We start from the raw sequence: 140,930 nt of genomic DNA, 5'->3' as shown, positions 1-140,930 counted from the left end.
AATCTGTGACCTCTACCTGGGCAGAGTTTGGCCTTTGGCCTTTAGTTTCTGCTCAGAAGACATATGAGGAGCAGGATTTCCAGTTTCTAGAACACTGGGCCTTCCTCGTTAGTATGATCCTCCTGTTCTTCCCCATTGTCTTGGCAACTCCCGAGGCCCTCCTGGAAACCCCTACTTCCCACAGCATCCTGGCCTTGCAGCCAGAACTGGGCCTGGCTAAGCCAGGACTATATTTATCCCAGCCGTTTCTTCGATGCCTATATTAAGTTACTGTCCTTCTAAAGCTGGGCCCAGCCAGGCCCCACCTGCCCCCCACCACAAGAGTTTGAGTGGCCTAACGGGCAGGACAAGCAGAATAGGATGCCTTAGGGGTGTCAAGCACTCACCTTCCATAGCGTCTGAGATACCACTGTCTGCACTGCAGCTCTGCCGTGGGGGGCCCTTCTCCCCAAGCGAGGTGTCTAGGCTGCCATTGCAGTCTTTGCTGTGGGCTGGGTCCCCATCGGCCTCCCCGCCTTCCAGAGCCTGGGCAGCCTTGGCCTGTGGATCAGCAAGGGTGGTGGGCACAGAGTCCATCTCAGAGCCTGGTGGATGGACTAACAGACTCTCAGAGAGCTTCTTTCCAAGTCCTTTAGGATCGGACCCCTCTTCTTGTCCTGCGCTGAGCCTGGTGCGGGTTGGGGGATGACCTTGGTGGTAATGGGATTGACAGGGTAGGAACTGAAATGACTGAAGACCTTCATCCCTGAAGACCCCCCACTCTTGGAAGTCTTGACAAACCCTACACTTCAGGCAGTGGTGAGGCAATGGGCTGCACCCCAGGGCCTCCCCAGGACCCACCTCTCCCCCAGCATGGACCCATATCCTGCCCAGAAAGAATCACAAGACCACAGATATTTGAGCTGGAAGGTTACTTCAGGTTTAACTCCTCAGATCCCTTGCTGTTCATAGGGAAACTGAGGCAGAGAGCTGCAGAATACTCTTTCTACTGCCTGGATACCTCTCATCCCACCGAAGCCCCCAGCCTGGGGCCTTATACTCACCCTGCCTTGCAGCCCCCTACCCCATGCCTCTCCCCCACTCTCAGCCTCCCCAGGAGAACCCTTGGCCTCCTCTCCCTGAGTCCAGACCTTCTCCAGCTCCTCCTGCTGCTTTTTGAATTTCTCCAACATCTGCTGAAACTCTTCTTCTTTCTCCTGATCCTCGGCCAGGGTGGCCTCATTCTGCTCTGCATACGCCATGGCCACCACCGCCAGGATCAGGTTAATGAGGTAGAAGGAGCCCAAGAAAATGATGACCACAAAGAAGATCATGTAGGTCTTGCCAGCTGCTCGAAGGGTCTGGGAAGAGGGGGAGAAGGAGAGGGAGTGTAACATGGCCCCCTGCCTACTTTCACCCACCACCCCTTTCCACACACCCATTGTCCAGAAACAAGGAGGGTCGCTCACAGAGCATGGTGATTTGAGGACCTTGAGGCAGGGGATAGCCATCTTTGGCAGGCTAAGCCACATTCTGGGTAACTTCAAAATACACACTTGAGACCCAGACTTTCCTGGTCTCCTGACTCAGAGAGCCCTGAGGACCAGAGACAGATATCTTGAGGTCAGAGAGCCAGGATAAAAGAAAATTTTTAAAAATGGTGAACATGGGCTTTGGGGTCAACTTGAATCCTACCGTTGCTGCTGTGCCTGGCATCTAATACAAGCTCAACAAATAATAGTTGCCATTATTATTATCATCATCGATATCATCCGTGTTAGACACATTACCAAGAACCAGAAGGCACTGCTGCTCCAGAGGCCACCTGCCTACCTATACAAACAGTAGAAGCTAAATACTTGTGTTGGGGCCATGTTGAATTTCTAAGCTACCCTACTGGTTGCTGTGAGGCCTGGGGGTCTGTTCCAGGCCCAGATCTCAGCGCTTAAGGCAAAGGTGGAGAAGGAAGTAAAGGCTGTGCCTCAGATGTGGCAGGTCCCCAGTGTCAGAGGCCTCCAAGAAGCTGTCTGCTGGGGCCCTGAGAGGGCTCTCAGAGAGGAGGGGGCCTTGTTTCAGGTCCTGCCCTGAGGAGGCTGGGGTGGGGGACGGGGAGGTGGCAGTTGGGCTGCGAGGCAGGGCTTCGAGGCAGGGCACTGGCAGTCCTACCAGCTGGAAGAGATTCTCCCAATAGTCCTGGGTCATGAGGCGGAAGAGAGCCAGGAAGGCCCAGCTGAACGTGTCGTAGCTGGTGTAGCCGTAGTTGGGGTTCCGCCCAGCCTTGATACACTCATAACCCTCGGGGCAGTGCCTGTGGATAAAACGGGGTGTTGGCTTTAGGGAGGGAAGAGAACTCGAGCCGAGGGACAGTCGGGGAATCCCAAGAGGAAAAATCCTCTAGTTCTGTCTGCGCCCCCCAAACGCGGAAGGGTTCCTTCCACGTCCACGGGTTTTTCTTACGTTCCCATCCACCCCACGTCCTTGTCCCTGATCAGTTCCCGACTTCCGACATCCCTCGGACACCTTTTCCCGCCTCCCTGTAAACTCACCCGGCATCGCTGCTGTTCCCACAGAGCAGGGCGTCATTGGCACCCTCCAGGAAATAGTAGTTCCCTTTGGGAGTCAGAGGCCACAAAGGAAACATGTCACCCACGTGGACACACTGTGGACACACGCACCCGTTGCACGCCTGTGGGCACATTTGTATCCACCACATACACCAAGAGGAGGCTCTCTGGCTGCCCCTGCCCCTCCCGTAAGGTCTCTGGGTAGATAGACAACAGGGAGCTGAGTCGCCCGCCGTGTCAGCTCCGCACCTCGGCTGTGAGGTGAGTAGTCGCGATGCAGTAGGGGCACAGAGAGCTGGCGGGATGGGGCGCATGCGCGCAGGCGTGCGCATGCGCGCAGCTCCCACACACCTGCGCGGGTAGCTGGACTGAGGGATGAGCAGGTGTGGCTACAGCCGAAATCCAGGGGCGGGGTTGAAGAAGGAGTACTCCCCCCTGCCTCCCCAGGGTGAGTTCTTACTTTTGTCACTGATGTAGGCATCCCAGTCAAAGGTCGAGTTGCTGGCCCAGCTTTCATGGGTGTTCCACGTGTCGTTGCCATACCACGTGTCATTGCCGTACCAAGCGTCATTGCCGTACCACGTGTCATTGCCGTACCACGTGGTGTTCGTGTCATTGAAGGGCGGGGGCCAGCGCACGCACTTCTGCCGTAGGTTTCCCATGAAGAGCTGCAGCCCCACCAGAGCAAAGACGCTCAGGCAGAAGACGGTGAGGATCATCACATCGGACAGCTTTTTCACCGACTGGATCAGGGCCCCCACAATCGTCTTCAGCCCTGACCAGAGGGAGGGTGAGAGTAGGGGATGGGCAGGTGGAAAGCTCCTTCTCATCACCCCTTCAGGCCTTTGCCTACCACATCTCTTTCAAGGCTTGACTTACTAGGAGCACCACTACCCTGAAGCCTTCCCAAATGAGCCCACTCTTCTCCCATCACATCCAAGATATGGAGCATTTGAATGACACAGAGTCTCGGCCATGAGGAGAATGCACTATGAGGACTTTCCAGGTTGTTGCCTGACTCATAGAACAACACACAGGCACATGGCGGTGTTGAATAAATGTCACCAAGTCAACACTCCCAAACTGTTTTACACAACACTGATCTCCCCAGCTGTGCCCTTAAAAAAGAAGGGGTTCAATAAATGTTTGGGCAAGTCTCAGTTCTAGATTTTGGTCTTGGAGCATGACTGTAGATTATTCTAACAAAGGCTCTGACAAGTCCTGTAGAAACAAACGCACTTTAATACCATGTTTCCTTAACTTACTTGACAACAGAACCCTTTTTCTTACAATGCCTATTCATACCCAAGGAACAGCAGCTCTAGACTGAGTTGGAGATGTTATTGCAACCTGACCCTTTGGACAGACAAGGCATAGAAACTCTTACAAACTTCCAGAGAGGGAGTCCCATCATTTATGGAAAAGCCATAACTTCTTCTTTGGGCCTATTCAGAGTGTTTCTCACTTCCATATCATTTCATTTCCTTTTCTTATCCTGATGCAGAAAACAGGCGCTCAGCACCGCCTTATCAAAACTCTCTGAGCTGGGAAGATGCTGGAAGCCTGGCATTGAGGAAATGTACTCTGGCCTTCACTCAGTGACCAGTGAGCAGTGTGGCCTTCAGGAAGTATTTCCCCTCCCAAGGCCTGTCAGGGTCTCACTTTCCTCAGACACATTTGCGGGTGTTGGATGAGGTGAAAATGATGGTGCTTTCCAGCATTTAGACCTAATCCTCCTCCTCCCAGGGTCCGTCTCTTTTCAGACTGTCTTTTATGAAGCTTGTCCGGTTTCTCCACATGCTTTTTTGAGGGTCTGGGTGATCTGGATTCTATTTACTTCATACTTCTTGATGCATTACTTTGGAATTGCCCTGGCCTCATTGCTCAGTGGTTATGTGGCGTGTTCCTTATCAAGCTCTCAGGGCTGGGACTTTCCATCGCTCATTCCCTTTGTCTCTCTCAGGTTGAGTTCTCTGCTCTGCCCAGCTGCCCATTTCATTTAACACACATCCTTGCGCACTTAATCCTCATAACACCCCAATGAGTGGGACTATTATCACGCACATTTTATAGAGGAGGAAACTGAGTCATAGGTAGGTTGAACCAGTTGTCTGAGGTCAAAGTTAGAAAGTGGTGGAGATGAGACTTGAGCTCAGGAAATCTGGCTCAGAGTCTGTGCTCTAACCACCTTGCTCTGCTGCTTCTTGTACGCCCATCCTTCAGCCTCTGGCTCCTTCTCCTCCCTGGCCATGGGGCCCCCTGACTATGTCCAGGTTTTGGTGTCAGAGCATTGTCCAGGGTCAGCCTCCTGGACCTGAGTGTTAGGTTCCAGGCCTGGGCATAGGGGGGAAGCCTGCGGGCCCAGGCAGGTGGTCCCTGCACCTCCCCAGTACCTGGGATGACTGTGATGGTTTTCAGGGCCCGCAGCACCCGGAAGGTTCTCAGGGCTGAGATGTTGCCCAAGTCCACAAACTCCGTCAGGTACCTGGGCCAGGGGGTGGGGGTGAAGACTGTGTCAGAGTCAGGAGCAGATAATGAGGGCAGAAGTCACAGCTCCTCTAGGCCCAGAATGAGGATTCCTGAGGAATTCTTGTGGTTGGGGTTACCACAGGGGGTAGAGGGAAGGCCGTGTCAGACACCCCAAGGTTCCTCTTGGGCCCTGAGAGCTGGAAAGACAGTGCAGGAACTTTGATGGGAGTGGGGTTTGGGTAGCTCAGCTCTCCCAGTGTGTGAGGCCCATGGGATCGGGGTCCAGCACTGCCACGTGTCGTGGCACACGGCGCATGGTGGCACATGGAGGAGGCATCAGGAGAGCCTCCAAGCCAGACCCCAGTCATGGCATCCCCTAGGATGAGGCAGCTTACTGCACACCTGCCCGTCAGCCCTGCAGCCCCCCCTACCCCAGAGGGTCAGCCCACTCAGCTTCCCCCTTTGAGGCCTGGCCCCCTTCTCTCCCACTCCTCTGCCTTGGGAAGCCCCCCAGGCCCTGCTTACGCCATGGTGATGACGCTGAAGTCCAGCCAGTTCCAGGGGTCCCGGAGGAATGTGAAGTCGTCAATGCAGAAGCCCCGGGCCAGCATCTTGATGAGGGACTCAAAGGTATAGATCCCCGTGAACGTGTACCTGGTGGGGAGAGGGTGGCTAGGGCCAGGCGTGGCCATGATGGACCTCCCAGGAGGGAGGTCACAAAAATGAAATATGCTGCCCGGGGGGTTGATTGGTGAAAGTGACAGTGTGCACCCCCTCCCGGGGGGGCAGTGTTGATGCGGGGGACAGTAAGAGTGTGTGTGTCTTCCTGGAAGACAAGAGCAGTGCCACACGGGGCACCCTCAGAGTTCAGACCCCTGGGGTGGGCTATGTCCCAGACAGGGTGGGGTGTGGGGAGGGGGCCTCTGAGGAGGAGGAAGGAAGAGACTTACTCCACGTGCTTGGACCAGGAAGGTGGGTTGCTCATGGTCATGAACACGCAGTTGGTCAGGATGGTGATCATGATGAACATGCTGAACAGCGTCAGGGGAGGGTCAAGGAAAGTGAGGGAGCAGGTGGGAGCAGAGGTGGGTGGAGGGCCTCCTCGCCTATAGCACCTGGCTTTGCCCGCCCCCAGCCCGTTCTTGCCCCGGCACACGCCCCGCTTGGGCAGGATATGAGTGAATGAGCACTTTGATGGCGCCACGTCTGACGACACTGAAGGGGCTCAGCATGTAGAGGGCGGGCGTCGCGGAGAAGCGGAAGATGGCCTTGCCCTTGTTAAGGACGATGAAGGTCTGCGGCAGAGAGGGAGCTGTGAGACCCAGGGACAGGCAGACAGATGGACAATGGACAGGCGGGGAGAGGAAACCCTACCGGTCCAGACCTTCTTGTCACTGTAGTAGGGGTCCAGGTCCTCCAGGGGGATGCCGATGACCTCGGGTGGGGGGTCCCCGTAGATGAGGGGCAGGTTCTTGCCAGCCTCCAGGTCGCTGCGTGGCTTTCTTTCAGGCTCCTCGATCTCCATCTGCTTGTTCCGCTGCTGCCGGGCCTCTTCCTCCAGCGCCCGCCGCTCTATGGCCGCCAGGGACTCCCGGGTGAAAGGGCGCAGGCACTCAGGGCCCAGAGGCACCAGGGTGGGCAGAGATGAGCTTGCCATCCTCGCATCCTGGGCTCGGCGGCCAGGAGGGTGGCAGGTGGCCTGCGAGGCTGCAGTGTGCCGCTCCCTGGGGGCTGGGCGCCTACCAGGCCCTGGGCCTGCTGTCTGCTACTCACCTCCTGTCTGCCCTGGGGCCAGGCCGGGGGGGCCGACGTGCAAGCCCTGTCGGGACAGGAAACTGTGCCTGTAAGGCCTGGGCAGGTGCTGGACACAAGAGCATCCCCCCTTGGGCCTGCACCACTCTCCCCAGCAGGGGGTGGGCTGCCCTCGGGACGGACAGCAAACCACCAGGTCCTCTTTGGTGGGGCCAGTGCCCCAGTGCCTTCAATCACCTCCTGCGCCCAAGCTCCGGAACTGGATGGCGTCGGCCTATGGGGACAGAGAGAACCACAGCTGGCTATGCTCAGGTGGTTCTGTCCTGCGGCGAGGCGGACAGAAGTCAGATATGAATGTGCTCGAGGCCCTGAGGGTCAAGAGGAAGGGCCTGGTGGGAGCAACCCTAAAGCAGGAGTGGCAGACGGATTTCATCTTAAGGGCTGACCTAGATCAGCTGCTATGGGCTGCGTGGAGATGCAGGTGGATACCCTCCAGGCTGCAGCCAGCCTGGGTGGAAAAAGACTGTTGTGATTGATTAGTGATGTCTGCCAGGGCACGAGAAAAGAGAATGCAGTGGGTCTGCCTGTACTTACCATCCTTGGTCTGGAGGGAAGGGGAAAGAAAGATGTGGGGTGGGGGCTACCATATCCTGAGCTTTGGGAAAGCATGATTTGGATTAGGAGAGGGAAGAAGGAAGGCACCCAAGCTCTGCAAGGGTCCCACCAGTTCCCGCCCACGGAACCTGTGGGATAAATCCCATGGGCAAGCAGAGGGGTTGGAGCAGGAGGATACAGGGTGTGTGTGTGTGTGTGTGTGTGTGTGTGGCCACAGCAGGAGAGCCTGTAGATGTTAATGTGGAAGAGGAGGACACAAAGGCAAGGTCATGGGGATAATGACAAGGACAGTTTCAATGGTGGAGACAGAGCTAGAGGTCCCAGGGACTGTTTTTGGCTGGTGGTCCCTGTGTGGACTGGGTGCATCCCCCCTGGAGCTTTAGAGGCCTGTGAGAACAGTATGGACTGTCCCTTGGCCTCTCCTGATGGCCCCGGCTCCTGCCCAGCCCTCCTGAGCCCATTCCCTGTGGAAGGGAGGGGGTGGGTCACTTCTCTGAAAGGTCCTGGGGAATGACCCACGTCAGCAGGCAGGCACAGGGGGACCGCGGCAGCCCATTCACACGAGCCACTGCAAGGCCTGCCCAGACAGACACCCCAGAGCCACCTCGCCACCAAAGGGGCTCAGACAGACCCCGCCAGAGGCCCCTAGAGCTCCACTGGATGGTGGCCCTTTCTCAGCGGGCTCCGACGCCTGCACAGTGTCCCTGCCCCAGCCAGCACAGCACTTCCTTGGGCTTGACCAACAGGTGGGGAGGGTGGCCCAGGGAGAGGCCAGAGCCATTGGGCAGAGCCGGCCACGCCCCTTGGCCTGGCGGCCCAGCTGCTCCCTGCCATCACCCAGGGAGTCGTGTTTCCACGGGGATGACTCTGCTCATCCCTGCTGACCCCATCCTTCAGCTGCTCCTCGGCCCCATTGTGGGCGTGGGAGCGTGTGTGTGCAAGCACGCACGCATACACACACACACACACGCCCCGCGGTCCTACCCTGCCGCCAGCCGCACACCTTCCCACCTTCATCCCACCCCCGGGTCCACAGACACGCCCAGACCGAAGACGCTGACCTGCCTGATGGCCGTGCGGACAGCCCGTGGCTGCTGGGCGCCCTCCCAGTTCACAAGCCTCGCTTGGCAACCATCCTCTGGCTTGCCACTGCCCACTCTGCCCTTCACGGGGGCCCAAGTGGGACGACAGACAACCAGAGACAGTTTGGCTCCACCCCATCCCTCGTGGAAGCCACACTTGCTGGAGTCCCCAGAGGCCCCCCTGTGCGCAAACCCTGCGGCTTCTTCTCAGCTGGCCCTCCCGCGCCCCTCAGGCACCTCATGCTGCCGCTGTCTTTCTCCTTCTTCCCCTTTTTCTTCTTCCCCTTCTCCTCCTCCTTCTTCTCTCTCTCTCTCTTTTTTTAAGAGACAGTACCACCTCCTCGATGGCCCCAGACCAGTGGAGTCACGGCTCCCTTCCTGCAGCCAGAGTCTTCAAAGCTCTAAGGTCAGCGGTAATTCACGCCCTGCTTGCTGGATTGTCCCTTGGTATCTGTCTCCCCCACTAGACTCCTCACAGCCTGGGGTTTGGGGTCACCACTGAATCTGGTGCCTGGCCCATTGGCACAGGTCTGTTTAGAGACGGCTGCCCGGCTCTTGCCTCTCTTTCCTCCCCTGGGCTCTCCCCCTGCCAGGCTCTGGACCCACACAGGCAGGCCTAGCCCCTCTTCCTGCTGACCCCAGCTGACCCCAGGCAGAGTTCGCATCTCCCCCTTCAAAATCTGTACTTCATCCTAAATCTCTGTCCTGCCCTCTTCACCAGGCCTGAAGCCCCTTGACATCTGGATGTCTTGTTCCAGGAGGGGGAAAGTGCCGTCCCTGGCCGGGCCAGCTGAGGCATGGATTTGGCTGGTGGGTACACCCGGTCCAGTCCCAGGTCCCGCACCCACAGGGCTCTCCGTCCTTCAGGCTCTTGCCCCTTCATCACCCTTCACCTGCTCTGTCCAGATACCCCCCACCTGCCTCCCTACTTCCCACTGGGCTCCACTGTAATCCACCACCCACATTTCTGAAGTCACAAATCTGATCAAACCTGGCTGCTCCTTCAGTGGCTTCTTACTGCTTAGTAGTGTGTCCACACCTTCCACCTGGCCTCCCAGTCTCCCCATGACCCCATCCCCCCCGTACCACCCTCCCCTGCCCTGCACGTGCCCACACTCTGGCTGTGCCACTGCTCTCTCTCAAATGGGCCAAGCTGTTTTATAACCACCCCCGAGCCTTTGCTTATGGTCTGCTTGCCTTCCTGGAACACCCCTCCTTTTTGTCACCCCAGAGAACTTTAATTTGTCTTTCTAGTCTCAACCTACACAAGAACCACTGCCTCCAGAAACCCTCCCTGGATGCCCTGAGTGGATTTCTCCTTTGTACCACCCGTGTGCCTAATGCTGAGCAAAAGTATTTGTTTGTGCTTTTTTGAGATTTTTTTTTTAAGATTTTATTTATTTATTTGACAGAGAGAGATCACAAGCAGGCAGAGAGAGAGGAGGAAGCAGGCTCCCTGCTGAGCAGAGAGCCTGACGCAGGGCTCGATCCCAGGACTCCGAGATCATGACCGGAGCCGAAGGCAGCGGCTTAACCCACTGAGCCACCTAGACGCCCCGAGATTTTGTTTTTAAGTCATCTCTACACCCAACATGGGGCTCACACTTGGAACCCTGAGATCAAAAGTTACATGCTCTACCGACTGAGCCTGCCAGGTGCCCCATAAGAGGTTATTAAATGAGTGGATGAATGAATGGGAGGAGCCCTCCACCTTTGCCCCTCTTTCCTGTAAGCACACCCTGAATCTAAATCATGACCAGAGACCATATCTCCTTTAATAGTCCCTCCCCCACTCCTACCTCTCAGCTCACAGTCAAGTGCCCTTTATTGTGATCCTCGGGATGCTTCCAGCCTTCACCCCCTTGTCCATTTCGAACTCTCTAGCAGAACCCTCTGACTTACCCAGTTTACCTATAAGCGCCATCATCACAATCCTTCCTCGAAAATACTCTTGACTCCGGCCTTCTCTCTCCTTCCATCTTCCTCGAAAATACTCTTGACTCCGGCCTTCTCTCTCCTTCCATCTCACTCATCTGGGGAAGCCCCAGCCTGTCTCCCAGCTGTGCTGTTTCTGGCTCAGCCCTTGGGTGGCTAAACGTTGCTGGAACAAAGGCTGGGCTGGACAGGGTTTGCAGCCGACATCGTGGTTACAAATGTCATGTGTGCCCTCACCTTTGTCCTGGAAGTACAGGTTTCTCTGGTGCCCTCACTTTTCCAATTTGTGAGAAAACTACTCCATGCTTTCTCTTCTTTCCTCAACACCCCCACCCCACGCTCCTTCCTGGGATGTGCCCAGGCAGTGACTTTTCCTGGCCTCCAATGAAAACATAGCATCGCACACCATCTAACTGACAAAAACCTCTTTGCTGCCCCTGCCCCTGCCATCCTGCTAAAACGGAAGATGAGGAGTCACCAAAGCCAGGCCTTGCATGTGGGCTCAGCCCAGACCCCTCTTACCTTCCTAAGGACCCCGTGCTCTAGTTATCTTCTCTCTACCACTGTCAACTTCTTCCTGTCTATGACTAGGCTCTCCCATCACAGAAATAATGGTGGTGGTGACAGAAACCACCCTTCCAGCCTCATATTGCCCTATTTTTCGATTTCCCTTCATGGAGAAACTTCTTAGAAAGTGTCCACACCAGCTGTCTTTACTTCCTTACCTTTTGTTCACTCCCCAGCCCATTCCAGCCTGGCTTCCACCCCCACCCCCAACTGAAATGGCTTTTGTCAAGTCACTAGCACCTTCTCTGCTGCCAAGTCTGCTGAACACGTTTCTGTCTTCACCTCCCTCAACCTCTCGTAAGTATTCAACCCACTTGGCTGCAGCCCCCTTCTGGAAAGGCTCTATTCGCTCAACCTCCCTGAGAGTACATCCATGGTTTCCCTCCTACCTCTCTGGCTGCTTCTTTTCAATTTCTTCGCTTGTTCCTCTTTCTTCCCCAATCTCTAAAGTTTCTCAGAGCTCAGTCTGGGTCTAGATGGCGTCATTCCTAGGACCGTAAGTAGTGTGACAAGAATAGCATCACATTTCCCTTGAACTCCAGACTGATGTATGCAGTTGCCAACTGAACCACTCCATGTGGAGAGCTAAGAGGTATCCCAACCTATGTGTGGTTATCTGGGATGAAGTATTTATGCTCTCCAACTGTTCAACCCATAGTCTTCCTCAACCCAGAAAATGTCCATCCATCCATCTGGTTGCTCCAGGCAAACATCAGGATGCCTCCCTGGTGTTTTGCTTCTTTTCCCCCCTCGCCTTCTACACCAAGCCCATCCAAAGTTTCATTAATACTATCTCCAAAATATATGCGACCTCCACCTTTTCCCCCTGGACCGTATCACAATAATCTCTTGCAATAGCCTGCTTCCTGCTAACTTTTTGCCCTGCCCCCTGCAAATCCGTTCCATAGAGCAGCCAGTGATCTTTTAAAAACAAGAAACTAATCATGTTGTTTCTCCTGCTTAAATTTCTCCAGCAATTTCCTGTTGTGCTTTGAACAAAACCGAAAAGTCTTACAGTGATCTACAAGGCCCCGGGCGATCCAGTCCCTGCCTCCTTCTCCACCATTGTCTCCTGATTTCTCCCTCTTCCTTCTGCCCCAGTCCCACTGGCCCCTTTCCAGCTCACCCCCAGCCTAGGCTCAAATGTCTCTTCTCCAAGTGGCGTTTTCCTTCTCTACTCTCTATCACACTCTCCTGTGTTTTCCATCACATATTTTATAATTGATAATTACTTAAACAAGTAATTTGCCTAATTTATTTTGTCTGTCTTCTCCACTAGGCTGAAATGCCAAGAGGACACGAGCTGTCTATCTGCCTCACTATATCCAGTCCTGGGACTAGGCACACAGTAGGCACTCAAGACATGTTTGTTAAAAGAATGAGTGGCTGAAGACTTAAATACAGACCTTCCCAGAGATAAAATGGATTCTGATACATTTAATCCATCAGTCCATCCATCCACCCACCCATCCATCCATTCTGTTCATAAGCCCGAAGCTGAGCCAGCCTTGAATAGGACACAAAGATGCACCTGTTGGGCATCCTGCTTTCCAAGAGCTGGCGGTTGGGGGAAGGTGGACACGAGCACATGTGACTATGACATGAGGAGAAAGCGATGATTGCCCTACAGAGGGTAGGTCATTGTGGGAGTTCGTGTGGATGAATGGTTACTCCCAGGTCAGGGAAAGAAAGATGGGGTTTTTCAGTTGGGCTTCAAAGGATGCTTAAGTTATAAACACCGAGAAATAGTGGGGAAGAACCTTCCAGGGAGAGGGAGGAGCCAGAGCAAAGACAGAGGCCAGACATAGAGAGCTGCAGGTATGTCAGTCTTTGTGGGGCAGAGAATCTATTCAGGGATTTGGGGTAGGTGGGTTGGGTCGCTGGCCATAACCTCGATTTTCAGGCATGGGAGTCTGGACTTCACCCTGCAGCCTTAGAGAGCCCCTCACAGGGGCAGTGGGTTGCGATAAGACCACAGTTAGTTGGCAAGTATGTGCCTTCTGTCCACCCTTTCAATGTGTCCAGAATAGACAGGACAAGCTATATTGTTTGCAGTGGACACCAGTGGAGGAATGAAGGGTTATCTGGGATGTGTGCATGGTGGCTTCCTGGCAGGGACAAGCGCCACAGAGCCCCATATCATGGGTTAGGTGTCATGATGGCACATCTCCATGTGGCTCTTCCAGCTACAACCTGGAGTAAAGGAGGCCGACGTGACAGCTTGAACCTTCTTCCTCCCACCTGCCAGAAATCAGACTCTGGCCTCCACCCCCAGTCTGTCCTTCAGATGTGGCAGCTGAAGGCCTGCAGGGGACTCCGGACAACCTATTCCCACTGAATTTAAGAACTTTGGCGTTGCAAGGACTCAAGAGATCAAGGAGTCCAACTCCCTCGTTTCACAGATGGGGAGATTGAGGCCCAGAGAGGAGCAGCAACTCCCCCCAGATCATACATTTATTCATTCAACAAACATTTCTTGAGCATCTGCTCTGTCCTGGGTTCTGTTCTAGGAGCCACAGTATAACGGTGGCAAACTCCCTGTCCTCACTGAGCTTGCATTCCAGAGGGAGAAGGCAGATAATAAATAGGGAAGCAAATAAGATAATTTTAGAGAGTGATAAATGAGAGGCCACACCAAGAATAAAACCCAGCTCCCTGAGCGCCAGGGCCAGAGCCCATTTAGTAAGTGAGAAGCCCCAACGGAACTTGCATTGAAACGGAAGTTTGGGCGGAAGTGTTGAGTAAAGTCAGGCCATCTTGGGGGCCTGGAGGTGGTGAGCAGACAGGGATGAGGGTGGGGGAAGAAGGGTCAGGAGTCGGGGAGCCAGGCTGGGGCCAGCTGTCCAGAGGCAAGGAGCCAAGTGTAAGGACACAGGAGGGCGAGGCGGCTCCACTCTGGAGCAGGTCCAGCCCAGCATTGTCTTTCTCTGTGGGGCTGCCAGGTTGGAACACCCAATTCCAGACATAATCTAACCACAGACAGAGGCCTCTTCCCTCCGGCCTAGACACCCTTTGTATTCATTCATCCCAAGATAGGATTCATTTTTTCAGCAGCCTACACAAAAGGTGAAATTTGCAATCACTCCTGGATCTTTTTCTCATTGAACTATAGTCAAATTAGACCTTCCCTATCCTATAAATTGTGCAATTGATTTTTCCCTCTTAAATCCAGGTGGATCCCAAACAAAATATTAACAAATCAAATCTCACAGTATATAAAAATCAGTATAACTACAACCAAGTGGGGTTTATCCCAAGTATGCAAGGCAGGATCAACATTAGAAAATCTACTAATTTTCATCCATAGGTTAAAGAAGAAAAATCACATAGAATCATATCAAGGGATGCAGGAAAAGAACTTGACAAAACCCCATACCCATTCATAATAAAACAACAACAACAACAACAATAACAACAACTCAGTAAACTAGGAATAGTAGAGAGCTTCCTCAGCCTGATAAAGTACATTTACAAAAAACCTACAGCTAACATAGTACTTAATGATGAGAACCTAGAAGCTTTCCATTAAGGTCAGGAACAAGGCAAGGATGTTGCCTTCTACCACTGCTTTCCAAAATCATACTGGAAGTCTTAGCTAATGCAATACGACAAGAAAAGGAAATAAAAGGTATACTGATTGGAGAGGAAGAAAAAAAAGAATCTTCGTTCACAGATGACATGATTATCTAGGTACAAAATCCAAAAGAACTGACCCAAAAAATCCCCAAATCTGAAATTAATAATGGTTTCAAGCTGCAAGATTAGTATAAATTTAGGTGTTGAACTTTACATTCTACAAGTTCCCCTTGTCCGTTGCACCTCTTCACTTCTAGTTTGTTTTTTTTTTTTAAGATTTTATTTATTTATTTGACAGAGAGAGAGACAGCGAGAGAGGAAATACAAGCAGGGGAAGTGAGAGAGGGAGAAGCAGGGTTTTCGTGCTGAGCAGGGAGCCTGACGTAGGGCTTGATCCCAAGACCCTAGAATCATGTCCTGACCCAAAGGCAGGCATTTAACGACTGAGCCACCCAGATGTCTCTTCTAGTCTTTGTGAAAGCCTATTGGATCTTGATTTTTCCTCTCAGTTCAACACCCTCACAGCTGGGTGTCTGTGATCCTGACTGTCCCAAATTATTGAAAACATGATTCAGGATAGACATCACTACCACCACCCTCCACCACCACATGCTTATAGAACCTTCTCTCCTAGGAAACTTTGCCTTCAAAGACAGTCCTTCAAACATCCAGAAACCCACCTCACTGTACTTGCATTGGCACGAGATCCTCTAAGAAACCATGCCATACGAGCCTGAAATATAAAAGCCACCATGAGAACTCTCCTGAAAGATTGAGAATGGATGTGACCTGTCCCTCGAAGCCTTCCCTGTTCATTCTAGGGCTAGGGGCCCATCTCTGTGGATGCAGAGATGGCAGGTAACTTGCTGGCCTTGCTCAGGACTCAGTCATCATGCCTCTTGCCAACCAAGCATGTCGTTCCCTGGACAACAGAGTACAGTCCAGGGGCAGGCTGTTTTGTTTCTCTGTGGACTGGAAGCAAGATTATTTCAGAGCGCCATGTGGCCAGTGGAGACCCCTCCTTAAGCTTCATCTGCAGTGAGGGCTCAGACTCAGAAGTTTCTGGGAAACTGGAAGAGATCAAACTTTTTCTAACCTGGCCAAAGACAGCACCGGGCATCCGGATGGCCTACTTCCCAAATTCCTGCATTCCCACTGTGGCCCAGCTCCAGGAATGCAAAACGGATCCCTATGCCCCCTCGTTATAAATCTCAAGTCACAGTTTTTCTCAGCTGGGGCAGCCTGGGGGTGGGGATGGGAAAGGGGTAGCTGTGTTGTTTCTCTGCCAGCACTTAGGGCTGAAGGGTTGGCAGGCCAGGGCCCTGGAGGAAGTCACCCCAGGTGCCCTCCACTCCTGATCTAACACTCTGCAGAGGAAATTTGCTCCAAGAGGTCTTGGAGGGAGGCCTGGAGCCGGGAGTGGAAACCTCCGGACACTCAGGAGCCCCAAGAGTTCCGGAAACAATCAGGGGCACATGAGGGGTGCTGCAGGGTGAAGGGTGGGCTAATGATGATTGTACTTTCCATGTGGGGCTCACTGGACCAAAAAATGCCTCCCCATTTTTTAGGGATGTGAATCAACCAGTCTAATACTGTGTCCACTGCAAGGGGTAAGTGTGATGGTGGTGACCACATTTATTTTGTACTTACTGAATGCCAAGTTTGTTTTCTTGTTCAGGATATGTCAGCAGCCCCTTCCCCCCCAATCAGATCCATTCTCTGCCAACCCCCAACAGCTCTCAAAAGTTTTCACCAATTTGCCTCCTCCTCTCAAACCTCTTTGCCTTCACCCAGAGTGTTTCTGGTTGGCTTGGGGCCCGATGAAATAAAAAACCCACAAATGGGAAATAAATCCTCAAATGGGCTGTGTTTGGGTTTTGTGAACTGTGTCTCCTTCTTTCTAACCCCTCCCAGCTCATCTGTCAGCAGCTCTGGGAGCCTGGAAGCTTTTCTCCCTAGAAGCAGGTCTTTCCCCTCCCAAGACTGAGCTTCAGATCAAAGGAATTCGTCTAAAGACGTCCCACCTCAGTCAGCATGGGGAAGAGTCCGTTGGGAGTGAAGGACGTTGGTTCCTTCAACCCCCAGACCTCAGCCCCTTCACCCAGCCTGCTGACATGCATAGGCCCTCGAAGTGGAGGCTGAAGGATTATTTCTTGAAGAAAAGCAGTCATGGATCTATTCATTTGGTGCTTACTGAGTGCCTGGCACTGTTCCAGGCTCGGCCTCCCAGCGGACAAGTGGCAGGCGCAGAATTTGAACGCAGCTTTCTGATGCCAGTCCACATGCCTGCTCCTACAAACGCTGCCTCCTCCCAGCCCTCTGGGGGACTGGGCTGGCCTGAGCCTCACCTGTCTGTCCTCTTCAAAGGGCAGACCAGGGTCCTTGGGCCAAGCCCCTAAAAGGGACCAGTTGGGACAGGCATCTGGCGGGCCCTGGCAGGACTAGACTCAGGCCTCCTGGGGCCGTGTGTGTTGAGAACTGTGGGAGCGGGGACCATAAGTCAACAGCTTGGTAAAGAGACTTCCTTGAGGTATGGGTTTCTTTTAGACCAGTCGACCCTCATGTACCCACTAAGTCCCTTTGCAGCCCATTGTACACACATACACACACACACACACGCACACACACATCGCTTCTATGAGTCATTTCTCAGCTGCTCCAAAGGGTGGGGAGGCTGATTCGTTCCACCCAGGCCTGGGGCTTCCTGCCCTCTGCTAGCTTGGCTCACTCTCAGGAGCCCCCAAGCATGACCACCAGGGTTCTGTGGATGTCACCCCTCAAACCTGTGCACGCACACCCTCTCCTGGACACATCTGTGCCACATCTCCCCCGCCTTTGGGCAGATCCACCCCCCGCACACCGGGCTGCTGCCCTGCCCTGCCTGCTTTGACCTGCAGTCCACCCCATGAGATGCCTGCTTCTGTTCTCTTCTCTCGCTGCCCCACACCCTTACCCTTCCCAGACCGTGGCACAGAGTCTCTTTTCCTACCACAGGCCCACCAAGAAGGCGACAGGAAGACTATTCAAAACTGATCAGAGCCCACCTGGCTCCCGTTTCCCTCCATCAACCCCCAACCATCCAGGTAAGGTGGGCTTTGAGCCCTGCCCGCTGGGCCCCCCCCCACACCTGCCAGGTCCCGGGAGCTGGGGATCACGGTCACCAGCGCCAGGAAGAGTGATCCTCTTGCTGCCTGTGGAGCCCTAGTCCCACCACCGGAAACCCACAAGGAAGGCTGGCGGAGTCATTCTGCCCCTTCAGCCAGCGGGGCCCTGCCACTTTTTTGGAGAACTCCACTCTACACCGGAAACCGCTCTAGGGATGTTTTCCCACCAACAATTCCGGTACAAGGTCCTTCTCCCCAGTTAAGGCCAATCAAGATTTTACAAGCCTCCAAAGAGACCGGAGTCACAAGCTGATCTTGCTGAAATGGGAGCCAGAGGGACTCTGCTTGGCTTTTGGAGTCACTGTCCTCACAGCAACATGAGTCAACCGCGGACCCTCCTGAAAGGGGGTCTGCCATCCGCTTTATAAAAGAATCTTCCTCACCTGAGGGAGACCAGATAGGAAAAAACGCATCCCCCATCCCAGCTATGCAGGGTGCCCAGCACTGGGGAAGGTTGTCCTGCCTCCTGCCCGGCAGACCCACCTTCGTGACTCTTCTCCCTCCTTCTGTTGCCCACCCTTCCCCCCACCCCAAGATGAGACATGGACATCAGAGTCACAGCCTGGTAAGAGCCACGATCATTAACTACTAGTTAACATGTAGAACTGACTATACGCCAAGCACCTCCCATTCACGAGCTCTTACTCCTCACCATGATCCTATCGTCACGCCCTTTGACAGAGAAGGAAACTGAGGCAAATACACTTGGTGGAGGTGATTTATATAGTAGACTGGGGCTGAAACCTGGCCCGTGGGGCTCTCAGGAGAACCCCGGCACTTGAACACTAAGCTACATCGTCACCCAGGTCTTACGTGGACCATGTCCTTCTAGCACCTAACTTGTGGGGAGGGGGGAGGCGGGCAGGGGCACCTGGCTTCACAAACCAGTTAAAAAACAGAGTGGGGTCTGGTGACCATTGTGGTTCTGTCCTTTGCATTGATGCTAGGGCTCCTGGCGGAGGGCAGTAAGGCCTGAGGGGAAGGGGCAGCCTGCCTGTCGAGGGGCACAGCTCCCTGCCACCCCTCTGTCTGCTCCTTGAGCCCCTCCTGCTCCTCCTGCTGCCCCATCCCCCAATGATGGCTGTTGACTGAAAACCTCCGGGAATAAAAATAGCTGTTGCTGACGAGGCAGAAGGGGGGCCAGAGCACATGAAAGGCCTGGGGCAGGGGTGGTGGAGGTAGAGGGAACCTGGGATTCCCCCAGCCCCATAAGCACACACCTCCTAACGGAGCCCCTGTATACCATGGCCTGTCTCTGCTGATATAGAGTGGGGACCCCTGCCGAAGGCCCAGCACTTGCCCCAGCCCTCAGGCTACCCATGGGAACCCCCTGCACCGCCCCCAAGTCTCAGGGGCCAGCTCTGCCCCCTATCCAGCCCTGCATCAGCGTCAGCACCCCCACTAGCTGTGTGCCTTGGGCAAGGAACAGGACGGAGCCTGAACCCTTCCTCAAGAAGATTCAACACCTTGGGTGTTGATGACCACCCCCCTCGTCCCCTCCCTTCTCCCTACCTGCTCTCTGGGGACTCAGGCCTCAGATTTTTCATTTCCCATCAATGCATCTCTCTCCTGGAGAGAGCCCTTCTGCTCGTCTCGGTAAAGTCCAATCCCTTGTCTCCTCTCCTGCTGTGCCTGGCCCTGGGAGACTTCTCTGAACTCTATCCCCAGCTGGACTCCTCCCTGCCACTCTCTCCCTGCCTCCCTGCCACTCTCTACACTTTTCTCTGTTCTGGGGGCTTGGAATAGCCTCCGGCCTCCGAAGGCAGGGCCCTTGTCAGGACCGACTCCATAGTCTGGCCAAGAGATGTGTGTTTTCAGTATTGAACTCGGGCTTCCCCGGGACCTGGGCCCAAGCGTGGGACCCAGAAGCCCAGGCGAGGGAAACTGGTAGGCAGGCCTTGATGCACAGGGCAGTCTAGAGCTAGGAAGGTGGTTCCAAGTCCTGAGTCCTCACCTCGGGCAGGTTCCCAACCAGAAATGACAAGCAAAGCCAGGCTGGGACAGGGGCACCTAGGAAAGACCCTTAATTATCTTCCCAAAACCCCAGTAAAAATCCCAGCTGATCCCCTGAGAGATGACTGGCATGGACAGGGGAGTGGGCCCTTGGGTTATGTCTGGGACCTCATATCGCCCACATAGGTGATGTGGCTCCAATACGTATGTGGTCACCTCAACGTCCATAACGTGGCCTCCAAGAGTGAGACCACCAGCCACGGCCAGGGGGCTGGGGATGACCCAAGAGGAATCTGGAGGGTCCTGGGAAAACCGTTCCTCCCTGTGTGTCCCCCCTACTGCCGCCCCTGAGGTCTCCTTAGCTCTCCAACTCAGGGCCCTGGGAGGCAATCATGGTCTTGGTCATAGAAGAATGACAATAGAACCCACCATTGGCTCTTCCTATCTCTCTGTCAGACCCTTCCCCTCTCCAGATGAGCCAGACTGGCCTCAAACTGGTCTCCGGCTATTTTCCTCAAGCTGGCTGTTCTACAGAGGCAAAACTCAAGGGCCTTCCAGTCTCCCTTGGGCTCTGCCCTTCCCGGGCTCTGGAGTGACTTATTTCCAGGCAGGCCCCCACTGCTGCTGGTATGGGTGGACGGTGCCATGTTTAGGATCCACCCGGACGGCCCTCTCCCCACCTGGGGCAGTGTAAACCCTTGTGGTGCCCCGGCCTGGTGCCCCGGGCAGGGGGAGGGGCCGCAAGATGTGGTTAGCCTTTGCCGGGTGGACTGGGAAGGCGCTCAGGCCCTCTGTGCCACATCAGTGCCTTCTTGGAAAGACTCGAAAGCCCCCATCCCACCCTCAGGGCCCTCTAGATGGGGACTTCCCAATTTTTTGAACAAATGCTTCTCTCTGATAAGCAACACCACATTCCTCTCAAACCCTTTCTCCTACCTCCGCTCAGACCTTTTGGCTTCTCGAGCTAGTGGCTGCCCGCCCCCTCTTCCCTGGAGGCCGGGGTGCCAGCTCTGCCAGCAGGGAGGGGGAAGGGGCTGCGTTCTGCCCTGGCGCCAGGGCCCCTCCTGAACGTCCCAGCGGCCCTTCAGTGCTGTGGCCCCATCTCCTTCCCCCTGGGCCAGGCTTTCTGCCTTCCCCACTTGTCCAGGAAAGGAGCCCAGCCTTGCCACAAGCTGCCCGGGGAGAGGCAGGGGCGGTGGGCAGAGCCTGGGCGGTGCAGCCTGAGATGTGTCCTCTGCTGGCATCTGGAAGATTCCTGTTTCAGCAGAGCAAAGGAGCCGCCACCACCCCCCACCCGGCCTCCCGCCGCTCTCCTCCCCCTACAGCCCTGCCTTCCCAGCCGGTGAACAGGCTGAGCCGCCACAGGGAACAGGCGTTTTGGCTTCTCCGCTCTCCTCTCCTGAAGACACTCAGCCCAGTCCCGTCCCTGGGGTCACCCTGCGCTCCTCTGGAGCTGAGACTTTACCACTGGGCCATTGGTGACCTCAGGACTCTTGCTGAGGGCAAAGACAGCCAGCCAGGGGCACCGAGGGCAGCCGAGGGGGGCCCCAAGAGGCGAGTTTGGGGGACGGGGAGGGTCAAGGCCCAAGGAGCTCGGCTGCGGCCGGGGCAGAGCAGGGCCCGGTGTGGGCAGGAGGACAGCGGTGCCCGGAGCAAAGTGGTGGCTTCCTTGAAGCCAGGCTGGGCATGGGGCCAGGGTGCCCTGCTCCTCGGGGTGGCCGGCCCTCGGGGTGCTGGGCGGGGCGGGGTGCGGTACTCACTGCTGGACAGGAGCGAAGTGCTTGCGGCTGAGCCTGGAGCGCCGTGCCCACCTCGGGCTGGGGCTGGGACTCTGGGGGACTTGGCCGGGGGGCCGGCCGGCGGGGACAGCTGCTGCTGCTGATGTCACAGGGTCATGAGTGAAACCTGAGGACTGGGCCAATCTTCAGGTGGGAGCCTGGGCTGCGCTTCACTGGGTGTGCTCGGGCTCAGCCCAGGACCGCTGGGGCCCAGGGCCATTGGCACACTCTCGCCTGCTCACACTCACACACGCGCGCACTCGCACATGCACGTTCACACACAGTGGGGCACGCGGAGGAGCCCATTCACACGGGTCCTTTCCCACCCTTGAGGAGCTTACCCAGGCTCATTCTACACAACAGGCTCCCTTCATGCTCGTTCCCAGGAGCCCCGGCGGCATGTGCCAGCTTGCACACTCACACTCGCTCCGTACACACTCACGATCGTGTCTCCCTACAAATAACCACACTCACACGTGCTCAGCCATACACATAAATCACCCTTCACACATTCACACAAACCCTTTCACCGTGTGTTACCCCCATTCCCACACATGCTCATTGCTCATGCAAACACGCAACCACACTCACATCAGGCTTGTGCATACACTTGTATTATTACATACATCTAGTCATATCTACTCTCCCAGGTGAACACGAACACCACGTATTCCGGACACTAGACTTTTATCACGTGCGTGTCTGTGTGTCCACACACCCATACTCATGGTCACGCTCGGGCTTTCACGCACGTCTGTGCATGTCCCTCCTATCTGCACCGTTGTCTAAGTCCACGCTCCTGTTCCCATGTGCACAAGGCCACCTGTGTGTACCTATGGTCACTAGATATTCATTAAGTGTGTGCCTATCTGTACACACACACACACACACACATACACATGCATAACTGTCCGCTGGATGACACAGAAGTCTCTAGAATCATTTCTCCACCACCACTCTCCCCCCCACCCCGCCACCATCCCACTCGCTAGACATCTGTCCCTCAGAGCTTGGGGAACGGAGGGTGGGTTGGGGGCAGCATGAGGTGGGTTTAGCTGCCCCCCACCCCCGAGCTACCCCCCCAGCCCCCCACCCCTTCTGCATTCTGGGGCTGTGAGGACCCCTAGTGGAGCTGATGTGAACAACCCACCTCCCAGCTCGCCCACCGCACTTGCCCCAGGCGGACTAGAGAACCCCTGCGGACTAGAGAACCCCTGGCTGAATCCAGAGTCACTGTTCCCCAAAGCTCCCAGCATTGCTCCCCGTCTCCCATGCCCGTCCCTGACACCATCTTTTCTGGTAGCTAGAGCTCCAGCCGAGCAGAGCCCAGGACGGAGTGGCCTTTGTGAGGGACTCAGGGAGGCCTGGGGGGTGGTCACCCTCAGTCCGAGGCTGGTTGGCCTCTCTCCTCCCAGCACGCTCTCGGTGGACCCAGCATCAGTCTTGGCGAACCCCTTCTTGGAGGCCAGGCCTGGTTGTGGTTGGAGAACTTTCTACTATGCCTGCACTGCCCACATCTCTCGCCAGGGGACCAACACCAACTTCATACCCTCAGAGGTATGTCTCCCAAACCTACAGGTGTGAAGTGGGTGTTCGCTGTGTGTGGTTCTTATGCTGCTTGGCTCACACACCTTTCTGACACAAGTTTTCCATGTAGTTTTATTGCTAATGTGATCCGGGTGTCTGCACACCCCTGCCTCTTCTTTGCATGGATCTTCTTTTAGCACTCAGAGGAGAAGGCAAACATTTTGTCTCTTCCTTCCCAAGTTGTCTCCCTGGAACTGTTCCCTAGGGTTCCTGTCATTACTCATGGCCCTGCCTTGGTTCCAGTTCGCTTTGCTGCTGGCTACTGTCTCCTTGGTTGCTCACTCCTCCCTGTCTGTGGGCACTGGAGAGGAGGTAGGCAGGCAGCTGTCATTCCCATTTATGGTCTCTACCTGGGCACTACCTAGAGCTCTATGGGGTAAGAATTTCTTTAATGAGGGGCTGAAGTAATTGAAGGGAATTGTAGCATATGAAGGGTGGGGAGGGCGGCTGTGTCCGGTTGTCTGGGTTGTACACTGTACAATTCTGGGCACCAATCACATTTGTTATCATTGTAGATTCATGTGTTTAAGATGATAATTGTCTAGCAGATGGTAGCAAACTATCTGGAGGACAGGGCTAATGTTTCTAATTTACGTGAGGTGTCATTTGGACTAAGAATAAGACTGACTGGAAAACCAAAGCTGTATGTGAAATAAGACTTTTCCCCAAAGCCCAAGAGGAATGAATATCTCTCTCTCTTAATGACAATATTCCTCCTTCCTTTGGGGAACTGCTCTTTCCCTACCTTAAATATGTCATTCTGGTATGGCTGCTGATTACACCCTCCACCTTGGCCATGGAGATGGCCAGGTCACCCAGGTCTGGTCAACGCTCTTGGCCACAGTGGTTGGTCCCAAAGGTGGATATGTGGCACAGGTAGGGTCAATCATAGTCCCTCCTGGGGATTTATGTGTATCCATACAAAAGAAAGATAATCTGTCTCTCCTCAGGATTCTCTAAGTTTGTGTAGAGTAACTGAAGTAAGTCTGAAGGTGCCTGAGGCATGTCTCCCACCAAGTGGAAGAGCCTGTCTGTGGGATAAGGAACGAGAACACCACACACAGGTGAGGGAGATGAGAGAGGGACCTGAAGGCCCTGCTTGACCCCTGAGTCAGTGGGACTACAGAGCAGCCCTGTCACCATCCTCCCCCATCACGTGAGCCAAAAAGCATCCCTCTTCCTTAGGCTAGTTTAGGCTGAGTTTCAGTTGGCCACAAACACAAGAATTCTGCAGAATAGAACCACCTTTCAGAAAATCCCACCCTGATCTTGTCGTACCCTGTCCCGGCCACTACCCTCCACCCCTCACCCCCACTTGGGCCTCAGTTTCCTCCCTGAGCCATTCACTCAGGGGGACTCCCTGGGATCTTCAGCAGGTGTCCCCCATGGTTGGCGGCACCCCAATTCCAGGGAGTAGGGGAGGGGCTCAGGGCTCCACCCCACAGCTCACAAGGAGAGCCACGATCTGGAGAAACAACACAGAACCTTTAAGAAGAAAACTGGAATTTCTTTACTGTGGTATTTTCAAGGCCCTCCCAACGTAGCCAGCCAGTCAGTCAGTCATGTAAATAGCTCCTTCCAGTTAGTGTCCCCATTAGGACCGCGGCCCAAGAAAAGGGCCTGCTGTCGGGTCGTCTGTCTCTGCTCAGCACTTCCTCATCTGTACCAAAAAGAAACACTGAAATTTCCACCAGAGTCCTTTTCTTTTCTCTCCGTTCCCATCTGAGGAAGAGAGGAAGGAGCTCATGTTTTGTGTGTTTTGTTGTTGTTTTTTTTTAAATGACTGCACAAGCTTCCTCTGAGTGACTTGCCTTCAGTTACACAGCCATTCCCTTCTTGGAGGGCACTGGTATGTTCAATTTTCGACCCTTAAAAATAACACTCTGATGAACACACTTGAAGAGAAATCTTTTGCTGTGTTTAGTTTATTCCCAAAAATAGATTTACGGAGGCAGCAGGGAGGACTTCTGATATATATTGCTGTGGGACACTCAGAAACAAACAAAAGAAAAACCCGGTAAAACAAAACTAAACAAAACAAAATAAAACAAAAGCAAAGATGCGAACGAGAGTCCTCATGGGGACAAAATGCAAAGGAAATAGGTAGAGTGTTCAGTGCCTCAAAGAAAGTAATAGTGGGCCAGCCAAGTGGCTGCAAAGTCACTTCCTCCGCTGTCAGACTAATGTCAGATCTATAAGTAAAATAGCTCAGGCAGATAAACACGTGCAGTTTTTTCATTCTTCAAAAGGCGAATGTTTCGGTTTCCTTTGACAAAGAACTCTACTTACATACGGAAACCAGACCATTTTACCTCAACCCTATCTTCCAGAACACGTGTGGGCTCAACAGGCAATCTTATGTCTGAGGTACTAAAGTAATCGCCAAGCCCTGCCTGTTTTCCACAGCTGCCTCCAGTCTGCTCTGGGCTGCTTTTATTTATTTTTAATTTTTTAAAAGATTTTATTTATTTGAGAGAGAGAGAGAGAGAGAGCACACAAGCCGGAGGAGGGGCAGAGGAGAGGAGAAGCAGACTCCTCGCTGAGCAGGGAGCCCACCGTGGGTCTTGATCCCAGAACCCTGGGATCATGACCTGAGCAGAAGGCAGATGCTTAACCTACCGAGCCACCCAGGTGCCCCTCTGGGCTGCTTTTAGAGGGAGGAGAATGGAGGCCTCCAGCGGGTCTGCCTGCTGCCAGTTTTGCCTCAGTTTAATCCATTGGCTCTTATACTACCAGATGACTTTTCTTCAGCATCTGTTTTGCTATTTTACTTCACTGAACACAGATTTATCATAGAGCTACTAGGACTGTGTTTTCCAGGAGTTTTTAGCAGCCCAGGGACAGAGACAGAGAGAATGGGGGGGCTGGTGTCTTAGTGTGGATTCCCCCAAAAGCAGAGCCTGAGACAAGGATTTGGAAGCAAGTAGTTTATTTGGAAGGAGCTCCCAGGAAGCACTCACTGTGGAGGAGTGGAGAAATGACAGAGGAAGAAAAAAAGTGTATATTCTCTTGGTAAGTAGGTTGTAACTGGGAAACAGGGACGTGTTGACAGACTTCGGGGGGTAGGATTCTCCCAGAGTTGTCCCACTGAGGCCAGCGGGCTCTACCATCAGCTGCTGTCCCTCAAGTGTATCAGGGTTGCTTCTGGCTAGAAGTCACTGGCCTGCCTCATCTGTAGCCAGAAAATATCCCCAGGTGGAGACGCTGTAGGTGAGTTCAGGAACCAACTGTATACTATGCATACCATTGGGAAGATACATCCCCGTCAGACATTTGTTCTTCCTAATTCTGGTTGACATACACGAAGATGTGAGGAACAAGATGAATCTTCCTAACACACGGCCGTGCACACATCACCCCCCATTTCTGTCCTGCTCAGAATGCACCAAGAGAAAAAAAAAAAGAGAGAGAAAAAAAAAAAAAAAAAGAATGCACCAAGAGGTCTCTATTACCCACATGGCACAGTGTAAATTCCTGACAGGGCCTGCGAGTCTGATCTGTTTCTGGCTGGGCTGCTGGAACTTCTCTCAGCCTAGACCCTACACCACAGTCAGACAATGTGCCCACTGCATCATTACAGGCCTTCGATGCCTGACCCTACACCTTTGCCCAGGCTGTGTCCCCAGCCTGGCCTGCCCTCTCTCTCTCCCACACAGTTTGGCCCCATCCCAAGGTGGTCCGCTTCAGAGCACTATCCCTCAGTGATCAATTCATCTCTATATGACCCCTTCTTCTAGGTCTCTCCCGCGGGAGCCTTATATTTTCGCTCCCTTCTCCTGAGTACATTTTCACTTCCTAGCAATGCTGGGACCAGCCAGAATACACCACTGTGTCTCCAGTGTTCAGAAGGGCGCCTTGCCGGCAACTCCTGGGTTAAGGTTTTGCTGATGCTAAACACAAGGACTGGTTTTGCCCCTCTTACTGTCATGAGGGTGCAAAAAGAAGCACCTCTGTGCTCCTCCCACTCCATCCCGGCCTGTCACCAAATTGCCGGATGTCAGCTTGTTGAAGGCCACTGAAGTGGTAAGACTCCCAGCTAAATCTCTGCCCACAGGCCCCCTCCCAGGGACTAAGACACAAGAGAGGAGGTCCGAATGGTCTTTGTGGTTCTAGATACCAGAACTCCTGAGAAGAGGAGCTGAATAGAAGTAGAGGGTGGGGGAAGGTCAACTCAAGGGTGCTAATCCCAGCTTCCTGTCTGGATTTTCCTTGACTGCTGCTCAGGTCCTATGTTAGGATGGTCACAGCTGCCGAAATAGATCTCTCCCCTCACCTGTTCCGAAGCTAAGAAGACCTTGATAACTTCCAGTCAAAAGAATGCATCCTTTGGTCATTTTTCCAGGATGTGGGATAATAATGGGGGCACCGGTGCTGATCTCGCCATGCTTCTCCACCTCTGTCAAGCAGCAGTCAGGGAATGAGGGAGCAAAAAGCCACGGGGAGTTGGGGGGTTTGGGGGGGGGGTCAAGGGGCCAGCCACCTGTTTCTGGCCAGAGCCCAGCCTTTTCTGTGAGCTTGGTTGATGTTTCCGTCCTTGGTCTGCTCCAGAAACCACTCCTGGCCCAAAGGATGTCCCTCGGATTCAGACTGACAGAGAACACACCCTTTGCCTTCAATCACCTGCCCTTCGCTGCCAAGCCTGCATACAGAATGTTCTGTTCTTGCTTAACTCATCACCCTAGCCAGTCCTGGGACCTGAAAACCAAGTGTTGGCTTTGGCGCCGGAATTCCCAGCCCCTCACTCATTCACTTGGTCCCGGAAGTGCGCACGGGTGGAAGGTGCAGCGGGACCAGGGAGCTCGGCGGCGGCGCAGGGGTGTTGGAGGTGGACATCCGCAGAGGGAGCGGCCTCCTGGGGCAGGGAGTCCTCGGGGACTCCTTGTTCCCCGCCACCCCTCCGCCAAGGTGAGGAGAGCAGAGGAGCCCCGGCGCCGGGGAGGGACCTGCGCATGCGTGGGAAGAGACTTTGGCGTCGCCCTGGTCGCCCAGGTAACCCCGACCCGCAGGTGCCCGCATGGCCTCCCGCACTGGAGGGAGCTGGGGTCAGGCCCCACCGCAGAGTGCCGCCCCGACGGTGAGGGCTGAGCCGGCTTTTACTGGGAGGCCTGGGGGGTTGGCTGACTGGGGAGCCGTCCCCGGAGGGACAGAACCCTGGAGGAAGTGGGGTGGGTGCAGAGCGGGACTCCAGCCGCCCGGGAGACTCCGGGAACCGGGAGTCCGTGCGGGCAGGGAGGAGAACGAGGCCCGGCGGGGCGAGGCCACTCGCGGAGTGCACGGGGGCAGGGTGTGGGGAGAACTTGGTCCGATCCCTTGGCGGCCTCGCAGAGCTGAGTCTCCCCCTCCCCCAGCCCTGGGTGACGGTCCTGCAGCCCGTCGCGTGGGCGGTCCCACCGCCAACCCCGCAGCCCGGTGGATTGAAGGAAGGTGAGACTCCGGGCTCACCCGCCTTGGTACCCCACTCTGCTTCGTACATTCTCTGGGCGCCCTCGCTGCACCTCCCTCCCGCGCGGTCCTGGGCTGGGCGTTGGGGGCGGGGGAGATAAGGCCCTGGGAGCGGGGCGGTGGGCAGTGGGAGGCCTGGCGTGGGCCTGCTGAACTCCCCCTTTCTCCCTGCCCGCCAGACCTGCTGGAACTGATGTTGCTGCAGAACGCGCAGATGCACCAGCTGCTGCTGAGTGGGCTGGTGGCCGCAGCGCTCAACCCAGGACCAGCCTCTTGCCACCCGCAGGTGCATCAGCTGGGGGTGGGGTGCAGGTGTGCCACCGGCGTCACCCACCTGCAAGTCCAAGGGTGGGGATCCACCTTGGGTGGATCCTGGAGAAAAAGAATCAGGCAACAGTGCAGCTGTCCCCACTGGGTCCCTTTGGCATCTTATGTGCCAGGGCCCCAAAGCAGCATGGAGTGGGAGTCCCCAAATCCAGAGCACTCAGGTCCTGTGTTCAAGGAGGTCTCCCTGCCAGTGTACCCCCTACTAGACTGCAGGCTCAGGAGGACAGGCACCCTGTACCCAGAGTCTGCAGGTTGCCGAATACTTATTAGGAGCTCTGGTCATATTTGTTGAACAAGTAAATAGATAAGTGAATGAATACAAGTAGCCTTGAATACAAGGTTACTTAGCCCAACCGACACCAGGAGAGCAGAAAGGTACGAGCAGGGCGCATGCGCGCGCACTGGGGCTTGAGGAAGGGCTCCTTGGAGGAGCAGGTGACCTTGGAACCAGTCCTTGAGAGCCAGGTAGGATTTTGGCGCTTGGAGGAGGCCAGGTTGTGTCCACCATCCAGGCTGTGGAGGCTGCCGGCCCTCTTCACACCCTGGCCTTCGGGGGCACCTGGGATGAGCACCCCACCTCCCTGATGGGGCTGGTGGGTCCAGGGGCAGGGGGCACGGCCAGATGCAGGTCACTGGCCTCCTGACCCCGCTCTGGAGTCATACCTGGATTCTTCCAGTCCCTGCTCAGCCACTTTTTAGTGGGTGACCTTAGACAAGTTCCTCAACCTCTCTGAGCCTCAGTTTTCCCTCCTGCAAAATAAGGAAAAAATGTCTCCAAAGTACCTGACTTGCCCACAGTAGCTGCTCAGTAAAGGGCAGCCAGTTTATCATGCTCGCCTGGGGAAATCAGAGGAACAGAGAAGTGGGGGTGGGGACACTGGGTCCTGTTTCATCCTCCCTCCTCCCTTTGTCCCCCAATCCCCAGGTCTACCTGGAGGGTCAGCAGGAGGAGGAGGAGGAGGAGGAGGAGATGCAAGCCCTGGAGGAAGGGCCTTTGGTGATTCACCACCACTACCTGCCCTGCCCGATGCCCATGCTGGGCCCCTCTCTACCCTGGCCAGTCCCTTCCTTTTCCCTCCCCCAACACCAGCCCCACTTGCAGGACACAGCCAGGATTCAGCACTGCCCTCCTGCCTCTTGGAAAAGGAAGGGGTAAGTGAGGACAGGGGATCTGGGTGTTGCCGAGGTCCTGCTCTGGGGCTGGGCTGGAAGAGCCCACTAGGAGCTGGGCGTGGGTGAAGATACCTCTGGGTAAGGCCCTAGAGACCGCTTCTGATGCGGGGGGTCTTTCTTTTCTTTCCTCCATGTCAGGAGAGCTGTAACTGTGCCCCCACCCCCACCCCCCAGTGCCACAGGCACTGTGGGTGCGGATGTGCCCCCCGCTTCAGGTAGGGGCGGGGCGGGTGCGCAGTGGGGCCTAGGGATGGGTCAGGAGGCCAGGAGGGCCATGTTGGGGGCGGGGGAGCACCTGTCATCACTGCTGCAGGCCACTGGCCTGTCCCCTTCCCTTTCACTCCTTGGGGCCCTGTTAGGCAGGCGGGAGCCAAGACACAGGTGCCGTCTCTCCCCAGACTACTATGATGCCGAGAGCCTACCATGAAGACAGACACCGGCCCTGGGACGCTGCCAGCTTCATTGCAGAGCTGGAAAGAGCCCTGGAGCCCCCGAGTGCCCCTCTAGAGCCTACGACTCTGCACCCATGCCTGGCAGCCCTCCCCAACCCATCCCAAACCCCTCAACCACAGCCAGGCCCTCTCCTGTGTGAATCAAAACCCTCTTCACCACATGGAGACCTTGAACTGGCCTCAGCTCTGCCCCGGAGCACAGGCCCCTCTAAGCGCATCCAGAGCTGGGAAGCCACCGCCGGTGGGGGGCCTTGGGTGTCTGGGAACCAGAGCCCTCCCTTGTCCTCCTCCACTCACCCTATCTGGGATGGCAGTGCTGTCGGGTCTTGGTGGCCTAGAGACAGAGCAGGAGGTGAGGGAAGGACTTGTGCAAGCCTCTTTGAACGCCTAGAGTGTTGGGGGAGAGGCCTGGCTCAGAGGGTCCTGGAGCTGAGCCAGTTCCCTTGGGCCCACCCTTGCCACAGGAAGCTAGCTCTTTTGGCCAGAAGAAGCCAGAGCCGCCCTGCTCCAAGCAGGAGTGGCCAGAGGTCCCCGAGTACCAAGTAGGAATGGAACGTCTTTCTGCCTTCCTGGGCCAGGGCGTGTCTCCCCCGGCGTCCCTCAGGAGAAATGAGTCACTCAGGGCTCCACGAGGACGGGTGTCTGGTGCCTGGGCTGGTCAGCATGGGGACACCCCAGGGCCTGGGCTGGCTGGGGCTCTGGAAGGCCCCTGTGAGGGAGAAGCTTGTGGGAGGCTTAGGAGATCTTTGGGGAGAGAAGTCCAGGCCCGGTGGTTGCCTTTCCTGGCTGTGGAGTTCTATCCCAGGAGAAGACATGGAGGCACAGGATTGGGTCCACGTGTTTATATGCAGACTAGAAAAGGAAACGACCCCATTGTCCTCGGCTGCTTGCGACCGTCCCGCAGCCAGGGCTAGACCACAATCCTGAGGAGTCCCGCTGAGTTCCAGCCGCTGCTGCGGCGGTGGCTGTGCCACTCGTGTAGGCTGTGCCACTAGGCCCGACTCGGGCCCCACCTAAGCATCTTGTACCCCGTAGGCGCCCATCCGCCTCTGGCGCCAGTGCTGGCCCAAGATGAAGCACAGGAGGATGGACGTCACAAACAAGAACAGCAGCACCGATGCGACGGAGATGATGACGACCATCTGGTTGTCCGGCGTGGGCTCTGGGGAGGGAAGAGGGGGCAGGGGTCTTAGATGTCCCCTGGTCCCTGATGGCAGGGCCCAGGGGGGAGTAGATGTCTGCCTGTCACCTCCCCATGCCTCATCTGTCTTGCCGCCACCTGGGCTGCAGAGAGGAATGGCCAAGGGTGTAGGATCTCAGGGAAAGCTAGGCGGGGTCCGGGCCACCAGCCAGCCCTCTGTGAGGCCGTGGATGTTCCCCTGCCACCGGCCCTGGGCACCAGCATATGCTGGCCACTGTGGCCTGGACGGCAGCGTGGTCCAAGCCCAGCCCTGCCCTGGGCAGAGCCGAGTGACCTCCTACCAAACTCTCTGAAGACAGGGAACACCTTGACCATCGAGAGTCACGGAATAGCAGAGCCCCAGGGGACCTCTGGGCCCAACCTCTGAACGCAAAGAAGGGCGATGGCCAGAGAGAGGAGGGTGCCTTGGTCAAGGTCACGCAGTTCACTCATTGCTAAGCAACTAGTTCAGTTCCAAACTGGGCACTCAGAGACAGCTCCGGGGAAGAGTGAGAGGGAAGCCCCGGGATTCAGTGCGGGGTCCCTGGGTGCCTGCCCCCTGAGCCCGCGGAGGGTGTGCTGAGGCTGAAGGATTTTCCTCCCCTAAGGAACAGAAAGCGATTGTCCTCCCCCACCCCTCCCATCCTGGGGGCGCCCCTCACCATAGACCTTGAGCATCTGGGGCTCGGAGACCCGGTGAATGATGGCCCCGCCGCGCGACCGCAGATCCAGGCGGGCGTGGCACGAGAAGTTGTGGCGGCCGTCCTCCCTGTGAGCCATGCCCTTGTGCGTGGCCGTGGCTCCTTGGGTGTCATTTTTCTCGCCCATAAAGGTCTTGTTGCACAGGGTCTCCTTGCCACGGAGCAGCGTGAGAGTGAGGCTCTCAAGGGGTTTCACATCCGGCACGTGGCACTCAACGGTGAAGGACTTCCCCACAGCCACCCACGTGGGCTGTATCTTCAGGAGCATTTGCTTGGGAGGGTCTGCAGGGAAGGAGGAGGGAGGGCTGGTCAGGGTGAGCGCCTAGTCCCAGGCTCCCCACCCTGCCCCCGGCACTGCTGTGTTCTCGGGGCCTCGGCTAGACATGGGGAGGAGGGCCCCAGCCCGGCCTGCTCTAGAGCACAAGGAGAGGAAGGAGGAAGCAGTTCAAGGTGAAGGATGGACGGGCTGGAGTTTAACCAACATGATGTTTTCTAGAATCGACAAGAATTGAGGTGGTCAGGGGTCTATGAAGAAGAGGTCTAGAAATTGTACAGTCGACTAGAAACAAAAAAAATTTGGATCTGTCTCCTTCTTTTCCAGAAATCAAACATAAATTTCCATATCAAACAGCTCACCAGATAATTGTCCTGAGACTAAAAAGGGAGTGCTCACTGGAACTGGGCCAAGAGTTGTGGGGTCTTCACTTAAGGGGTGGGGGCTGGAGTCCGACCTGCCTTGCTTAGTTAGGCCTGCCATCCCTTGTCTATTAAACGGGACCCTCAGTGGTAGCCTGGATACCCTGCCCCCCTCACCCCGAGGTTGGATTTAGGACATGTTCCTTTTCACTTGATCCCCTGATGCTAGTCATGGGGAGCACCAAGCCATAGCCTTGGTGCCGAGATGTTGAGAGAATCCTGCCCTCCGGGAAGGTCTCCCCGGCCTGTGTGCAGGTGTGTATGTGGGGGGGATGGTCCCACATTTGCCAGGGGCCCTCAGGAATATAAAAGCAGGGGTGCCTGGGTGGTTCAGTCTATTAAGCATCCAACTCTCAGTTCCGGTTCAGTTCATGATCTCAGGCTTGTGAGATCGAACCCTGCGTCCGGCTCCACGCTCAGCACCGAGTTGGCCCGGGTTCTCTCTCCCTCCCTCTCCCCTCTCTCCCTACCCACCTCTCTCAAATAAATAAATAAATCTTAAAAAAAAAAGAAAAGAAAAGAAAAAAAGGACTATAAAAGCACCAGGTGATGCGTTAACCTCCTCTCCGTGAGACAAAGGGGTGACTAGAGAGCATGGTGTCCCTTCTGTTGGCACCCTGCTATTTGGGGGGGGGGTAGGGGTTGTCTGGTGATGGGGCTGCTACTGAGTGGGGAGGAGACTGTGAGCATAATGCGGAAATGACTTGTAAATCTGTGCAAACCTTGCCTGGACTGTCTTCTGAGCAAGCCGCAGAGCTGGCGTGGCCAGCAGGCTTGAGGAAGCCAGGGAAGGTTGTGAGCAGATTCCAAGCCCACGGGCGGGTCTGGCTCCCTGTCACCCCAGGAGCCCCGGGGGGTGGGGGCCAGAGCGAGTGCCCAGGGTAGCTCTGCATACAGCAGACACGGGCTCTGCCTGGTGAGGAGGGCCCCACAGGGCAGCACTCACAGAACACGCTGACGTTAAGACTCTTCAACTTCTGACTCCCGAAGCAGGAGAAGTAGCAGTGGACGACGGTGTCCTGGGAGATGTTGGAGACCAAGAACTGCTTCCACTGGGGTTTGGACTGGATCAGGGTCTTGCTGAGCGTGGTCTCCAGGCCCCCGGTGTTCGGGTTCGCACAGCTGGTGCTACAGTTGACCACCTGGGACCCTCCGGGCTCCACCACCAGCTGCTCCGGATACATGTGGACCTCGAACTCCTCCCCAGACCCTGGAAGACCAGAAAGACAGGGCAGCAAAGGTCTCTGCTGCCCTGCCCCCTGCTGGCAGTCTGATCACGGGGCAGGTGCCCAAGAAGATAGGCCAGAGATGGCCCCTCTGCCCCTCTTCTCTTGTTCAGGCCTTGCTATCGCCTGTGTCTAGACTGTGGGCAAGGATTTGCATATTTCCTGGGTCTAGACCACAGAGGCTGCCCCACAGCCATCTCCCTGTCTCTGGGTGCTCTTCCTCCAGCCCACCACCTTTGGATGAGTCTTCTCCGCGCACAGCCTCCATCTCCATGCAGAGGGATCCTATGCAACCTTCAAAGCCCAGCCCAAATACCCCTTCCCTCCATGAAGGCCTCTCAGAGATGGAGGTGGACTGGGTCCTCTGGGCCTTTCCTCCTTCCTTTCCTTCCTTCTGCAAATACTGTTTGATTACCTGCTGTGTGCCAGGCCCTGTTCTAGGCTCCAGTGACACAGCAGTGACCCAAGCAGACCCAACCTTGCCCTTGCAGAGCTCCCATTATCATGAAGGAGACAGACAATAATCAGCAAGTGAGATAGCCAGCTTGTCAGACAGAGATCAGTACCTGAGGCAGGACAGGAATGGGGTGGAGTTGCCATTTTAATAGGGTGGTCAGTCCGGACCTCACCAAGGCATCGACATTTGAGCAAAGACATGGAAGAGGTGGGTTTGAGCCCCGCAGATACGTGGGGAGCAGGGAGTGTTCCCGGAGTTAAGACCCTGGGTCAAGGGCATGCTTGGTGTGCTTGGGGACCAGCAAGATCAGGATGGGGTAGAGCCCATGAGGAGGAAGGCAGGGGGAGAGTAGTTCAGGAAGGTCATGGGTCCACCTTGCCAATGACTGGTAGAGCTTCTAGAAGGCAGGGCCCAGATTTCCCTCAGTGCTCGGCACAATGCCCTGTGTGTGAGGGACATTCAGAAGTATTTGATGCATCAAGACTGAGTCCTTGGAGCTCACCTCCCACTCAGAGGGTCCTTGATCTCAACCAGCTGGGCCTGTCCTGTGCTCCCTCCACACCAGCATGTCCCCACTCAGCCCTCAGCGAGTGGCATATAATGAAGTGGCAAGAAAGGAGCTTTGCAGGTAGACGGAGCTGGATTTGAATCCTGAGCTGTGTGACCCTGGGCAGGGTGCTTTCTCTCTCTGAACCTGTTTCTTCATCTGTCAAATGGCCTAGTAACCCCTTTCCTGCAGGGTTGTGGTGAAGTAGCCCTTGAAAAGCACCTGGCAGGTTGTCCAAAACTTTCCTCCACAGTTCCCTGACTCCCTTGGACAGTAGTCAAAAGGCCATGTCCTCTGCTGCCCCCTGCTGTCCCTGGGCCACATCTGAAGAACAGCTGGGGCTGTTCCCTTGAATGCCAGCATCACCTCCGGCCTCAGGCCTCACACAGCCCACCACTCAGCCTCCCCGACCTGCCACTTCCACAGGCCCTGAAGCCATGGGGCCTGTTCAGCCTGCTGTCCCACAGGCCGGCTTCCCCCCACCATCCAGGATCATGGGGGAACACGGCATCCAGTGCCCAGGCTGGGCTCCCACTGTGTTCAAAGCCTCAGTGACTTCAGGATCAGCCCTGTCTCCCACCCCAGAGGCCAGGGGGCCGGCAGCTCCCACTTTGGGCTGGCATGTGCCAAGTCAGGAGCCCCGGGTACCAGCTCACCTGGGCAGCAGAACAGGGCAAGAAGGGCGGTGGGCAGACCCCAGCATCCAAAAGGGGACATCTCGAGTGGCATCCACAGGCTTGCTGGGAACAGCCAAGGGCCTCCTGGAGGGAGATGGTGGACCCAGGTCAGGGAGTGGTGGCCTAGAACTGCAGCCCGGAACCCCAGCCTTCTATGAGCTGATGACCACATTTCCTCTCATTATCTGAGAGGTCTTCTGGAAGCCACGTGGAAGGCCAGCTCTCAGAGCTCCAGGCCTGCAGGAACGCAGGCAGAGGAAGCTGGGAGGGAGCCGATAAGCCAGGGTATACCCTTGGCCTCCCGCCATGCTGCTGGGCAGGGGGCAGGGCGAGTGGCAGGCACGCATGTGTGCGAGGGTTGTGTGTGCACATGGGGCTCGGGGCACTGTGTGCACACAAAGGACAGTGAGGCCTACAAGCCCCAGACCTGAGAACCCCCCAATCCCACAGGTTACATTATTGAGTTCCCTTCTGGGAACAGAATATCCGAAATCAGGTCTGCCCAGGACATGCCGTCTCCGTCGCAAAGCGGGCCGGGAGCTGGGCTTCTCTAAGGACACCTGGGCAGGCCCTGGAGGTGCTCCAGGGGCCACCCCCACTGCCCCCTGACACAGCTACTGAAACCTCCACACCCACCGGGCTCACGACCTCAACCCTCCCCGACCCAGCCGATAGGGACAACTTGAGGGAAGAGCCCCCACGACAGTGCCCAGCAGTCCAGGCACTGACAGAGGTAATGGGGGTCGCTCTGGCTGTAGCCCAAACCCCCAGCCTCCATTTCCAGGGCCTCCCCCCAACCCTTCAGGGGAGCCTTGGTCCAGGGAGGGGGGCATTGCAGTGCTTTGTCACCTACTCCCAGAAGCAGGAGTCCCTGGGACCAGCAGGGCCTGGGAGAGGCAGGAGAGAGTGGAGAGGAGTGGTTCTCCTGGCTTTATCAAGGGGGGCCCCAGCATTTTCAGGGCTCAAGCCCAACTCTGTTCCTGGGTTGTGAGGTCCTGGGTTGTGAAGTTGTGTCCTTCTCTTTGGCTGCTGAGGCCAAAGGCTGTCACCACCGAGTATGGTGTGCAAGGGCGGCTGGTCAGCCTGGATGCAGGGATGTCCCCAGACCACTCTGCTTCAGAGCGAGGCAGAGAGAGGATGGAGGAAGAGTGAGCTGTGACCCCAGCCCGGGATCTAGTCCATGCGGCGCAGCAGGGAACACTCCTCCAGCCCACCGGGAGGCAGAGGGTGCGGCCTCAGGGCTCAGACAGTGGGTGCTGCCGTGCTGGAAACTCTGTGGTCTCCAGTGGGTCAGAGTAATAATAATGAGGGGAGCGATAGCAGCACAAATTATAACAAAAACCATGCAATAGTGAACTGACTCCGGGTCAGCATGGTCATAAGTGTACCTCTGTGAGGTAGGTACTCTCGCTGTCCCCATCGTAACAATGGGGAAACTGAGGCACAGGGTGATTGACTTGCCCAAGGTCACATCCCGAGGAGAGAGTGAAGTCTTTATGAGTGAGAGGAGAGCAGGGGTAAAGGAGGGATTCTTACAAGCTACATCCCCAGGAGACCCTTGACAGAGAAATGCAAGAGAGCAGAAGCAGAGGAAATTGCTGGGCCTTCCTTGCCACGAGGAGCTGGGCGGGGGTAATGGTGGTGGTGGTGGTGGTTGTGGGGTGTGGGGGGTGTGTGTGTGTGTGTGTGTCTGTCTGTCTGTCTGTCTTTTGCCCAGGGAGTTGTTCCAAACAGCTTCTGGAAGGGTCTGTGCCTGTGAATCCCAATCGCACGCACAGCTGGACCAGCCAGACTCCATCCCCACCAGTGTTCCACAGAAGCTTCTGGGGCCCACAGGTCCTGCTTTAAGTTGGTCAGCCCCTGTTCCCACCCACCATTTCCTCTTTGATCTCTAGGGAAGGTGGTTTTGCATCTGATAGCTTACATCACATCAACATCCCTCCCACCCCGCCCCCTGCTGGCCTAAACCCCACCCCCTGCCCCCACCACCCTGCCCCCCCACCCCCCCGTGAGGGTGGAAGCTGATTCTAGAACTGTTTGCTGTTCTAGAGCGGATATGGTAGGTTGTGCCTGGCAAAGAGTTGATGCTGAGTAACTGTCCAGTAAGAGGATAGATGGAGGGAGGGACGGAGGGAGGAAGGGATGAGTAAATGAACAGAAGAAGTTGTTTGTCTTGGTGTACAACCCAGATAAGATTGGATCGGAGGGGGGGATCTTTCTCTTTGTGCCCAGTGTACCTTCTCTGCTGACCCCCAGGCCATGGAGCTGAGCTGAACACCTAACAAGGCCTACCAGGGCTCCTTATCCCCCAAAGATGAACCCTCAAACTGGACAGTGGTTTTTCTGGGACTTTCTGAACCAGAACTGCTAGGAACAAGCCCTTCCCTTTCTGATCCTAGCAGAGGCCCCCATGAGCCAGCAGCTGTCGGCCTTATGCCCCCAGCAAGTGAAGAAGCTGATAGAAAGGAACTTGACTCAGTGGAGGGAAGGTGACTCAGAATTGTCCCAGGTCACGTGCTGGCTGCCAGGTGGCCTCTGGATGGCAGGGTTGGTGATGATTCTGTGTGGCAGAAATGAAAAAGCTTTCCAAGCTGGAAGGTCCTGGCCCTTCAAACCTGCCCACGGGAGTCAGGGTCCTTGTGAAATGGGAGTTACTTGGAGCCCAGGTTCTGCCTCCTAGAACTTCTGGGGAAGACTTGGGAAGGCAGTGTTGGGGGCGGAAGTGCTGTCCTTGCATGAGGGCGTGAGGCCTTCTGGGAGAACGAGTGAAGTGGATTTGGCAGCTTGATGATTAGACCCTAAAAGGCCAAGGTAGATGCTTCCAAACGAAGAGGGAAGACCAACGCTTCTTGTCACCTAGAAGATGCCCAGAGATGACAGGAACCCAACCATGATGTTGATGAGAGAAGAAATTCAGGTGCTCCTTCTTGGAGCTCTGTTCTACTACCAAATAGCCCCTGCCATGTTCTTTAGGTCTCTGAGCTCTCCAGTGAAGGGGACAAGAAGGTTGGAAGGGTTAAGATGCAGGAGCATTTGAGGGGAATGGAGATTGGTGTGTTGGTTTTTGGGAGGGAACTCATCTCTTTACAGGGTGGGGAAGGGTTTTATCATGACTAGGTCTTAATCCAATGACTTCTCTTGTGTTCCCAACAAAACCGTCTTTCAAGAACCAAGGTGAGAGAAAGATAAGCAGAGACTGAGAGAGTTTACCCTCAAGATACCTTCACTAAAGGAATTTTTAAAGATGTGTGTCCAGGGGCGCCTGGGTGGCTCAGAGGGTTAAAGCCTCTGCCTTCGGCTCAGGTCATGATCCCAGGGTCCTGGGATCGAGCCCCACATCGGGCTTTCTGCTCAGCGGGAAGCCTGCTTCCTCCTCTCTCTCTCTCTGCCTGCCTCTCTGCCTACTTGTGATCTCTGTCAAATAAATAAATAAATAAAAATTAAAAAAAAAAAAAAAAGATGTGTGTCCAGAAGAAAAAAATGATTGCAGGATAGTTTTCTATGCAAGAAGGAAGCATGGGAAAATAAAATGGCAAATGAATATGGAAGATAATTATGTAATTTTTATAATATTTAATTTGAGAAATCTTAAAAAGTTCAAAATTAAAATTCTGGGCAATAATATTTAAGAGAGGATTAACAGTAAGCTTTCTAAACTCTGCATTGTTCGGGAGGGAGGATATACTTTAAGCTATAACAAGCATGGTAAAATTTCAAGAAAAACCAGCAGAGAGTGTTTAAGCTCTAAACCCCTAGAGAAGGTTAAGATGGCGTGAACACAAACAAGCTTCAGTCAAAAGAATTAAAAGAGGAATGGAAGAAGAGGGACAAATGTACATTTTTAAGAAGATGGTATTAAAGAGCCCAAATTTATAATAATCCCAATAAAGATGAAAAATTTAACTATGGTTAAAGGAAAGAGATTTTCAGATAGAATTTTTTTTTAAATCCTTGCCCTGAGGGGGCCCCTGGCTGACTCAGTCAGTGGGAGCATGGGACTCTCTCGATCTCAGGGTCATGAGTTCAAGCCCTATATTGGCTGTAGAGATTACTTAAAAATAAAATCTTAGGGGCACCTGGATGGCTCGGTGGGTTAAAGCCTCTACCTTCAGCTCAGGCCGGTCTCAGGGTCCTGGGATAGAGTTCCGCATCGGGCTCTCTGCTCGGAGGGGAGTCTGTTTCCTCCCCTCTCTCTGCCTGCCTCTCTGCCTACTTGTGATTTCTGTCTGTCAAATAAATAAATAAAATCTTAAAAAAAAAAAAAATCTTACAAAAAAAAATCCTTGCCCTGTGTGAACCTATTTCTGTCTGGTGTCTGGATTTTATGCAAGGACAATGCCTTGTATTCATAAATCAGTCACAGCAGAACAGCCAGGGAGAGGAATAGTGCATGGGCTTGCTGCCTTTATAAACCTTCAAACTTTTTTTTTTTTTTAAGATTTTATTTACTTATTTGACAGACAGAGATCAGAAGTAGGCAGAGAGGCAGGCAGAGAGAGAGGAGGAAGCAGGCTCCCCGCCAAGCAAAGAGCCCAATTCAGGCCTCGATCCCAGGACCCCAGGATCATGACCCGAGCTGAAGGCAGAGGCTTTAACCCACTGAGCCACCCAGGTGCCCCTAAACATTCAAACTCTTAATGGGATTCAGGGCAATTCCTTTTGGAAACGACAAGGTCTCACGTGACCGGCATGACCTGGATCGCGATTCCCTCTGGGGCCCTGGCGACAAGCTTTTTCCTGCACATGCAACTGAGTTCTGAGTCACTTTAGCTCCAAGACAGCTTAAAGCCAGAGTGTGCCCTGACCGTTTATCAGATGTAGGTCAGAGGTGTTGGACTGAAAGGACGGGTAACATATGGATGGGAACCATCCCAGCAGGAAGCAGAAAGGGAGGGACTTCCCAAGTTGGAGAAAGAGGGTCTGGGAGGCAGTAACCTCTTGTGTCCTCCCCTGCTTAGATTTCTGGTGATACCCCCCATCACAGGGGAATCTGATTGGATGTGGAAGCCACATCCTGTTCCCAGCAAAACTTGATTTCCGATTTCTAAGAGAACGGGGGAAGGAATGGGAAACTAACACTTAGTTGATGTGTATTCTCTGCTAGGAACTGAACGAGGTTTTAATACATTGTTTTATTTAATGTCACACAAAAATAAGGAAGCACAAAAATAAGGAACCATTCTGCATTCTGATTATGCAACAGAGAGAGTAGGGCTCAGGTGAATTGATGGCAGGCCGAGGTCATGGAGCTAAGAAGTGATAGAGCGAGGAGAGGAGAACTTAGGAAAGATCGGTGGTTGCTGGGAGTCGGGTGGAGGGACGGGTGAATAGGCAGAAGACAGAGGATATTTAGGGCATAGAACGTATACCGAGACTGAATGCTGATATAACCATGACTTTGGGTGCTGATGGAGTGCCGGCGTAGCATCACTCAAGGTAACAGACATACTCCTCTGGTGGGGGGTATTGACGAAGGGGGAGTCTCCACATGCGTGGAGGCTGTTTTGTGTTTTGCTGTGAAGATAAAACTACTCTAAAAAAATAAATTCTATTTTTAAAAGTAGCTCAAACACACAAGCTCAGAAGAGAAACTTCTGGATTAGGGTTCTTGCCAACTTGTTGAAAATACAGGTTTTTAAACTCAACTCTTACTCAGTAGGGTGTCGTGGAAGTTGTGGACTCAGTCGATCCTAAATTCTCATCTCGGATTAGATTTTTAAAACATGAAAATACAAAACCCAGGGTGCCTGGGTGGCTCAGTCGGTTGAGTGTCTGTCTGCCTTCGGCTCAGGGCATGATCCCAGGGTCTTAGGATGGAGTCTTGCATTGGGGGGCGGGGGGTGGGGCAGGGTCCCTGCTCAGCGGGAAGCCTGCTTATCCCTCTCCCTTGCTCGTGCACTCTCTATCAAATAATTAAATAAAACCTAAAAAAACCCAAAAAAACCCTCCACAAAACCCCATTCTCTGGTGTTTATGAAACACACCTAAGGCCTAAGAGTATGGAGTGGTTGAAAGTCGAAGCCTGGGAAAGAATATACCCAGCAAACACTAACCAAAAGAAAGCTGGGAAAGTTCTGTTTATATTAGAGAAAGAGAACGTCTAAGACAAAAATACGAGGGATAGCATGAATGTCTGGACTAAAGGGAGAGATCAGCAGAAAGTTAAAATTCTTCTAAATTTGTAAGTATCCACCTTGAAAGAACCAGAAAGAGATCAAACCATGATTACAGCAGGGGATTTTGATGCACGTGCTCAATCAGGAATAATAAAGCCGACAAACAAGAGTGTGAGGAATGGATGAGTTGAAACACATAATTTAAAAGCTCGATCTGCAACTAAATTAGAGACCACAAGCTCTTCAAAAAGATAGATTTTGGGGTGCCTGGGTGGCTCAGTGGGTTAAGCCGCTGCCTTCGGCTCAGGTCATGATCTCAGGGTCCTGGGATCCAGTCCCACGTCGGGCTCTCTGCTCAGCAGGGAGCCTGCTTCCTCCTCTCTCTCTCTGCCTGCCTCTCTGCCTACTTGTAATCTCTCTCTGTCAAATAAATAAATAAAATCTTTAAAAAAAAAATAAAGATAGATTTTAGGGCACCTGGGTGGCATGGTCTTCGGCTCAGGTCATGATGCCAGTCCTGGGTTTGAGTCCCACACTGGGCTCCCTGCTCAGTAGGGGGCGCTGCTTCTCCTGCTCCTCCCCACTCATGTTCTTTTGTTGTCTCTCTCTTAAATAAATAAGTAATAAATAAAATCTTAAAAAAAAAAAAAAGGCTTTATAGCCCCATATACTCAGTAATGTGAAAACGTACTCTGACCCACAGGTCAACAGAAGACATTGCAATGACACGTTCAAAAAATCTTCGCATTGAGCGATACATACATTAAAATGTCTGGGATGCGTCGGAAGTGGCACTTGAAGGGAAATGGATAGCCTTGAATGCTTGCATTAGAAAAAAAAGTCAAAAATGAGTATTCAATCTTTGGGAGGTAGTCAAGAAGTTAGAAAAAGAACAGCAAAGTTAACCCAAAATTGACTCAAAGGGAATCAAGATTAGGGCAGAAATCAAAGTAAACAGAACAACAAAGTAAATGCAAAAGGGAAAAATAAGGAGCAAAACCCAACAAAATAGAAAACAAAACTATGGTAGACAGGATTAATGAAACCAAAAGCTTTCCGGAGAAGCTCATAGTGTGGGCAAGTCTCTGGGGAAATCTACTTACAAACCAAAGAAGGCACAAGTCGCCGTTATTCGTTATTCAGAATGAAAAGAGGATTACAATGAAGACAGTACAAACCTACAGAAACAGAAGGTTGACATGGTTGCCAGTGATTGGGGGAGGGGAAGTGAACTTGTGTCCTCCGCATAGTTTCAGTTTGCCAAGACGAAAACACTCTGGGAATTAGCTGCCAAACAACGTGAATGCACTTAACCAATTCTACACCGGAAAATGGTTAAGATGGTACATTTTAGGTTATGTGTATTTTACCACAAATAAAAATTTTAAAACACTATAAATAAGTAACGCAAAAAAAAAAAAAAAAGTAAAGCAGGCCAAATCTTAGAAAGATAAAATTTACCAAAAATTGATTTGAGAAGAAATAAAAAGTCTGAATGGTTCTATAACTACTAAAGAAACAGAGGTGCCTGGGTGGCTTGGTTGGTTGGGCGGCTGCCTTCGCCTCTGGTTGTGATCCCAGGGTCTTGAGATCGAGCCCCGCATCCGGCTTCTTGCTCAGTGGAGAGCCTGCTTTTCCCTCTCCCTCTGCCAGCCGCTCTGTCTACTTGTGCTATCTCTCTGTCAAATAAATAAATAAAATAAATCCTTAAAAAAAAAACTGAATCCATAATTTAAAATCTCCCCACAAAGGAAACACCTGGTCCAGATGGTGTTACGCAAGTTTAAGTAGAGGCAATTCTAATTTCATAAAAACCCTCCCTGAGAATGGAAAAAGCAGGAACACAACTCCTTCTACGAGGCCAGGGTAACCTTCACCTTAACATCAAAATGAGACCAGCGCAGGATGAGAAAGAAAGATTAGAGGCCAGTCTCACTCATGGATATAGATGCAACAATTAAACGAAAAATGCTAGCCAACTAAATAAATACATGTAGCAGTGTATAAATATACACATCATATCCAAATTGAATTTATCTCAGATATGCAGATGTGGCTTAGCAATAGAAGAAAACCCACAGATATCATTTATTATGTTAGTAATAGAAGACTTTGTGGGGCGCCTGAGTGGCTCAGTGGGTTAAGCCTCTGTCTTCGGCTCAGATCATGATCCCAGGGTTCTGGGATCGAGCCCTGCATCCGGCTCTCTGCTCAGTGGGGAGCCTGCTTCCCTGTCTCTCTCTCTGCCTGCCTCTCTGCCTGCTTGTGATCTCTGTCTGTCGAATAAATAAATAAAGTCTTCAGAAAAAAAAAAAGACTTTGTGCTCTGTCATATCACTTCTGCCCTCCTCTGATATCAGTAGTACTTAATGTGGATAATTTCGTACAGACTTAGACTCCCCTCGCCCTGCAGTGTCCCGCCTCAAGTTTATACCATGTTTCTTTTTCTTTTTTTTAAAAGATTTTATTTATTTATTTGACAGACAGAGATCACAAGCAGGCAGAGAGGCAGGCAGAGAGAGAGGAGGAAGCAAGCTCCCCGCTGAGCAGAGAGCCCGATGCGGGGCTCGATCCCAGGACTCTGAGATCGTGACCTGAGCCGAAGGCAGTGGCTTAACCCACTGAGCCACCCAGGCGCCCCTATACGATGTTTCTTTTTGCTTCTTGCCCCCCAGTCTTCTTCAACGCTTTAGAAGCCACATATCAGCCTGCTAAGTGTTTCCCAAAAGTGTGAGAGAAGTTCCCTAAGACACGTCCCTCCCCCAGTGAGGGACCAGCTAGAGGATGACATGAGCTTAAGCCTCCTGTTCTCCTTGGGCGACTGTGGGAGGCCTCCGGCAGGCTTCTCTGAGCCGGAGTCAAGCTCCCTTTGCCTGTGGCCACGACATCTGTCACACACCTTTAACCGGCTTTTCTTTCTCCCCCTCTCTGTCCCCCTGCTCTTTCACTCCGGGCTTTCTGGGATCGCCTCTCAAATAACCTACCTGAACCCAAGTCCTTGTTCCAGGCTTTGTCTTTAAAGGAGCCCAAACTAAGAACTTACTTAACAGATTTAAGAAGAAAAAATAGGATCATCTAGAAGAAAACAAATTCAATATCCTTTTGTGAAAAAGATCTTAGATTAGAAGGAAACCGTTTTTTCTTTTAAGTAATCTCTGCATCCAACATTGGGACTCAAACTCACATCCCCGAGATCGAGAGTCACATGCTCTACCGACTGAGCCCGCCAGGCACCCCTAGAAGGAAACGTCTTTAAGCTGGTAAAGAGAATTTACAAAAAGCTTATGCATGGATTATATTTAATGAGTAAATCTCAGGAGCATTTCCTATAAAAGCAGGACCCAGAGAAGGATGCCCACTATCTTTGCTATTTTCAACATTGCTCCAGAAGTCCTAGACAAACTATCAGCGTTTTCATATGATAGGATTGCGTGGGTCGAAAATCCAAAAGAATGGTCTCACAAGCGATTCCAAATTACAAGGGATTTTAGCAAGCCAACTAGGTTTCAGATCAGTATCCAAAAACAAGTTGCTTTTATGTCTATCAGTAACATAGGATGATATAATTTTGAAAGCACGTCATTTATAGCAGCAGTAAAAGAGGAATAACCTAGCAAAACCCGTGTCAGACCGATAGTAAGAAAGTTATCAAAGGGATTCATCAGGAACCCCAGATGCCATCCCAAGAAGAAGGGGACGATCCCTTTCTTTCTGCATCTGCTTGGAGGACAGCTCTGATGGTTCAAGCCTTACCCACATGGGCCCGCCGACCAGAAGGCAGCCCCGTGCTTCTAAATCCGTCACCCGAAGGCAGAGCAGGAGAGGAAGTAGGAGGACAAAAACAGGAAACAACGGTAAAAGCAAGGTCAATCTGGGCGGTGGGGTGGGGGGCCCCACTTCACCCAGCGGGGAACATCTGCCCAGAAGGAACTCTGGGGATCTCTGCCCGCTTTCCTCTCCGTTCCCAGGGAAACGGGCCAAGAAAGGGGAAGGGACTAGAAGTGAGGTCTTGACAGTCCGTCGGAAACCCTTTCCACGCTGCCAAGAGGGAAGGGAGAGTCGTGACCTTACCCGTCGTCGTCGTGGAAGTGGGCTGGCTGCCGATGGGAGGACTGTGCTGGGTTGGGGGGCAGGAAGCAGGGCAGCCCGGAGCCCAGCGCCCGGAGAGGTGGAAGGGAAAATGTGCTCCCACTTCTGCGTCTCTGTGGTTCTGCGTGTGTGAACTCGGACTCCTCCCTCCCTCTGCACGTCGGAGTTACGCGCTTTCCTGTGCCAGGCTCCCCATTCGGACGAACCTCATTTTCAGACCCCTCCCGCTTGTACTTTTTTTAAGTGTGGCAAAATACACGCAACTAGAAAAGGTACCACTTTAACCAGTTTTAGGGCACCGTGCTCGTTTGCACGGCCCTGCTCCCATCACCACCACCGGCATCGTCTCCTTTCCAGACTGCAACGTGGTCCCATTAAACACTAACTCCCAGTCCCTGGCCCCTGCCAGCACCCCTGCAACTACTGTTCTTGCCGACTGTGCAAATCAGATTACTCCAGGAACCAAGCGTTAGCAGGACCCTACCGTGTCTGTCCTTTTGTCACTGGCTTGCTTCACTTCACGAGATGTCCCTAAGGGCCGTCTGTGTCAGAGTGGGCGTCAGAAACTGCTTCTTTTTTAAGGCTGAGTAATGCTCGGCCACCTGCACACACCCTATTCCTTATCCACCCTGGGTTCCTTCCACCTTTTGGCTACTGTGCAGAACGCTGCCTTGGATGTGGGCACAGACACGTCCTCCAGACCTGCTTTCAGGTCTTCAAAGTGTAGACCCCTTAAGTGGAATAACCAAGTCCTAGGACAGTTCTAGGTGCAAGGTTTTGAGGAACCGACATGGGCTCTCCCCCGACTCTCTTTCTGGATGTGCGGTGTCTGCACCGCTGGGGCCATGGATGGGCAGAGGGGTCCAGGATGAGCTGCCTGTTGTCCCCCTGCATGAGGCTGGTCACTGTCCCAGAGCTGGCTCTTCCCTGTATGGACATGCCCTGCCACGAGAGACTTCTATCTGTGACGAAGAACCATCATGGATCTTGCCACATTTGCCACCTCACCTAGCAATGAAAAAATAAAACCTACCCCAGCGGAGTGGTTTTGTCCCAATAGGCAGAAAGTATCAAAGCCAGGTGCAGGGGTGGGCGCCGGACCGCAAGCTTGACTCACACACCAGCGGGGGATCTTGCTCCCACAAGCCAGCCCTACATACTATTTAAATTCCGGGCTGAGCAAAGTCATAAATTAGATTATGTGACAGACCATGGGGCGGGGAAGGCCACGAATGCTGAGGGTCTGCTGGGTTCTGGAACAATCTCTCTTGGTATCTTTGTGCATTGGTACCTTCACAAAAGTTCTTTTTGGAATCTCCCTGTCATACTGCTGGTGAAACAAAGCCAAGGTGGGATGTTGGGTGGGAGGGATATCAGGGCCCAAGGCGTGGAGTTGCCCACGTGACTTGAAACTTTTGATGACATCTGTCATAGACACAAATTAGAATGCAGTCTCATTGCAATTTCCCCAGGAGTTATGCCTGGACTTGGCCTTTTTTGAGAGGAACCCATCCTTTATTCTAGAAAGTTTTCTAGGGAGCTTCTGTCCTCCTACTCGATACCACTTTCCTGTCAAATGATTGGTCCAAGGTTGGTGCCACAGTGCCCCATGTTCAGGTCTAACCTCGAGGGATTTTGGTGGTGGTGGTGGTGTTTAACAAGTTGGAGAAAGAGCCTTTCCCTGCCTGGATGCAGAGGTCAGAAGACAAACGCCACCTGAGGCTATCACCCCATTCACAGGAGAGGGGGGGATCTGTAGAAGGTGAGGAGGTCAAAATGCACAGAGAAGAGGTGAAAACATTCGGATGGCATTCTGGCTCCTGGTTCCAGCCATTCCTGAAGGCCTGTTCTTGAAGGTGGGTTTCCATGAACCTATCCTTTTGCCATTTTTGCTTAAGCCAGTTTCAGCTGGATTCTGCCCTGTGTAACCAGAGTCTGGAGTAAGAAACTATGAATCATGCCAGAGAACCTGATCAGTCAACCAAGGAATCTTCCAGAATAAAATTGCACATTGATTGGATTGGCTCTGGCACCAGTGGCTTCATCTGGTGCTGGGTCTTCACAGTAAGAGGGCGGGTGAAAAGGCATCAATGTTTGAGAACATCTTCACATGCCTTTTGGTTTAAGGATTCGGAAGTAATACAGCATTTTGGCAATTGCTTTTTGAACTCTCGGTGGGTGAAAGCAAAATTGCTTTGTATTGAGGAAAATCCGAGTGTGTAGCAGTTCATTGTAGATTGCTGTGCCTTGTGTAGGGCTCCTTCCGAATTCAGGCTTGCTCTGTTTTGTCAGAGACGGCATCTTGCTGCATCTTGACACTCCCTGGGCCAGGGGAGCAAAGAGGGGAATGCGTGCGTTGTCTGAGCAAGGTACGTGGGCTCTGTGGCAGGAGCCCCCACAGGGCCCCTCTTGGCTCATGAGGCATCAGGCCCCAGAATCACTAATCAGAGCCAGGACTATAATAACAGTAACAATTTGGTACTGAGGGGAGGGCAGGAGCCTGGCAAGATTTCCCTGATGGGTGAGTGTGATCTTGGGGACCCAAGCTTGCTTTTTAGAGGGGGCGTAATGAGAGAAGGGGCTCGGGAAGCAGGCTTCAGCTCTGGCATTTATAGGCTCTTATCAACCCTTCCCCTGTCCAGGGGGGTCTAAACCTGGTCCCCAGCACTGCTTCTGACTCTCCTAAAATACAGTGAAATTGGAATTTTATATATATTATTTTTAGTGTGTCTCAAACATCGCACATGGTAACAGTGGCAACTTGTGTATGTATAGATTGTGTTTTTTAAGCTCTCCAGCTAATTCCAGGGTGTGCAATGTGAAGCACCAACACGCGGGGTGGAAAAGCAGAAACGGGGGTGAGAAGTCCGGAAGTGAGCAGGGGCAGAAGCACGAGGGCTTGGTACCCTTTGGTGCACTGGGGAGGGCAGGGGTCAGCTGGGGGCACAGAGCGCAGAAGGTGCTTGAAAATCCCCAAGAGCGAGCTAAGGAAGGGGGAAGACCACAGCGGTCCTTCTTCTGAAGGGTGGGTGGCATCTTCTTACTGCAAACTGTATCATACTCCACCTGGATGCCAAGCTTGACCGAAGCCTGGCTGTGAAGCCCCCAGAGCCGTCTCAGGAGAGGGCAGCTTTGAGCAGTTGAGATGCTGGGCCCACCTCAGAACAGTCTGATCATAACCCTGGGTGCCTGCATTCAGAGCTGCGCAGACAGTTCTGATGCCTCATTCAGGTCCATCCCTGACCTGCAAGCCCCCAACCCCTGTCTCTGCCCCCCTACTCCCACCGGTTTTGTAGCTTCTGGGGCAGATCCCGTTTCATGTCTATTTCCTTCCCCACACTACTAGGTTTCTGGGACCCTCGTCTCCGAACCACTGAGAAGATGCTCAGGAAATGCTTGTTGGACTTAATTAAGCTCAGGGACTTGGCTTTCTGAGACATGAGCAAGTGCCCTCGAATTTTCACTCATATCACCTTGGAGAGGCCCATCCCCAGAGCTGCCGATTCACCCAGTCTGGCACGAGGCTGGACAACTTGGATTCTTAAAATTTCCCCTGGCAATGCTGATGCTTCTGGTCCCAAGACCACATTGTTTTAGCAAGAATAAGAATATGCCCTCTGTTTAAATAAAGTCAAGGCGGAGGTCTGGGTGGCTCAGTGGGTTAAGCCTTTGCCTTCGGCTCCGGTCATGATCTCGAGATCCTGGGATCAAGTCCCGAGTCGGGCTTTCTGCACAGCGGGGAGCCTGCTTCCCTCTCTCTCTGCCTACTTGTGATCTCTGTCTGTCAAATAAATAAAGAAAAATCTTTAAAAAAATAAAAAATAAATAAAGTCAAGGGAGTTGCAAATACAAGTAGAAACAGAGACTCAGAGTAGAAATTCCACGTCCTTGGAAGGCTAGTGTTTCATGGACTCAGCGGCCTTCAGGCTGAAGGATGGAAACTGTGGGTCATTCTGGCAGAGTGTGATTCTCTGCACAGCTTCTTGCCAGCTGTGTGACCTTGGGCAAGTTGCCTAACTTCTCTGAGCTTCAATCTGCCTACCTGTAACATGCGGAGAATACAGACAGCCAACGTTTCTGCTGCGCTTACTCGGTGTGGGTGTTGAGTTGAGCAGTTGGGTTTTTTGAGCGGCCATGCAGCAGCAGCAGCAAGAGGCCACACAAGATTATTCCAGGCGATTGGGATCCCACATCTAAGCTCTAAGACCCTCTTGCCCACCTTAGAGGCCCCTCGAAGGGCTTCTGGACTACTGCGTGGATCCAGAGAATGTCAGACCCCAAGACCACCCCCATACAGGAGGGGGCTCTACATTTTATGTTACATGTCAGTGCTCAAGTGAGAAGAACTTGTGTATAAGCATTACTTTCATAAAAGACTTGAGTTGTTTACAAAGCCAGGTCCTTTGGCCTTTTTGGGGGGATCCCAGTCTCATCTCATAGGGAGCAGGCCCCCAGAGTTCGGAGGAGCAGTGGCCACACACGGGAATGGGGACAACACAGGGTGCTGCGGCCGGCCCAGGAGGAAACGAGGCTGCACACCGGCGCCATCTAGTGGCCGAAGTGACAAGGGGCCTGCCCCTCAGTCTGCGAGGCAAAAATAAATTCTCCGGATGGAGTGGCAGTGGTAGGTCACATTTCTTTGCAAACACAAAGAGGCTGGAAATGGGCTGGGATCCTGGGGGGCTGTTTTTAAGGAAAGTGGTCTATATAGATGCAGCAAATTTATCCAGAACCACCCAGCAGCCCAAGAGCTGACCGAGAGGGATTTGAGAAGACCTCTCCCAGAAGGAAGATCGCCTCTTCCCTGGAAAACGTGGATGCCAGGGTAGGCACCTGTTGTCTTTTTCTTCCTTTCACCTTTACTGCAAGGGAGAGACTAAACTGAGATGTTGACTAGGAACCCAGATGGGGAAAAGAGCTGCTTCCTTGGGAAAGACACCAAAGGCAGCTCCTTGGCCTGTTGGAAAAGGAAAGGCAAAATCCAAGGGTGTGTGACGTTATTTTTTTGTTTTGCTGCCAGGCTGTTCTCTTTTGGGGCCTGAATGATAGATTAGGAGATATCTGAATACGGTTAAAGATTATTTTTTAAAAATTAGGTATTGCAAGCTGTTTGTTTTTTCAATGGTTCTGACTGCATATTCTTTCTGTGCAGGGGACCCGCTGCAGGGTCGGGGCCCAGCGGCAGGGATAGGACCTCAGAGGGCTGGTGCTGGGGCTTGGATCCAGCTTCCCTGTTCCCCTCACAGCTGCGTGGGGCTCTCCGGCCACAACGAAGCCACCCGGCCAGTCAGGTTCGGTTGTAACAATAGAGAATTGCCTCAGTTCCTCTGCTGGGGTAGAAGAGGACCTCAGTAGCTGATAAAGTCGAGGCCCCACAACCTCCTGGGCACCCCATGTCCCTTCCGGCTGCTGAGCAAATGTCCTTCCATTCAGATCACAGCCTGAAGGTGCATTAACCCACCGTGTGTTGAACGGCCCTGGGCCTTGTCAGTCTGAAGGACGCAGTGCTCAGTCCCCATCAGCCCCTGAGCTTTCGTCCATTTTCAGGACGCTGTTTCTCTCTGCTCAAACCTCCCATTTGCCCTCTGAAACCTGATTCACTGGAGAAAAATTTGCCCACACCCCTCCCCTCTTCACAGACCCTCCATTTCCTCACCTTGGCTGGAGCCTGGCCCTTGGCTGAGGATGCCTCTTTCTCCGCATTCTTCCTGAGTGAAGACTGAAAGGCAGAAAAAACCTCTGAACTGGTGGGCATTGATCATTGGTTGTCTCCTCATGGCTTCCTCATGGGAAGCAAGCCTACCCTCATGTTCTGTACCCCTCTTAGGCCCAAGGCATCTCCCCGTCTCAAGGCCATTGCCCAGTCTGGAATTCCTGGAGGACTTTGAGTCTCTCTTCCTGTCTACTTCTACGTCCCCTGCCCCCTGACTCTTGCTGCCACCGTGGTCAACCCCAGTGTCTACCAGAAGAGCCAGCTACACCTGAGCCTCAACATCTGCTTGCTTCCTCAAACTGTAAGAGTCTTCTTCACTTTCTCTCCACCACCCACCCCTGCAGCCAAATCTTACTTTGTCCCCATGTAATACTGCTCCACTTCCGTATCCTTCATCTCTAGAATCTCTCCTGACCACATTCCTCTCCCTCCATCGGCCTGGACCCCAAGGCCAACCACTGTCCCATCCACTCCCTCGATATCCCTTCTTTGCACCCTTGCTGTGCCCACACAGTACCCCCACACCCAGGAGGCTAGGTCTCCTCTACAGGCCGCAGCCCTAGCCAAGGTAACACACGAATGAGATGGAGCTGAGGAGGGGCGCATCTGTCCAGTGGAACCAGAGAGGGGCTTCACCTTGGAGGTTCACGGCAAGGATGGCGGAGGCTGGGAGTGACATGTTAGAACCAGAATGAATTAGAAGTTGGTTCATAAAACATTTGACCCCTAATGTAGAAGGACAGATAGTAGCGGTTCATCCCCAAGCCAACAGTCAGAAGACTCTTCTCCAAAAACTTTTAAGGACCCCAGAGCAAAGATCTCTGCCCTCTGGCATTTAAGGATTCCCTGTAAAATAACAAAAACAAAGCTTACCAGCTGACAAGCTCTACTTACCAACGCAGGGCCTCAATCAGCTTTTGCTGCCTCATTTTTTAGTGTGTATAACTCATCAAGCATCACCAACACTTAGGAAAATCTTCAACTTGGAAAAGAGAGATCAAGATAAAACAAAATTACCCCAAAGGATACAGAGATGATACAGAGAACTGAAAAGCCGTTAAAAAGAAAAGTCTAATTAGTATCCTCAAATACTAATTTCCCCATAAGAAAGGGACAGGGATCAAGAGCTCTTGGAAATGAAAAACAATTGCTGAAACTTAGAAAAGCGTCATGGCAAATTTTGGAAATAAAGCCGGACATTTTCCAGAAGGAACAAAATCAACAAATGTAATATAAGAAATAAAGCATAAGCGTCACGGAGGATCAAACCCAGAGTCCCAACATTCTACTGTTGAAAGTTAAAAAAAATACAAACAGAAAATGGAGCAGAGACAATGATTTAGAAGTTAGACAAACCAATTTCTCCTGGCAGAAAGACACAGGCCGTTGGGTTGAAAGGACTTGCCAGTGTCCAACTCAAGGAAACGAGACCCACAAGCAGACATGTCTCTGTGAACAGGCAATAGCGAGATTCCTTCCCAAAGTTTCCATGGAACACACTGTCCTAGGGACTAAGGGTGGGTGCTTGGGGGTCTCTGACTGAGGGCATGACCACGTTCCTTCAGGGAGCCAGTAGCTGAGGAAACCAAACTCTTGCTCTCACCCGCCCTCCCAAGGAATGGGATGACCAGCTGTTCCTCAGCTCTGGGGACCGGCTTGTGGAATCCAGGCTTTTTAAAAAGTATGTACAATATCAATCCAGTTTGGATTTAAAAACTGGTATTCATTTATTTTCATTTATTTATTTATTTTTTTTTAAAAAGATTTTATTTACTTATTTGACAGACAGAGATCACAAGCAGGCAGAGAGGCAGGCAGAGAGAGAGGAGGAAGCAGGCTCCCTGCTGAGCAGAGAGCCCGATGTGGGGCTCGATCCCAGGACCCTGAGATCATGACCTGAGCCGAAGGCAGCGGCTTAACCCACTGAGCCACCCAGGTGCCCCTATTCATTTATTTTGGATAGGTGAGACACACACCAAAGATAATGGTGCTTATCTTGGGAACTTCCTTTCTGTGACAAGCACTATGGCCTAGACAGATGGTTTTTACCCTTAGGTTATGCCAGAATCACCTGGAAATCGAAGAAGGCAGAGACCCGGGCTTGTTGAAGCAGGATAGGACCCGGGCCTGTGTTAAGTTTCCCGTTTCCCACACCACGATGCTGATAAGATCAGAGTTTGAAAACCACTGACCTAGCTAAAAATTCTAAGACTTACCAAACAATGACAGTGGGTTTTGTCATCCTGGTTATAGCAAGTCCTATCGAAGAGGGTTTCCTTTGCAACCAACAAGTTCTCCACTCTCTGCCTGCCCTTCACTCCCTGTGACAGCCACCCAGCTGCTGAGAGTGACATGGCTCCCACGTTGGAAGGGAGCAGGTTTCTGAGTCACCAGAATGGAGGTCAGACCCGCAGCTCTACACCGCATGGGCCCTAATGTAAATTATCTACCTTCTGCCCCTTAGTCCCTACTTTACTCCCCTTTAAAATTGTTCCGGGAAGAGTGGGTGCCAACGAAAGGGACTCTCCTTCCCAACTTCACCCTCCTCGGGTCCCCGCCAACTTGGATGTCCCAAGCCCTGGGCGAGACCACCGTGAGCCCAGCAGGCCCTGTGAGGCCAAGCAAAGGCAGTGTGTGTGGGGTGCTATTGCCCTCCCCCTCCCACTTCCCCTGTGGGGTTCAGCCGCTTCTCATCAGGGTTCACCATGAGCACCGCTAACCACCAAACCATCAGGGGAACACAGGTAACCATAGAAGCCAAACGGGGCATCCAATCATGACGGGAGGGGGTGGATGAAAGACAGAGCGGCAGACAGAGAATCCTCTTCTTTGCTCCCCTCAGATTGTTGACAGCACGAACTTTTTTTTTAAAGATTTTATTTATTTATTTGTTGAGAGAGAGAGAGAGAGAGAGCGCACAGGCAGACAGAGGCAGGCAGAGGCAGAGGGAGAAGCAGGCTCCCTGCTGAGCAAGGAGCCTGACGTGGGACTCGATCCCAGGATACTGGAATCAGGACCCAAGCCGAAGGCAGCTTACCATTCCACTGAGCCACCCAGGCGTCCCGACAGCGCAGACTTTCTAGCTGGCTAAAGTCAAAGATGGCTTCGTACTGTCCTTCACTTTTCAGGTGACGGGTAGCAGCCTTTTTCTGGGACACTTTCTACGGGAAGGGTTAGTCAGGATGGGCTTAGCTGCGCTGCGGTAATTAGCCCAGACATCTCAGTGGCTCAACACAAGGGTTTGTGTGTTTGTTTATTTTACGGATGAGAAGTCTATTCTGAATCGGGTGACTTTTCAGGACAGCTTGCTTTCTGTGTGGGGCCTACATGATTCAGATGACTTCCATTTTGTGTCGTTTCCATATGTGGCCTCCACGGTGGCCCGTCACGCGTCAGAAGAAGAGCGAGCTGGAGGCTTGTGTCCCAGCTGGTCAGGGCTTTGGCTCTGAAGTGACACTGTTTATTTCCCCTGTCACCCATTGGCCAGAGTTAGTCACATGCCCCAACCTAACTTCAGGCGAGCCTGGGAAGGTTGTCTTCCTAGGAATCCAGAAAGAGGAAAATATGATTTGATGAAAGTGTTATTATCTCTGCCACTCCAAACATCCTTTAAAAAAATAAGAATTAAAGGCAATGATTCAAGAAATCCTGTTAATATATGGTGTTTTGGTTTTTTTGTTTGTTTGTTTGAGTAGGCTCCATGCCCAGTGTGGGGCTTGAACTCATGACCCTGAGATTAGGAGTCACACTTCACCGGCGGAGACAGCCGGGTGCCCCTCCTGTTAGTATATGAAAAGCTGAATGGTGTTGCGGTCAATAGGAAATCTGTCTGTAATCCATCATTTCCCGAGTTTATTTGGTCATGGGGCCTTTTGCCTAAGTGCAGTATTCCTTGGAACTGGAATTCTGAGGCGCATACTCGTCCTCAATGAGTCAACTGTGGCTTGTGTTATCACTCTTCGAGCACCTGCGTCTGGAACAGCAGACCATCCTGGCAGAATCTTGGACAACACGAGCCCAGCCCCCTCCAATCATCAACAGATCCTTTGCGGTGGCCCCCCTCCCCGCTTCCCGTGATGCACACCCAGCCAGGCAGCCTTTTCCAGGAACTCATCACAGCGAGGGGCGGGCCTCAGTCGTAGATGCTTATTTGGAAGGGCCCTGAGTGCAACGTCTGACCCCAGGAAGAATTTCTTCCTGATCTGTTCAGGAGGAGGCCTGACCCCTCTGCTGGATTCCTGCAGAGACCCAGCCCTCGCTCACTTGTCCAGCCTCCTTCGGCACTGTGGGCAGCTCAGGCTCCCGTCTAGAACCGGCTCCCCGCTAAGCTAGCCCAGACCATCAGGAACAAGGGAGCAAAACCAGTTCCTCATCGCGTGACAGGTGTCCGAGGCCCCAATATCTCTGGTTTCAAGTGTCTGTGGCAGTTTCCAAGCCTCTTACGGCCCTGCCCTCCATCCCCAACCTCATCAGCATGTCAGGGCAGGGCTCCCCACCATCCGTTGGGTTTGGGCTCAGCATTCCAGCTTCTTGCTATCTTCTGGAATCTTGACTGGGTCATGAATCACGATGGTGAAGGGTCATTCTTTCCAGGTTTGTGATGCCGGCAGGCAAACCCAATGAGCACACTTTTATGGCTTCACCTAGATCACCGAGCGGGCCTGGGAGAATCTGGAGAGGCAAAGGTTGGGGAGGGCAGAAAAGAACACCCACTGAGCTCACCTGCCAACCCTCTCAGAGGCCAAGTTCACTCAGCCACTGCCCTGCCGGCCCGGCCTCTCCTGTTTCTGGAAACTGCTCCCTCTGCCCCCTGCCATCTTTTACTGTGGCTTCCCAGGGGCTGCCACGTTCTTACCAGCCCTGCTCCCTCTGCCCACAGCTAAGTGGCTCAGATACAAGGTCATCACCTGATCTTTGGTCTTGGTAAAGGGTCCAGTCAGTGCCTCACTGAAGTAAAAGATTACATTTTTGATCTGAAGGGAAATGTTGGTCTGCAGAGGGAGAGGAATAAGGTCAGGCACAGTGCCTGGCCCAGTGGGAAGGGCAGACCGATGGGGCTGTAGTTGGCTCTTTTCATGAGCTCTTTTAGCTCAGGCACGCACCCAGCACAAATGACAAATGGGACAACTAATAGAGTAAGAGTCAGTGCCTTTGCTGATGAAACGCTGTTGGTATATGTATGCATTTACCTGATGAAATGTATCCAACATTCGGAAAAAAGCACCCTCTTTGCAGTCAAACACTGACTCAGCATCCAAGCAGCGAACGCTGCCTCAGTGGCCCGGAACCACGGCCCTGGCCATGTCAGTGTCTGGACCACCTGCTGGTCTCCCTCCCAAGGCCCCCCGAGCGTCTCTGTTCTCGGACACAGCTGAGGGTGCTACCAGCAGGCTCCCTCCTTGGCCTGGACCCATTCCAAATGCAGCCCCTGCTCCGGCTTTGCAGCTCCCTGGGGACTCCAAGAGCTGGTTCTGTGTTGCCATCGAGTGGCGGGAGGCAGCGAGCGGGCGTCAACAGCCTCCTGCAGCCCCTCCTGCTCCCTCGGGTTTGGGCCCATCCGGGGGGTCCGGGATCCCGAGCTTCAGAGGGCGCATCCCTAATTCCCAGGCGCTCTCCTGGGACCTGGCCGGGTCGGAGGGATTGGGCGGGAGGGATTGGACGGTGGCCAGCAGAGGGGAAGGAGCCGGTCCCCGGGCCTCGTGAGCGGTCCCTTCCTGCGATGCAAATGAGAGGAACGTCCTCGGCTTTTTCACCAGATGGAAAGGAAGAAGCGGGCTGGTGCGATTCTAGTTCCGCCCAGACCGGCCGCTGGGCTCATCCTTAGGCCTGTGGGTAAACGGAGCAGGTGCCCTTGACACACCAGGTCACGGCTATCCCAGCACTGCGCAGGCCGAGTTACTAAAGCAGTTTTAACCCCTTCATGGGCTCCTCGGTCCTCCTCACTGTACACCCCCCAAACCCGGCTGGAGTCTCCTCACCAAGGGCCATTTCAGTCCCAACCCAACCAGGCCAGCTTCCTGGAATTCAGCCTGAACCAATACTTTTGGGGACTCCCTGCAGGGTTTCAAAGAACCTTTCCTCGCGGCCACCAAGGAGGATGTTCCAGCCCCCTGGACCGCGCCGCGGACACCAGCGGGCAACCGCACCCTCCCTACCCCCCCGAGTCAGCTGCTCACCCTCACCGCCCGTGCCCCTACGGCCAGGAAGACCGCCGGGAATGACCCCTTGTCTGAGAGCGGGCGTCAAGTCCTCACGGAGATGAAGCCGACTTCCAGGTCTAAAACTACCTTTATTTGAGGGGGGCGCCGCACAAGACGCCTTCATCAATCAGCAGAATTATAAAACTGTACAGGAGGTACAAAAATAGGCTGTTTAACTTAGATAATTACCCTCACATCAAGCTTTAAAAATACACATAAAAATTGTACAATCTGGCAGTTTATAAAATATAAAGCTAAAAAGAGGATTGTAGGTTCACAGAGAGAATTCTATCGCACAATTAACACATACCCATTAAACAACCGTTCACGGAGAAGACACGATGGCACAGAATTTTTTTAAAAAATCACTCAAAAGAGAAAACTTGAACCCTGACCAAATTTCTCACCCTTTAATGATCAAACTACTGTGAGGCGTCCATCCCATGGAAGGATCCAGTATAACTTTTCCTTTTCCAGTTTTAGAATGGTCAGGGGTGTGTTGTCCAAAACAAATCTGATGTGCTTTAGAAGCAAGTGCAATTATAGCTGGATACACGTCAGAGTAAAAATTAAATAAATATAAATAGGTTAAATAAATAGGTCATCGCAAAAAGAACACTACGTAAGGTTTGCATTTGAGAATGCCGCCTGGTTGACGGGTAATGCTTCCTAGGTAAGTGGGGACGCCCCCGTCACAGCTTTTGGGATACTGAAAAGGAACACTGGACCCGCCAGACGCACACAGATCACAGGGGGAGGCGAGAGGGGTGGGGACTTGGGCCGGAAGTGGACCTTAAGGCTGCCCCAGGGGGAGGCTCACTGCAGATGCCTTCTTGGTGGTTGGCCAAGGAATACAGAAAGGATTCACACGCAGATACAAGCAACCAGAACCAGGGCTACTCGCGGCAGAAATCACTGCTTCATCAAGAAAACAAAGTAGAGGATAAGGAGACACTTTGGTTTAAAAGATCATGGTCCAACCTTGGAAGGCGGAACTTTGGCTCATCTCTGTGGGACACCCAGCGACTTTCTAGGAGAAAGGCTAAGGCCAGGCCAGACTCAGTTACAAGGACAACGCCAGGATGGTGAAGGAGTGAGCAAGGGAGACACTGAGATACATGAAGAAAAGGGAGTTCAGATACTAAATGAGCAGAGAGAAGGCTAAAGAGAACGTAAGGAGGCTCTTCACAGGGGCGCTGCGCTATCTCTCCCGGCTCTCGTGGCACAGAAGGCAGCGGCAGGTGAACCAGCCTACCTCCTGCCAGGACCTCCAGGCTGAGGACCCAATACACAGAGCAGGAGAGTGAGAGCAGACTCAGGAAACCCAAACCCGGCCGGAGTCCAACTTCTGGAGAGACAGCGGCCAAGAAGAGAAAGGCCTACAACCCAGAGGCTCCCCTACATCTGCGAGAGCTCACATCAGCAGCCAATGCATCTCTCACTGTAGTAAGAAAGAACTGCAATGGGAAACAGATCACACAAAACTTAACCAAAAGTTGACTCTGAACAAGGCCTTCCTTCTAGAGTTGGGAGAAAGAAAATCCTTTGCTGGGCCCACTGACCTGCAGATCCGTGTCCCAAGTCGGAGTGAGGTCTCACTGAACGGAGCCTGGGACGACTATGGCACGGACACAGTGGTGGGGAGAGCCCCCCCTGCATCCAGGGTTTTAGATCTGCCACTAGATGGTTTAGTGACTCACCGCAGACACCAGTGATTCCCCCAAAGTGCAAGTGCTCTGACGCCCAGGGACATGTGGGCTCTTGCTCAACTGTGGGTGAAAAGACTTGAGAAACAACAAGAGAAATTCTGGCAGGTGCACTGAAGACCGGTTCAACACAGGCTTCAACACCAGGCTGAAGGAGAGCGGCCCTGGGATTCCCAACAGATGTGACTAGATGCTGCTGTAAAAATGAAGACAGCGTACTTCCAAGAAGTTAACAGCCTTCCTGGAATTGTGCTTAAGATCCACCAGCTCTGCTGTGACAGGACACACAAGGCTGCAGAACCCTGTTCTAGTAATGGTGCAGAGCACAACAGGAGACCAGGATTCTGGAGACGAGGGCGAGATGCAGCAGAGGATGCCTGAGCTGTTTTCATGATGACGGGGCCACAGGACACCTCTTCAAGCCACCTTAGGGGTTGAGGAGTGACCAGGTTCCTCAAAGTGGAGAACGGCTCTTCCCGGAGCCCTGATCTTTACTATTTGCTGCGTCGCTCCCTCCACGCTCTCACAAAAGCAGAGATTTTGTCTGTCTCGTTCACCTCTGCGTCCCCAGCCCCCAGGATCTGGCCTGGCTCACCCGGCAAGTACTCAAAGTCAAATATGTCGAATACACGAGTTTGAGAAGGTGCGTGGTTAGAAACAATGGTGAGAAGTAGAAAGGGCATTTAAAAAGCAGTTGTTCTAAACACAAGCTGGGCCCAAACAGGGAGCGGACCCAAACCCTGGGCAGCCAGCCGGGACTGGCTCCCCGGCCCCCCCAAGGACACTGTTCAGCCACGCGATGGAAGCAGCACAGAGCCCACAGCCAGCCCACCACTCGGGGCACCTCCTGCACCTGACTGCCTGGGGCGGCGGAGGGGAGCGGGGATCATACTCGGGCTCGGCAGCAAAGTGACCGCAGGTCCTCAGGCACAACAGAGCAGATGCAGCAGAGTCGGGGGAGGACAGCCATCTGGCTGTGTTCCTGAACCGTGGGGGCCGTGGCAGAGGACACAGCACTATGCCCGCCCCCAGCCCCAGGGCTCCCAGGTCTAGGCGGGGTAACCAGTGAGGAGGGAGGGTAACAGCAGATGGAGGATAACAGGAACTTAAGAAAAAAGTAAGTCCGATCATTAGGAAAGGAAGGGAACTGAATTCTACGAAGACACAGGAGAGCTTCTGATGAGTGGCCTTCAGCCCAACCCGCCATCAGGAAGCAGCTCCCAGAAGGAACGGTGCACGCTCGGTCCGACACCAACATCCTTGATCCCGAGCAGGGTCTCCGAGCTCGCCGGCACCGAACGAAGGGCGAGGACCCACTGACCCGGCTGGACAAAGGACACGGGGGACATCGCCACACTGTACCCTGATCACATTGAACCGCTAAGGCTCTTGGTAAAGAAAAGACAGCAAGTTTGGACTGAGACTAAAGTCAAAAACTACTAATTTTAGCCAAAAAGATGGTATTGACATAATTGAGGGAATATTACTTTCAAGTTGTTTAAGGGATGCGGACAGCCTTGCTATACTGCTTTACTCTTCGGCATCAGAGCACGTTCTGAACGTGAACGCTCTTTCCGGAGGGGATGGAGGCTTTTGGTACTACACGAAATAGAGAGTGTATTATGTATCTTGCATTTATCTTCTTCACGAGTAAGCTTCAAGTTCAGCTTGCTTCTGCTAACGTAGCATTCTACAGTATGATCAAAGTATAAAGTTATTAAAATCTGCCAAGAGAAACATAAAAGCCTGCCTATGAAGCTCGTGGTGACTCCGACCTCTGCTCCCGATCCCCCGGCCCGTCCTCCCGTCCAGGGACAGAGCGCCTCATTGCCCTCGTGCTGGCTCAGGACTCCCCCCAGGGTGGCCATGAGTGTCGCATGTGGCCTTCTCCCCTCTGGTCCCAAAGGCCCGTTCCTGCCTGGGTGCTGCTCTTCTTGATGGGGGAACTTATCACCTTGCCCCCGCATGCTCCTAGACATCCCCCAATCCATCAAAGGCCACCAAGGCACTGGACTACTGTGGACTCAGGACAGAGTACCCTCTTCGTGTCTAAGAGATCAGCAGACAAGGCCTCGTCTTCCAGTGGGCGGCGCTCACCTGCCCCAACGCGGTGCCTCACACTCAGGACCCTCGCTGCCCCCAAGGAACACTGGCTCTAGCGACCTGGGGAACTCTGGGCGCGTTTGCGATGAGTGAGGCATCTCCGATCCCCAGGAACGACGCCCTCTGAACGACTTCCTCCTCCCCAGTGCCCCTCCCCTCTGGAGCCCCACTTAGAGCAGAGGCTCCATTCCGTGTCCCTCAGCCTCGCTGGTCGAGGAGAGAGGTGCTCCTGCTCCCGGACGGAGGCAAAACGCAGGACGGCCTCCCCTCTCTTCCTTACAGGCCCATAGGCTGACACCAAACAGGAAGTTTAAAAAATAAACTGTAGGTCTGAAGCCAGTGCGTCCAGGAGAAGGCGGAGGATGCTTCTGTCCCTGCGTCTGGGATGGGCCCTCCTTGGCAGAGGACCCCAACTGGAAAGCTTTCGTGGCCAACATCTTCCCAGCTCCCTACAGGTCAGAAGGGGTCGCGGTTCCCACCTCCTGGGGTCGGCGTCTTCCTCTGCTGGACGCAGAGCGGGCAGCTCAAGGCACTTGTTTGGGGAGCCTGGTCTCCCCGCTAAGCCGAGAGGCGTCCGGCTCGGACTTGCAGAGACCAGGCCACAGTCACAGCTGGGGCCACCAGAATGGACGGCCACCCCGGCTCAAGGGGTGTCTGCAGTCACTGGAGGCCAGGGCTCTGGGGGCTCGTGGAAGTAGTAGGGCTGGAAGAGCCGCTCGTGGCCGCACGGCTCCATGGCCCGGTAGGTGTGGGAGAGGAGGTGGGGGAAGCGGGACGTGAAGTAGCGCACGAAGTCGTCGGGGAGGGAGCCCAGCGTCTCCCGCACCTCCGTGGGGAGCTCCCGGTAGTGGTGCTTCTGCAAACAGGACGGACACACACACAGGGGTTAGCAGCTGGAAAGCCCAGGAAACACCGGTAAAAGATCCTCTCGAAAGTCAAGGAAGACAGAGTGTTAGTTGGTTCTCTGTCGAGAAGAAAAGGTGCAGGTACTCAACGGCCCATCTGCCTACCTTCCCTGTTTTCCCTCTTTCAGGAGGACGCCTCAGAGCCGAGTCAGGCCCAGGGCTGGGGAGGCAGGGACAAGCTTCCCTGATGGAGTGGCCCAGTGGCCAGGCCTGTGTGGGAAGGTCCCCATCGAGGGGGTTTCTACTGTGCTGTCTCAGGCAGGAACAGGGCACTCACAGGTCAGCAGAGACCAGAGACGATACCAGCATCAGACAGCCCGCTTCCCAGAGCCGAACTCTGTCGGGAGCCACGCTGGCAGATTAAGAGCAAAATGGCGCATGCGCGTTTGAGGAACAAGATGTGATTGGCTGACAGCTTATGTAAGAGGTGAATGAACACTGCGGAACCCTTAGGTGGTGGAAGGGAATGATCATGCGCGGGCTGCATGTAAGGGCTGCTCATTGGCTATTACAAACCGTATATATGTGCGTGAACTTCCGTGTAGGGGAGGAGCGCGGGGCCCGGGAGCGGTGGACCAGCACGGGTTCCCAGCGCTGCGGCGTGGTGCGCCCAGCGGAGACCCCCGGGGCCCTGAACGGGGCTGCTTCCAGCGGGGCATCCCAGGGACAGGGCTGCCCCCAGATCGCGGCGCAGGAGAGCGCAATAAAGAAGCTTGCCACCCTGTGTGCCCCCGGGTCGTTCTTGATGGTGAGAGCGACAGAACTCCTCACACCTCAACATCCCAGAAGAGAAAACCTGTCTAAGGGAATGAGTTGGCCCTGCGAGGTCAGAATTCTAGTGGGAGTGGAAGGACCCACAGAGAACAGAAAGGCGGAAGGTGGCTGTACCCGTCACTGGGCCCGCCGGGGGTTCACGCCCCTTACCTTGTTTCTCATGGCTCGGAGGAGGTCTCGGACGGAGCCGCCTTTATAGGTCCTGAATTTCCGCAGATCTAGGGAAGAAACCAGGAATGCCATAAAACGAACCCATGTCTAAAGAGGAAAATCCCCGGGGCTCCTGGGGACCAAGCGATCAGACTGAAACACGACAGAACTACGCCATGCTCGTGGCTGACAGGAATGTGTCCCCCAGAATGAGCCTGACGGAGGGCAGTGCAAGGCCGAATTCCACCTCCGGGTTGCCCCCACGAGCACAAATAACCATTCAGAGCACAGCACCTGTCACTGTCTCTGTCACATGAAGAGACAAAATGAAACCCACATCTGTGTGATGAACCCCAGAGGACACACCCACGAAAGCCTCAACCCTGTGACATCTGGAGCCCAAACCGCCCAGAGCTGTGAGCTCCACGTTCACTTCTTAGAAACGGCTGCTGCTCTTGAAACGTTCCCGCCAACACGCGCGGCGGGGGCTTCAGCGTGGTCACCTGTCTGCAGGGGGACGGTGATGTTCTCCCTCCAGTCCATCTTCACCACGGCTCTCCCGCCTCGCTCCAGCTGCTTCACTATCGGGCCGTCCAGGGACTCCTTTTCTATTCGGTCACTCACGTCCTGCAAGGGCGACAAGGGTAGCAGGCGATGGTCACTCGCGCACAGAATGGTCACTGCCACATGAGCCTCGGTCCCCGGCACCAGCAGCAAGTGCTGTGCCTCAGTCCCTCCCGATCTGTCACCCTCTCCCCTGCGAGTAGCCCTGTCTGTGGCTCACTGGGGAGAGACCCACACAGACCACTTCTGTGACAGGGGGACGTGTCGCACCTCTCCACAAACCCGCATACCACACCCGTGTCTCACCCCTGTGCACGCCTACTGCCTCTCACACGGAGGCGAGATGCAATCAACTGACTGTTCATCAGTGAACAACAACAGCTCAGTTCTGCTCTGCATCTTGGGCTTTTCCATCTACGCAAGGAAACGGGACACGCTCAGATCCACAGCTGGTCAGAGCCCCTCGTACAAACAGAAAAGACAGATGAAGCCCTCTTCTAGAGGAAGAAAGTTGCTGACGAGGGTGTGGGCTCCGGAGGCCCTGCCCTGGCCTCAAACCCTGCCCCGTGTCTGAGCTCGACCTCCAGCAGCAGAGAAAACCGAGCGATGGGCCCCACACGTGTTAACGCGGCACAAACTCACTGGTCATAGTCTTTTCTTTCTTTGGCAAAGGTGAGGCTAGACTGGCTGACTCAGACTTGCAGTGGCTAGAGGAAAGCCCTGGATGGGTTAGCTGCTCACCCCAGACGCCCTGCGGACACAGACTTCTGCCGCAAAGCCAGGACAGCTATACTGGAGGAGGCAGGTGTGGTCACAAGATAGGGGACTTGGAAAAATGAAGAGTTTAAATCCTAACCCACAGCGGGCTGGAGGTCCCTTTGTGTGAGCTTTACTCCTGTTCTACATCTTGTCATTATCAAAGGAACCTGACTAGTTTCCACAAGCCCCTAGAGGACACCTGACCTCCTAACTGTAGTATTATGACCCTAATGAACAATCCTAATGTTGTCCATGCCCACTGCTGCCCTGGGAAATGGCATGAAAGCCTCCCCTTCTCAATCCATCCAAATACCTACTAAGCACCTGCCACGAACCAGAAATCAACCACTCCTGGTCTCAGGGAGCTTCCATGTTGGGGGGTAAGGCTCTACTTGGACTGCGGGTTCAGGGTGACGGTCACTCCTAGACCCAAGCTTCACTCTGACCCAGACCACACTGCCCCCGGGGGCCTGCCTTCCAGGGTGGGTGTGCTGGGTATGATGTGTCTGGACGAGCTCTGCTGAACTGATCCCAGGGAGAATGAGAAACCCGTTCCCTTTCCACAAAAGCCACTAGGCGGGCAACACCACAAAGTCTTAAAACGGCCAAACCACTGGTGGAGCTCAGCTCTACCCATCCTCTGAATACGCGTCTCAGAATCCACCGTAAGCAAAAAGAGATGTGGGCAAAGATTAGGTAAAAGAAGGTAGAAAGAATCCAGTGTAAGTAAATGTTTAGATTTTGGAGACTTGAATGAAATTATATAATGCCTAAGAGTTCCTGCACCGTAATCTGGGGTGAAGATTCGAGAAGAGCGCAGAGGTTCAGTTAATAATTGCTGGAGCTGGCAGACGGGTAAAGGGAAGTGCATGATCGCATTCCCTCCATTTTTGTGTGTATTTGTAAGTTCCCGCAACATAAGGTTTTTAAATTACGGCACATCCACAGGACTGAGTACAAGAGTAGTTAAAATTTTAGAATTAAAAACAATTTTTTTTAGAATTTTAAGATGAAAAAAATTGGATGTTAATATACTACATTAAATATATTAATAACATACTACTATTAGGGGCACCTGGGTGGCTCAGTGGGTTAAGCCTCTGCCTTCGGCTCAGGTCATGATCCCAGGGTCCTCAGATCGAGCCCCGCATGGGGCTCTCTGCTCAGCGGGGAGCCTGCTTCCCTCTCTTTCTCTCTGCCTGCCTCTCTGCCTACTTGTGACCTCTGTCAGTCAAATAAATAAATAAAATCTTAAAAAAATACATAATTAAATATTGTATCAAAATATTAGGTGCTGAGGCAAAAAAGGACACAAAATTGTACATACAGTTTGACCCTAACACACTTTTATCTGTATGAAGAAAGTATGTTAAAATATCAACCATGGTTCTCCCTTGGTTATGGGATTAGGAGTCATTTGTTTCATTGTCTTTTGCCATATTTTTAAAAATCTGGGAAAAGTTAAACGAAAGCTTCTGATTAAAAAAATACCCCCAAACCCCAAACCCACGAGGCCGACCTGGAAGAACTGCAGCTGCTTCTCCAGGCTCCAGAAGAACGGGTGCTTCAGCACGTGTTTCGCGGACGGGCGCTTCTGAGGCTCCATAGCGATCATGTTCTCTATTAATTCCCGGGCAATGACGTCTTCTACAAAGGAGGAAGACAAGCAAGTCGTCACTGTCCCCGGTCCACGGTCACAGTGAAATACCCGAACCTTAACAGCACGCGTGCCTTTTGATTCAAGATTCCACCGACAGGAGCTCACTGCAGAAATGGTTTAAGGACGTGCACTCGGGGAGCCTGGGAGGTTCAGTGGGTTAAAGCCTCTGCCTTCGGCTCAGGTCATGATCCCAGGGTCCTGGGATCGAATCCCGCATTGGGCTCTCTGCTCAGCAGGGAGCCTGCTTCCTCTTCTCTGCCTGCCTCTCTGCCTACTTGTGATCTGTCAAGTAAATAAATAAAATCTTAAAGAAAAAAAAAAAGAACATGCACAAACTTTGGCCATACAGGGAGTTCTCACCATGAGATCTGGGAAAAAGAGTAACTGGAAATACCCACTAGTGGAGGCTCTGGGAATGCCTCCAGGTCCTGGGCCGTGCCTGAACACGATGCCCCATCGAACACGGATCAACACGGAGAGGGACTCAACAGCATGGACGATTTACCTCCATGTTTTACACAAGGACACACACCTGTCTAATTAGATGACTGGAATAAGATATACGAAGGTATTAACAGCAGGGACTCATCACTGTGTTAATGGAATTGGGGTCTTCATGCTAAACTACTGTTTCTATAGGGAATAAGGAAAATTAATCCATGAGCTAAACAGAAAATTAGTTTTGATTTCTTTTACACATGATCTTAGCCAAAAGGCCGAGAAGCGGTAGTTTTGATTTTCTTTAAAAAAAGATTTTATTTATTTATTTGACAGAGAGAGATCACAAGTAGGCAGAGAGTGAGGCAGAGAGAGAGGAGGAAGCAGGCCCCCTGCCAAGCAGAGAGCCCAAAGTGGGACTCGATCCCAGGACCCTGAGATCATGACCCAAGCTGAAGGCAGAGGCTCAACCCACTGAGCCACCCAGGCACCCTTGATTTTTTTTTTTTTTTTAAGATTTTATTTATTTGAGAGAGAGTGAGCGAGCATGCGCAGGTGAGCAGCGGGGAGGCTCAGAGGGGGCTGGAGAGAGAGAATCCCCAGCAGACTCCGCACTGAGTGTGGAGCCCAATGTGGGGCTCAGTCTCATAACCCTGAGATCGTGACCTGAGCTGAAATTAAGATGGTTAACCGACGGAGCCACTCAAGTGCCCCAGTTTTAATTTAGAGGTGGCACTGGGTGTCATGGGTCAGTTATAACACAGGAAACCCTGAAGTTGGCAAGGAAGCCTTGTTGCCCCTGCACCCAGACAGCAAGACTCAGCCTGTCTGTCCGAGCCCAGACCACACCCACTGACCACTGGCCTGCACACGCAAAGTTTATGAAGCAGGGACTAACTGTTTTCCTGAATGTTTGTGCAGGAAGGGACCTCAGGTTATTTAACCCTCACAGGTCACAAGCAAGAAGACAGAGGTCCCCAGAGGGGGTCTTTCCCAGGACATCGAGGGGCTTGAAGGAGCCTCAGAACTGCCGGCCTTAGGAAGAGGTGCTCTAAGCCAACCTACCCAACCTTCCACAAGCTTCGGAAAGCGTCCTCAATTCCTGGAGGCCCACAGGGTCTAGCTGGCTCCCGACCCCTCCTGCCCTGCGGCCCGCTCACCGTGCTTCTCAGGGTGCAGGCAGTCCAGGCTGTAGGCTCCCAGGAGGATGTTGGCCTGCCGCTGCAGGGACTTGCCAAAAGGGTGGCTGCCCTCCGATATCACGTAGTAAAAGACACAGCCCGCAGAGAAGATGTCCACCGTGTAGGTCTGAAGAGAGATGGAGGGGGTGAGAAGCCTTCTGGAGAATTAGCCTCCTCACTCTGCAGCGGTGAGGACAGGAGTATTACTGCTGCTTCACCCACCCTGAAGGGGTCCCGGGAGACTCGACTAGCATATTCGAAGCGCCCAGGGCCCTGCTGGCCCCCAGCAAAGGCTGCAGGCATGTTGGCCTTCATAGCAGGAAATGTGGGCTCTAGAGCCGAGGCGCTGGGGCAGGAAGTGACTGGAAAAGTACGGGAGTGGGGGGATAGCAACTGCCCTTCCATTCGTCTGAACAGGACCATATGGGAAGTGCCGGCAGCATGCTGTTCACATAGAAGCTCTTGGACAAACGTCATTCTCCATGTGCCACAGCCCCCAAGGCTTGAATTCGGGGGCTGTCTCTCCTGAAGAGGCAGGAGGCCGAGAGCTGCGCCCGGGACTCACAGGGTTGTCCTTGCAGTCTTCGCTCAGCATCTCTGGGGCAATCCAGCCTTCCGTGCCCGGCACTCCTGAGCGGCGGCTGAAACTGTGCCTGCCTACGGCCAGCTTCTTGCACAGGCCGAAGTCCGAGATCATGGCCTTGATCCTGCCATGTGCGTTGGGCATGGAGAGGAGAATGTTGTGGGGCTTCAGGTCTCTGTGAACTAACAGAACGCTCCAGATCAGTCCCACACTCACCACGAGTAATGTCAGGGAGTGCACCCTCTCAGACTCCCAGCAAGCCTGTTGCCACCTCTAAGGGTTCTACTCTGCAACTGTGAAAGAGTCCTCTTTGAACTCTTACTGTCAGAAGGCCACCAAAACCCCCCAGGTGCACACCAGCGATAAAGCACAGATTCTCAGCAGAGGGAGGGACCACGCCAGCAGGGGCCAGCCTGCCCCTCCCCCAGCAGGGGTGCAGCCTGGGAAAGGGAAGCGTCTCACCAATGTTGAGGGAGTGCAGATGCGCCAGGCCCGAGGTGGTCTGCTGCAGCAGGGTGATGGGCTCCAGGCCGAGGTGCGCAAAGTCCTTCTGCTCCACGTACTGTGAGAGACACGAGGGCGAGGTCATGCACACAAGCCCCTCCGCAGGGACAGCCCCAAACCAACCCAACTCCCTCCCCCTGACCCCGCACAGTCCGTTCTTTCTTTCATTCCAGTGATTTAATTTTGTTTAGAAAACTCCTGCCTGCAGCTTTTTGCTTTAATTAACATTTGGGATTAGGTCAGCTCATTTTCTTTGATCCTATTTATACTGATAACATTCTCCGCCCAACAAACTTTCTTCGGAAGCCACAGGCTCAGTTAACCAAACAGAAGTCCTGAGGGACTCATGTACAGTGATAAAGGTAAGAGTGCAAGGAATTCAAGTTCATGGCCTCATACAGGCAAACCTGCAAGTGCAGCCAGCTAATACCGAGACAGGTTCCCAGTGAGCCTGGAGACTGAGCAAAAGGGGTTCGCAGGAGGATCTCCAAGGCCTGACTGCTCGGCCAGCATTCTCCAAGCCCACACCAGCCCTGCTCAGGGTGAGAACTGCAGGGTTTCCTGGGGACAACACCAACTGTAACCAAAGATTGTCCCACCCAACTGAAGGTGAGGGGCTGAAAAGGCTCTCCTTCCGGGCTATTTGTGGTTAAGTGGGCGTGTCCGTCAAAAGCACCAAACTGTTCACTCAAAGTCCTACGCTGTTTTGTGACCTCAATGAAGTGAATATAAAGAAATAAAAGAAAAAGAAAGTGTAATTCCTCGAGCCACCGCTGCCCGGAGGAGGGAGGTTGCAGCTGCTCGGGGCTCCCACCTCCTGCAGGGTGGCGGCGCACAGCTCGATGGCAATGTACTGGAACTGTCGGTCCCTCTCTGTGCAGAAGTAGCGGATCACGTTGGGGTGCTCATCGGATTCTCGAAGCAGCTGGACCTCACGGTCCGCGAAACTGAAACACTCGGGGAGGATCCTCTTGACGGCCACGTCACGGTTGTCAAACATGCCCCTGAGGACAAGGATCAGGGGCTGGGTTGGGGACGCAAAGCAGGCTGTGGAGACGAGAGACCCACAGGCCCACGGTGCTCCGTGTTCCCTGAGGCAGCAGCCACCCCGTGAGCCCCCCAGCCCTAACCAAGCACCAGGCGGCCGTCCCTTCCTCCCCGGAGGTGAACTCCTCCATCTCGGCCTCTGCTATGACCCCGCAGCACCCCCGGGGGCCTGGCCTGCCACATGCAAGCTGACAGGTGCTCAGACAGAGCTCTCGGAGCCACTCACCGGTACACAATCGTGCCCTCAGCTCCGTGACCCAGCACGTCCTTGGGACAGAATGAAATCTTCCCAACTATCACCATGTTGGTTTCCTCATCTGGGACGAAACAGGAAGACCAAGTGGTTATAAACGAACATAATCTCAAACTCCTCGAGCCTAAAAGGCTGCGAGCTGCCTGAGCCCAGATACAGAAACGGATCTCGCAGGCTGTATGTTCCCAGCCCGTGGCGAGCGGAAGCCGGCGGGCTCCACTCCCCCTGACACCGGGGCCACAGGCTCCCCGCCTCCTGCTGTCTGTCCCTGCCTCGGTGTTACTGTCGGGAGACAGTGGTCCACCACAGATGTACCCACAATTTGCAACCGAAGCCTTTGGGAAGCACAGCCAATGTGCAATGGAGGGGCCAGAAAAAGGCCCCAGATTGAGACTGAGGCTCAGGTCTCTTGCACGAGCTCCGCCTCCAGCCCCTCAGACTATCACCCCCAGACCAGACGGCTGGTCTGAGCCACCCCCCACCCCGAGAAATGGGGGTCAACAGCAGCAGTGGTAACGGGGCTGCTGGCTGGCCTCAGCAACGCTCTCAAGCCAGACACCCAGGGGACCTCGGGCTAGCAGCAACTGCCAGCCCCTCCAGAGCAAGACGGAGGGAGAACAGGATGGTCCCCTAGAGGGGAAAAGCCCTGGGGTGGCGTGGAAGCCCGGCCGCCAGAATGACAGGGAATGAGATGAGAACACAGTGGACCCTTAGAAACGGCACTCTGTGATCCCGCGGACACTCCCTGGGAGGAACTGGTACTGGATGGCTCTTAGACTATGTTGAAATGAAAAGAGAAAACAGCAACTCGTTTTACCGTCATCGTCCTGCTCCGGGAAGGGGCCGCTGCCAGGCCTGGAGGCAGAGCCACTGGAGTGCAGCGAGTGGTTGGAGGCTCTGGGGGACGTGCTCGGGCTGCTGGTGCCCGAGCTCTCGGAGTACAGGCCGGACGAGTCCAAGGGCTCAGCATCCTGAGCCACGTCTCCAGGTGGATGGAAGGGCAGCTGCTGCTGTTGCAGGAGCTGGATTTTCTCTAGTTCCTTCTGGAACTGCTGGTGCTGGAGCTGCTGCTGCTGATGCATGCTCTGGGAAGAGAAACCCGCATCCAGACAAGGGCAGTCTGCTCCCCCCAGGGACACACGCGGGCGCAGGCTGGTAGGGAGAAGCTCCCTGTGGCAGAGAAGCAGGGGACCTTTATGAGGTCCCACAGGGACCAGTGAGAAGGCACAGGAGGAAGGATGGGTTCAAGGACTAGGGCTCTTCTTGCCAGCTAGGATTTCCCAGGAGAGCCCACGCCCCCTGCTGGAGGGGCCTGGCAGGGGCAAGAGGAAGGACTGATGTAGGTGGAGGTTGGGCCCGATGAAGGGTGGGGAAGGATCCATTCAGTTCTAAAATTCTAGGACTTTTATGGAAGTCTGGAGTCGTTACAAACATGGAACCAAACAGAGCATGGGAAGACCCGGGCTTGCTGTCCACGACGGCTGTGCACTTGATAGAGGCTAACACACAGACGGTCACTGATCCGGATGGGCAGGGGAAGCGGCTGGGGCTCCCAACCTCACAGCCATCTCCCCACAGCCACACAGCCAGGATGTGGCTGTAACATGTGGCCTGGCCAAGTCCCACTCCCCCCATTTCGTCACGCTGCCTTCCCCACCTCCCCTACTCCTCTCATCAACCCCGCAAAATTCGTTCCGTCATAATGTGAAGTAGCAGTGACCCGTGATGATTACTACCTGTGTGGGAAGGGCACTGAAGGGACGGCTGTGTAGCCGACCTCCCGTCCCCCGGGAGTTTTCTGGCTCTCACGTACACTCCCACACTCTCTCTCTGAACTCGGGTTCAAATCCAGGAAACGCCAAAGATCAGCTGAGTAACACTGGGGAACATTATTTAACTTGCCCAGAACTTAGCTTCTCTGGGAGAAAGGCAGAGCAATGATGACCTCCCGGAACTGTGGGAGGTAAAATATAAAACACTGCAGGTGAACCCCTCGGTACAAATGGAAGGGTTTGTCATTCCTATTCCTGAATGGGACATGAGCCTCCTGGACACTAGTACTCTAAGATGACACTTCAGTGCTCTGAGCAACTTGATGAAGGAAAATTCTAGAATGTTTTATCCAACTGACAACCTATTCAACTATGTAATCTTAGCTCACTCACTTCCAACAGAAAGTGGAAGGAATGCAGCCTTTTCCACTCTAGCTGGTATCTCTCACAGGCAGTTTGTAAGGAAGGAAAGCTAAGTGGATTTTCATCTATCATCCCTATTCTTAAAAAGGCAAATACAGTTAACTATTCGAAATGATCTGCAGAAGCAAGGTTTACAAATCAGTTTTTACAATTAGTTAACTCTATGACATAGGTAAAAAAAAAAAAACAACAACAAACCAAAAACCTGTCCTTTCCTGAGAAGCTAGTGTCTTTTTAACGACAACGTTTCTAAAAATAAGCAAATACTAACTCTGAAATGTGAAAGGCAATGTGTCTGCTTGTCTGATGCGTGTGCAGAGCACACGGGCACCAGGTGACCAGCCCGGAAGTTCAGAAACACCCTCGAGAGCGAAGGGAAGGGGCAGAGCTTTACCAAGGGGTAGGTGATGATGAAGGCCACCCAGCCGATGAGCAGGAAGGTGCTCAGGATGATGGTGGCGATGTCCTTGAGCACAGAGTCCATGGGGGCCTCAGGCTTGGCTGGGGCACGCTCGTATTTCTCTTCCACATCCTGTGAGATGGTGGTAGGCGCGTTTTCTGAAGTCTGGTCAACCAGGTTGATAACCTTGTATGGGATAGAGTGACTAGGTCACTGCACAATTTCTGGCCAGATATAAATGAGCCAAACAGTCAAGAGTAGCCGTGACTACCAGGCAGGATCATGCTGTAGAATGTGCTGGGCTTTTCTGGTTAGGCTCACCAAAGATCACACAGCCAAACAATGGCTCTGCCTTTGTCAAAGTGACTGTCCTGAGAGGCCAGGCTTTACTGCAATGCAATGAGGTTATTATCAGTACTCAAAAACAGCTCAAGAGCAGTACTTCTGGAAGGGTCTTTAGATCCTATATTCTTTAGAAAATCCTCACTGAAGACAAAGATGTCCTCCTTTGAGGGTCGATTTGATATCTGAGAAAACTCTGACATCCTCGGTGACAAAGTCTAGTGAAAAGGTTGATAGTCACTTTAATAAAACCGTTTTACATTAAAAAGGAAAACCCTGTGTGGGGGCACAGATGTGGCTGAAGAAAAATAAAGCAGCCTGTTTCTGTCACTTGTAAACTTCCAGGGCAACTCCAAAAACAAAATCATTTTTTTCAAGTATCCCACTATTTTTCAAGGTTTCTGAAAAGCATCAGAATCTTCTGTTAGTGTTAGACAAAATTTTACTTGGAAACCCAAAATGGAACCAGATAAAAGTGGACCTCCCGTCTTGTTTTTTTGGAGTCTCTAGGACTCCAAGAACAGTTTGGGAAAATGTACTGATGTGTTCTCAAACACCCCGCACCCCGGGAGCGCCATCATTGTTTGCCCAGCGAAGTGAACACAGCCCCCGGGCAAGCGCAGAACTTGGCATCCCCCACCAGGCACCCACCTTTCCCCGCAGCCCAGACTTCTGCCTGCGCTTCTCCCCGCCACTCCCCCCACCCACAGTGTATGGGGTGGTGGGGGGCTCGGCCGGAGGGGAGCAGGCAGCTGAGGAATGTCTGCTGAGCACAGGACCAGGAACAACCCTTGGTTACATTCGGTCCCAGGTGTTTGTAACAAAGGTTGTCTTGTTGCTGTGTAAATGCAACTCAGAGGATTTTAGGGGAGTTTTAAAAAACTCTGTTCAAGTTTGGATGATTATTAAAATCTTAACTGTGGCTATCTCTGGCCTTAGAGTATGGGTTCTGTCTTATTTTCTTCTCTATACTTTTATTTTCTAAGTGTTCAGTGGTGGATGCAAGGAAGTTTAATAAGATCAACATCAGACCAAGACCTTAAGGCATCAATGCTGTCCGAGGTCGCTGTCTTAGGACTCAACGTACTTCTCCAGCTGGCTATCTCCAGAGACCACGGCAACTCGAGATATCTCGCTCTAGAGTCTTAAACAGCTTCATGATTTTCCTTTCCTTTCTCTCTGGATCAAATCTGAGCCCTACAGTGAACTTGCCGTGACCGCGGCCCCCGCATCAGCCAGTCCCCCTCATCTTCCTCGGACCTTGCCCACAGTCCAGGCCTCTCTCAGGCTTGCATCCCCCGTGGGAGGGCTGAGGAAGCTACCAAGTCCGAATGGCTTCTCTAGACCCCCTTCCCCCACCACTGGCCATGCTGGAACCCCTCCTACCTCCTGCCTCCTCGCCTCGCTCTGTGCTGCAGATGGCTGCCACCTATGGGCACAGCAGTGGTCTCCCTGCCCTCTGGTTCCCAACTGAGACCCCAGCAGATGGGGCAGGGGGTGGGAAAGGAAGTCCAGGTCGGTTGCTGTTATGCCAACTGAAGCTCCAGGCTTTCATATCCTGCCCCCCAACTTCAGGCTAAAGGATGCTAAGAGAATGCCTAGGGCTGTCCACATCTGTGAGAATAATCCCTTTACTAACTCCCCTCCAATTATTCTAGTCTGGATGGCCACCTATGTCCGGCAGAGACCCTGCCCGGCACTCTGTGTCCCCAGAGCTAAAAGGGGACAGCCCAGGGCAGAGGCTCGCGGTACCTACCACCTGGGGGGGCCTCCCTGCTGCCCAAATCTCTGTTCTGTGGGCACACTGGGCCCCTGCCAGACCAAGCCTCTACCAGACCAAGCAGCCGAGCCCACCGTTTCCAAAGAGCTACTCCTGGTTTCACGAAGCTTCCGGCCTCCCACCTCCTCTCACCAACCGTTGGCTCTACTGCCAGGTGCAAGCAAAGCTGGGTAACGTGGTTCCTCTGTAGCACGCGGTCCCCCTTCCCACTGCCCCCCACGTGGTGGCCTCAGATCTGGTCTCAGGCCCAGAGCTGCACACGCAGGGTTCGTGCCACCTCCGGGTCTTCGTCTCTGCTGCCCTCTGTCCTCTGGTGCCCTTGACCTCTGTCCCATCAGCCAGCCCCCTCCCCCAACCCTCTGCCTTTCCCACCGCCCTCACTAAGTGCTCCGACAGCCTCCCCACCAGACCTTCACTGGGTGATGTCTGCTGTGGGTTCCCGAGCAGTCCTCTCCCCTCCCGAGTCCACTCCAAAGGCAAGGGCAAATGCCTTCCCCCAACACCTGACCCGAGGAGGCAGGAACTAACTGTTCATGTCCCCACTCACTTCCTCGAAGCTCTTCTTCTCTGAGTCGGCAGGAATCACGTTTTCCCGATGTTTGGGCAGGTTGTTGGGGAATCTCTCCAGCATCTTGGTAGACGCGGACAGGGGGGTTTCATGGTGTCCTGGGAGAGGAAACACATTTCCATGAGACCGGCTCCCCACACAGTGGTGGCCCTCCAAGTCCAGCTTAGGCAACTGTCGCTCCCTACTGAGGGGCCCAGAGGGTGAGCACCCACATTTGTAAAGGGAGAGAAAATGAGGGGCAGTTACCAGAAAAAGCTCATTAAGACAAATTTCATTACTCAGTGGCAGGTATACAGTGTTCTGGGTCTCTCAGTGAGGGGCAAAGAAATGTCCTTGTCAGGAGAGGACTCAGAATCTTTGGGATATGTTCAGAGTAAGATGTGTGGGTAATTCCTAATTTACGTGTGGGCTGCTGAAGCTTCTTGAAGCTCCATTAAAAATTCAAGCAGTTTCTCCCTTCAAGGACTACCTCGTAACATCACCCTGCTAAGGCTATCACGTTCCCACCTTAGTATTTAAATTGCTCGGGTGGCCTTCTCTTCCTGTTATCTAAATTCCATCCTGGGAAGGGGTGAATTATTCACAAGAGAGAAACAGGACACATTTGCTAGGGGGGGCAGGGGTCACAGTTCTCTGGGTGCTCACTCACTGATCTCTATGCTATTTGAAGACTACCTACTGTATGTTACACATTTATTGAGCATCGTCTGTATGCATATTATTGTAAGAGAGACAAAGTTGAGTAAAACTGGGATTTAGTATGGCTCGAAAATCTGTTTAGCTCTAACATGAAATGCCGCCTGTACTACCCAGAAGAGCCAATTAACTCTCACACAGTGCGCTGTTGGCTCCAGGACACACTTTCCTTTGTGTTCTCTCCCTGTGATGCGGATCTCACTCTATGATCTTTCCACTGTTGTCCCAAACCTACCAGAAATTCTTATGGTCTGTATTTCCAAGACAAAAATAAACAAGAAAAATCTTTATCTTTAGGTCAGTTCTCTATAAGATCATTCTTTCTTTCTTTCTTTTTTTTCCTAAGATTTTATTTATCTATTTGGGGGTGGGGAGAACAGAGGGAGAAGGAGACTCCCTGCTGAGTGGGGAGTCAGACATGGGACTCTATCCAGGACCCTGGGATTATAACCTGAGCTGAAGGCAGAGGCTTAACCGACTGAGTCACCCAGGCGTCCCTAAACAAGATCATTTTGTTCCGAACCACCACGTTTCCCCTTGTCTGTGAGAATTATGAAACATGCTTTACTGGGAAGTAGGATGTCCTCAAGTGGGGTCTTCCTGCTTGAGACCCTGGAATCAGACCTGCTGATGGGGCCAAGGGATCTGAATGTGAGTGTCTCCGGGCACCTCTGAGGCTCACTAACAAGAAACCTTTGCTCTAGGAGAAAACAGGTCGCCCTCCCACGTGCTGCCCTGTGTTACAGGGCCCTGCCTGCCTCCACCCCCGCCCCCAGGGCCTGCTCCCTGTGTTTCAAGTCCTGCCTCCCCTGTAGGGACTTAGTAACAGACAACTACAGACAGGATTAGCCCAGATCCTTACTTCCTGCTGTACTTCCGCTCACAGACAGGCGTCTCCCATAACTGGGCCCTGGCGCCATCAGGCCACACGCTCTGAACCAACTTTTCCACGAGCATCATCAGGAGATCCCAACACATTTTTGTACAAACAGTACCTGGTCTTTGGGATTTATCTATCATCATCATGATGTCCGGGCTCTAGAGCAAAAAGCACAGGCCCTGGCCCGGACCCATGGACTCAGGGCTCCAGGGGTCACACATGCTTGTCTGACAAAGCTCCCACAGGAAGCCAACAGCACCCCAGGTTAAGGCCACCAGACCACATCGCTCAAGCTAAGAGGACTCATTTTATTTTCAAGACCAACGTGGAAGAGGGGATATCCTTAATGTCTTCCTCCAAAACCAAATCAAAGGACCCAGTTGGACAAAAAGGGTATGTCATTTTACCTGTGGCCCCGAGTCTATGCAAAGATTGCCAAGTAGTTCCTTATTTAAAAATGACTAGCTCCGGAGTTCCTTCAGGCGACTTCAGAAGTGTGGGGTGATTCCCTAATGACTTCTTCACACTTTGTTGAGTTTCTCAGTTTTCTTACTTGGATATCATTTTGCAACCTAGTCATGAAGACTTTTGCCCCATATTTTTTGTAGTCTTAGGGACATATTTCCTTAGTTTTCAAAAATTTCTCTCTTCTTAGCCACTGGCGGGCTGGTTATGTATCCCTTAACTCATACAGAAAACTACATGACCTTGTAATTTTAATGGCCTCCACTCATCAGCTCTTTCCCCCCTCACATTGGCCACTCACGCATGCTCTCGAAACTACTTCTGTTCAAAAGAAAGGTAGAAGTGGGGCGCCTGAGTGGCTCAGTGGGTTAAGCCTCTGCCTTTGGCTTGGGTCGTAGACTCAGGGTTCTGGGATCGAGCCGCGCATCGGGCTCTCTGCTCAACAGGGAGCCTGCTTCCCCCTCCCCCTCTGCCTGCCTCTCTGCCTACTTGTGATCTCTCTCTGTCAAATAAGTAAATACAATCTTAAAAAAAAAAAAGGTAGAATTACTCTGTTACCTCTTTTGCCCATTATTTGGCAGAAAAAATAAGCAGAAGAAAAATGACTACAGAGAGTCAGAAGAACAAGACCTGGACAACCGTACAGGGACGGATCAGAATTCCGGGACGCTCAGGCTCCTATCTGCAACTCCCAGTTACACCCCTGCCCCCAGCCCCCAGCCCAGCCTGGGTGCCACCACGGGGCCTCCTGGGCCCACATACTTCCCAGCCACCCCACATCCTTTCCTGGTGCCTCCAGCATTGCCCTCTCTCTGCCCCTTCCACTCAGCAGCTAGCATCCACTCGCCTCCCATGCCGCCTCACAAAGTGGCATCCCTGCCTCTCACATCTCTGGGGTGGGAGGCAGCAGGAGTGGGGGGAGACAGGATGCATGGAGACAAATCAAATTCAAGAAAACTCTGTCCTGCTCTCATTACTAGGGACGCTTACCAGAGACAGCTCCTCTCACGTGACTCTGCCTTCATTTTTCACACTCACTGCCTTCAAGTCTCATCTCAACCTACCTCTGTGGCTGACAGGACCCCCAAGTCCCCCTGAGGGCCATTAGCAAGGACAGCAACAATGGAAGCGAAAGGAAAAGGGGACCCCACACATACACATCCGGGGACTTCTGCTGTGGCTCCCTGACCCAAGCCCAGCCTCAATCTCTTTGCCACCTTCCATTCCTCCTGGGTCTCCAACAACCCCCCACACCCTGTCTCCAACTCCCCCCCAACCATGGAACTCTTCCATAGGAATCGCCCTGGTTTCCCAAAAGTGGAGCAACAAGGCTGTCCACCCCACAAGGGGCTGCTGGCAGAAATGAGGAGACGGGTTCGAAAGTGCTTAGTACCAGTGCCTGGCATATAACGGACGGTCTGCGTGCCGGATAACTGCACAAAGGTTATGTTAAGTCCGTACTTGGGTTTTGGAACATTAAATGAATTTTGAGAACTGACTTGGTAACACAACTGCCCTGTATCTTTTCCTTGCAGATAAAAACAGTCCCAGGTCTGAAAGACCATCTTGGACCCGAACTAAGCACAATGCAGAGGCCGGTCTTTGCCCACCAGGGGGCAGCACTGCGGCCAGAAGGGATGAGAAACCAGCGCTTACCTATCAGAAGCCAGTAGTTCCTCAGGTAGTTGAGCTTGTTCTTGCCTTTGAGCCCAGGGTCAAAGTTGACGTCTGTGCTGGGCGTGATCACACACTCCCCTTTGTCCCCGATGGTGACCCCATCAGTCTGGGGGCCTTCCAGCAAAGGCAGAGTGCTGCCTCGGGGCTGTGAATAAAGAACGGGAGTGAGGTCTGGGGCAGCCCTTGTAGACGAGCAGCCAAGGGAAGTGATTTCTAGTGTAGGGCTGGCCCAGGACAGCCAGAGCAAGACACAAAGCCCTCACGTGGCAGAGCCTCCTTCCTCAACACCTTCATCAGGGACAGCTTTTTAAGTTCTTTTGTCTGGGGACTGGGAAGAATGTGTGTGGAATTCCCAGAGGCTACTATGAGAAGCAGAGGTAAGTGAAGGAGCCCACAGCCTCTGCCCCGACCAGGGTAGAAGAAGTTCTGGCCAGGAGCCCGGTGCTGGCTCTGTACTTGGAAGAGGCTGGTGAGGTCTGAGGAGGCCTTGAGACGTCACCAAAGGATGGGAAGGATTTGAGCAGGAAAAAGGAAGGGAGGGCATTTCATGCGTGAGGCACAGCCTGAACAAAGGTAGAGAAAGCCAAACAGGAACCTTCTGGAATGAGGGAGAGATGGCCTGTACAACTCCCACAGAAACCTGAGCAGTGTGGAAGAAGGGTCCTGAGGGCCTGGACAGAAACAGAGGAGGGTGTGAACACCAGCCTGGACAGTTTAGACTCGAACATGAAAGCAAAGCAGAATGACTAGGGCTCCCAGGGCTTGGGAAGCTGCTCTTGTCATACATCTTCCCTCAGGAAGTAAAAAATGGTACATGGGCAGGAACTGTTTCTCGGGATCTAAGACCTGCGTCTCGTATTCTTTCCCCACAGGATGTTCAAATATAATTCAGAGTCATTCTTTGCCAAAATGGCACAAAATGGAAGAGGAGTGCTTGGGAGGAGGCTGCCCCTGTGAGCCCCCGAGAGGAGACTTACCACAACGGCGACTCCGTCGTGAACCATGGAGGGGGAGGCATACAGGCTGGTAGAGTACTTCCCGACATACAGCGTGGGCCTAGGAGACAAGCAGAAACATGCATTCCACAGTCACTTAATTTCTATGTCCCACAGAAGGGGCCTTTCTGGAGAGAAGCGTGCCAGGCCCAAATGCCACGCTAAGAATAACCACATTAACCCCTGGCACTCCGGCAGCGGAGTGAAGGCAGGGCTACGGTCCTGGGAACCCGGACTGCAGGCCCCGGCTGTCGCTGCCTCCAGAGGCGTGCACGAGTCAGCCAACTGTCCGCCTGGCTTCCCCTCACCCGCCAAGGTCAGGCTGCGCTGGACCGTCCCCATGCCGCCTGCAGAAAGAACCACGGACAGTGCTCACCCGGGAAGGACCAAATGCTCGCAACCACCGCCAAGACACTAAGGTGGCCCGGACCACAGCCCGCTCTGACAACCGAGCTGCCATTCGGTCTCGTGACTCGTCGGGAGTCTAGAGGTTCTACAGAAACCCTGAGGCACACTCGCTGCTCTCGGCTGGATGACTGCAGCAAAGGGGTACACAAGAAGTTCCAAACCAGTGAGGGTGCTGCTCCCCCAGCCGGTGGGCAGCGAAGGGGCGGCAGGGGGAGGGTCCGGCTTTGTCTGTGGGGTCGGCGTGAAGAGGCAGGGGCTGCACCTCCAGACCCTCGCGGTTAGCAGCAATAGCCAGTGTGGGGTTGGTCATCACTAAAGCCTCGCAACCTCCCTGGACAGACACCGGCCGTGCGAAAGGAGCTGTGCCACCTCGGAGAGCGCTCGCGGCCCCACTGCTCTCCCTGCGGCCCTGCGGAGCGGGAAATGGGGATTCGGCAAGGCCACGGGACCACGCTGCCGGCTGCTAACAGGTGGGGATGGCGAACACAAGCCTGCAGAGGCTCAGGCTTATTACACGCGGTAACACTCTTTCCCTCATTTTGGAAACGAATATGACTTAGAGTGAGAATTTAGAAAATCCAGAAAGCTGAAAGGTAAAGACATCTCTTGTCCTCCCACCGGCTGAGACAGATGCAAACTGCGTTGGGGTTCTGTATCAGCGGTCTCTTATCCCTGTCCAGAATTTTGATTTATGTGATATTCGAGAACTCTGAAGTGTCAAGGCATGCCCCAGTGCAGAGACGCATCTAGAACTTTCCAACGGGGCCAGTCCTGACTCTTTATCCACCCTGTGCCATGGCGTCCTGCAGACGGTCTGGGTCACGGCTGCCCTCTTCTGTCCTGGGTCCCCTGACTCACGTCAGCTTGCTCTTGGCCTCCGTCTCCTTGGGGAACGGGTACTTCCACTTGGTGATGCGGCCCACCTCCCCGGACATGAAGGTCAGGTAGCGCAGGGTCTCCACAGCGACATTGATGTGCAGCACCTTCTTCAGACCCTCCCGCTGCCAGACGTAAAAGGCCACCACGGGGGAAGCGTAGTTTTGGATCCATAGGACGTCGCCAGATTCACTGTCCACGGTCACCACCAGCCCATCGCCATTAGACACAAAGTGGGACATCTCTGCACAGATCAAATAAACAAAGCAAGCGGTCTCACCCCATCTCACGACCGACCACATCCTCTCTCTCCTGGCAAGAAGCAGTCACTCAGCTACAGGAAACAAGATTTCTGGAGCATTCTCAGATAGCCTCCCAACGATGTCACTCGTTTCCAGTGAACCCGGTGCAGGCTCTACAACATCAGGACAGTGAGAGCTGCCTGCTTCATAAACGTAAGCTAGGACCACTCTGTGGACGATGGTTTACCTGGTGAGACTCTCCCGCGCTCTACACAATTAGCCGGAGTCGACAGTGAGGAGGAAAGACCCAGGGGAGAGGCCCAGGATTCGGATATTTTACAGCAAGCATTTCAAACCAACTGATGGAGTGGAAGGTCAAGGCTGACCACTGACACTGCCCCCATCTGCCCACAGAGGAGATCTCTGTCAGACATTCAGGTATCAGTGTTCAGATGGCAAAATTGGCTTTCAGTTTTCATTTGAGTTGGGAGAACGTTTACAAGAGAAATAAACTAGGGAGATGAGTCACATTTAGGGGATGGACTGTTCGCGTCACAGCATACTTAGTTCCGCTTCCCAGGGGCTTGTGGTGTGTTCCTTTTGGGACACAGAGAGACTCAATATGGCGCTTGACCCTCCTCTCAGGCTAACTTCGCACCCACTCTACTAAGGTTACTTTCCACGCTTCTCACCCAGGCCCCTGCCTTCAATACTGACTGTCAAAGCCTTGGTATCTCCAGAAGCTGGTGGCCAAGAGCGCCTTAAAAGAACACCCGGCATTTGGGAGTGACAGCGTCCTCAGTGGTCACACGTACCCCACCAGCCTTGGGGAGCCTCCCGGGCACACTTACTGTAGTCCCCGTCGTCCTCAGGCAGCGAGGCTGCGTAGTCGAAGTAGGTGGCGTTCCATCGGAGCTCACGGGTTTTGGTGTCGTACATGGTGATGGTGTATTCTGGAGAACACACACCGGCCTGTTACCCGCAGGGGCCCCAGCGCCTGCTGAGGGGCCGACCTGACCTACATGACAATGGACAGACCCTCTCCACTTGTCTGTAAAGTGTGCAGGCCGTCCGTAGGGAAAGAGAAAGGCCACGTGGGCGGGAACTGAAGTCCCAGACACACAGGTGAACCTGGCCGACAGCGTGTGGAACAGGGACGAGCCACTCACACTGTGCCTTTAGACTCATGACTCACAGAATCAGTATCACTGTGTTTATTTTTTTGCTATTGTGCATCACGATTTTATTATTATTTTTTTAATCACAGTATCACTTAAAACCACCTAAGTGATGGGGTGGTTTAGTATATAGCAATAGATAGCTGATGTTAGAAACTGGTACCCAGACATGGGATAGGCCTATGACAACGCAAGGAAACGTGTGGCATTGGCTGGGACAAGGTGGCGGGGGGAGGCTGGCAGGCCGACGGGAAGACCGAAGGAGAGGAAGGAAACTGCTCCTGGGAGCTGCCAAGGGGTGGCCCAGGCTATTGCGCGGTGACACGCGCACAGACCACCGCCTGCAGTAACTTGGGAAAGCGCAAGAAAGCACCTGGCGATCTTGCGGGTTTGGCCGCGGGGATCTCCAGGCAGAACTCAGAAAGTGCCAAGCAGGCTCTCCTAACTGCATGTGACGTATTATGACATGGAGGGGCTGAAGAAGAAACCATTCAGTTTTTAAGCTGAATACAAAGAAAATCTCGAGGGGGCAGGACCAACACTCCAGTTGGAAGAGCCTCACTATAAAAAACGACCTCAGGGTCAAGATCAAATCAAGGCAAACAGGTGCGTAGCTGGTGGAAAGGGATGGACCCACTGCTGAATGTCTTTAAAAACAGCAATGCTGGGACGCCTGGGTGGCTCAGTTGGTTAAGCGGCTGCCTTCGGCTCAGGTCATGATCCCAGCGTCCTAGGATCGAGTCCCACATTGGGCTCCTTGCTCGGCAGGGAGCCTGCTTCTCCCTCTGCCTCTCCAGGCCTCTCTGCCTGTGCTCGCTTGCTCTCTCTCTTCCTCTATCCCTGACAAATAAATAAATAAAATCTTAAAAAAAAAAACAAAAAAAACAGCAATGCTAGGGCGCCTGGGTGGCTCAGTGGGTTGGGCCTCTGCCTTCAGCTCAGGTCATGATCTCAGGGTCCTGGGATCGAGCCCCGCGTCGGGCTCTCTACTCAGCAGGGAGCCTGCTTCCTCCCCTCTCTCTGCCTGCTTCTCTGCCTACTTGTGATTGCTCTCTCTCTCTCTCTGTCAAATAAATAAATAAAATCTTTTAAAAAAAATAAAAAAATAAAACCAGCAATGCTTATTCTGGAAACTGACTGGAAAACGTTTAAGTCTGGAAAATACAGCTGGAGAGGAAGGAATAGAGGCCGTGGCCCCATCATGGAGGTTCTGCAGGCCATGGTGCTTGGAGCTAATCCCTCCAGCCACGGGAACCCTGGTAGGGGGGCAGGGAAGGCTTTTAAAGGGGGAACCAACATGGTAAAGTCTGAGTTTGGAGAAGACAGCTCCGGCCACCTTCTAGACAATGAAGCCCAGAGCAGCAGAGACCCACGGGGAGGCTAATTAATGTCTTTTTTTCGGGGAGGGGGAACAGACAGGTTGTACACAAAAGAAGGTCCCTTCTTACCTGTTCGGCCAAGATACAGCAAAGAGGTTGATGGGCAGAGACTGTCTGCAAAGGCTGACGACAGAGTCTGCTGCTTCTCCCCGGTCAGAAGGTCAATGACGTACCAAATGTCCTGCTTTTTACCTGAAAAGTCACAAGGACACACTGTGGTTTATACTCACCCCGTATGGAAAAAAACATATCCCTGCCAAACTAGCAGGCCAGAGTGTTTCCTGTGCTGTTGAGGCCTGGAGTTCTCGTGATGTTGAAGACATTTCTCTAATGCTCCAAGGGTGACAAGGTGAATGCTACAGCAGAGAGAATAAAACTTCTTGGCCCACTGGGTCTTCTAATAACTTAATAACCTAATGATGGTTTGAAAATGCCTTCAAACCTAACAACCTAATAAAACTCACAGACTTCATTGCTTTGATGAAGGGCCTTAAATATGAAAAGCCTGGCCTCTGAAGGACAATCCTCTTCCCCCAGACCAAGCTCTGTATAAATAGAGAAATTCACCCAGGGTTGACTTCTCTGGTAACCGTCATTCACAGACCTCCACACCCCTCCCTAAGGAGCCCACATGTAAAGAGGATCCACAGTTACTGTTCCTAACTCTACTTAGCTGATACCTGGGACTGGGTAGGAGAGTTGGTAGCAACTTGGTGTTAATGAGACCAAGCTTATCTCAGCCATGGACCCCAGCATACACACTACACCCCCACACCTTGGTTGGCTGGTTCAAAGGTATGAACAGGTGGACAGTACAGCCAGACAACACCACTGGGAAAACTCAAAGCATATGCCTCTGCGGTACACACTCCAGAGCATCCCACTAATGGTGGGTCAGTAGCACGGGCCTCCCATCTGAAAGTCCACACAGTCACCATAAGGTAAGCATTTCTATTCTGTAAGACATGGCCTCTGGTTACTGGGATCTTTCTAACTTATTGGACAAGGGTCCTCCTTCAAGGGACTCTTGGAAGCAGAGTACAGAGATGCTGAGAAGATCACATGTCTGTGACCATAGATCACAGAACAGGGCATCAGAATTTGCTGCAGCTACACTTAGTTCTAACAGATGGAACATACATGCCTGGTCTACATATGTGAAACTTGTCCACAGATAACGTTCTGTTCTCAACAACAACATCTTAGTATGCAAAAGGTCTGCAGATGAGGGAGAACATCACCAAACAGCCGTGCCCATGATCCCTCCCCATGTGGTTACTTTGAGGACCATTACCATCTGGGTAGTTCAGCGACCTCTTAAAGGATGCATCAGGCAATTGCCACAGTTTTAAATATGCTTAATGAACTCACTTAAGAGGACACCACACAAGGATGATAGAAACACACTAGCCTAAATGCATCTTAAGTAACGAACCGCTGCCAAAAGCTAGAAACCCAGACAGACAGCAGTTACACAGATGGTCAGAAGAGGGTCAGGATGGGGCATCTGGGTGGCTCAGTCAGTTAAGCATCTGCCTTCAGCTCAGGTCATGATCCTAGGGTGCTGGGATTGAGCCCCACATCTGGCTCCCTGTTCGATAGGGAGCCTGCTTCTCCCTCTGTTCCTCCCCTGGGTGCTTACACTCTCTCTCAAATAAATAAAATCTTAAAAAAGAAGATGGTCAGGAGGGCCTGGCGCATGGCCCAGGAGAGAGAAGAGAAAGCTTGTGTGGATCACTTCCTCTGAATCTTGAGGCTTGGGGCTGCCTCGTCCTGAAGGTGTGGAAGAAAGTGACAGCTCCCGAGTCCCAAGCAAAAACTTAAAATCCAGCCTATACGCAAGGCCCAGAAATGCACATAAAGCTCCTGAGGCACAAATAGGCAGTAAGTGCTTTCAGTTCCTCAGAAGGAAAGCTTCTATGTAAATATAGGATATTATTACTACTATGATTTCAAGATAAACACAGTTCTCCTTTGTATTACAAATGCATTTTTATTGACATTTTGGCAGCAACAGGGTAAAAGAAAAGCAGGTGATCTGATGCTTTCAAAGAGGTGACCCCATAGGAACGAAGGCAGCTTATCTGGCCAAGCTGTTAAGTGCTGTTTTATCCAATATTCTGATAGCAGGAAATACTAAGAAAGTCCTATAATTAATAGGCAGAAGCTGGCTTCCCTTTCTTGGCTCAGACTATTGTTTTCACTTTAAATTTCATCCAATTGCTTCTGGGTATGTTGCAATCTTTAAATCACTGGGGTAAGTCAACACGGCAGCTAAAAAGCTTGTTAAATGAGTAACCATATTAATGGTGTCAAGTCTGCTCCCAAGTGGAGGGAACCCTTTCTTAATTGGTCAGCTGATCCTGGCGTGAATAAGCACAACCGAGGTAAGAAAGACCTTTCCCAGAAGGGCTCATGGGGAGTCACTGCACACCTCTCTCTCTGACGTGCTACCTTCCCAGATTCATTTCCCAGGACTCATTTCCAAAGAGATCAAAGTTCCAGTGTTGAAAACAGGAACTCTTACCCATGTAGAGAATTCCTTCTGAACTTCGGCATGGGGATGCCTGTACCAACTCTGGGATGGTAAAAGGAAGTTTCTTTAAAAAAAAAGGCAAAGGAAAAAATAAGTTAACCAAGTCTTGTGCAATTATTAGAATTTTACTGCACAATCTGTTTCTGTTACCCAATTCTGCTAATAAGAGAGAGGCAGTGTGGATGGTTGATGGGAGTTTTCCTTACTGGAAACCAAGGAGAAGGGCTGCCCCAGGCTTCCATATCCACTTTGAATAAGCTTCGAGCTCCCAAGATACTTTAAGGAACCCCTTAAAGTATCCCGTACAGAGCACTTCTGGGGAAGACACAAACCTTTTCTGAAAAGACTTATACAAATATGGAGAAGTTACACAATCTTTGAAATTGGGTGTGGTGGGGGGGAGGCAGAAAGAATTCTCTTGTCTTTGAAAATTGACCCAGAACCAGCTAGGCTGAGTAGAATGGCATGGTTTTCAGAGTGTGGGTGAGCCATGAGATGAATTCTTTTTTTTTTTTTTTTTTTAATGAGATGAATTCTGAAGAGAAGCAACTTCAGCACCCAGCTGAAGCTTTAAGGGAAAGGAGACATCATCATTATGTGGGTGACCCAGGAGTTTGAGGTGGAAAAAGTCATTTTGATGGTTTCTTCATTAAATAATGCTCTTATTGAAAAAAATAAGAAAATTAAGTCTTGGTATTAAAAAGAAATTATGATAGGTGCCAGGAAAAGAAACTCAAACTCAAAAGAATCCATGTGTTTCAACAGCATTTCATCATACAACTGAGTCTACAGCTGACATCTGATGAGTTCCTTTGGTTAGTGTTCGTTTCGGTATACTTATTTTTGGAACATTCTGTGTTCTTGAAACTATTCTATTTCTACTACACCGTCATCTTTTTCTCCAAAAAAGAAAAGATTTCTCTCTAGTATTAATAAAAAGAACTTGAAATAATCAATCATTTGGCTTTCCCCCATTATCCCCACATTTAAATTGAGCCTTAGAAAAGGAGAAATGCCACAGAAGGCCGTCATAGCTGACTGGGTTTTGCCAGATGTTTTGGAGAATCACAAAGTCATTGCAAGGCTTCCAGTCTGGAGCCTATAGTCTGCTGAGCATTTCTACAGGCCCCCCTGTTTAAGGCCCAAGCTGGGAAACACACAGCTTGCGGAACTGTTAACCCACAACGCAGGAAGACGTGAGGGCTGGTGGTCAGAGCATCTTTTGGAAGTTCGAGCTCAAGTCCCAAGTTACAACACTTGATGCTTTGGCCTTGGACACACTTCTTCACCTCTGTGGGCGAAGTTTCCACTCCTCTTATGTAGGATAACATCTGTATCCCAGAGGGCTGCTGAAACACGAAACAACTTCCACAAATCGCTGTACACGGTGTCTAGCGAACAGAGCACTCCGAAACAGGCTCTGGGGATGTGAAGGGAAAGGCTGACGGTAGAACACACACATCTGGATGCAAGTCTTGCCTTCCTCTCATTCGTTCCAGTCCTGGCTATTCAGAAGATGAGGTTAAAATACCCCGATGAGAGCTCACAGCCACTTATAGTCTAGACCACTGGTTCTCAACCTGCACATTAGAATCACTTGGAGACTTTCTTAGAAAAAAACTTTCTACTGAAGCAGGACACAAATGGCACCCGGAATTGTACACCTCAGCTCAGTGCAACAGCATGAAGTGAACCAACCCACGTAGCCAGAATGTACATGAAGCAGCAGGACATTTCCAGAGCTCCAAAATTCCTCTTCTTGCCTTCTCTTCCAATCCTAATCTTCCAGGGTAATCATTATCCTAACTTCAAAACAGCATAGACTAGTTTTTCCTGTCTTTGAGCTTTATATAAATGAATCACTGAGTGTGCAACCTTTCTTGTTTGTCATCTTTTGTCCAACCTCAGATCGGTGAGGTTTCTCCACGCAGCCGTGTAGACTCGCAGACTGTTGGTTCTCGCTGATGTAGACTATTTCATTGTATCGCTGTTCCGTGATTTCTTTATCCTGTCTACTAGTGATGCTGTCTGGGCAGTTTTCACCTCTTGGTTATTTTCAGAAACACTGCGGTAACTCTGGGTACCTGTTTGGCGAATGCTCACAGGTGTTTCTGTTGGGTACATAATAATCTGGGAAGGAGGACTGGGTCATAAGGCTTTACAGATTCTGCCAAACAGTTTCCAAACTGGATATACCAAGTGGCCCTTCTCCAGCAGTGCCCAGGAGCTCTGGTTGTTTCACTACCCCTCCCCCAACACCCATTTTGTCTATTTCTCTCATTTTAGTAGTGGGATATTGTGATTTTTATTTGCATTTCCCTAATGATTAATGAAGCTGAATATCTTTTCATATGTTTAAATGACCATTTGGATAACCTCTTCTGCTATTTCCCTATTAGGTTCTCTTTTTAATAATCCATAGTTCTTTACATATTCTGAATATGAATCCTTTGTTGTAGTCATATGTGTATTGCCGGGTACAGTGTGGCCTGCCTCTCTTAATGGTGTCTCTTAAGGAAGAAAAACTCTTAATTTTAATATAATCATATATATATACATACATATGTATATATATATATATTTCCCCCCCCCTTTATGGTTAGTGTGGGGTGTTTCTGTTTTGTTTATCTCATTCTATTTAAGAAATCTTCTCTGGTGCACCTGGGTGGCTCAGTTGGTTAAGTGTCCAACTCTTAGTGTTGGCTCAGATCTTGATCTCACAGTTTTGGAGTTCAAACCCTGCACTGAACGCCAAACTTGGCATGGAGCCAACTGAAAAAAAAAAAAAAAAGAAAGAAAGAAATCTTTTCCTACTTTAAGGTTGTGAAGATGTTCCGCTACGTTTTTTTCTTAAAAGTTTTATTCCACATTTCACACTTCGTTACGCCATCTCTCTGAAACAGTCTCGTGCGTCTGGCGTGAGGCAGGAGTTAAGATATTTTTTCACGGACATCGCAGCTGACTCATGCCATTTATTCAAAGACCACCTTTACCCTACTGCCCTGCAGTGTCACCCTTTTCATAAATCAGGTGACCAGATGTGTGGGCCTGTTTCTAAATTCTCTTATCCGGGGAACTTTTAAAAATTGCTGATGACTTAGATCAATTAAACAGAAACTTTGGGGATTGGGGTACAGATTTTTTTTTTTTTAATTAAAGAGTGCCCCAGGTTATTACAATGTGTAGCTAAGGTTAAGAACCACCGGTCTAGATTCTCAAATGAAGGTGGGATGGGAATGGAATCTCACCAGCTCCCTGTGCCAGAAGGGGACATTCGCTGGGGTGGGTGGGGGTAAACAACGCTTTAAACCTCCAATTTGAGAATCGCTAGTTAGAGCAAATCCTGCTGCTAAAAGGAGTCTCATACCTCTCCAGCATGCTGGCTGGCCCATGGGAACCTGCTGGTCCAGGTCAGTGTTTCTGAATTCTGGCATGTAAAAGCTCATTTAGGGGGGCACCTGGGTGGCTCAGTGGTTAAGTGTCTGCCTTCGGCTCTGGTCATGATCCTAGAGTCCTGGGATCGAGCCCCACATCAAACCCCCCACTGGGCTCCCTGCTTAGTGGGGAGCCTGCTTCTCCCTCTCCATCTGCTCTTCCATCCTGCTCCTGCTCTCTCTCAAATAAATAGATAAAATCTTATAAGAATAAAAAATTAAAAGTTCATTTAAGAAGCTTTAAAAAATAAAAAGATATTGATGCCCAGATCTCACCCCAGACCACACAAATCACAATCTCCAGGGATTTTTTTTTTAAGCTCTCAGGTGATCTCAATGGGCAACAGTTGAGGACCACTGGTCCGGAACCTCCAAGTACACAAAGAAACTAAATACACTCACCGTCAGGCCTTCATTATTCTTGCCCCCAAGCGTATACAGGCTGCCGTCATTGGGATCTGGGAGGAAGGCAGGCCTAGAGATTGAGCAGTAAGTATCAGTGATAAATTACAGCCCAGGGCACAGAACAACATCCCAAAGCCATGCAAAGGCATGACTGGGGGAAGGGGGACATGTGTGTGTCTAAGACAATTCCACCCACTGCTCTTTCACTTTTAGCCACAAATAAAATATCCCTATGGTGATAGGCTATACTTGAGCAGAGAAAAAGCAACCTGCGAGAAAGAAAAAAAGTAAAAAACCATAGAAGAGTAAATCATCATTTGGTCAAAGCGCTCCGGGTGACGATGATGAAGTGAAAAAGAACCCATTAAGTCTGCTTTTCAGTTTCTAAATCAATTGTGTATAGAACGTCAACAATTAATATTTAATAGCATGGAACAGTATGTAAACAGGTAGGACAAATCTACCTTAGTGTTCAACAAACATTTATTTTTAAACTGGAGGCAATAAAAGCAGACTCGGAAAGCTTGACATCAGAGAGAACCTGCCAAGGAGAGGGATGACGGTCTCTAGTCCTTGGCTTTCCATGGTCTTTGGTAAGGTTAACCTGGTGAAGTCTGAACTCGGACTAGGCACTCAGAAACCCCTTGCTGAATCTTATCTGTGCTTAGAATGCCCCCAACATTTGAGCTCTGACAGGTGCCACAGCACACACTTAGTAGCAGGTCACGTTCGTGTTTCCTCTCCATGGTATGACAGTGAAGAGGGAGAGATCGAAACCCTCTGGCAGGACTTTGGCAGCTTAAGCTCAAAACTCAACTTGAGTTTCATCTCAAGGAAGCCTTTTTAATATCACTATCTCCTTCCCCCAAGGAACGGACCACCCAACAGAGACCATAGCACCTGTAAGACTTCCTGTCCCCATCATTCTCATTATACCTCAAGTGTATGCTATATGCACTCCCAGCGGCTAGCTTCCTAAATATTGATGGAATAGTTTTTTAAAAATGCATTAAAGGGGAAGTACTGAAGCAAATCAGAAGACTTACTCTTCCACATGTGTTGGAACTTGCAGAACTGGATCTGTGTAAAACAACAACAAAGGCATCATCAGACTCTAAAATATCAGATTCCAAGAGGTCCCCAGGAAAGATTCACAAATGGTATCAAAACCTTAAATTTACCAGATATGTACATGAAGGCACTTTACAAAACACACACCCAGGGGCACATGGGTGGCTCCGTGTTAAGCATCTGCTTTCAGCTCAGGTCATGATCCCAGTGTCCTGGAATTGAGCCCCATATCAGGCTCCCTGCTCATCAGGGAGTCAGCCTCTCTCCCTCTGCTCCTAAACCCCCTCATGTACTTGCTCTCTCTCTCTCAAATAAATAAATCTTAAAAAAAAGAAAGAAGAAAGAAAAAGAAAGCACACATCCAAAGACACAGACTGTCCCCGAGACTGGATAGAGAACATAGCAGAATGGAACTGATGCCAAGAAATGTGTACATGGGGGCACCTGGGTGGCTTAGTTGGTTGAGCACCCAAGTCTTAATTTCTGCTCAGGACATGACCTCAGGGTGATGAGATCAAGCTCTACATCGGGTTCCACGCTCAGCACAGAGTCTGCTTGAGGATTCTCTCTCTCTCTCTCTCTCCCTCTGCCCTTCCCCTACTCTCTAAAATAAATAAATATTTTTTTAAAAATGTGCACATAACTTGAGAGATGGACAGTGAAGGAAGAGCCAGTCGCAACCCACAGTGGACAATGAGTCACAGTGTCACTCTCTGACACACCAAGGCCTTTTAAAACCTAAACCATCACCTTGTCACAGATTCCTGTAGTGGTACTAGGAACTCCCATTCAGAAAAACAACACTGTGGCTTAAGAATAAATTTTCCTGTTGATGAGAATCTGGTTGGTGGCAAACGGATACACCCCACTGGGGGATCAATATGACAATCTTAGAGCCTCCAAGTGCTCGTTCCCCTTGATTCCCTTTGATCCATACATTTCATTTCTACAAAATCTAGTTTAAATGTAATATAAAACACAGAAAATGCTTTGTGTACAAAGATGCTCACGGTAGCATTACAAATGAATTAACTATTCAATAATATGGTTCAATTAGGGAATGTCCACTTGGCAGAAAATAAAGGCTTCTAAAAGGGCTTATACAATTTTAAAAATGTACAAATCTTTATATTGTGATGTTCAGGAGGAAAGATAATGTATACAGAGTAGTAATCCAGCTGGGGAGAAAATCTTCAACGCACATAGGAAAAAAAAAAATGATGGAAAGGCGAAAAGTAAAAAAAATGCCTTCCCGTTAAAAAAGCTTGCTTCCCCACTCTGGGCTACACAGCCACACCATCCACAACCTCAAAGCCAGGGGTGGGGGAGTGGGGGATGGGGGGTGAGGACAGCACATACTGTTACGGGGTTTTGGATGCAGAGTGCCAGGCTCCCCAGGCTGTGCCGCTGATTCCCCAGTCCCCCTGGCATTCTCAGATGAAGAAAACTCTTTCAAGCCTTATCATCTGTTGACTTTATAAGCCCAGCTCCCACATGAAAGCACACACGGTGTTCGCAGGGACAGAAGCACACACAGCACATGTGGTCTGTGGGCTGCAAACAAACAATTCATTACACCAGAAACATCTTAGGAAACAGGAGGAACTTTCAGTTAGGAAGCGTCTGTTTACCGTTCCCATTAATCACCTGCGGGCACATGTTCACAAACAGACTGACGCAAGACACAGGAAACAAGAGACAGGTCACCCCCCCAACCCCAACAGAGGGGAGGTGCAGCCACAGCCCCGCGCCCCCCACCCAAACCGGGGAGGCGACAATGCTACCGCGCCAGGGAAACACAGCGGCCAGAGGGCAGCTTTTTGGGTTGTCCATTTCGGCTGCTTCAAGGTACCACAGATAAGCACAGCCCAAGAGGATGCGGCCAAATTCTTGCACTTCCCCAGAAACGAGACCCGGAGACTGACAGGATCTCGAGTCCTGGTCACGGGGTTATCTGTGCGGGACCACGCTTACTCATGCTCGGGGACCCGTCCTCGGGGACAGATCTCCCCAGTTTTCTAGAGCTCATCCGCTGGCCACCTGACACTGAGGCCTGAAGTCCCAAAACATGTCCCGTACCTGACCGGTTCCAGGGAAGACAAAGGCCACTGGCAGGAGCCAGGGCAGAGCAGTGGGACAGCCCTCCAGGAGTGTTAAGAACTGTGCTTCTAGAATGGTAGGCTTAGGAGGAGAAGAGCTCCAGTAGGAGGAGCTTCTGGTCATCTTAGCGTTCCCATCCACATAAAATGCAGTCCCTGGAGTGAACATGGGCAGAGCTGGAAGCCAGGTCACAGCACCCCCATTAAGTCAACTCCCACAGGTGAAAAAAGGGCTGCTTGGCTTCTGAGGGCCAGCCGTGACCTACACCCTAGATTTTTGTTTTCTTAAAGAACCATTTGCACTGTGAATATTAAAATATTTCAGAAAAAAAGGGGTGCCGGGGTGGCTCCGTCGGTTAGGCGTCCAACAATTGATTGCAGCTTAGGTCTTAAACTCAGGATCATGAGATCAAGCGCTGTGCTCAGTGTGGAGCCCGCCCCCGCCAACCTGTGTGCACGTGCTCTCTCTCTCTCTCAAATACATAAATAAGCCCAGTATCTTTAAATACTACAGGGAAAAAAAAAATATGCAAGTGCAGATAAAATGAAAAATGGAAGCCTACTGATAAATGTTAAAGACGAGGGGTGCCTGGGTGGCTCAGTGGGTTAAAGCCTCTGCCTTCAGCTCAGGTCATGATCCCAGGGTCCTGGGATCGAGCCCCACATTGGGCTCTCTGCTCAGCCGGGAGCCTGCTTCCTCCTCTCTCTCTCTCCGCCTGCCTCTCTGCCTACTTGTGATCTCTGTCCGTCAAATAAATAAATAAATAATCTTAAAAAAAAAAGTTAAAGACGACCGTGGCAACACTGGGGAGTTATTTTGCTATTCCTTCTCCATATGCTTGAAATTCTCCCTAACATAACAGGTTAGAGATTAAAAAAAAAAAAAAAAAAAAAAAAAAAAAAACTTGGAAAGCCAGCAAAATAAAAGCAAGCAGCATCATCTGAAAATGTGCAATGAAAGCCCAAGGTGGAAAAGTGGTTGTTTTTATTTAATTATGAGAACTGGTATCAGGCAAGATTCTTGCTTTAAAAGAAAAAAAAGAATTCAGCCATGTGAAAAGAAAGCTGGCCTAACTATAAGGCTATAAACAAACACTGCTACAAAATAAGCCACTCTATCTATATGGAGACCGATAAGGATAAAAGGCGTCGCACAAAGCTGTTTTACTTTCAGAAGGGAAAAAAGGGGTGGTGCGGGGAGGCGGGGAGGTTCCTGTGCAAGTATGAAAACAGGTGTTAATCGAGGTACAGGTAAGGCTGGAGGAGGGGCAGACATGAACTTGCTCCCTGCTCCCCAGGGAGCAGCCACGGGACGGGACCCCCTTCCCTAGGGGGTCCAGCTCAGACTTGAAATGACATAATCTTTACACCCAGAGACCCGGATGAGGTTGGGTGACCTCATTGCTACTGTTGTGCTCACTGAAGCCTCCTTTTTAACCAGGGACAGAAATGCCTCATAACAGATGGTCACACCCTTCCTTTGCCCAAGTTCACAAAGGTGAAAATGGAAACATTTTTATCTCCACAAGACATGGATTTTTATCTTTCCATGAATAGTTTTTCTGGTTTTATTCTCCATCCTGTCCTCTCTGAAGCCTCATGCCCTCTCCCTCTGTCCCGGGCCACACGTGTACTCTTGACTTTGCTCCCCTTCTGAGCTATGGGTCTTAGCGGTTCCATCCAGGAGCACCAACAGCTCTACCGTTTCTGCAAATTCTCGACCATTCTGGCCACTGCATGCACCTGCTGCTCCGACCACCCAGTAGGAGGCAGCCCCTCCACGGCCACTTCCCGTTCTATGGCTTGCCCTGTCCCTTGAGTCTCGTACCTCTCAGCACAGCCTGACTTCTGCCCCCCTCTCTGGCTCCCTCCCACAGGAATAGACATTTCCAGGTTGTCCCTTGCGTTATCTCAGGGAGCACATGCTTCCCCGCAGTTTCAACCATAACCACAATGGGAGATTTCAGGTCCCCATCATCTTCTGAGCTCTTCTTTCTGGATCAACCGGACATTTCCACTACTTCCTACCAGCACCTCAGCCACCACCTGCCCAAAGCCATGCCTTCCATCTTTTAGTTCAAACCTACTTCTACTCTTGACTGTTTCATTAACAGTACCACTATTCTCTTAGAAGACAGGCAGGATCCAAATGACATTGTTGACACTCGTTTCTCCCCCAACACATCCTGTCAGCTGCCAAACCCTAAGGTCTATATCTGTAACAATCATCGTTTTGTTTCCTATGCCCAGTATCCCTCCGTCATCAGAACTCCTTCCCTTTTAAGTGCTCCCTTTTTTCTGGTCTATGTGGCCTTTGGAATCAGATGAGTCTATACTGAAGTCCTAACTCTGCCAATTACCAGCTGAGGGACCTGAGCGGAATTACTTAATCTCTTTGGGTCTGAATTTCCTCATCAATAAAGAAAAAAATATACAGTAACACCAATAACCCATGAGGCATCTCTCTGCAGATTAAATAAGGATAGAGTGTTTAAGACTTAAAATCTGTGTCTTGAGAGTGGTGATGCTTGTAAGGACAGAAGTCAGATTATCCTTCTCTACCACTCAAAATCTTTTCGTGGTTTCCATTTCAATCATAAGGGCCAGGGGTCACCCAGTGGCCTATAAATCTCACACGATCCCACCCTCCCAACCTCTAATGCTTTCTCGCTATTTCCTCCTTGCTTATTCCAGCCGAGCTCTTCATAGCCCTCAAATACTGTCTAGCCTGCTCCTGCCTCAGGGACTTTGCATTTGCTGCCCCCTCTGCCCACATCTTTGATAAAATATCACCATCTCGGGGTGGGGGGTCTTCCTTGACCACCTCCTATCCCTCAGGGATCCCCTACACCTCTTCCCTACTTGATTTTTCTCCACGACACTTAAACCACCTCTGAAGTACAGCATATTTAACTTATTTTTTAAGAAACATCGACTCTAGCCACTGATTAACTTTTTGTTGTCTGCCATGTCCCCAACACCTAAAACAGTGCCTGGCACAGAGGACTGATTGGAACAATCAGTTCAGGTTCGTTTCCTTCCTACCTCTCTTCCTGCCCAGTCTGGACATCCATCATTAATGACTTTTAATAATCCAGTAACTAGGTCCTACCACTCCCCAACCCAAAATCTACCTAGCCATCCCCTTTCCTCCATACCCAGGCTCTGAGTGCTGCTGAAGAAAACACTAAATCACTCGTGGAGAAAGCATTCTCCAGCTGGGCCCCAAGTCATAAGAGATACGCTTATCTACTTCCCGGTTGGCCTCTGTTCCCTCTTTCTCACAGCTAATATTTCAAACCTTCACTCCTTGCCTCAAGTTCTCCTCCTCTCCACACCTGATTCTGCCTTCTGTGGCACAGGGGGAGTAAAAGAGGGCAGAGTGAGCTCTCCCAAACTTCCCACCCTTCTCCTCAAGTTTGCCCAATTTCACTCTTTCCTTCTAGCCCCCAGGTGGTACCATGTCTCCAAGGATCTTCTTTTTTTTAAAGATTTTATTTATTTACTTGACAGACAGAGATCACAAGCAGGCAGAGAGGCAGGCAGAGAGGGAGGAGGAAGCAGGCTCCCTGCTGAGTGGAGATGTGGGGCTCGATCCCAAGAAGCTAGGATCATGACCTGAGCCCAAGGCAGAGGCTTTAACCCACTGACCCACACAGGCGCCCCTCTCCAAGGATCTTCTGGTCCTCCTCTGGCTGGCTAACTTCTTCCTCCCCAGCCCACAACACACCCAACCTCTGGGCTCTCCTTTCTCTCCTTTTAGGTGTACAATTTGAGGAGTCTTGAGAAACCCACACATCCATGTAACCACCCTCACACCCTACGATGTTTCCGTCACCCCAAAGCATTTTCTCACGCTTTGATATCCCCACCTTCAAAATCCCCAACTCCCACTCCATAACCACCAATGGATTCGTCGTGTTTGTTCTAAAATTGTACGAATGCAATTACCCCGTTAGGTTCTCTTGAGTGTCTGGGTTCCTTCTCTCTGCATCTGTTTTTGAAATTCAGCTATGCTGTTGCACGTTATCACAGTGCTTTTATATTGCTAAGTACTGTCCCACTGCATGGATGTGCCACGATTTGTTTACTGATCTGCTGAGGGACACCGGGTTATTCCAGTTTGGGGCTGGAAAAACATGACTAAAGCTGTTACGAACATCTGTGTGCAAGTGTGTGTTGGGTTTTCACTTCTGTTGGGAAAATACCTGGAACGTGGAACCATGCTGGTTTACATCTGACTTGACAAGGAGCCGTCAAACAGCTCTTCAAAGTGGTTGTGCTATTTTAGGTTCCCACCAGCAGAGGGTAAGTGTCTATATACTTGACTCTCCCCTTAATTCTAACCCACTTCCACTCAATTAGATCTTGAGCTGTGTTAAGATTCAGTCCAGTAAACATTTCTCAAGATCTGCAAACTAGGCAGCCACCATTTCTCACTGGGTCTCCCCAGCAGTCTCCAGCCCCCTATCTGGGGTCTCTAGCTTTCAGACGTGCATTCTATCTTCCGCCTGCAAGGGCTTGACAAAGACAAATTCGTTCACGTCTTTCCTCCACAAAAAACCCTACGATGGCTCCCCCTCTGCCTAGTGAATACTTTCCATCTCTGTGGCTCCAGTCAGAAGATCCAAACTTTCTTGGTTCATGGCACCCTTTGTGTCTCAGTAATTTCTTCAGAGGGCCCTAGGCCATACTTTACAGTTCCATTTATTAAACAGTTAGTTCTACACGACCTAGGTATATGGACACTAGCAACTCAGAAGCCACGTGAAGAAAAGGAAAACACATAAATGGAAAGAAAACCATTTATTTCATTCTTAATCATAATTACTTACTAATGGGATGTGTGCTTGCCATAAGATATCCCAAACCCAAATTAGACACTGGCCCCCCTCGTTACCATTCCACCTTGATTATCATGCGGTACTTTAATTTTATCACAGCAACTTTGAGCTTTGCAAAGATACACTGTTGAAAGGAAAGGAGCACAACCTAATGTTGAACTAGAAACTACCTTGAGTGTGGTATCTGACACTTGCTGAGTACTGCTAGGCTTCTCTCAAATATTTAAAACAAGGGGCACCTGGGTGGCTCAGTCAGTTAAGTGTCTGCCTCCGGCTCAGGTCATGGTCCCACAGTCCTAGGATGGAGCCCCACATTGGGCATCCTGCTCAGCAGGGAGCCTGCTTCTCCCTCTGCATGCTATTCCCCCTGCTTGTGTTCCCTCTTTGGCTGTCTCTGTCAAATAAATAAATAAAATCTTCAAAAACAAAAAAATTTAGAACAAGGTGCAATGGCCTTTTGTCAATATACTGTGGCACCCGGGGTCCCTCAGCATAGCTTGGGAACCAGAGGCCTAGGCATTCATGGTTCTGCAAAACCTGGGCCCAATTCTTCTCCAGGCTTCTCTTTCAATCATGTCTCTTTCCTGAACGCCCCCACGCTTTTCCGTTGGTCTCTGCGCTTCAGGAAACCAGAAAATGACCGCCCACTGCACTTGATATCTTCTTAGGAGGCACAGATCACCCCCCGCCCCAGGCATAGGCGACCCTTCTAGGTCTCAGATATCGCGAGGCTGGATTTTCAGCAGGTTGAAGGACAGAGCCCATCTATGTTGTATTCTGTGAAATATACATGGAAAAGTACATAAACCTTATGTACAGTTTAATGAGTAATCAGAGTGACGTCTGAGGTAACTGCCAAGGGGGCCTCTGTTCCCTCGTACTCAGTAGACGATGCTGTTTGCAGAATGAAAGGGAGTCCGGAATTTAGGATATTCAATACTGTATGTGGGATAGAATCATTCCAATTTCATTTTTCCAAGTGAAAAGGACCATTCCACACAGAAACCTATGCGATAAAAGCTAAAGAGAGCTGCCACACACCATTGTTTGTTCACTCACATTTGAGATTTTACTTATTTGACAGAGAGAGAGAGAGAGCGTACAATCAGGACAAGCAGCAGGGAGAGGGAGAAGCAGGCTCTCCACTGCGCAAGGAGCCCAACACGAAGCCCAAAGTGGGGCTTGAGCCCAGGAGCCTAGGATCATGACCTGAGCCAAAGGCCCTTAACTGACTGAGTCACCCAGGTGCCCCATGTTCACTCACATTTTAAAATTATTTAAATGTATGGGGAAAAAAATGATCTGATATTTGCTACAGAAGGAAGGAACTGAGGGGTGCCTGGGTGGCTCAGTGGGTTAAAGCCTCTGCCTTTGGCTCAGGTCATGATCCCAGAGTCCTGGGATCAAGCCCCGCATCGGGCTCTCTGCTCAGTGGGGAGCCTGTTTCCTCCTCTCTCTGTGCCTGCCTCTCTGCCTACTTGTAATCTCTGCCTGTCAAATAAATAAATAAAATATTTTTTAAAAAAAAACAACAAAGGAAGGATCTGAGGCCTGCCATGTGCTGACAGCCCCTGGTGGTGGGCACTGGCTGCATGAGGATTTCATGATACTGGTCTACACTTTCGTGTGTGTTGAAGTTTTTATAAAATGAAAAAAATTTTTAAAGAGAACCTTTAAAAAAGAAGCCATTTAAGGAAAGCCTTTCTGGTATGTTCAGAAGAAACACCTGTTTTTCCTACATTCACCTATAATACAAACCTTCACTTTTTTTTTTTTTTTTTAATACTCAACATGGGGCTCGAACTCAGGATCCTGAGATCCCTACTGACTTAGCCAGCCAGGGGTCCTAAACCTTCCCTTTCTAAAGTGAAGGCACTGGAGGGAACCAGGCTCGAAGGGCAAGGAGGACCCGGTTAGCAGCACAGCACACTTCCCTAACACACGCCTAGCAGAACTGGCGAGGGTGTGGGAACACAGAGGGGGTGATTAGTCAGCAAATCCGAAAAATGTCTCTGATGGGGGCGCCTGGGTGGCTCAGTGGGTTAAGCCGCTGCCTTCGGCTCGGGTCATGATCTCAGGGTCCTGGGATCGAGTCCCACATCGGGTTCTCTGCTCAGCAGGGGGCCTGCTTCCCTTCCTCTCTCTCTGCCGGCCTCTCTGCCTACTTGTGATCTCTCTCTCTCTCTCTCTCTCTCTCTGTCAAATAAATAAATAAATAAATCTTAAAAAAAAAAAAAAAAGTCTCTGATGAAGTCAACCAAAATTTACATAAGTGTCTCAAACCAGACCTCAAGTCCACCAGCCTCTCCCTAAAGGTAGCTCTGGGCAGACTTTCTTCCATGTGGGAAGGAATGGATTCCTTTGATTACGGAAGCCACAAGAACAGGTTGCCCATTTGACTGGAGCTTCAGCAACCTTACAAGATCATTCTCTTCTCTTTCTCAGATGAGCGTTGATATTTCTGGAACACGCTGCTTCTCTGGTGAGATCTAGACGAGCCCTGGGTTTCCCACCCTGCCTCACCACATTCTTTCCAAAGCACAACCACCTAGTTGACCCCTACACTGCACCTGGCATTTAAAACTGGCTTACTCTCGGACTAGAAACTTCTCTAGGTACTAGGTGACTTCTCTAGGTAAAACTAAGATGTCAAGCATATCTGAAATTCTCCAAACCAGCTCCTGCTATCTCTAGCAATGATTTGAACTCTTCTGGGTTGGCCCTTCTGAAAGGTATTTATGGACCAAAAAGCCAGAAATGAAGGCTCCTCATATACCAAATATTTAAGAGCCTTGTCCTTCCCTCCCTCCTTTTCTGAGAAAGAGTGTGACAACCCAACTACTGGTAATCATCTGTTGAGATTTACCACAGGCATCTCGAAAGCAAATGCTGGGCATGTGCCAACTGTGTGGGATATAGAACGGAGTTCATAAAGCCGACGTACATGAACAGTGAATAATGAACTGCTGACACCTATAGTATGTACCACAGGATTTCCTGGTGACGGAAGTCACTGAGGGCTAGTATACTCGAGGAAGACAGACTTCCTAAAGAAGGAGGACTCAGAGGGCGGGGATGACCAGACAGCGTAAGTGAAGAACCATCACCTCCATGTATGGGAATGAAGACACAGGCCTGGCAAGCGGCAGGTGTTCCTTCTGAGGAGCCACGAAAGTAAGGCCAGAGAGTAGGCAGCGAGGCCGTGGAGCAGAAAGTTGTGAAAACTCTGATGTGGTACAGTGGGCGCTAACCAGGGGCTGACTGGAGGCTTCTGAGCAAAAGGCGCTCCATGTCTGTTGAAGGAAGGTTAGACAGGCGGGCATCAGGGCACGAAGTAAAGGAGAAAGGGAAGGAGTCACAAAGGGCAGTGAGGAAGGCGGCCCGGTAACCCCAGTCCGATGGCCTGCACCTGCACCGGGGTGGGGGCAGGAGGAAGGACGGCTGGAAGGGCGGCAGGAGGGCTGGTTTGGAACCAAACAGGAGTGGGAAACGTAGCAGCAAACCCTCTTGTTCAAAAAGTGCAGTGGAAAAGGACGCAAAGAGGACATGGAGATTTAATCCTAGCAGATGGTAACGCTAGACTGGCTGGTCCGAAGGCAGTAAACCACTGGCATCTCCTCAAGAGAATGCTGAAGGTTCTACTTCCTTATAAAAATTATTAGTAAAAACAAGGTCATTCACCCTTCCTAACTCCAAAGGTAAGTCTCCCACATATGTTCAATGCACTCCAGTAAACCAGTTAGGGACTTCTTCTCCCCAGCGGCAGCTCATTTCCGTCCCCAAAGGAAAGTACTCCTGTAACCTAAACCTCAAGTTCCCATTAATTTGTAAGATCCAACGTGTACGGCAGCAAGTCTCAAATGTTCTTCAAAGTTCAGCTTTCACAGGAGAGCATTTTATTTTATTTTTTAAGATTTTATTTATGTATTTGAGAGAGAAAGTACACAGGGTGGGGGGAGGAGCAGAGGGAGAGGGAGAAGCAGACTTCCCTCCGAATAGCAAGCCAGATGCAGGGCTTGCTCCCAGGACTCCAGGATCATGACCTGAGCTGAAGGCAGACGCTTAAATGACTGAGTCCCCCAGGCACCCCAAGGAGAGCCTTTTCATGCAGGCATCTAACCAAGAGCTGATCCTCAAATTCCAAATCTCACCAGAACTGGAAAAGGACATAACAAGGTTTCTTGCAGGTGAAGCTCTGCAAGTCACCAAAATGTCATGTCGGACAGAGACAAGCATGCGGCGGGACCAAAGTCATCTGAAAAACCCCCCTTTCCACCGGCAGTCTGATTCTACTGTGTCCTTGCTCACCCTCCCCCGGCAGAAGTAACTCAGACCTCAAAGTGCACATTGATCACTATAATCAACAGTGAAAGAATTCAAGGAGGAGAACAAGACAAGTCAGTGCTACGGCCTGCGCCCAAACACCTCTCACGACGCAGAACGGCACAGAACTCACTCGTGGGAAATGGGAGTGCTCGCAAACCTGGCACAAGTCACAGCCTTCAACATTCACAATCATATCCCCAAACAGACCTAGTAATGCTGCGGAGAAGACCCCCAGAGTTGAAATCTGTGCCACTCTGTGTGGAGACTGCTGTTTTAAGCCTAGAAAATTCCGAAAGAGGAGACCGATTAGAACTGCTAACTAAATGTTCCTTCTTACAATTCCCTTCTTCTGTTTCCGTCACACCTCTAAAGGCAGACCTCAGACTCTTCCTGAGGAACAGGCACACTGTTTAGGGATAGGAGAGAAAACCAACTGCAAAAAGTCACGAAAGCCGCATAAAACTCAAGGTCAGGAACTGGAACCTGCTGTGACAATGGTCCAAGTGACAGATGACACATCCCACGGGGGCAGAGTCTAGTCTTATCTGTTCTCAGGCTTCCAAAAGACATCTTAGTGGGAAGGATTCTGGGACCCAAGTCAGCATTAGGTGCCTGAGACATTTACGGAGCATCCCTGGCCATCTAGAGAGCCCAGCCTCGGGAAGCTAGAATTTAGGGGACAGCTGGGAGGTTTGGTCAGTTAAGTGTCTGACTCTTGATATCAACTCAGGTCATGATCTCAGGGTCATGACATCAAGCCCCGTGTCGGGCTCTGCACTGAATGAGCAGCCTGCTTACGATTCTCCCTCCCTCTCTCCTGTCGCCCACCCCCATGCTCTTTCTCAAAAATAAATTTAAAAATAAATTTTAAAAAAAGAAGTTAGAACTCAGTGGGAAGACAAACATAAGCAAAAATTCATAAGTACCCCCAAATCCACATGAGGAAGGGGCTCACCCAGCTTGAGGGGTGAGCAGGTGGCCTCCGAAGGGGCTCCTGAAGGATGACTAGGAGCCTGTCCAACATTGCAGGCTGCTGATGGGGAGGGAACACAAGCCAAGGCCCCGTGTCTCTGAGGCCTGGAGGGGTGGGTGAGGGCCAGATGGTGAAAGGCCTTGCCTGTACACCAAGGAGGTCAGAAGAGACCCTGTAAACCAGTGCTTCTCTAACCGTGGGGAAGGACCAGCTACTGAAAACTCCAGCCCATCGTGGATGATGCCTGGGATCCCTCCTGGACTTCTCGCAGACAGCGGGGCAGACCACACCTGGAGCGCTGCCTTGGCCGGCACAAGGCTAGCTCCGCAGGGGTGTGGCATGGTCCCTGGTGTCATTAGAGGGCAGGTCTGACAGCAGCATGATGGCTGAAGGACAGCCGGAAGCTCCTGTACTGACCTAGGAATGCATGTTGAGAGGCTGGCTAAGGCACTGGCAAGGAGGGCAGCAAGAAGGAGTCAGATTTGAGAGACGCTACTTCGGTCGCCATGACAGAACTCAGTGAGCGAGTGGCAAAGCATCATGCTACACTTATCCAACTCAGGGGGCAGCAGCAGTGGTCGGCACCAGCAGGAACCATGGGAAGAGGCATGTGGTAAGAAAGGCAAACACACGTGACATCTGAAGAAAATCTTCCCTATAACTCTAGTGTTTCTTTTACTCTGTTTTGTCTAGTTTAGTCTCTTAAATAATTCTAGTACATTTTAATAACTAGTATTTTCAAGGTGAATGCAAGAAGCCTGAAACCAGCCCTGGAGATACCAAAGAAAAGCTTCTCAGCCTCACCAAGCCAAAGCAGGCTTTAGGAAACGGACCTAATGCCACACACGGCAGCAATGCTTTCTGTTTGCATCTGGGCTGAAAGTGCAGAAAGCAAACACCCTAACTGTCTTCACTGGTGAAATTTCAGACAAAGACAGACAGTTCTGGTGTGGGTACAGTCACAAAATCGCAGCCTAGGAAGATCGCACCTCACTTGGTATGTCACAACTCAAGTTAGTTTCTGAAAACAAAACTCATTTTCTGTACTAGGTGCAGTTTGCTGCTGCGATGTAAGAAATCTCCACTTCTGGGAACAGCAACACATGTTTGGGTGAAGAACAAAAGCACCTGCCAAAACTAATCTGTGGAAAGGAAAAAAGAAAACAAAACTCTCCCAACTTGTTGGCCCCTGAAATGAGTAAACAAATCAGGAAACCATGAAATGGAATAACAGGGATATAGTCTGTCCAACCTCAGTTTGAGGAGTCACAGGGGTGTCTATTTCTATCAGCAGTCTCTTATATTTGACTCTGATTCCCCACTGCCACTCAGACCCGAACCCGTGACCTCCCTTGTCTGGACTGGTGCAGTAGCCTCCACCTAGTCTGTAGCTTCCTCCTGGCCTCACCAGCTCAGTCTCAACACAGCACATGCCGACCCTGTGAAGTGGAGGCCAGGTGTCTTAGTCATCACGGGTTGCCTCAACAAAATACCACAGCTTTAGTGGCTTCAACAACAGACACTTCTTCCTCACAGTTCCAGAGGCTTTAAGTCCAAGATCAGGGTGTCAGCATGGTTGGGTTCTGGGGAGAGCCCAGTTCCTGGCTTGCTGATGGCGGCCTTCTTGCCGTGTTCTCTTATGGTGAGAGAGAGTAAGAGCTCTGGGCTTTTCCTTTTCTCAAAGGGGCACTAATCCCCTCATGGGGTGGAGGGGGGGCTCCCTCATGACCTCATCTAAGCTAAATCCCCCAAGCTCCACCTCCAAATACTATCACACAGTGGGGTAAGGCTTCACCACGTGAATTTTGGAGGGACACAAACATCAGTCCATAATACCACGGCATGTCACCCTCTGCTCAGCGATCTCCAATGGTGACTTCAAAAAGGCCAACCTCCTCACACCAGCCACCAGGCCCTATGGCTCTATGGGGAGGGCACAGCTTTCTGGTACTCGGGAAATCTGTGAGGGCATTTCTTAGTGGTCCCAGGGACTGGTGGGGGGTGTACTGGAGGTGAGGGGGGAACACAAGCACTAGGTGTGGGGCACAGAGCACTGCAGAGCCAAAGCCCATCCCAAATCTATACACGCTGTCGCGTCTGTCAGACTCTCCCACAGGCCAAAAGCCTTTAATAGCTCCCCGAGCCCACAACCTCACTTGTGTAAAAGCACAAAGGCACTTTTCGCAGAATTTTATACGGCTCATCTTCTCAGAATGTAACTACTGTATAAATTGGTTGAGGTCACACTGCTTTGGTTTGGAGTGTTACCGAGAATTATTCACCGTCTTGGAAACGCAGTCCCCATCAGGATCCTGGTGTTTTGCTTGGTCCGTGGTAGCGGGCACTGCGTTTACTTGGAGGCGGAGCGTCACGGTGTGTCAGAGCATTACGTGTTAAATTGCATGCACGTGAGTAAAAGTTACTTTTCCATTATTCCAGTGTTACATTACCAGCTGGGTAATACACGCATTTCTTTCTGAAACTGTGTGTGTGCATGTGTGTAGCTTACGGTCTTACACATTTCATTCCAGGACATTAGCAGGGGCATTTTTATAATAAATAGTCTATGAAGACAGTCTGTGTGTCCTCACGTGACAGGTGCTCTGAGCTCACCTCCTGCTACCCTCCCTCTCCTTTACCCCCCGACTCTCCCTCCAGCCACGCCAACACCGCTCCTCCTCCAGCCCGAAGACTCTCCCACCTCTGCCCCTGCTCTGTTCTGCCTAAACACTCCCCTGCCGCCTTGAGTTCTTGCTCAAATGACACCTTCCCAGGGGCATCATTCCTGCTTAAAATTGCAGCTCCCCACCCCTCCAACGCCCGGTACTCCCTAATTCCACTGCCCTGCTTTACTTTTCCTCTATAAAGTCCGCTAATTTATTTCCTTGTCCATTTTCCACTACAATGAAAGCTCTAGGAGGGCAGGATTTTGTCTGTTTCATTCACCTGCTGTATCCTCAGGGCCTAGAGCAATGTGGGGATACCTTTAAAGGTGATTTACAGTTAATGGTTTAAAAATACCAATTCTGAAAACTTTAGTTACAATTGCAAGATTAAGGGGTGCCTGGGTGGCTCAGTGGGTTAAGCCTCTGCCTTCAGCTCAGGTCATGATCTCAGGGTCCTGGGATAGAGGCCTGCATTGGGCTCTCTGCTCCACGGGGAGCCTGCTTCCCCCTCTCTCTCTGCCTGCTTGTGATCTCTCTCTGTCAAATATATAAATAAAATCTTAAAAAAACATGTTTTATAATTGCAAGATTAAAACTGAATTAAAAACTCAGGGTCTGTATACATTACCACTTGTAATCTTTGTATCGAAATACATATATATATATATATATATAGGCACCTGGGTGGCTCAGTGGGTTAAAGTCTCTACCTTTGGCTCAGGTCATGATCTCAGGGTCCTGGGATTGAGACCCTCACTGGGCTCTCTGCTCAGTGGGAAGCCTGCTTCTCCCTCTCTCTGTCTCTGCCTACTTGTGATCTCTGTCAAATAAATAAATAAAATCTTAAAAAATAACATATGAGTGTGTGTGTGTATGTATATATATACACTGTAACAGACATAGTACATAGATCTGTAGAAATACATATTATATATTTTATATAGCTACTGGAATCCAGGACTGAATTTAACTAAAAAAAAAAGCCAACCTATTCTCGGAAAAATGAGACTTAGAACATCTTAAATATTACTTGAAATTACTAGACCTTGCTGAGATTTCTCAAATTCTCCCTTTAAGTGTCTTTTAACACCTCCCTGCTCTGCTTCCCTAATCTGTTGCTGGATTCTACTGATTGCATTTCTGTCCCACCTTTCCCCTTCCCCCTGCCCCCCTATGCACAACCCTGGGCTTCCTGTCGCCAGCCCACACTCCCACACTCCACTGCAGGATTAAAGGTTTAAACCTGTTGAGTCACTCACCTGCTTTCACATTAATGGTCCCAGCTTCCTGCTCATTCAAATACAAAAGCCTCACAAAAGCCTCGATGCTACCATAGGGGTCAACATCCCCTCCAGCTTCTCTCCCATCACTTCTGTCCTTAAGCTCCTCTCAGACAGGACCTGTTCCTACACCCCAGACCTGCGGCCCCTTTTGCAGGCCTCGAAGTCCCTACCACCTCCCTTAGAAACCCTGGGTCTGTGCTGGAGCTATGGCACCTGTCATTTCTCCCTATCAGGCTGCGGGCTCCTTGAGGACAAGGACGGGCTGTTTATTCTCAGTGCCCTACAAAGTATCCTTCACAGACTAGATTCTCTGAACCCTCATTAATTAAGTAAAAGAGAGAACAATTCTTTAAGTTCTACAGTATGGGAGAGAAGAGGGGCGCCTGGGTGGCACAGTTGGTTAAGCGGCTGCCTTTAGCTCAGGTCATGATCCTGGGGTCCTGGGATCCAGCCCCACACTGGGCTCCCTGCTGCTCCCCTTGCTTGTGCTCTCTGTCAAATAAATAAATAAAACCTTTTAGAAAAATTAGAAATAAAGTATAGGAAAGAAGAGATGGATTTTTATGTTTGTCTAAGTAACAAACAAGGTGAGACACAGTTTTGCCAGATACAGCCAAGGCTACTTGTAGAAACGAAGACTTCGACAAGATCAATTTAAAACAATACATGCAGGGAGAAACAAAGCACAAGAATTAAGTAGCTTGGGCCAAAAATGCCCTGCCTGGGAACGCTGAGACTGAGGGCCCAGCCCTAATATTCAACAGTAAAAATGTTTATCTCAATTCTTCTGTTGAGGATTTGTTGAATTCGCCTTTGGACAAAATCAGAAATTGTGAAAATTTAAAGAACAGTCCTTTTGTTTTAAAAACGTTAAAAGGGGGACGCCTGGGTGGCTCAGTGGGTTAAAGCCTCTGCCTTCGGCTCAGGTCATGATCTCAGGGTCCTGGGATTGAGCCCCGCATCTGGCTCTCTGCTCAGCAGGGAGCCTGCTTCCTCCTCTCTCTGCCTGCCTCTCTGCCTCCTTGTGATTTCTGTCAAATAGATAAATAAATCTTAAAAAGAAAAAAAAAACAAAACACCTTAAAAGGTGGGCCACTGGGGAGGCTCAGCTGGTTTAGCAGTGAAGCGCCCACCTTCCGCTCGGGTCATGATCCTGGGGTTCTGGGATGGAGCCCCAAGGAGGGCTCCCTGCTCAGCAGGGGGTCTGCTTCTCACCCTCCCTGCTCATGCTCTCGCACATGCTTGCTCTCAAATGAATAAGTTTAAAAAAAATTATTTTAATAAAAATCAAAACTAAAAACATTAAAAGGCTCAAATAGGAAGGAGAGAAAGTACGGATAACATATTCTGGGAGCCTGTAATGCAATGCCAAAGGCCGGCTCCATAGTCTCCCCGTGGCCACCCCCTCCTGAGAGCTCAGGTCCTTTCAGCTGCCTGGGGTTCCTGCTGAGCCCAGCAGGAGCCAGACAGGTGAGGCAGGTGGTCTGTGGTAACCCAGCTGCCATCATCTCTGGGTGGCAACTAGGTTTGCTGTCGAACTGGTAAAATGGTGTGTGACCTTCTGACATATGCCAATTTTTTTCCATTTAAAACACTGTTTTGGAACATTTTATTATCAAAGGAAAAACACTCGCTGTGCTCATGAAAATAATGAGTCACGTCACTGAGCAGTGACGAAAGAGAGCATGCTGGTCAGACCCTAATCTACAGCCAAATCAGAATTATTACTGGACAGAATAATAGAGATGACTCTGAAAGCCCCAAATCCTTGGATTTGCATGGCTTTATCCAGGAAGATTGCTTTGGAAATCAAATACCATTTCCCAGCCGTAGGACTCCACTCTGCTAACTATCACCAGGAAGACAAGATCATAAAAAAGGAGGCACGGCAGATTGAATGAGAAGCAAGCTCAGTCTTTCACTTCCCTCAACGTTAAGACCCAATAAAGTGGCTAACTTGGAAGAATGTCAAATTTTATAGCCCTCGAGGATTTCAGCCTCTATAAAAACAAAAGAGTAATATGAGGTTACAGAAGATAGTTCTTGTAATTATGATTACAAGATTCTAATCATTAGATAGAACTTTAAAAAATTTAATGTAGCATGCCTTTGTGAAAGACCTATCAGCCAGAACTATTACTAGAAAAGCCTAGAGCTACTTAAACATGAAATCTAGAAAGGAAAAAAAAAAAGATAAATCTTGCCTCTTCAATTGATGCATTTGGTGAATGATCCGCATTCAAGCTGTAAACGTACCCTCTGAGTATAATTCCCTCTCTTCTCCTTGATGCCACTATCCTTTTTAATTTTATTAAAGATGTGTAACTATTCTTCTCTTTTTTTGGAATAGGTTTCCTCAGAAAGCAGCTGAGCAAATGCCCATGTCACCCAAGGTCCAAAGCCAAAATTACCTTCTTTTAAAGTCCATTTGATCGAGCCTGTCCTCTTGCTGACAGCATGCAAACTTCCATCCAGAGTTGACACAAACAACAAGGTTTCAGGAAGCGTCACTGTGCTGGGACTTCCCAAAATCTGCAATGAAATGTAGAAGAATCTTCGTGTTCAATAGGATTCTTCGTCTTCGGCATGCACAACCACACACAGAACCCCCGGGGACACCCCAGAAGTTTTCCTTCTAAAATCCGGCACCTCACAGACGAAGACAATGCGGTTACAGAGCCTACGTCCAAGGGCACATGTCTAGACAGCAGCCAAGTCAGCACTAGACCCCAGGTCGCTTTATGCTATCTAAGCAGCAATCCTTCCTGCAGACAGACAGGTTTATAACCTGATAGGACAAAGACAAGGATTCTGAAATAATCCACGGGTAGCCCCCACTGAAATGGGAAGAAAGTATGCTCAGCTTTCTAATGAAATTCCTTCTCTTGGTTATACTTCACCTTCTAAAACCTGGTCGTCCTGCAAAGCTCCATGGTAGAGAAGAATGCCAACATACCACATATACCCACATGCACTTACAGAATTAGAAAAAGGCGAAATATTAGGGCAAAGTGTTTAAAGCAAAATAGGAAAAAACAGCTCTCATTTTATAAAAAATTTATGTAACACGAAAACAACAAGATTTCAAAGAAGGTTATAAAATGTATGAAAAACATAACCCAAATTGTTCTTCACTTATAATCAAAATATAATTTAAATCAAAATATAATTTAAATAAAAATGTACTTTTTATGCTTAATGAGTTAAAACACGCACTCTCTTTACAGAAAAGAGCCAAAGGTGGTGAAATTTACTTTCTCATCCATTGTTGGTGGCAATGAAAATTAGAAGTTGGTGCACTCTTTCTGGAAAGCACAAAAGTGCTCAGATTTTTGATCCTATGATTCTATTTTACATCCTGAATGGTTTTCATTTGTGGAAAAAGCTGTGTGCCCCACGGCGCTCGTTGTATCCCATTTACAAACACAAAAACTGGAAAGATCTGAATTTCCAAGATCTTAATGACTGAAATAAATTATGACACATACACTCAATGGAATATTATGCAATCATTAAAACAGCACTTCGGAAAATTTACAGCAACGCAGAAAAATGTTTCTATCAGTCTTCATGTGAAAAATATAGAATTCAAGATTTAATGTACACTGTGGTGACGATTATACTGGGCAGATTTTTTTGGTCTGCTTATCCTCTTGGCTTGGCTAAGAACTGGACCCTCCCCCACACAGTCTCCACGGAAGCAGCTGTGTGTGAACGCACACGCATATACACACATGCAATGCACACATGTACAGGGGATGGCTGGTAAGGTTTCCTGGGACAACAGCCCTTTGAGGTCTGGGCCCATTCAGCCATGCCACCTTATATAGTAAGATTTTCTCTTTGTCAGCACACTGTCCCAAAAATTATCCGGTTCCTGGGGGTCTTCAATTAAAAATGGGCCGACATAACTCGCTTATACTGTGAGAGTTTGGATTTGGGCACAAAAATTTCAAAATACAGGAGTATGACTGGCTTTTAGCACTAAACAACAAGACTGGGGGTTTACTTGTGCACAGCAGCCTGACCCCAAAACACCTGCGCACTCTTGGTAAGAACCAGGATGGCACTTAAGAAGGAAAGCCCCATGTCTGTCTCCAAAACAGCCCGAGATGGCAGGACAAACACCGGGTCCCTGCACTCCTTCTCCACAGTGGAGACCCGCCAGCAGAGGGGCTGAAGCAGCTGCTACACTGTCCTCCCTTGCCGGCTCCTGGCCTAGAGGTGAAGAGGCTCTACCTTTCCTTCAAGCAGAGCCAGGGCCACTCACCTGGAATGGGAGAACCCAGAGCAACCTTGCCCACTGCTGGCTCAGTCTATCCTCGGTGTGAGGGAAGAGGTGTCTGCTTTTTTTTTTTTTTTTAAGATTTTATTTATTTATTTGACAGACAGAGATTACAAGTAAGCAGAAAGGCAGGCAGAGAGAGGAGGAAGCAGGCTCCCCGCTGAGCAGAGAGCCCAACGTGGGGCTCGATCCCAGGACCCCGGGATCTGACCTGAGCCGAAGGCAGAGGCTTTAACCCACTGAGCCACCCAGGCGCCCTGAGGTGTCTACTTTTTACCTGGCTGGGAAAACAGAAGCCTCAGCAAGGGTGGTGCCTACCCTAGCAGGGAGTCCAGTGTTTTGGGGATGAAATCCTTTTAGCCTACAGGGTATAGACGGTGAGAAGCTTCATCTGCACCCGCTCACACCCGAAACGCACATCGCCCAGAGCATACGGGCTTGTAGAACAGTGGCCCGAAGACAAGACCACTGCGTGCTGTCGCTCAGCGAGACTGAAGGTGAATCTCCCACGGAGAAGGTGGAATGGCTTTGCAGCTGATGGGGGACAGCAGGATCGTGTCAGATGGGGGCAGTCTAGAGACTGAATAACTCAAAAGGGAAGAATGTGTGCACATCTGGGGACCAAGAGGTAGAAAGGCCTGCTGAGTCCCCCTCCACCTGTCAAAAATTCCCTCGAGAACAGGCATTTTGTAAGTAGGTCTCAGGATGACACAAGAATTGTATTGAGCTCTGTGGACCGCTCAGCTGGTAAGAAACTAAACTCGGGCGATTTCTGTGAATGTTTGCTGGGTGGGAGAGAGACAAAGACTGAAATGGGGAAAGAAGCCTGAGAAGAAACACAGCTGACAGACAGAGTGAGTGCTCAGGCTTCTACCCTTCCTCAGGCCAACTTCCTGTCCTTGGGCTCACAGAACCTCATGAGAAATTCCCCCTTTGCTGACATTTCTTGGAACTAGATTTCTGTCCCTCACAACCCAAGACAAACACACACGCCCCTATGAAAAAAAAAATTATACATATGAAGATGAAGGAAATTTAAAAAATTATAGGAACACTTTTTTCTCCTGTATTTTCTTAAATTTTCTATAATACGATTGTGTAATCAGCAATGAATTTTTTGTAAAATAGAAAGGAGATGGCCCAGTGAGCAGGTGGGAGAGAAACTCAAATTTAAAGGAGCTTGAGCAAGCCTGTAAGTTCCAGATGAAGCGCTTTCCATATTAGGATTCTCAGACAACTCGGCCACCTTTGATCATTAACGTCCACAATACAGAAACAAAAGTTTAGAAACAAAGAGGTCCCTGGGTAAGACAGTTCGTATCCAGGAACGGATGAGTTCTGTCATTGTTATTAAAGCCTATAGTACAATTTTAATGGACTGAATGCCCCCAAATATATCTTATCACAATATTAATATTCAAATGGGTCAATATTTACTAAAACCTATCAGTGCTGCTTCATTACTAGTGTGGAAACAAAAGCCACCTGCCTTGTCTGAGCATCTTGGAAACCACAGGAAGAGCAATTGTCTATGGTTGGTTGGTGAATCGAAATAAAACACTAATCACATAACTAACAGAGTCCTCTGAAAATCTCAAAAATACCAGGTTTGGCTAGAAGTTGAATTTAGCAACTGAGAGCACTGACAGTTAATCAGTGTCCACACTGACGTCACAAACCCTGTCACAACAGGCTTCTCTCTTCTTTGGAGGCTGCTGATGGTTTCCAATTAGAATGTTCGGGGAGCCACTGTGAACAGTGTTATTCTCTCATATGGCAAATTAACATGACAACATTTCTGGCTTTTCTCCCCCAGCATTTTTGAAAGCGTGAAAATGCCTGCCTCCGGAGGCAGTTGCTATTACTAAGGTGAATTAAATAAGCTTCCAGATGCCTTCTGGGATACTGAGCACAGCTGAGAACCATTTGTACCTGGACGTCTAAAAATGCTGCTTTACAATAATGACCTTGCACATTAGCTCACCCAGCCATTGTAGCCACCAGGGCTCCCTTCTCTCTACGATGGAAGAAATGACCGGAGGCCCTACGGTTACACATGCTCATTTATGGAGAGCCTGAAAATGTAAACAAAATGCTGATTCTGCAGACTGGCTTTAAGCTGACTACCTGGAATCTGACTCATTTTTCCAGCGAGCGGGAGATGTACTCCTGGCTTTGATGGCTGCTTCTAAGAAGTAATCACAGTGTCACCGTGGAAGGGAGAACACTGGTGGCGGGTAACCAAGTCTAACCTAACACTGAACACCCATGAGCCAGCTGGTCCTCACCCAAGTCTGACCCCACTCGCTCTCTCCCAGGAGGGGACCCCGACATAACAATGCTGTGAACAATGAACAAAGCCGGGCAGTTCGGGGTAGAGGATGCTGAGCAAAAGGTTGCTAGCTAGTACAACCCACTTATTTCACATAGGTTCATTCAGTGATGGTAGAACTGCCCTCACGGCAGCCCTGCTCGGCCAGGACTTCAACAAGAGCCTTTCTCCTGGGAAAACAAAGGCAGTACTGGAACTGCATCCTCATGTTCAAGGTTCTGATGGTAAAGCAAAGCTTAGCATCTACACCACTTCATAAAACACACCACTCTTTCTGCCTTTCTGCCAAGACGTGGAAGCAACTACCAACAGCTTAGAGATGGTTAAAATGAGAATTTCATTCTGATATTTTAAACTCAGCTGACTGTTAGTTGCTCTTGCATTTATTAATTCAACACCTTATATTTCAGGTAAGAAAAAAAATCTTTCCTAAAATGAGTTCTGAAATAACTTTGTTTAGAAAATGTCTTCAGGGGTGCCTGGGTGGCCCAGTTGATTCAGTGTGTGTCTTTGGCTCAGATCATGATCCCAGAGTCCTGGGCTGGAGCCCCACGTTGGGCTCCCTGCTTAGCGGGGAGTCTGCTTCTCCCTCTGTGCTCCCCCACATCCCACTTGGGCATGTGCACATGCTCTCTCTCTCAAATAAATAAAATCTTTAAAAAAAAAAAAAAAGGAAAGAAAAAATATCTTCAATAAAGAGAATTGGACACCAGAGATTGGATCTGTTGAAGCAGCATAAAAACAGAGGAAACCACTTCTCCCACACCTGCCCCACCCCCATTTTTGAACTAGTACTTGGGACTGGTCAGGCAAGGAGGCACTTCACCAGTGCCTGGAAAGCAACCAGTAAAGCCCAGGGCTTGGTTTCATTTTGGGCGCTGTGTCTACCACTGAGGTGGCTACTCCTTTTCACTTACCCTCTGGCCCCCGCCAAGGAAGAAGAGCAAGGAAGCACACGCCAGCTCCTCCAAGATTTAGAACACGGGAGAACCCAGTGGTCCCCATCAGGGTTTACAGAAATGCTGCATTTTCCAAAGAAATACAGTACTTAAGTTTCAGGTACACATTTCAAGAAACAGGCCACACACTGACTACCTAACAACAAGGGTCAGAAATAAGTTAATAAAAATAGCACAGACTTTTCATCTTGAAGTCAGTGGGAAGGAGTGGTGCCACGCACACGTGTCTCCTACCAGTTTTCCAAAGTCATCTACGCTTGGTAAGTGTGGTAGTGCTGGTTCTGTTTACAACACTGGTGAGGACCCACTCCCCCGAAAAAGAGGTGAGAAGACCCACCACCATGAACAAGGGAGCCACATCCTTCTCAGGTGGTGTGCCCATCAATCAAGTCAAGCCCAAGTTCAATCCGTATGACAACACTGTAGCAGTAGCTTAGTCAGATAAGCAGAAACAGTAAAAATAGTTACAATCTTTTCTCTGAATCTTCTCTACTTCCTACCTGCGCTCCAGCAGACCACAGTCTGCACAATAATATTAGAATATAATGATCCAGCAAATAACATCATGATTTTTTTTTCTTTTAGAAGTACCACACCAATTTCCAGGATACACCATTGAGATAGACCAATAAACTGTTGAGAGGCATTTTTTTTATTATTATTATTTTTTTTAACTAATTTTTCCTCCATCTTCATTGGATTATTTTTACATTGCATAATCCCAGCTTTAGTTTCTTTTTTTCAGGCTAAGAAAATAATTCCTCCAAACTAAAAGTACAATACTTGCGTTACTCGAGTAAGGATACTGGCATGCTGCCAATAAAATATTATTACACAAGATAGCATGTACCTAAATTCCTGGAACCTACCACCTCCCATCTACAACCGGTCTGCCTTATGCAGTGCAGTGGCTCCTTGCCAGGCCTCAAACCCACTGGGCACTGGCAACAGAGGCAAAGTGAAGGTAAAGTGACTTACGAGCTCATTTTGGTTGGGATAATACATACACATTACAGTTTTATAGGTAAGATGTAAAACAAGTCTCCAAGCATGGGAAGGATTAGATAAGAAAGATTTCCGTGGTGTTTTGTCTTACTACTTAAGGATACATGCGATCTTGAGAACAGTGAAAACTGCATGTCCCCACATGCAGAATAATGGATTTTGAATGGATTAGCATGTGCTACGGAATCAGAGTTTACAATTATTAATCTTAGCAACAATGATCAGAGATGAGAAGGGCCTTCTCTGTGGGGGATGTACAATGCCAAAGGAGGGAAGAGAGACTGCTTGTGTGGATGGAGTACAGGAGGTGGCCTCTGATGGAGAAGGCAGAGGAGAGGGGTAGTGGCTAACAGACCGGATTATTCTGCTGGTCATAATTAGCTGAAAGCTACAGGACGGATGAACTGATTTTATAAGAGATCAGTAAGACACTTTCTGGCATGCCATAATAAGACACCACCCTTAGGGGCTTTACTCATGCACACAGGCGAGCACACGTATACACACACACGCCAACCTGTGTGTGGTAATAGGTCAATTCAGCACAAAGTACTTTTTTTTTTTCTTTAAGATTTTTTTATTTATCTGACAGAGAGATCACAAGTAGGCAGAGAGGCAGGCTGGAGGGTGGGCAGGAAGCAGGCTCCCTGCTGAGCAGAGAGCCCTAAGCAGGGCTTGATCCCAGGACCCTGAGACCATGACCTGAGCTGAAGGCAGAGGCTTAACCCACTGAACCACCCAGGCGCCCCCAGCACAAAATACCTTAAAATAGTATTCTGTAACATGGTCCCCTGGCAGGCACTGAACAATATTCAAGAAAAAGGGCATTTGTATCTATAATTCTGTTTACAGCAATATCATTTACTTCAGACTATAAACTTCAACAAAGCCTGGCTATTTGCAGTTCTGGTTGCTTTATAAAAGTACCTAATAGAGCCACTGATCACATTGTAGAAGACCATGCAGATGACTGCCAAAAAACTATCAAGAATTCATCAAAGCAGAAGACTGAAATCAGTGCCCAGTAACTGCCAGCACACGCCCATTCATAAAGATCTCTTATTGACCAAAAAAAAAAAAAAGTCCTCAGGAGTTTAAGCCTCTTATAAATCAGGAAGAGGGGGCTAAACTAGCAGATCCCAAAGGTCTACCTGTGAAGGTATCATATGTAAAAGCCTGATCAGAGAGACAGACAAAGATTTTTATTCGAATCATACTCTGTTCCCCAACCTCCATCTCACTTACATTTCTGATCCAACAGTAAAGTGCTCCTTTCCAAACATGGAGACTTCCATATATAGCCAAGGGTACCAACTGACACACAAAACTCACTGTGTTTAGTCTCCTGCCTGCTGCCTTGGGATAAAGACGAAGAACAGAATTGAGACATTAGGGATATTAAGAGATTTGCCGGTTTAACTGTGTCTGGTTTTAGTGATCTCTGTCTACTGCAGAATCATTCCTCACCCTATTCTACTTTGCTGAGCTGCAGGGGTAGGTCAGCAATAATCCATCAGCTCGATAGTTCCTTCTAACCGGACTACTGGCTATTATGTTTCCTGATATTAAGTCAATAAAGGTAACCATGACATTTGCTTTGGATGGGAGTCAAGTGTCTGGTTGGGATGCAGAAAAGGGCAAGGCCTAACCGAACAGCCCTGTGTGGTTTCCAAACTGAGCGGCTAAGAGAGTTAAGGCTGCATTTGTGGCAATTCTTGTGTGTGGTGTAATTAACCACCACCCAAGACAGTTACAATTCTTCAGTTTAGGCTACTCTTCTAATGGTTGTCATAAAAGGTTCCTCCCAAGTCCGCTTGTTCCCGAACCCAAAGACAGGTTACTTTTACAACAGGTGAATATTCCCCCCAAACAGGTTCTGGGGCCCCAGGCCAAGTGCCTGAGTTCCAGGAGCTGACACTTCTGTTTGTCTTCATGGTCGCTCTGCCGTCCGCTTATACTGACACCACGGGAGGGGGAAATACATTTGGGCATGAAGGGTGCTACGGGAAACCTTGTGGCACACCATGGCCAAGGGAACAAGCCCTCATTGTTTCGGGTGCTATCAAATCCCCACAGCCCCTGAAGCATTTTATGGACATGAAAACTAAAACCCAAGGTTTCACAATTATTTAGTGGCTGAGATTCAGAATACAGGTGTTGCCACTATTATTTAGTTGCCTTTGCCAAAGGGAAACAGCAGCAATTGGGATCTTGTAAAGACTGAGAGCCCTGGGGGAACCTGGGTGGCTCAGTGGGTTAAAGCCTCTGCCTTCAGCTCAGGTCATGATCTCAGGGTCCTGGGATTGAGTCCCACATCGGGCTCTCTGCTCCACAGGGAGCCTGCTTCCTCCTCTCTCTCTCTCTCTCTCTCTGCTTGCCTCTCTGTCCACTTGTGATCTCTCTCTGTCAAATAAATAAAATCTTTAAAAACAACAACAAAACAAAAAACTGAGAGCCCTGTGAGGCTCACTTACCTTAATGGAACAGCATGGGAAATGGAACTACACTACGAACAGTCCGCCGTCAACCGCCAGCACAGTGGGGAACTACCAGCCTCACAGAAAGCCTGATTCCATCTATTGGAGCTTGCAACTCAGGTGCAGTTAAACGTATTGTGAAGAAGTCCCCCTTCAAAAACTCCAAGAGGGGGTGGGGGGGGCAGGACTCCATTAGATACCAAATTTTTCTCTCCTAATAACTGCAACTGATTTCAAACTGTCAATTTCACCTTTTCCATTGGCTAGAGATTTCTTTTGCTGGGGCCAAGCAAAAAGTGGGTAAGTGCTTTAGTGGAATAAAAATGATCTACAAACAACTATATTTATGACCTAATTGCCACCTAAGCTTGCCAGATGTTGCCAAGCTTTATAATAGAAGTTAAACACTATGAAACGCCACCTCTAGTTGAGAGAGATACCTGGCCAGTCGGTCTTCCCCTAGACAGAATCCCCACTGTTGCAACAAGTACATTTGAGGAATAAGACCTCCCTACCGGCCCAGTGAGCCACACCCCGTTCTTCTCTCCAATTAGCCTGACAGGCATTGAAGCCATATGGCTCTGTATGACACAGATCAAACAGCAGGGACTATTTCCGGCTTCTGCGACAGGCCATTTTGGAGATGAAAAAGAGAGAGGAAGTCAAGGCCTGGAGAAGTGAAGTGACTTGCCCAAGGCACCAGAGATGGTTAACCGTAGACGTAGGACTGGAACCAAGGTCTCCGCCTCTCCGTCTGGGCCTTGGCTCACTATACTACACTATAATTTCACTACTTTAAAATCATGGCTCTCATACAACCATAAGCCTAAATTATTTCAGGCCTGGAGCTCCCCTTTGAATTCGGCCAGGGCAGAAGAAGATCAGCAAGCATCCTCCTCTGATGGGGGGCAGGAGCTCTTGGAGGAGACCAAAATGTAATTTGTGGATTCTACACAGACACCCAACATACCAAAAGGCACTGCAAATTAGACGGGGTGGGTGGGGTCTTTAGAAAATGTTCTGGATAAAAATTCCCAAGATCCCACTGTAGATCTAAGTGGATGAGAATAACACCAGAAAAAATGAAAGGCCACAGCCTCGGCCACCATAAAAAAATTCCTGCGATACACATTTATCCAACCCAGTTCCAATGGCTTAAAAAAAAAAAAAAACAAAACTCTTTGAACGTGATGATGATGGTGATGATGACACAGTAGCCACTGCCAAATCCTTTGATGAAGCGAGTCATTTCTTTTAATGCCAGTGCCAAGGAAACACACATTACTGATCAGCATGGGACAACTCCTTTGAACAGCGAGAACCATTTTAATGACCAAACATATACTGACAGGCCTCAGGCAGTAAGCCGTGACTGCTGCACTTAGCAGGAACACGAGGCTCACAGAAAAGGGAAGGAAATGCAGATCTGAAATATTGACTTTTTCATGTGGAAAAAAAAAAAAATCTGATGCCACCAGATTTCCGTAATTTCAGCCCAGGTCTCTATGTCCCAGGCTCCTCTGAGAGGCAAATGTATACAACCGCATGCAATTCTAAGGAAACTGATGGAAGACTGTTGGCACAACCAAGTCTACAAAGTAGAGGTTTGAAGACCCAGGGCTGAGAAACCAGAGCAAAGCAAGGGGACTGGCCCGATGGAGCAGGGCTGCTTTCTCCAGTTTATGGAGCGGTGGGCAGAGAACAGAAGCAGGAGAGCATTGCCGACAGGGAGTTAACCAGGCCTTTGGGGTCAAGGTAGAAAACCTTCCAGACACTAAGGAGTCTAAAACTCCCTCCTGAGAACGGAAATATGACCGTCTGGCATGGGGTGGGAGGACAGTGCCGCTCGGCTGCCATCACGCTCTGTTTTCCCAGAGGCCTCTCCTCCCAAAGTCGTCATGCTGGTCAGGCTTCTGCCTCGTCGGGAGGTCATCCAATCTTACTGCCGATTTCTTAGGTCAATAAAGTGGCTCATGAGAGCATTTGCATTGTGGGACAAGGTGGCGAAGCTCCCAAATCTGTTCTTTCTTTTGAAAACTGAGGAACAGCAACATCTCTTTAAATGCTAAGAAAGCAAAATAAATGTTAAGAATGTTAAAGGCAAGAGTTATGTAAACACTAGGGAAGATCACTGTATTAACGAAACTGGTGGTGGCCAAAGACGCCATCGGAAAGTAAACACACTCAAAAACCTGACTATCCACTCTGTCTCAAAGCTCAACTGCTCCGCATTTACCCTCATGGGCAGACAGGGAGGAGACGCGCACTGGTGCTAACAATCTGAATAATTAAGAAAAGGTTAAAATATGTTTGGCTGGTGGTATTTAAGCAGGGGGGAGAATAGAACTGCTGAAGAGACTTTCACCAAACTGTACATTTCAAGTTCAGGGACTGTATTTGAATTACCTGGAAACTCACTCATGTCGTACCCTCCGTTCCCTGATGATGCTTGAGAATTCAACTTCCATTTGTTACTCTTCAAGGTAGTGCCTGGCAGTGTGGCTGTTAGAAGGGCAGACTCCGGAGCCAGATCGTCCCCAGACAGCTCTCTGTGCCTCGGTTTTCTCATCCGGAAATGGGGACAGTAATAATACCTACTTCAAAGGGCTGTTGGGAGGTTCAGCATACCCCAAGTTCTTAGAACAGGGTCTAGTATGCAGCAAGCACCGGGTGAGGGCCCGTTATTTTTTTTTTTAATTTATTTATTTGACAGATAGAGATCACAAGCAGGCAGAGAGGCAGGCAGAGGGGGGAGTGGGGGGCAGGCTCTCCACTGAGCAGAGAGCCCAACGTGGGGCTTGATCCCAACACCCTGGGATCATGACCTGAGCCAAAGGCAGAGGCTTTAACCCACTGAGCCACCCAGGTGCCCCGAGGGCCCGTTATTACTATGACAACTAATCAAGAACTACGTAAGCCAACAGCATCTAATCACAACAGATCTATGCCTGCCCTGGCGGACTTTACAGTCTAATAAGGGGCCACCGTAGTCAAACAATCACACAAGCAGAATGATAAGCTGCAGGGAGTCTGTGAAAAGGGCACACGGGGGAACCATGAGAGCCTAGCAGAAGCTGCTCTGGTCTCACGCTGGGGGTGCCCGGGATTACAGTGGCGAAGATCTTCCGAAAGGAGTGAGATTTGAACTAAGATCTATAGCAAGGAGGGGAAGGAAGGGAAGAATAGCCTGGGCAGAGGAAACAGCCTATGCAAAGGTCCTGAGACTAAAGATAATTTGAGGTGCTTGAAGACCTGTTGGCCCATGCTGCCGGAGAAAGCAGAGTCGGGGAATGGGCCAAGGTGGGGCTGAGGCAGCAGAGAGAAGCCCAAGGGCACATTCATGCACAGAGAGCCACAAAACCAGAACCTTCTTCATGTGCTTGTTTGTTGCCCTTGCAGCTTACAGAAAGAATAGGAAGGTGTGCTATTCTGATTGGTGTAAAGCTCATCTAGAAAGGAAAAGAACCCTCCCCTAACATGAAATATTTGATACACCAAATGCAGACAATCTGTGTACATACCCCAGGTGAGGCGTCTTCGGTGTTTTAACTTAAACTGTGTTAGACCAGTGCTTCTTAGCTGGTTTAGAGCCGAGTATGAGCAGAACACACCCAAACTTCATGGGCAGGTTTAGTAAATCACTTGTGGTGAAATATGGCTACAGAACACACCCCAGTACAAGGGCTTCTGCTTTCCAAGACCCCTCACCCGAGGGACCTCTGACTGGCCACCCCTCTGAAGCTCTCTTTTTAAACTTCAGGGGTGCTCCATCCCCCCAGTACCTGTGGTCAGTGCCAGGGCCATTCGTGCCCTGCAGGCAGAAATCTTGAGGGTACTAACCTTATAAAATGCGGTAAGTCACCGGATCACAGTCCCACATTACTCAAGAAGGTTGGCACAGACATGAAGGATTTATCAAGCTCTTCCAGGCACTCCCTGTGTCACACCTCTTCCTGTTGGCTGACACTTCCATGGCCCATCTACTAGTTCACTCATTTCAACCCCACCCCCAGTCTTTTATCCTACAGAAACACAGAAGAGGGGTCCTGTCATTCATAAGGCACTAGAGCTCCAAGGTCTATAAAGGAGCCTTCAAGGAGTTTACCATCTGGCAGAGCAGCAGTACAATCCAAGGGAAACGATGGCAGGTTCCATATCCATGTCTGGAGCAATTCCCTAAGATTCTGAACCCACACTTCCCTGTTCAGGTCTTCTTCTCACTCTGTGGCCTAACCTGTGTTCATGTAACTCCAAAGCCCATTAATCATACTCTCAAAATTCCAAGTTAAAAAGCCCCAAAGTTCCTTAGGTGAGCCTGGTACATGGTCAACGCATGCTTCTGGGTGAATGAAGCTGAAAAGAAAGCAGATGGGGCATGGGGCTATGAGCTGGGGTCTGGGCTCTGGGCAAGTCATTAAAATCTCTCTGGTTATCAGTTTCTGATTCTACAAAGTACGATGACTGGGCTGAATCTGCCTGTTAGCTCAGAGATGTGATCATCGGTGATTTACCAGGCTCTCATCCCTCTTCAGGCTTTACTGCAGATTCTTCTAGCCCCAACCAATCAACACATGCCCAAAACCTGCATAAGAATTCGTGAATTTAAAAAGTCTTAATGCCTTTAAGCAGAGTCATTCCCAATCCTGGTCTTTCAACTTCCCACCATCTCTGCTTATCTTGAAATATTTCAACGTTGGAAATTAATAATAATCTGATTCACTTAAGGTCCAGGGTGGAGAAAAGAAATACCATAGAAATCAACTAATGTTATGTGGGAGGAAGTGGGTGACTCCCATGCGTACACTCTTGCTATAGATACTAAAAACCAACCACCTAAACTGAAAGGGAGACCTCGGTCTTCTCCAAACCACAACTCAGATAAGTGATTGAACTTTACCCACACACCAAAAGCCCTAAAGATTTCCAAGTACTGATCTAACAGACCAAGAGGACTTGGGATTGGCAACTGTGGTCTGGTTCACAGTCAGCTGAGTGCCAGAACTACAGATAAACTTGTTCTTCATCTCTGTGCACAAAGGAAACTGTTTTCTTCTTTGCAAAACCGGCAAAAACAGCAAGTGGAAAATGAACCCTAACTCAACTATAGGATCAGGTCACTGGATTGTCCAGAGAGAGGTGGAGGCTTTGAAGTCAAAGATTCCCTGAATCCGGCTTTACATCTTTGTTGCAGTATCTGAATTTATCTGGAGCGCTTAGAGATACTTCTACGACGGAAAAAAAAAAACTAATTTTGTTTGTAAAAAATATATACACACCACATGCGCATTTGGGAGCAGAGCCATCACAAAAATCAAAGAATTGCTGACTCTGTTTCTTGGATTGTGGGGGTTTCTGAGATTTCTTTGATAGAATTTTAAACTTTCTCTTGCTATGCTGTCATCAAAAATTGGCAACAGTTACACTCAATACCTCATATTTGCTCAGTGCTTTCAAACATACTTGAGTTGTCAATACCAGCCCTTCAGGAGACGAGAAACAAACTCAGGTACAAACTCATATATTAGCCCCAACACTGTGCAATGTGATGTCACTCAGAGTGAGGGAGGGGCTCTTGCCTAGGAGAGGGCAGTGGTCAGGGAAGGCCCCACGCTTCGCCTGTGCCTTACAGGACAGGTGAGTGACACCAGATGAAACCATAGCCCGACATTGTGGTAACTCCTGGGGCCCTCACCTCCCTTGCTCTGCTCTAGGTTTTTTCTTTCCATAGAATTGTATCACTCTCTCACAAATACGTTTATGTATTTATCATGCTGTTGTGGCTTGACTCTTTCCACCAAGTAGAAGTCTTCATGAGGGCACAGGTCTTTGTTGTGTTCATCAATGGGCCCCAAGCCCCTCAAACAGTGCTTGGCATAGAATATATATCCAATAAGACAGGTGAATGAATGGATGAACAGAGGGAATCCACCACATTCGGGAGCTAGCAAAACTGGGCGGGGGTGGCCCAAAGCAACCTTCCTATCTTTGACCACCCAGTTAAGAGTGGATGTAAAGCTGTTGAGGGGAGGTGAGGGGTGCAGTAACTAGTCATTTTAACCTAAATGGTTTCCCAATTTGGGAAGATATTTAGGAATTGGCTGGCCTAGATTTTCTAATTTCATGCCTTTATTTTATGGATGAGGAAACAGAGAGGAAATAATTCATTTGTCCAAAGCCTTCTAGCTGGCTAGCACCCAACCCCTCGTCTCCTACCTCCCACTCACTGAAAAATCACCCGTGTATCATATGGGTCAAAATACACATGAAAACAGAAGACTGTGCCTATAAACTACATTTCAGAATGCTAAAATGACAAACTATGCCTGTCTGTCTACTGAAGGAGGCCCCCGTCCTCAAGTTCACCCCACTCTATCAGGTCAGATGTCCAGGCCCAGATTGAGGCTGTCATCAAAGAGTGACCTCCCAATCCTACTGACCTCTGTCCCCCATTGTTCCAGCAGGGCATTAGATGTGGTCAAGCCCAGTCAACGTAACACTTAGAAGTGAGGTCCCCTTGCTTCTAAGCCACTATTCGGATTCCTAGGGTCACATCCAAGGTTCATCCAGTTGCTGAGACAACGGACTGGCCAGCTCCTGCGTGCGTTCTACAGTCAGGCCCTTCAACGGTGCACCTGCTGCAGATCCCCACGGGCTGATGAATAATCTGGATATCCAGGCCTCCCAGGAGAAGGGAAGGCGAGGATCACAAATCATACCCTCCCATGATTGGCTTCCAACCCACATTCTCACCCTGATAGGAAAGGCCCTTTTTGTTTATATGCTTCATTCTTGTACTTTATCGAACCTACTCCTTTCACACATTTCTTCCACACCTACTCCCCTTAGCTGCCTCACTGTGGCTCCAGCAGGCTCTTTTAACTCGGGGGGGGGGGTGCCTGGGTGGCTCAGTCGGTGAAGTGTCTACCTTTGACTCGGGTCATGACTCCAGGCTCCTGGGATGGAGCCCCACATCAGGCTTCCTGCTCAGTGGGGGAGTCTGCTTCGCCCTCTGCCCCTCCCCCTGCTTGTGCACGCACATGCACGCTCTCTCTCTCTCAAAAATAAATAAAACCTTAAAAAAAAAAAAACACAACAACTCAGAGAGGGTACTGCAAAGGAACCTGGAAAAACACAACAACTCAGAGAGGGTACTGCAAAGGAACCTGGAAGCCAGTATTATTCTGATTCATTAGGCCTCTTAACATATGGAGAAGGCAAAAATACTAAGTAAGCATGCAGTAGAACTTTAAAGAATTCCAAACACCTTATAATTCAATGACTAAGTTTATTTAATACAAAGCCAGTTTTGGAGCACCTTGGTGGCTCAGATGGTTGAGCATCTGCCTTCAGCTCAGGTCATGAGCTCTAGGTCCTGGGATCGAGTCCCCTCCCCACCCCCACCAGCCCACCTCAGGCTCCCTCCCAGCTCAGCTACCCCTCTTCCTCTTCCCTGCTTGTGCTCTGTCTCTCTCTCATGAATAAATAAAATCTTAAAAAAAAAAAAAATAGGGGCACCTGGGTGGCTCAGTGGGTTAAGCCACTGCCTTTGGCTCGGGTCATGATCTCAGGGTCCTGGGATCGAGTCCCGCATCAGGCTCTCTGCTCAGCAGGGAGCCTGCTTCCCTTTCTCTCTCTCTGCCTGCCTCTATGTCTACTTGTGATTTCTCTCTGTCAAATAAATAAATAAAATCTTTAAAAAAAAAAATAGAAAGTCAGTTGATAAGCTAAAGCCAATTTCTTAAAAAGCAATTTCAGTAGTTATTACTCACCGTCTGGAATTACTTGTTCTTTTAAAGTTGGAAACCACGATATATTAGAAAAAGCACAACACAACTGGTCCATGACTAGTTCAGCCACTAACTAGCAGGACATATCAATCCCAATTTCTCTACAAAATGAGCCAAGCCTGTCTCCAGTTTGGTCTAGTGCTCTGTGATGTGACGGGACACAGCAGACACACACATTTGCTCTGTCTACAATGAAGGTACAGGAATTACCTGACAGCACATCAGAATCATCTGGGGGCTTGGGAAGAAGAAAAAAAAAATTTTTTTTTTTTTTAAAAGATGGGTGCTGGGCTCCATTCCTAGAGATTCTGATTTCAGTCACTTTGGGTGGTACCTCAACAGAGGGTGTTTAAAGAGCTCCCCGGGTGCCTCTGGGTGACTAATTCAGCCAGGGCTGAGAGGCACTGCCTCAAGTAACACATTGCTAGTTGCAGCTGTGGCCCTCTGGGCAGGTGTTTCTTTCACTCCCAGAGGCCCTCAGGAGTGACGGGCTGTTTAAGAGAAGAGAGCTCTGATTCGGTTTCGTCAACAAACTCCCATGACCCTACTATAGATCAATGACAATATCTAGGATTCTGACAACACCGTTTGTTCAGAAAACATATAAGAAAACTTGGTTTCCATGACAAACACTTCTGCAGCCCAGACAAACAATTATTCCCTCATCTGAAATGGGGGGGAAGAGGGGAGTAATCCACTGGAGAAAGGGGTGGTTTTGAATGATAATGATAAATTAGTCTACTAACTAGGGAAATCATGTTTCATACATAAGAGGACAACCCTAGATCAAGGTTCATTTTTTTTAAACAATGAAACAACATGCTGAGTGAAAAATGAAACTGACTTGGCATAATCACAAACCATTTAGCTCGCAGGGTTTGGCAATGGACAAATTAATCTCATTACCGAGGTGAGGAGACCATGAAGAGGGTCCCAGGCACTATGGTTGACGCCCACCCAACCAAGTATCCTGGAACCCCTCTCACTCTGTAGAAGCACTACTGATGAGATCCCATTAAAGAGTACAGCAACATCTTCCTCCCTCCTACTACCCCCTAAGAAATCCACAACCCACACGCCTGGCCATGAAACAGCTCCTTGTTTTATTGGTCTTAAAGAGCTTCAAAAAGGAATATTCAATCCTTATCTGCTGAGTGCTCACCGCAGTGGGTATGGCCAACTCCCATGCTAAATGCCACAGAGGATACAGATAAGTAAAACCGGGGTCCTTCCTTCTAGGGCAAACCAGCAAGAAAACTGACAGCCCGCTCCCCCCACCAGGGCACCTTCTTGGAGGCCTCCTCTCTCCCTCATTACACTCTCCTGAGACCCACCTAAACTAACCTTCGTCCCTCCACTGTGGTCCAAGGGGCAAGGCCACTCTCTCTCCTGTCACCACAGACCCACTTCCTGGTGCCGGAACCGCTTGGGAGGTAAGGGCCCCTGCAAAGGCCAACACTCCAGGCCCAGCCTGATGATTAGAGGTTCTAGCTTTTCAGGATCCCATACCAAAGACTGACTGCACCATGCAACTCTGGGTAAAGGCTTCTAAGACGTGAACTTTCAGTTTTGCTATTTCAGAAACATTTCTGGGCAAGATCTTACTGAAAAAAACATGCACCTGCTTGGATATTATTAGACCTAAGCAAAGAATTGAGCTTCAACTATGACCTGGTTTTAAGGGCCTCTGAATCTCCACTCTATTCACCTTCACTGGACTTGGCTCCAGAGTTGACAATAATCCTTCTCGCTAATAGACAGTCTCAGGTGAAGGCAGTGTTTCCACTTCAAAGCTGCATCTTTCTACTACTGGAACAAAGCTTAAGAGGCCATGACTTTCTTGGGAGGAACAAGAGCATCATCTGCTCACATTCCTAAGCTTCCAAGAAAGTCTACTTTCCTCTCTGCCCACTCCTTCTCTAGAGCCAATCTCTCCTTGCAGCATGGTCGGTCACCTGCTCAGGGTGTGACTGGGTAAACTGACAGGTTCTAACAAAGCCACCAGGACACAAGCACTGTGGAGCCGCTCTTCAAAGGGAAGCGGGAGGATTAGGCTCAAAGTTCAGTTCCGCCACTGAAGCATGACCTTGGACAGGTCCTCAGCCCTTTCTGGCCTCGGCATCCTCATCTGTCTGCTCTAGGAAAAAGCAGAATAGCTCTTGTTCAACTTGGGAGGGGAGGGCATGGTATATGCTCTAAATATCACCCTCCAAGGTGCTCCCACTCTTACTGATGGATATGCACTCTCTTATTCCTCACTTGGGGTGGGGAAAATACTGAGACCCATTGGGCTAGATCAACAAGATTCCTGCTACCCTTACTCTAGTTACTTGGGAGGCTACCCATTTATTCGTATGTGCTCCCACTGCTCACAATATTTCTGGAGTTTTTTGGAAATCCCCTTCAAAGAATATACTTTTGTATCCCCTAAGTGATAATTCGTGTTTAGTTGGTTTTTAAAAACAATCAAAAATCAAATCCAAGTGTCCTCAATAAATTATGCAATCAAGCTGAGTAACAGTTTTGATCAAAATTTCAGCGTGAACCATGGAGAAGTTATATTCAAGCAAACACCGGAAGGAATTGGGAAAGGTTTTAAATTGTGTAAGTATCATTGGCTTAAGAGTAAATATTTGCTTTTTTAGGGTTCCTGAATTATTAAATGGGTTAAATGAATTCCTAAATGAAATACTAAAAAGAAAAAAAAAATTTAACTGATTTGTATGACATGAACCCTGACCTATAAAGGAGTGATTATTTGGAAAGACACAACATTCTTTTGGACAAGTAAGTTTAGGTATGTTTGTGGAAAAGACAAAACACCACCAAAGGCATAATTCCATTGCCAAGGGGTACCTGAATCTTCCCAGGAAAAACACCTGTACGGACAAATTATTAAGAACTATGATCGGGGACAGTCAATGTTCCAACTCTTGATTTATTAAGAGTCTTGAGGCAAGACTTTAAATGGCTTCATGACAAACTACAGAAAGAATCTTGTCTGCAGAAGGTCGGCTACCCTCAAAACCAAACTCACAGAATTATCCCGAGGTATTTCAGGGCGCTTGTGGGAGTCACATCTGTTAGAAAGCTGATCTGAAACCACTGCAGACCAAGTTGCTTAACAAATTAGAATAAAACATTTCTCAGCAGCTTTTATGTATATAAGTTGTCAGCAAGACACTGCTACAGGTATTTACATCTTCAAAACATAAACAAAACAAGATCTAGACGGTCCATTTTCCCTTGACCTAAAATCCACACTGCTAAAAGAAAACAGGTTACTTTAAAATGGTTGCTATAAAACCAATTTAAAGGTTAGTGTTGTGCTTTTTAAAACATCCAGCATTCCCTTGAGGCTGGGGAAGAGGGCAAGAGTAAATAAGATTAGCAAATTCTGATTCTGAGAATTTATTCCAAGGAAATAATTAGGCAGTTAAGATATGCTTAGCAACAAGAGGGTTTATCACATTGTTGTTTTTTGTTCTTAAGAAAGATTGTATTTATTTATTTGAGAAAGAGAGAGAGAGGAAGGAAGAGAGAGAAAATGAGCAGGGGGAGGAGCAGAGGGAGAGGGAGAAGCAGACTCCCTCCTGAGCTGAGAACTGATACAGGGCTCTATCCTAGGACCCTGAGATTATGACCTCAGCCAAAGGCAGACACTTAACCAACTGAGCCACCCAGGCACCCCACCACACTGTTTGTAGTAATTAAAATTAAAAACAGCCTTCATAGCTAAATGGCTTACTGGCCAAATTATGGTATCCACCCCCCCCCCAAATTATGGTTCATCCAATGAGAGAAGCAGTATGCAACAGTGAGAATAAGCTGCAGAATTAAATTCATCGGCACAGAAAGATCCAGGATATGTTCCAGTTTGGGTAAGAAAAATATCTACACAAATATGTGCACAGAAAAAATGTCTGGAAGGATATATATCAAATCATTAGGGGGTGCCTGGGTGGCTCAGTCAGTAAGCATCTGCCTTTGGCTCAGGTCATGGGATCTAGCCCCGTGTAGGGCTCCCTGCTCAGCAGGAAGCCTGCTTCTCCCTCTCCCACTCCCACTCCCTCTGCTTGTGTTCCCTCTCTCACTGTGTCTTTCTCTGTCAAATAAATAAATACATAAAATCTTTAAAAAAGAAAAGGGGAAAAAAAGCACCAAACACAGAGATTTGAAGAAAGGGAAATACACCTTTCCTTATAATAGTGGGAAAACTGGAAACAATCTATAGGACCCAGCAGGGTGGCCACTAGGCAAAGCATGGTTTATTACCGTATCGATCTTGGTCAGTGCGACCCCAGTCTCCAAATTCAGGCTGAACATAGAAGGCTCAAATGCGTTTGGCATGGATGCTGGTTTACCAAGGTGCTAGTCGAAGTGACAAATTCAATAACATACTCAGAAAATTTCCTACCAGTTATAGAAAGCTTATGTGAAACTAAACATAAATATAGAACATGTATTTTTATGCTGCTGTATTTGCTGTGTGGTTGTACATGAACAAAGATCATATGATAATCGGAAGTGATGCAGAGGGGCGCCTGGCTGGCTCAGTCAGTAGAGCATGTGACTCTTGATCTCAGGGTCGTGAGTTCGAGCCCCACATTGGGCGTAGACCAAAAAATAAAAAAAAAATTTTTTTAATGTAGAGACTAAAAATAAATTTTAAAAAAATGCAAGGAGGGAGCTTATGATTCCTTTTAAAAGTTCTACTTTTCCTAGCCCATATCTTGTCTGTGGCACTCACTTAAATATCACTAAGAATGTGTTGCTCTGACACAAGGAAGTCTGAAACCAAACAGGGGGATATAGGTGAAGATAAAGATAGAAAAAAAAAATCCCCAACCCCTAGGAAAGACAGCCAGCCAGCATGTTTATTATTCACAAACTATGATTCACTGTCCCTATTTTTTCAAGCCAGCATCACACTCTAATCATATTGCTAGGTTACAGGCCCCTAGTTATTTGTGCATAATAAAAACTGAATCCATTAAAATGATACATTACATTTTTCTTGCCTATATCATCTCTTCAGGGAGAACATTTGATCATTATAAAACTTCAACAATCTTGAACCTAAAGATTACTTTGGATCCCCAAACCAGAGAGGTTTCCAGTGAAAATGAAATCATTATCCAAAAATTCCTCAACCTGAAAAATGGAGTCAAAATCTGATGCAGGCAAAGAGCTCTCACCCCCAGGACCATGCAGGTGGCACGATTCTGTCCAGACAAGAAGAAACCTTTACATAGCTCACTAGTTTTACGTTCAGGAATACAGCCTACTCTTGAACACTGTCAAGAGGAACTCTCGTACACACTTCTCTCCTGCTCTGAGAAACTAAACTACTGTGGAAAGCCCAGAGGCCAGGCATGAAACAAAACACACACATGTGAACTACAGTTCAATTTCATGATCAGAAGCTCTGATAGGAGCTTAATGAAACATTCTCCTCATGGCCTCGGAATAAATTCTTGATACCGCCTAGTAAGATCATTCGTGGAGGTGATAACTATCAGAGCAAATGATAAGCAAGGACATTTCTAGTTAAGCTTCTTGTCTCAGATGGTATCCTCAGTGTGTTTTTGTACACACATGGGCCTCGGTTCTCGGTGACATTGTTTACTCTCCTCTAAAACCAAAACACTGGCTGAATAAAAGAAATCGTATATATTGTAGCTGAAGATAGCATTTTGCCTCCCATGCTTCAGATCTGTTTGGTACCTGACAGAAACGGTACATAAACACCATTAAATAAGGACTAAAGGACAGTGATGATGTAATACAAACCAACACTGGGTACAAGATCCAGGTCCAGGGAGGAGGGAAAACACTCACTAAATAAGCACAATTTGGATTAACAAGAGGCAGCCTGAAGTTAGTAACACCAATGTTATTGCATTTTTGGATATGATAGCCTAGAGTCTCAGCCTAGGATGAGTCAATGTCTAGCTCAATCAGACGCGCTCGTGAAAGAAACTCACAGTATTGCTTCCAACACACGAGTTATTTCATCAATCAAAAAGAAACAGCATTGGGGCATCTATCTGGCTGGCTCAGTCCGGTAGAGCATGCGACTCTTGATCTCAGGGTCATGTGTGCGAGTTCCACAATGGGTGTAGAGATTACTTAAAATAAATTTAAAACTTAAAAAAAGAGCACTGAAGATATTCTTTGGAGGGGCGCCTGGGTGGCTCTGTGGGTTAAGCCTCTGCCTTCGGCTCAGGTCATGATCTCAGGGTCCTAGGATGGAGCCGTTCATGGGGCTCTCTCCTCAGCAGGAAGCCTGCTTCCTCCTCTCTCTCTCTCTCTCTGCCTGCCTCTCTGCCTACTTATGCTCTGTCAAATAAATAAATAAAATCTTAAAAAAAAAAAAAGGAAAGAAAATTTTCTTTGGCGAGTGTATAACATTAAAAAAAATAAAGACAGTAAAAAACATGGGGGGTTACATTTATTACCTACGATATACAAGGTGCCTTCACATGTGCTAGTTATCCCCATTTCACATATCAGTAAACAGACTCTCTAAAAAGTAAAATAATCTGTCTGAGGGCACAGCTAGCAAGTGACCAGTTTGAACTCAGGTTTGTCCAATTTTACACCCAATAGGTTTTGCGGAATATCACTCCTGCCCACTTTAACTGCAAACTCTGCAACAGGTTCCACTTAAAATTTAAAATAATAATTCTATGTTTGGGGATCAAAATTTTTACTGGTTGATACTTCCAGGAGTAAAATTCTGACATTTTACTTACAAAGCAGTTACACTAAAATGTAACTTTTTGATAAGGGTCTGGAATATTGTACCATGAACTTTGAGAAGTTTGGATTTCTAAATACAATTTGGAAATATTTACACAAACTGAAACTATAGTCCCAACTAAAGCTAAATAGTTATTTTTGGCCCTAAGTTACTGAATAACTAAAATACTAGAATCCTGCGAAATAACAGCCAATGGAAAGATGTGGCAAAGAAAACCATATATACCTAGACCCTGATATGAAATGATCGATTTCCATGTCATTTGATCATCATGTTTATACTCTTATTTATGAACAAATGCCGAGGAACAGTTAACCAATCCAGGGTGAAGTGTTCACATTCAAAATGTGACCCCAGTTGAGAAAGTGGATTCTCTTTTTTAATTAGAAGAAAAACTTGGGGCACCTGGGTGGCTCAGTGTGTTAAGCATCTGCCTTGGGCTCAGGCTAGATTCAAAGGTCCTGGATCAAACCCCAGTGGGGCTTCCTGCTCAGCCCAGAGTTTGCTTCTCCCTCTCCCTCGCTCCCCCCGCCCCTCCCCTGCTTGTGTTCTCTCTCTAAAATAAATACAATCTTTAAAAAAAAAAAAAGAACAATTTACATGAGTTCTATCATGAAATATGTACAAATTTTCCCCTTAAAACACCCCCAAATTTGAAAAAGGTGATCTTATATTTTACTTCATCTATTTTCAAGGTCTTGTTACTCCAAGAGCACAGACTTTTACCAAACATGCATGACCTCTGAAGACTTCACACTGTGGCACTCAGGTATACACACGTCAATTCTCCACCGGGACACCTGGTACATGATATACCATATTAAAAGGCACATAGTGGAAGTCATTAAACAAGAACCTGAACCAATGTACCATACCCACATCCTGAACAACGAGGTGTTTTGTTGTTTTTTTTTTTTTTAAACCACTAATTTAGGTTTTTTTCAACTAGAAGGAAAAAAGCCAAGTCTGTCCACAAAATGTCCTCCCCGGCCACGGGGCCCAAATCTACAGCCTGAGTGAAGGTCTTAAAATAGTTAAATAAATGTAATCCAGCCATTTCTCTCCAGGAAAACATGAAAAGACCCTTCAGACCGCTCCACAGTGCTCTGACGTGAGGAGACAGTCTCCATTTAAAGTTTTGAAGAGGCTTCACTGCTGTCTCACATGGGATCTTTAAAAAGAGTGTAAATCCCACAGCTTAACTTGCTTAACGAAGTCTTGGTGCCCAAAAGGATGCCTCCTGCCTCTGCACATTTAGAAACCTGCAAGGCAGGTAAAGCAGAATCACACTCGCAGGTAAAAATGCTTACCCGCTCCCAGGGGCGTTCGTTTCCCGAAATTCTCGAATTTTTAAATGTTCAAACAAGGATTATAAGCGCAAGACATTCCCCCTCCTCCTCGATTACAGGGCCCCTTCTATCCTTGCCCCGCGGCCACCGCCAGACTGAGACGGCGCCCACCTGTGGGAAGGGTCCGGCAGGTGGGGCCGCCTTCCAAGCGCCTTCCAAGCCCCAAGGTGCCGCCGGGGCGACGCAAAGTTGTGCGGGAGCGCACGGGGCCCCGGGAGACGCTGCCCGTGACAGCCGCGCTGGCCGGCGAGGCCCCTCGGGTGGCGTGCGCCTCGGCCCGGCCGACAGCGGCCGCCACTCAGGCCGGCCCCGAGGAGCTCGCTCCCCGCCCGGCGCCGTCTCCTACGTCCTGCCCGAGCCTCCGCTGGGGCGCTCGGGAGCCCGGGCCGCCACCACCGCCGCGATCCCGGCTCGGACCCCAGTCCGCCCCGCGCTGTCCCCCACCCCGTGCTGTCCCCCACCCCACGCTCTCCGGGTCACTCACCCCGGGGCCAGGCAGCAGCAGCGCCAGCAGCACCAGCAGCAGCCGGGCCGGCATGGCGAGGACTCGGGCCTGGCTCCCGGCCCGGCCGGCCGGCTCCGGGGGGCGGTGCGGGCAGGCGGGCTGAGGACGGGGCGGGGGCGCCGCGACGACAGCGCCGCGGCGGCCGGACTTCAGCAGACGCAGAGCTGACTAGGCGGTGGCAGCACCCCCATGCCCAGCCCTATAAGCGCCGGGTGCCGGCGCTTCTTCCGGTCGGGGCGGGGGCGGGGGCGGGGCCGACCGAGGGGCGGCCCCGAAACTGGGCGGGGGCCGAGCCCTGAGGCGGAGCCTGGGGCGGGGCTGTTCTGAAGGGGCGGGGCCGGGGCGGCGCTGGCCTCCTGCCTTAAGGGAGTCACGCGGCGACGGCTCCAGCGGAGAAGGACCAGACCTGGGTGTCCCGCGTCTAGGGGCGCTGAGCGTTCGAGGCAGGGAGCTTTGCCGAGGGCTGAGGGAGGCTGGCAGTCCCGCCCCACGGGTGCACCCCTTCCCCACGCGGTCCCCAGGCGGTCCCACCAGTTCCACGGAGAGACCCGCTGTGTTAAGACTCGATCAGGGGAAAGTCCAGGAGACTGGTGGTGCCGGCTGTCCAGAGACCCCCGCTTCGTCTTTCCGTCGTGGTGGAATGATGGACGACCTCCGGAGCCAGGGTCAGCAGCTGGCAGGGACTCCCGCAAACACGACATTTCTGCCATGCGTGCAAGTCCACAGCTCTAGGTTCCTCCGACTGTTTCTCAGCGAGCCCCAAGGCCCTTTCTTCCGTTTGTCCTCAGGAATTCCCCTCAAATCTCGTCCAACAACCATCTCTTCCCTTTGGAATAAACTACAGCCAAGGCATTCTCCAAAAATTATAAGCAAAGAAAGAATCCATTTCAGCGGCTTGCGTTGTGTGTTAATGTGGCATTTCGTAGATATGTCTTCGTGGAGCTGGAGATGACATGGGTCACAACTCATTGGAGGGAGCGGGCTTGTTGAGGACTCATACAAGATCTATTTGAGGATTGTAGCCTATCAACCTGAATTTAAAAGTCTGGCACCCATTTGGTCACAGGGTCCCCAGCTGCTCTCCACTTGGATGGAAGTGGAGAGAAAAGACATATTGTTTGTAACACGAGAAACTAAGACTCAAAGCACCAATTTGCATATCCTTGGAGAAAAAGAAATAGGGGATAGCAACTTCTCTAATTTTTCCTGACTTGCTCACATGACAGCCAAAGATTTTTCAGGGTTTGGGGGAAAGGAGTAGGCAATGCTAGAGAAAACAGCAAAGAAGTAGCGAGGGACAGCCCAAATGTCTAGATCATCCCTATTCAAATATAAAATAGATAGATGCTCACTGGAAGCCAGAATCCATAAACAGAGTTCCCTATTCCCAGCCCCGAACGCCTGGATCGAAGTTAAGGGACCTATCTCTACCACTGCTGAAGAGCCTAACACCAATTTTTTAAAAAATATTTTATTTATTTATTTGACAGAGAGATCACAAGTAGGCAGAGAGGCAGGCAGAGGGGACGGGGAGGAAGCAGGCTCTGCGCTGAGCAGGGACCCGGATGTGGGGCTCAATCCCAGGACCCTAGGATCATGACCTGAGCCGAAGGCAGAGACTTTAACCCACTGAGCCACCCAGGTGCAACCCCTAACACCAATTTTTAAGAGTGTGATGAATCTTGGCAACTGTGAAAGAGGTAGATATATTTTGAAGAGTGGTATCCGCACATTTCACTGTAGAGAGGTTTGGGATTGACGGAGAGATGGGTGGAAGCCGAGGGTCCATCACTCCTAGGCAGAATAGCCCTGGGTCCAGGGAGGAGCCTACAATCCAGAGACTGGGAGGGGCTTTTTACCTGTCCCGCTTGCCAGCTGAAGACAGGATCTGCAAGACCACAAGTCTGAGTCGAAAGAGGAGCTTGACTAGAAAATACTGCTTTCACATCCCTTCTCTGGTGCTTTTTCTCAAACAGTGTAAGTCTAGGAGGGGAACTTTCTGGCCTGGAACTCTGGCAGCCCTTTGACAATTCAAAATGTCACTGTGACCCTGTAAGCACAGTAGATGAAACACAAAAGGTATTCTGACTCTTCTGACTCATAAATTAGCTTTAAAGATCCAACAAAGAAAAAAAGAAATCTGCTCCAAGGAGTCTAGGCCAGGTAGGTATATTTTGTTCTTGTACGCAGTTGGACCAAATCCCCAGGCCTTAACTGTGCTATTACAGATTGTCAGAATTTCTCAGAATTTCTTATGCAACACTTAGACTGTTCTTACACTTAATCAATTCCCATGTTTTATGTGCTTCTCCACTTAACTGGCAACTCCTATGATAAGCTCTGTTTTTATTTATGATAGCATTGCCCATAAGTCTGTTCCGTAATTACGTACTGTTTTGACAGCTTTTTTGCGTATGATAAAGCAAAAGCTGGCATCACTGATAAATAGAAACAGAAATGGAAATATTTTTGTAGGGAGCCTTTGAATTGGACCTGTAGAAAAGACCTGAAAATGAGCAGGCAGTAAATGACCTTTCTGGAAGTTGCATTAAATAGCATGCTCTAAACAAGGCCAAGGTCATGATCTTTGTGGGAAGATAAGCCCTCTCTTTTCACCAAGGCAAGAAAAATATGTGTATGAGATTCGGCACTATGTCTGGAATATGTCTGAGGACCGGAATATGTCTGAGGAGCTGGGGGTTGAGGGAAAGTAAGTTCACAAAATCTTATTTTCACTTCTCTCTGAACCAGTGATTCCCAAACTTGGAGAATGTTTAAAAAACAGATTTTGACACCTTTTCCTGTCCTCGTCCCCCACTAGCATCTCCAGGGATGGACCCCAGAGGCCTGTATGTTTTCCAGTTTCCGCAGGTGACTGAGGGTAGCCAAGAGCCTTGGCCCCGGCTCTCTCATAATGTCCGGTGTTAATTCCTGCTGCCGCTAATCCCTTTTGTTTATTTTAGCAAATGTCGCCCTCTGGTGGGATAAATTATGACTCAGCCTCTTCATTTCTGTTTAAAACCCTTCAAAATTTCATTTAAAAATGATTAAAAGGTTGGCTTGCAGATGGCTATTTAGTGAGAGGGTAGCTGCCTTTGAAGGACTTTTTTTTTTAATTTAAAATCAATTTAATGAACATATGGCATATTATTTGTTTCAGAGGTAGAATTCAGTGATTCATCAGTTGCGTGTAACACGCAGGGCTCATTACATTAAATGCCTTTTTAATGCCCATCACCCAGTTATCCCAGCCCTGCACCGACCTCCCCACCAGCACCCCTCAGTTTATTTCCTCCAGTTAAGGGTCCCTTATGGTTTGTCTCCCTCTCTGATTTCATCTTATTTTATTTTTCTTCCCTTCCCCTATGTTCTCTGTTTTCTTAAGTTCTGCATATGAGGAAAATCATATTTGTCTTCCTCATGAAGGAATCTTGAAAGGGAAAGAAGCTGGTAAAACCAAAAAGAGAGGGCATGGTTGACAGTTCCGGGACCCTCTCAAAGGAACAGTGTCTTTATCAGAATGAGGGGACTGACTTTTTTGTGATGTTGATGCTACTGCGGCTGCTTCCAAATGGATTTGACCTTCCAGCACGTCTAGGGTAGTTACGGGATAAGTCAAACAATGAGGCGAGCAAGTGAAATCTTTATCTCCTTCAGGTTCCACCACTGAAGGGAAATTCAAGAAAAGCTGCTGTCACTGTGAGCAGTGTGTTTAGGTAAACAGAACTTTGGCTTGTCCTGTTCCGGGATGACCAGATCTGGAAAGAGAGTGACACTCTGAAGAACTCTTTACCACAGAATCCAACCTACTGCACACTTCCTTGTGTGGCAGAGGGGAAGTGTTCCTCATTATCACAGTGAAGGGTTATTGGCTGTTGGCTATTGTTTGGGAATGTGCGAGTAGATGCTTCATAGGGTCACCACCTCACGTTATCTGAGCAGTTCCAGGGGTGGGTGTTGTTTGCCCTGTTTTACCTGTGACACACTGAAATGTTAAAAGGTCCACAGTCTGGTGGGGGTGACACGTAGCTAGAAGGGGCACGACCTAGATTAGGACCCAGCTACGTATATGACGTCAGAGTTCATCTGGTCAACCCCAGATGCTATGACATGCTCCCCCATTAGCTGCTTGTTATTCTTGCTCCTCCCTAGCATGATGACAAGGTACTATTATGTGACGTGTAAACATAGTTAGGAGCCCAGCTTGGCGTTTCCCTCGAATACCGATAACAACCAGAAATGCATACAAATGTGTGGTGATGAGGGGCATTGCCTCAAATAACGTGTAAGACTCCTAGCCTCATCGAGGGAGTGTGCAAAAGAATGTGAATAATAGAGCAGCCATCTGGGAGAGAAGAGTGAGCTTCCTCCTGGCAGTTCTGCCCTGTGAGATAATCCAGTCTAATCCTGACTGATTATTTGTTCACTTGCCTGTGAGCTGCCGTATTTCCCACTCAGTTGTACCAAGTCTGTGTGCCACCATGGGGAAGCGTCCCTGGTATCACCGTTTATCAGAAATGTATGTTCTCCAAGAGCCAACTCAGCACCAGTGTGAAAATGGCTGTCCTCTCAAAATGCCCCCACTTCCTCACTGGCCAGTCCCTCCTACTCCCCTGGGGTCTGGCTTATTTCCACAGAACTCTCTGGAAACTTCCTTCAGGCAGCTCATAAACATTCTTCCTCTTGTGAAATCCCAGTGGCCATGGTTCGTCTAGTTTTTCCTGAGCCTCCCTTCAGACGTGTTAATAGTTCTTCTTTCTGAACTTTCCCTCTCTGGGTGTTACCTTTTTCTGGCTCTTTTTCCTCCTTCCTGACTGTGTTTCTCACAGCTTAATATGTAGACCTTACTGACTTTCTCTCCTTTCTCCCTAGAACTCATTCACAGACATAACCGGATTTCAGAGCAGAAGGCAAACTTAATTTTAATCTAGTCAGCTTCCTTTTGCAGATGACTTCATCTCTGACTTCTCCACCGATGATGACTACTCATTCGTTCATTGTTTTAGCAAATATTGCCAAGGGCTTCTGAAGACAAAGTGCTGTGAGGAAATATGACAGAGTTTGCAGGCTGGCAAAAGTGTTAGGACGTGCCCTGAAATAAGC

The 140,930-nt window shown here is 50.3% G+C and overlaps 4 protein-coding genes across 7 annotated transcripts in view; 1 reads left to right on the top strand and 3 right to left on the bottom strand.

Annotated features, from left to right (window-relative positions):
* Positions 1-6,669, bottom strand: part of SCN4A (sodium voltage-gated channel alpha subunit 4) — a 25,307-nt gene extending 18,638 nt beyond the window's left edge. Inside the window, exons 1-10 of the mRNA XM_044250363.1 lie at positions 6,397-6,669; positions 6,189-6,307; positions 5,963-6,052; positions 5,538-5,666; positions 4,937-5,028; positions 3,004-3,318; positions 2,526-2,589; positions 2,146-2,287; positions 1,131-1,340; positions 387-540 (exon numbers count right to left, since the gene is read on the bottom strand). Of these exons, the coding sequence (XP_044106298.1) occupies positions 387-540; positions 1,131-1,340; positions 2,146-2,287; positions 2,526-2,589; positions 3,004-3,318; positions 4,937-5,028; positions 5,538-5,666; positions 5,963-6,052; positions 6,189-6,307; positions 6,397-6,669 (1,588 nt within the window). The remainder of the gene's footprint in view (positions 1-386; positions 541-1,130; positions 1,341-2,145; positions 2,288-2,525; positions 2,590-3,003; positions 3,319-4,936; positions 5,029-5,537; positions 5,667-5,962; positions 6,053-6,188; positions 6,308-6,396) is intronic.
* A 21,284-nt stretch (positions 6,670-27,953) lies between these two features.
* On the top strand, positions 27,954-31,157 carry PRR29 (proline rich 29). 2 transcript variants are annotated; one of them, XM_044247642.1, is made up of 6 exons: positions 27,954-28,010; positions 28,370-28,445; positions 28,643-28,749; positions 29,716-29,942; positions 30,102-30,178; positions 30,362-31,157. In XM_044247642.1, the coding sequence occupies exons 3-6, from the start codon at positions 28,657-28,659 to the stop codon at positions 30,388-30,390; spliced, it is 426 nt and encodes a 141-aa protein (XP_044103577.1). In that variant the 5' UTR covers positions 27,954-28,010; positions 28,370-28,445; positions 28,643-28,656; the 3' UTR covers positions 30,391-31,157. The 2 variants fall into 2 exon arrangements, with proteins under 2 accessions (XP_044103577.1, XP_044103575.1); XM_044247640.1 differs by lacking the exons at positions 27,954-28,010; positions 28,370-28,445; positions 28,643-28,749 and having other exon boundaries at positions 29,437-29,942.
* Positions 31,158-31,242: 85 nt separating this feature from the next.
* On the bottom strand, positions 31,243-46,243 carry ICAM2 (intercellular adhesion molecule 2). Of its 3 annotated transcripts, none has more exons than XM_044247637.1 (5): positions 46,087-46,243; positions 35,879-35,983; positions 33,939-34,202; positions 32,258-32,578; positions 31,243-31,577 (listed from the first exon to the last, which is right to left on the bottom strand). In XM_044247637.1, exons 2-5 carry the CDS (start codon positions 35,949-35,951, stop codon positions 31,429-31,431), a joined length of 807 nt encoding a protein of 268 aa, XP_044103572.1. In that variant the 5' UTR covers positions 35,952-35,983; positions 46,087-46,243; the 3' UTR covers positions 31,243-31,428. The 3 variants fall into 3 exon arrangements, with proteins under 3 accessions (XP_044103572.1, XP_044103573.1, XP_044103574.1); XM_044247638.1 differs by lacking the exon at positions 46,087-46,243 and adding an exon at positions 45,769-45,820; XM_044247639.1 differs by lacking the exon at positions 46,087-46,243 and adding an exon at positions 40,006-40,032.
* An 11,843-nt stretch (positions 46,244-58,086) lies between these two features.
* ERN1 (endoplasmic reticulum to nucleus signaling 1) lies at positions 58,087-135,907 on the bottom strand. The gene is made up of 22 exons (XM_044247636.1): positions 135,807-135,907; positions 110,774-110,894; positions 92,147-92,180; positions 91,098-91,170; positions 87,253-87,325; positions 84,795-84,917; positions 83,020-83,121; positions 81,909-82,170; positions 80,625-80,703; positions 79,627-79,792; positions 75,909-76,027; positions 73,234-73,425; positions 71,462-71,729; positions 70,618-70,708; positions 70,159-70,348; positions 69,303-69,402; positions 68,823-69,022; positions 68,237-68,384; positions 66,498-66,625; positions 64,159-64,282; positions 63,656-63,723; positions 58,087-62,682 (listed from the first exon to the last, which is right to left on the bottom strand). The coding sequence occupies exons 1-22, from the start codon at positions 135,858-135,860 to the stop codon at positions 62,470-62,472; spliced, it is 2,928 nt and encodes a 975-aa protein (XP_044103571.1). The 5' UTR covers positions 135,861-135,907; the 3' UTR covers positions 58,087-62,469.
* Between the last annotated feature and the right edge of the window lie 5,023 nt (positions 135,908-140,930).

The sequence above is a fragment of the Neovison vison genome, chromosome 5 (genome assembly GCF_020171115.1).
Source record: "Neovison vison isolate M4711 chromosome 5, ASM_NN_V1, whole genome shotgun sequence".
NCBI lineage: Eukaryota > Metazoa > Chordata > Mammalia > Carnivora > Mustelidae > Neogale > Neogale vison.
The sequence above is the reverse complement of the archived record's forward strand: the minus strand, read 5'-3'. Positions and strand labels throughout refer to the sequence as shown.

Excerpts from the sequence above, each read along its gene's own strand:
- ERN1 (XM_044247636.1), bottom strand. The coding sequence starts at position 135,860 with ATGCCGGCCCGGCTGCTGCTGGTGCTGCTGGCGCTGCTGCTGCCTGGC. Across the intron at positions 82,171-83,019 it reads TGAGGACGACGGGGACTACA|AGATGTCCCACTTTGTGTCT; the intron begins GTAAGTGTGCCC and ends TGATCTGTGCAG. Across the intron at positions 80,704-81,908 it reads GAGGCCAAGAGCAAGCTGAC|GCCCACGCTGTATGTCGGGA; the intron begins GTGAGTCAGGGG and ends CTTGTCTCCTAG.
- ICAM2 (XM_044247637.1), bottom strand. The coding sequence starts at position 35,951 with ATGCCACTCGAGATGTCCCCTTTTGGATGCTGGGGTCTGCCCACCGCC. Across the intron at positions 32,579-33,938 it reads TCTTAACGTCAGCGTGTTCT|ACCCTCCCAAGCAAATGCTC; the intron begins GTGAGTGCTGCC and ends CCTTCCCTGCAG. Across the intron at positions 31,578-32,257 it reads CCAGATGCTCAAGGTCTATG|AGCCCACGCCGGACAACCAG; the intron begins GTGAGGGGCGCC and ends TTCCCTCCCCAG.
- PRR29 (XM_044247640.1), top strand. The coding sequence starts at position 29,620 with ATGCTCGCCTGGGGAAATCAGAGGAACAGAGAAGTGGGGGTGGGGACA. Across the intron at positions 29,943-30,101 it reads GCCTCTTGGAAAAGGAAGGG|GAGAGCTGTAACTGTGCCCC; the intron begins GTAAGTGAGGAC and ends CCTCCATGTCAG. Across the intron at positions 30,179-30,361 it reads GGATGTGCCCCCCGCTTCAG|ACTACTATGATGCCGAGAGC; the intron begins GTAGGGGCGGGG and ends GTCTCTCCCCAG.